This window comes from Nuphar pumila, chromosome 15 (genome assembly GCF_984573655.1).
Source record: "Nuphar pumila chromosome 15, dmNupPumi1.hap1.1, whole genome shotgun sequence".
NCBI classification, from domain to species: Eukaryota; Viridiplantae; Streptophyta; class Magnoliopsida; order Nymphaeales; family Nymphaeaceae; genus Nuphar; species Nuphar pumila.
The window spans coordinates 7,261,570-7,399,944 of NC_143263.1; the positions used below are offsets into that span (position 1 = coordinate 7,261,570).

The 138,375-nt window shown below is 38.0% G+C and overlaps 3 protein-coding genes and 1 pseudogene across 6 annotated transcripts; 1 reads left to right on the top strand and 3 right to left on the bottom strand.

Annotated features, from left to right (window-relative positions):
• The first annotated feature begins 40,688 nt into the window (after nucleotides 1-40,688).
• On the top strand, nucleotides 40,689-47,444 carry LOC149814333 (uncharacterized). The gene is made up of 2 exons (XM_089990217.1): nucleotides 40,689-40,837; nucleotides 44,863-47,444. The coding sequence occupies exon 2, from the start codon at nucleotides 45,196-45,198 to the stop codon at nucleotides 47,176-47,178; it is 1,983 nt and encodes a 660-aa protein (XP_089846343.1). The 5' UTR covers nucleotides 40,689-40,837; nucleotides 44,863-45,195; the 3' UTR covers nucleotides 47,179-47,444.
• A 4,482-nt stretch (nucleotides 47,445-51,926) lies between these two features.
• Nucleotides 51,927-66,410, bottom strand: LOC149814334 (pyruvate kinase isozyme G, chloroplastic-like). 3 transcript variants are annotated; one of them, XR_016428092.1, is made up of 13 exons: nucleotides 66,052-66,409; nucleotides 59,048-59,335; nucleotides 58,140-58,305; nucleotides 57,174-57,308; nucleotides 56,908-57,018; nucleotides 56,705-56,793; nucleotides 56,076-56,138; nucleotides 54,870-55,045; nucleotides 54,178-54,280; nucleotides 53,920-54,068; nucleotides 53,520-53,628; nucleotides 52,226-52,458; nucleotides 51,927-52,127 (listed from the first exon to the last, which is right to left on the bottom strand). XR_016428092.1 is itself a non-coding variant. In XM_089990218.1 (12 exons), exons 1-12 carry the CDS (start codon nucleotides 66,268-66,270, stop codon nucleotides 52,345-52,347), a joined length of 1,722 nt encoding a protein of 573 aa, XP_089846344.1. In that variant the 5' UTR covers nucleotides 66,271-66,410; the 3' UTR covers nucleotides 51,927-52,344. The 3 variants fall into 3 exon arrangements, 2 of the variants coding, with proteins under 2 accessions (XP_089846344.1, XP_089846345.1); XM_089990218.1 differs by having other exon boundaries at nucleotides 51,927-52,458; nucleotides 66,052-66,410; XM_089990219.1 differs by having other exon boundaries at nucleotides 51,927-52,458; nucleotides 66,055-66,409.
• A 17,253-nt stretch (nucleotides 66,411-83,663) lies between these two features.
• LOC149814335 (uncharacterized) lies at nucleotides 83,664-98,055 on the bottom strand. Its single transcript, XM_089989141.1, has 14 exons — nucleotides 97,483-98,055; nucleotides 97,298-97,384; nucleotides 92,015-92,124; nucleotides 91,720-91,770; nucleotides 91,264-91,435; nucleotides 90,806-91,126; nucleotides 90,428-90,631; nucleotides 89,842-90,327; nucleotides 89,524-89,733; nucleotides 88,635-88,823; nucleotides 86,427-86,590; nucleotides 85,470-85,622; nucleotides 85,253-85,331; nucleotides 83,664-84,394 (listed from the first exon to the last, which is right to left on the bottom strand). Exons 1-14 carry the CDS (start codon nucleotides 97,882-97,884, stop codon nucleotides 83,972-83,974), a joined length of 3,051 nt encoding a protein of 1,016 aa, XP_089845267.1. The 5' UTR covers nucleotides 97,885-98,055; the 3' UTR covers nucleotides 83,664-83,971.
• Nucleotides 98,056-117,716: 19,661 nt separating this feature from the next.
• LOC149814336 (short-chain dehydrogenase/reductase 1 pseudogene) lies at nucleotides 117,717-119,206 on the bottom strand (annotated as a pseudogene). The gene is made up of 2 exons (XR_016427863.1): nucleotides 119,034-119,206; nucleotides 117,717-118,309 (listed from the first exon to the last, which is right to left on the bottom strand). The product of XR_016427863.1 is annotated as a short-chain dehydrogenase/reductase 1 pseudogene (transcript).
• Nucleotides 119,207-138,375: the final 19,169 nt, after the last annotated feature.

Here is a 138,375-nt window from a genome sequence, read left to right on the forward strand (position 1 = left end):
CACTTAATTTGTTGTTGGTACAATTTTTTATGACATTGGTCTTGGAACATCAATATGCAGGAGTATATGTTCCCATATGCCTGGTACCAAATTTTAGTTTTGGACCATCCATCCACTATCATGACCATTAGGGGTCTAAATGGATCAGATAAGGGCCTGATCATGCTAGATCTGAATCTGAACCTGAATTGCAAACAGTAGATTTGAATCAGATTCTATGAGATGCAGATTAATCTGGATCCAAAATATATATAGTAATTCTGGATGTGGTAAAAACAAAAATTAAAACACTCTTTACATGTAAAAAGAAAAAAAGAAGCAATCAGATCATATTTTGGATCCAAATCCAAATAAGATCCATCCTAAAATCCTAATCTAAATCCGATTTTAATCCAAAAATAATCCAATTTGGCAAATCTCAATCTGATCTAAATGCACATTCCCATCTTTAAGTGCCCGAATAAAAAAATAACATGTTAGACTCGGATCAGGTGTCTGATTCTATCCGATCCATTTACACCTCTAAATTGATCATCATTATGACTTAATTTTCCCATTTACACTAGCTATGTCTGTGAATGTGAGTCTCGTTACTTCGTTCTTTTCTATTTAAAATTTGTTTTATTGGGGGGCAAGGGCAAGGGCCAGGCCTAATTAGTGGAGTCAACAGGTCGGGTTTGGTTCGGACCCATGTAGAACCAGACCTGATTTTCGGGTATAGTATTGGGTACGGACCCGAATCTAATCCGACCCACCACAAGAGAACCCATACCCAGACCCATTAAGAACTGCATGAACCAGACCCTGACCATAAAATAATGTTTTATTTATCATTTTTACATTAAAATTTGTGGGTCTTAATCGGAACTCGGGTCGGGCCTGGGGTCTGGTATAAAATTTCACAAACTATACCCGGATCCATGTATTAATTCAGACTTTCGGGTCTGGACCCGGGTCTTAATCGAGTCTTCTTATTTATCACCATGCTCGAGCCCTGTATAGTTTGGTACGGGTCGGGTCTGGATAAACCCGACCCGTTGACAACCCTAGGCCTATTGTTGCCACAGAAATCCACATGAAAACCATGAAACTTCATTGTCTTCCTCAAGAAGCAAACACGAGTGGGGCCTATTGAACTTTAGATGTGCCTGTCTAATTAAATGGATAACCATTATGTCTAAATACTTGGACGAGTGGGGTTTTAGGATCATCTCATTTCACAAAAGAAACATGATACCGACCTTGACTGCGAGCATAGGGACAAAAATTAAAAACGGCAAAAATCTTGGCAGGAAAAAACAAACTTGGGAGATTTTGATTTTTTTTATAAATCTTGTGTTTTTTCAGAAAATCTCGGAAATGGAAAATAAATTTTAAAATATAAAAAATAATTTTTATAAGAAAATATAAATAAAATTCATTTAAAATAAAAATCTCAGGGGTTTTGACAATAAATATCTTTTAAAAATATAAATATCACAATATTTGTCACGGTTTGAAAATCTTGCAAGAAATTGTTGTTTTTAAACTTTTAGGCAATTTCTATATTTTTATAAATATCATGATATTTGTCACAGAGACTGCGAGACGTGTTACTGCAAAAAAGATGAGTGGCACCTAGACTGCATCAGACACGTGTTGCGCGCTTAGTTAAGGTATCACATTTTTTTGTGAAACCTGCTCGCACCCAATATCGATGTTGTGAATGCCAACTCATCTTTCAAATTGAGACAAATGAGGCCATAGCATCCGGGGGCAGCTAAAGAGAAGTTGAGACCCTAGGTTAAGCCTTCAAGTGCGGTCCTAATTTTTTTTTCATTGTACATAAATTTTTTATTATTTATTAAAGCGGTTGTACTTTTTTTTTCTTAAATTTTTAATATCCCCCGTATTTATTAATTGGGTATATATATATATATATAACAATGGTAATTAATATACCTGACCCTGTACCCTATGGACTTTTTTTCAAAAATCCAACCTTATGGATGATCATGAATTTTGGATGAAAATTTGGTTTTTGGAGGCTCGAAAGTATCAAAAAATTATAAACCATTGATTTTGGAAACTTATAAAAACCTATCCACGCATGAGAATCAAATGATCCAAGACCCGATTCCTATGAAAACAAGGAAGTAAAACAAATCTGTAAGGTTAGAATTTCAAAAAAAAAAAATCAAATTTTTTGAAAAAACCATCTGGTATGGGCCACCCATTTTCATATATATATATATATATATATATATATATATATATATATATATATATATAAAAGCTACCTTCCTCTACCATTCACAGTAAACATTGCCTTCTGTAGATGGTTCTTTGCAAAATAATATGACAACAATTAAATGACAATAACATCATTTGCATTTGAAAAAACAAACACCTACACTAGATGCTAAAACTATCTTAGATCAACAAATAAGAGAAACTAGACATAACCAATGGAAGTAGACATCTGATGCCACATTATCATTGTCAAGCTCCAATTACTTACTGGTTTCCCTACTTTGCCAGCTGTTCATGTCTCATGATCCACGACCCTAGCTAGTGTATAATCAAGGTCCTTTCAGGTAATTAAATAGTCCTCTCCTAATGTACTCACCACTGGGGTTTGGACACTTCAGGTACCACAACATCCAGCCTATGGCCCAGTTGACAATGCTACCAAATTATTCTGCTAGCTTCAGTAGCCTCGTAGAAAGCAGTTATCAATTTTCTATCTTCCTCACTAAAGCAATCTCTATGGAAACTTAGAGGCTCAATACACTATAAAGCAATCTCTACGGAAAGGTGCGTGGGGTATTGACACAAATATCAACAATATTTTTGGTGATATCTTCAAAAGGGCAAGACATTTTTTAAAAAAAAAGTGATATTTTCAATACTAACGTTATGAAGTAGTATTTTTTTTAATTTTATATTTTTATATATTCTTTATGAGAACTAGAAATATGTGAATTATTGTATGGACTGGACATCTTCAACACTTTTTTGTAATTTCAAACATGCAAATATGTTTGGCATGGTGAATTTGCTTGGAATCGATTATTGGATTATGTATTTTTGATGGAAAAAACTATGATTTTTAGATTCTTAAATATTTGTGAAAATGCCGAGCCTTTGATTTTAAAGCACTAAAAGATCTTGCTTATGCATCATAACTGGAAGATTCAAGAGTTGGTTCCTATAAAACCATGCATGTAGAACACATCCCATATGGTGGATTTATGAAAAAATAACAAAATGGTTCACACGGTAATTCTCATATTCTAGAGACTATAACTATATTTTGTTTATATTTATATTTTTACACATTCCGATATATTTCCAAATTTCCAGAAAAAATAAAAAGAAAATTAGTCTAATGCAAGATTTTCTCGATTTTAAATGCCAATGTCTTTTTTTTTTAACATGTTCCTGATCCTGGAAAGCCTTCAAAAGCCAAATTGGAAATTACGTTCGATTTCAAGAAATACAAAAAATAGGAGGGTTGTGGTGCGTGGAGGGGAAAAGCAGAACAGATTAGTCTCATGCCTATAACACATAAATACAACCCTACCGTCTCCACTCTCACTTCACCAGATTCTAAAAAAGTAAGGGCAAAAATGAAAGAAAAAAGAGCACTCAAGACGTGGAGCTCTTTTTTTCTCTCTCCAAAAGCAGGATGTAATCTCAAGAAATTCCAAGGAGCAAGATTCCACGTCATGGATCATCAATCTTGATGGATCTCTGCTTCAGATTCTGAACGAACGAACTCAATTGAGTCATGGATTGTGGATCTTGAGGGATCTCTGCTGCAGATTTTGATTGGATGGACTGGAATGAATCTTTGCATCACTGAAGTTCCTCTTTTGGAAGATCAGATTGCAAAGGCCCGATGTCATGGTCATTGTCCCGGTTGGACTTCCCGTGTCGTGACCGTCACCCTTAAAGGCTTGTTTGATGGCTTGTCCAAGATTGAATAGAATGAAAGAACAAAACAGACATAACACATGTTTTGTCTGATCTGTAACAACCATACTCGGTCCAATGTTTGGTGCTTGTTTATGGAAGTTGTGTTCCTTATGTCCAACGTTTGTTAAATCCGTTGTGCCAACAACATGAACACACATGGATCGAACCATTAACTCATGTTTTAACAAGATTTTGGATATCTTGTATGTCAGAAATTATAAATTTTTGCTCCAAATATAGATCTCAAAATGGATCCAAATACCAAAAACAATATAAAACTTATGTAAAACAAATAGTAAACATTTTTTTTTTATATCCCAACATTATAATTGGTATCATATTGGATTCAATTATGAATGTATGTCATAAATCATGGATCTTTATCCTCAATATAGATCTCAAATTGCAAAAGTAGGGTTTAAGAAGCAAAACCCTTAATATCTAAACATATTAAAAAAAATAAACTGATTTAACATGCACTCACTTAAAAATTTGCAAAAACAATGATTCAAATACAAAACTCTTAACATCTAAGTATATCTGAAACAAAATAAACATATTTAGCATTCATTCACTAAAAAAATTACAAAAATGAGGTTTAAAAAATAAAATCCCTAATATCTAAGCATATTTGAAAAAAAAACTTATTCAACATACATTCACTAAAAAAGTTATAAAAAAATTGATTCAAATATAAAATTCCTAAAAAAAATTCAGATTGAATAAACCCTAACCATGAATAAATCAGATTTAGCATGCATTAACTAAAAAAGTTGCAAAAAAATGATTAAAGTACAAAGCCCCAAAAAAAAATTGGATTGAACAAACCTTAATATTAAATAAATCAGATTTAACATGCATTAACTCATGTCCCCCCTCCCCCAAAAAAAAAAGGTTTTAACAACAGAGAAAGATATGCCGCTCACTAGAGAAAGGGTCGATGGAGTGGAAGGCGTTGCTCGCCGAAGAGACGCAACATAAAGGGGCGGCATTGCTCTCCGGAGGGAGGGTCATTGGAGAGTGGGAGTTTCAAAGTCGGGGTGCAGAGGCGATAGAGTGGGAATGAAAGCAAGAGAGGGTTGCAGGAGTGAGGTAGAGTGTCTGGGGTAACCCCCAGATTTTAATTTTTTCATTTCACTGTCCCACCCATCCCCGTTCTCAGCATAACAAGGGGGTGAAACGACAAAATCACATTCCAGAGATGCAACAGATACGCCTTCCACACATCTGATGTTTGCTAGCAACTACGTCCTGCGAGACACATCATCAAACAACCCCTTATGGTTATCGTCAGTCTCTCCCTTCTTCACCTTCCTCTTCATTATGTTGACATTGCAACCAATCATCTTCTTCCTGATGCTACTATTATTGTCATTGTTATGGCTATCGTCGTCCTCTCCCTCATTCGTCTTCCTCTTCATTATCCCAATGCCGCACCCAGTCATCTTCTTTCCATTGCTACTGTTATCGTCACTATTATGGTTATCGTCGTCCTTTCCATCTTCAACTTCCTCTTCATCATTCCGATGTCGCACTCAGTTGTCTTATTCTTGTCATTACCGTTAATGTTACCATCACAATCAGCATCATCAGCGTTTTTCAGCCAGTTATTCCACTCCACCAAAGTGATGAAGCTCTGCTTTGCCAAACCTCCCCTGAATAGAGACTCCCCCATGATATCCTTGTACTCAAATGCCATCTCTTATCACCATGTCAAGCTACCAATTGTGTCCTTGAGGATGATCATCCCGACGTTGAGCACATCATGGAATTGGCGAGAGAGGCACCGAACTTGGAGTGTCATGAATATGAAGATCCAATGGGTTTTTGACAAAGATGTATTTTGAACTAGATCCAGTTTTGTTGAGGGAGATATGGAAACCCTGTTTTCAAGTTCAGCGTCTTTTCTCCTCAGGTGAGAAGGGATCAACCTTGCCAAGAATGTCTTTTTCCCCTGATTTGTGCTTTATTGTGCAACACCACTTACCTCATACATGAATACTATAAAACAAAATGAGCTTTATGGTGTAGGAACACCACCAAGGATCGAAAAGATCCAAAAACACAAGTATATCATCTCTTAGACCAATCCACACTTATTTGAGTAAAATAGCAAATACAATAAAAAATTCAATGAATATGAGTGCTACCTTGGGCTTAGGTAACCTTTTCTACGATGACGGTGATGAGTGTGATGATAAAGGGGCAAAGATTTATATAGGCAAAAGCTTAGGTGAGACAAGAATCTAAATCTAGGGGGTTATGGGTCCAAGCTCTAGTAAGATGTGGGTGTAGATGCACTAGGCTAAAGTGAATCTAACAAAGACTGGGTGTTGAGGGACTTAGATCACATATGTTGGACTAGGGGATGGACTATTTATTTATAGGTGTAAGAGTCAATCTTGGACCTATGTTTGACATATTATGGGCTAATATATCCAAATCCCGGTGCCATGTAAGGGCTTAAATATGATTGGGCAGGGTTTAAGGTAGCAAAATCCTATTAGACAAGTTTTTTAGTTTAAGGACTAAGGAATCATATTTGGTAGGTTGTAGAGCCTAAGTTTAGAGTTTAGGAAGGCTTTTAAGTGATTTTTTAGGTTCTTGGCAAGTTTTTGTGTCCAAAATACCTTCTAAGTGTGAGTTAGGCACAAAATAGAAAGTTCTGGCCTGGGTGTCACCCTGGCTGCTTGGGCGACAATCTAAGTTGTTGTTTGAGCTAGGTTGTCATTTGAGCCCGATTGTAGTCTAAACAAAACAGTTCTGAATCCATACTTAGGGACAACAACTCTGATTGTATTTGATCCAAATCCAAATATCATGGGAGACAATCAAGTCAGGGTGATGATTTGGCTTGGATCTTATAGAGATCCAAATATCATTGGTGCTAACTAAACCATATCTAATCCAGATCTAAATAGCAAGGTCACTAACTGAATCAGATCTAATCTCGATCCGTTCAATTCAAAGTACAACTTGGGTCCATATCCAAACTTAGGACAACAAATTGGGTCTATATCTAAACAGTTTGGGTGACAATTGGGCTTGGATGACAATGCAAGGGCAAAAATTCAGTGTGTGATAATCTAGAATATATCTAGATTCAGAACCAGTTTTAAACATGTTAAAAACCTTATCTTGGCCATAACTTTTGTTTTTGACGTCAGTTTTAGGTATTTTTTGGCGTGTTAGAAAACTTATGGCTCTCTCTCTAATTTATCTTTTGAATACAAAACTTGAAAACATAATTTTCTAGACCAAAAAGTATTTCAAGTGGATCTAGAAGTTTTGGACAAAAAACAATAGTGTTTTGAGAAAATAGGCATTTAGACAAAATCCATGAAATAATGATTGAAGAAAATTTAGGTGCCTACAACTTCGGTGGAGACACACAAACTAGTAGTGGATCGAGAAGAAAAGTGGTGTGAGTGTGGCAGGGCTTCGCCAATAGCTACTAGCTAGTCACATACAAACCAATCATGGAGAAAGCTTGAGAGCAGCACGGTGCTACATGAAAATGCCTCTCCAATGACATGGGGGCTTAAAATGTTTTTGGCAATGAAGACACCTCCATGACAGAGGACATGAATTTGGGGGGAGTCATGAGAGAACTAGAAGAAATGCCCAACGAATGAGAAAGTTCGGAGATCCAAGAAGATGGGGGATTAGAAGCTAGTGGTTGTGTAGAGGGAAAGGGCACAACCCTAGGTGGAGATGGGTGATGAGAGTTAAAGGGTGAAACAAAGGTTGTAGGTTTGGGAAGACTTTTAGTGTAGGTTGGATGTTTAACAGGGAGGATGGGTGATCAAGGGTGGTGGGTGGTTGTGGGAACTTGCAGCCTAGAATCCTTGTTGGGACCTTGCAATGGTATATTTTGAGTTTATGGGAGCTCGAACGAGAACAAAACTTGGCAGATAACTTCATTTTTTACCAACAAGGACAAAGAAAAAGTAGGCCTAGCAAAAGCAGGGAGCACCATACAGACTCATGCAAAATCAATACATGCTCTTGAGATGGTGATACCTTCCATCACTACAAACTGGCCCTTGCGACCAATAGCAATGCTGGTGAAAACACCATCCATCCAAAGCTGAATACTGAGTCCATGTAGGTGCAGCCAAATCAATGAAATCCATCATCTTTATCACAGTTGAACCCGAATTGAGGCACCAAGGAAGCTCAAAGCACCTTCAGTTAGCACCCAGAGGAGATTGTCTCGACGCTCTAATATTGTGATCATGAACTCCGTGTTCTTAAGCACGAGAAGAAATATCTGCCCAAGAGTCTCCATCTATTTGCAAGCCCTAAAAATAGAGATTTTGCATTAAAACTCTTACTCGAGACCTTTTTGATAGGTGTATATTGCATAGCGTGCACACAAGCATTTTTAAATTCCTGTGACATAAAAACCCCAGCCTGCCATCCACAAGAGGTGGATAGTTAGCTGTCAGCAATGATATGTTCTCAAGGTTTAAAGGATTCAGGAAGAGAGTAGGAGGAAAAGAGTAATGAAAAAATGGCATAAGATGAGATGTGGAATGAGAGGAAGAGGGAACTATGAGATCTTAAGTCGAAGTGGGAAGGGTTCATATTGATATAAATTCCTATTTTTCATGGATCCAACTTTGCAGTAAGTTGGCGATGGGTTTGTGTGCTCCTGCTCATAAGGTGAGGGTTCGGTGGCATTAGCCCTAAGAAATTTTTTTTGATGGTAGTTCTATAATTTTATCTTATACTCCATGTTATATTCAACAACACTAGTAGACTTTTTGTAAAACTCATATACTCCTATTTAATAGAGGCAATCTGGCTCTTGTATTGTATATCAATTAATAAATAAGAAGGCTCGGTGTGATCATGGATGTAGGCAATTCTTACCAAATCACGTAAAAAACTTTGTTTTTCATGTGTGGATGTTTTCTCCTTTTGCTTTCTCTCGTGTTTGTTTCTTCGATTCATCAGTAGTTTGAAGAGTTGTTCATTAACCAATAAAAGAAAGATGATATAATAGGGGAGAAGGGTGTGAGAGGGGACGAACACTAGGTGAAATTTGCCAAACATCTACATATTAATAGTGTGTCTAAGTAACGCATCCTCGTTCTTATAATCATTCATTCATGCTTCAGTGTTGCTCATGTGCACCCACAACTTGGCCTGGTAAATTAGCCAAACAGCCAAGCTTGGCCTATTTGAGCCCGATTCATTAAGGGTACAATCGTGGCTGGTTAGGCTTGGATCATGAGCTGTCTGAGCTCATTATGAGCCGATCACAAGTTGCTCATTTTCTTAAAAAAAAAAGAAATGTTTTTCAAGTGCTTTTTAAAGCTTAATAATATCTAATACATATATAAATCATCTACAATATGTAATATATATATAAAAAATATATAATATATAATTATATAATATGTAAAACAACCCTATACAAACCGAGTTGAGTTGAGCTGGTCATGTTCGTGCTCAACTCATTTACCTAAAAAAGCTATCTTGTAGTTCAGCTTGCAGAGCTTCTCACTAATCAAGCCGAGCGAAATAGCAAGCTGCTTAACTCGTTTCCCAGCACTACCTCAATTCTCTTTGTGCTACAACATACTTGGAAGAGAGACTTTTTTTTTCTGGTTGAGCTAATGGGAAAGCCCTTGATCACCTATCACACATTGGCAAACCTTTGATTGGTAAAACATTTGAAGCCTCCCACATGCAGAGTATACACCCAGCTTTGACCTTGCAACAAAGGATGCCTCATGGTGGCCCCTAGCCAAAAAGAGGCCAAATTGGGGGCACCTTTGTATTTACTTGCTCTGATCATGCATGTCAATTCTGTTGCTGGTAGTGTTACCTCAAATATCGGCATCAATTTGTATCACAACCATGTGTACTACTTTCATGTTGTTTCTCTATTGCACATAGTTTTATACGTCATTAAGGGTAGTTTTATACGTTATTAAGGGTGTGTTTGGATTCATGTGAATTCACTGAAAAGGGAATTCACATTTCTTAAAATTATAAATTTTGTTGGTTGAATGTTTTTTTGAGAAAAAAACTCTACAACTCTAAAATTCCTCTTTTAAAGTTCCCAACTCCTTAGGTGGCAACCCTAATCCCCCCCCCCCCCTCTCTCATCTGCTAGATTCTGACAGAGATTTAAGTGTGGAGAGTATGATTGAGGTGGGGCAGCAATGGGCAATCGGCCAAGGTCGCTTGGCCCAGACGAAAGCTTGCCACTCCAACGTTCATTGAGGAGTTGACCGACGAATGATCGAATGGAGGGCGTTCTTTAAATATAAGACTGACAATCCCTTGGCTAGAGCCCTCTTTCTCTGTTGCATTGGTTTCAGACGGAATTCGACAAAATCTCATTTTCTCCCATTGATTGACCCCTCTCTCCAAATAAGAGAATTCTTAAGATTATGAATTCTCTTTCTTCATATCTCTATGGAATGAGAATTCTTTGATAGTGTATCTAAATGTACCCTAAGGTTGTGTTTGATGGTGCATCTGCGATTGGACGGAGCAACAGAATGTAACAGCCATAATGCATTTCCTATCTGTTTTATAACAATTGCATTGTGTCTAGTGTTTGTTTTGACTAGACAAGAAGTTGTATTTATTGTGTCCAACATTTGATTTTTACGTTGTGTGAACTGAAAGCATATATATAATGGGTTGTATAACTTCTTTTTGAATCGTATGACTCTATCCGCCCAACCATATGAGTGTTTTAACATGTTTATTATGGATTTTAGTTTTATATATGAATCTCATATCGTTGAGACACTAACTACATGACAGATTTGAGTTTTAACAATACTTTAATTTTGATAAGGTAGAACCAAGCCTAAGGAGAAAAATAGCAATACTACATAATAGAGTAAAAAATAAAATTATCTTTAATTTAGAAAACTATGTAGTGATCTACATGGTGTCATATTTGACAACGAGGCATTATTAATTCTATCTACAACAAGATATGATGTTCAGTTACCTCAAATTTAGAAAACTATGTCGTTATATACATGATGTCGTGTTTGACCACAAGGCATTCATAATTCCATCAACAATAAGATAGAATATAATGGTATGAGTGATAAGATACGACTTTCAGTTACGAATAATCGTTGAAACACTAACTATATGGTGTATTTGAGTTTTGACAATACTTTAATTTTGATGAGCTAAAATCAAGCGTAAGGAGATAAATAACAAGACTACATAATGATAGGATAAAAAATGAAACTACGTCTAATTTAAAAAACTATATAGTTATGTACATAGTGTCGTATTTGATAACAAGGCATTCATAATTTCATCTACAACAAGATGAAATATAAATGTGTGAGTCACAAGATACGGCGTTCAGTTACGTATAATCATTGAGACACTAACAATATGATATATTTGAGTTTTGACAATACTTTAATTTTGATGAGCTAAAACCAAACGTAAATAGATAAATAGCAAGACAATATGATGATAGGATAAAAAATGAAACTACTTCTAATTTGAAAAACTATGTAGTGACGATGTACATGGTGCCATATTTGACAACAAGGCATTCATAATTCCATCTACAACAAGATAGAATGTAAACGTGTGAGTGACAAAATATGACGTTCGGTAACGTATAATTGTTGAGACACTAACTATATGATGCATTTGAGTTTTGACAATATTTTAATTTTGATGATCTAAAACCAAGCATAAGAAAATAAATGGCAAGACTACATAATGATAGAGTAAAAAATGAAACTACATCTAATTTAGAAAACTATGTAGCAATGTACATGGTGTCGTGTTTGACAACAAGGCATTCATAATTTCATATACAATAATATAAAATGTAAACATGAGTGACAAGCTAGGATATTCAGTTTCCTCAAATTTAGAAAACTATGTTATTATGTACATGGTGCCATGTTTGAGCACAAGGAATTTGTATTTCCATCAATAATAAGATAGAATGTAAAGGTATAAGTGACAAGATATGACTTTCAGTTAGTATAATCGTTGAGACACTAGCTATATGATGTATTTGAGTTTTGACAATACTTTAATTTTGATGAGCTAAAACCAAACGTAAAGAGATAAATAACAAGACTATATAATAGGATAAAAAATGAAACTACTTCTAATTTGAAAAACTATGTAGTGATGATGTACATGGTGCCATGTTTGACAACAAGGCATTCATAATTCCATCTACTAGAATGTAAACGTGCGAGTGACAAAATATGACGTTCGGTTACATATAATTGTTGAGACACTAACTATATGATGTATTTGAGTTTTGACAATATTTTAATTTTGATGAGCTAAAACCAATCGTAAGAAAATAAATAGCAAGACTACATAATGATAGAGTAAAAAAGGAAACTACATCTAATTTAGAAAACTATGTAGCAATGTACATGGTGTCGTGTTTGACAACAAGGCTTTCATAATTTCATATACAACAATATAAAATGTAAACGTGAGTGACAAGCTAGGACATTCAGTTACCTCAAATTTAGAAAACTATGTCTTTATATACATGGTGTCGTGTTTGACCACAAGGCATTCATAATTCCATCAGCAACATTATGTAATGTAAAGGTATGAGTGACAATATACGACTTTCAGTTACGTATAATCGTTGAGACACTAACTATATGATATATTTGAGTTTTGATAGTACTTTAATTTTGATGAGCTAAAACCAAGCGTAAGGAGATAAATAGCAAGAGTATATAATGATAGGGTAAAAATTGAAACTATCTCTAATTTAGAAAACTGTATATACATAGTGTCGGGTTTGACAATAAGGCATTTATAATTCTATTTATAACAAGATGGAATGTAAGGCATGATAGTGACAAGATACGACATTCAGTTATGTATAATCATTGGGACACTAACTACATGATGTATTTGAGTTTTAATAGTACTTAAATTTTGATCAGCCAAAACCAAGCGTAAGTAGATAAATAACAATACTAAAGAATGATACAGTAAAAAATGAAGTTATCTCTAATTTAGAAAACTATGTCGTTATTTACATGGTGTTGTGTTTGTCAACAAGACATTCATAATTCCTTTTACAACAAGATGAAATGTAAAGTGTGAGTGACAAGATACGACATTCATTTACGTACGTATAATTATTGAGACACTAACTACATGATGTATTTGAGTTTTAACAGTACTTTGATTTTGATGCGGTAAAACCAAGCCTAATGAGATAAATAGCAAAACTACATAATGATAGGGTAAAAGGTGAAACTACCTCTAATTTAAAAAACTATGTTGTGCACATGTTTCTGTGTATGACAATAAGGCATTCATAATTTCATCTACAACAAGATGGAATGTAAAAGTGTGTGTAACAAGATACAGTATTAAGTTATGTATAATCATTGAGACACTAACCATATGATGTATTTGAGTTTTGACAATACTTGAATTTTGATGAGCCATAACCAAGCGTAAAGAAATAAATAGGAATACTACATAATGATAGGGTAAAAAATGAAACTACTTATAATTTAGAAAACTATGTCGTTATGTACATGGTGCCGTGTTTGACGACCAAGCCTAAGGAAATTCACACATAGGGTTATTTTTGTCATATGAATATTTTCTAGATTTTTTGGTTAATTTTCCTTGTGAGATTAGATAATTACTACTTGAATATTTATGTTTCACTTGACATAGTAGTAACATAATGAAACAATGACCAAAATGTTGCCATATCATTATTACCAGAGCCTTCATACCATATGTAACATTTTAGTGTGATAGATAGGCCATCAACATCTAAAGGATGCCTTTTCAAAATGCATAACTTGAGGTGGACACTATTTGCTTATGTTCTATTATAGTGCAGTTTTCTTTGTATTTTATCGCATATATTTTGCATTTCAAGTTGAACATGTTCTTTGATCTTATCCGTTTTGCTGTTTTAATGATTGACTTTATCATTTCTATCACCAAACAAACAATTATCACATATCAGACATGCAAAGAAAAACTATAAATCACTGGAGGCACCCCAAATACTTGTACAGCAAGCTCGCTAACTTGAAGAGTTAACTTTTTTTCAATACCCCCAAATATTAAGATTTTAAAAAATATGCTATGGACTTCGACTGTGGTCTTTTTATTCATGTCTTTTATAACTTGGAATGTTTGATAAACAATATCTAAGGTTCTCGGTTTTTTTACATGATGCTTATTTTGATGACATCTACAGAGCAACGACAGTTATATCTGTCTTCCTTGGGCGCGCCTTCCACTGCATTGAAGGTGTCCTCCTATTTAGGTTATATCATGATACAACTCTTTGTTTTTAGTTGGTACGAGTACAACCTTGTATTCTTCGTCTTTAATATTCCTTGTATCTTCTCATATTTCTGAAGCAAGTGTAACACATGCAGATTTGGTGAAACAGATTTGCCTATTGATGATATTGCCGCAGTTGGCCGTTTGGTAAGTTTAGCCTATATTCATCTAGGAATTGAATGTGCTGTTTTTAAGCAATATGCTTCTTATCTGTCAATGTGTTCACATTATGATCTCTAACCTTGTGATTTTGTGAATTCTATTTTGTTGTCCATTGATTTAGGGGCTATATCATCTATATTTCAGGTATATTTTGGACTCTCCACTTTGCTTGAGGCTGCTTCAGATGATGGTTTGAAATCAAAAGAAGAGGAAGAGGTAAAATCCTTGCTAATTATTCATCGACACCTGTATTTCCAAATGGAGGCATGCTAGTTTGTTTTTCTTTTGCATCATATTTCCATGGATATGGCCATTGGTTACAATTTGATATCATAAACTTAATTGATAATTCGATTGATATTCAATTTTTGACATCTACAAATAGTGAAATTCTCCTTAAAAAGAATTCTGGAGTATAAAAACCAATAAAACTAAGAAAAAAGGAAAACCAGAAGAAGGATAAAAGAACCAACATGAAGATGGCCTTTTCTGTACACAAGCCCACCAAAAAGAAACATAAGAGGAACCTTGGTTGGGTGCAATTGAATGTGATTTTTTTTAGCATGGTGCATTTTTTAGTCACTACATTGGTAATATGACAACATCCATACTGCTAGCCATGTTTGTTCTTGTTCCTCCTATGACTGGTACTCAATGTGCTTATGCTAATATCCAGCTGGTTATTTGTGGAAATATTATGCTTGTCAGTTCCAAGTTATTAACATTTGATGTTAACAGCTGGTTAATCTATTAAATGTCAGTCTGTCTGATGCTAGAAATAGAATGTTCTTTTTCATTCATATCCTAAAGAAAACAGCCCCAAGAAATTATGTACGTCACATGGATACTCCATTTTGACTCCCATTCCATATTCCTTTATATACAAGTCATATTGAAAACTTCATAAAAGTGGCTGTAACTCGTATCCGCAGCCATGTCCATGTGACATAAATTATGGTTGTCCTACTTAATCCATCAAAGACTAATGGCCCTGAGCATTGGAAAGTTCTGTCCGATGCAGCAATATCATTATAATTATTAAACAAATTTATTTTGGGTTTTACATGTAAAATGAAACTTCTTACATAAAGTAGCTGCATCAGTTTTAGTCATGACCTTTTATTCAAAAAAGAAAAAGTTATGGTCATGACCTTGTAATTTTTAAGCATACATGGACGAACTAAAATTACATCTTGCTTTATAATTCTGATGACGTGGTTAATGTAAAAAAGCAATCTTTATTATGAAGAAGAAATGTGAGGGGAAGAAATACAATTAAAAGCACTAGGATTTTCTTAGAACACCGAAGCGAGACCAGTGTAAACTCAAATACCATGTTAAACTTAATTGATCGAAGACTAAAGAATTCTCCATCAGTAATATATTTATCATCATACCAACCGCCAAAAAATTCTACAATTTGACAATAGTTCGGATAATATATAGCAACATAAAAAATGGCTAAATTGCTTTGTTGCAAATTAATTTGTGCATTGTCTCTTTATTTCTAATAATGTATACAAAAGACAGTAATAGCATTACTCCTTCTTGATTGGCTGGAGAGTTTTCGGTATAGTGTGATTATGGATTTCTTGACATGTTTTGCAACATTGCGCCAGGCAAAATTAGCCATTTCTGAACTTTCAGGAAATGGTGCTGGCATCTTGGCAGCTGCAGGTACTGTTATAAGCACCTTCTTGTTGGTGTTTGTTGCTGAATGGGGTGATAAGTCCTTTTCCACAGTAGGTGTGCCTTAAGAGTCATTTTCTTACTCTAAGTTCTCCAACTCAGAATTTGTATCCTTGGATTTACATAATTTGTTTTGCAGCACTTGCCGCCGCGTCATCTCCCATTGGTGTCATTGGTGGATCACTGTCTGGTCATGCTGTTGCCACCATGGTAAATTTGCTTATCCTCTACCAAGGACATGATGTCCTTAAACCTGACCTTGCTTGGCCAATGTGGTTCCTGTGTCTCGGTCTCAGCCTTCTTTATTCTGATGAGCTCAATATGGGACATTCCAAGAGCTAAGCCATGTCCGAAATCCGAGCCAGATTCATGGCTACAAACTTCAGTCTACAAACAATATGCTATCATTCTAAAGAATTTGGTTAGTTGACTTGGGAATGTCTTAATTTTTGTTCCAAATTCCTAAACCTAGTTTGTGACTATGAACTTCAGTCTACACCATAAACAATATGCTGTCATTCTAAAGAATTTGGTTGCATTGACTCAGGAGTCTCTTAATTTTTGTTTTGTGCAGATTGCAGTCCTGGGTGGTTCTGTATTGGGGACATTCTTCTCTGAGAAGGTGAAGCTCATGCTCTTTCCTGTCTATGATGTATTTTTTCATCAGACTTAGTGGCTTTTTTGTTTTCTTTTTTGCAATTTAAGGCAATCTTTGGAACTAAGAAATTGCCATATCAAAGATGCCAAAGATCCTTTCTACAAAGAACCTTCATAGGTAAGTTTTCGAGTATGAAAATGAAATTTTTCATGCCATCTGTGAATGATTTCAGTTTCAAAAATGTGAAAATTCAGCAAAACTGGGAAATCTACCACTTCAAGAAATTTCATGTTTGGGAAGGCTATAAGAAAAAAAGAAAAGAAAAAGCGAACTTTTTTTATTCTGGTTGAGGTTTGTTGAATTTTCAAGAGTGGCTGAATCTGTATCTTTTGAAACTCTTCTGTACTTTCTGAATGGTTTACAAGCAAATTGAGGTCCTGTCAGCAGTTTAAGGAACGCTGCTCGAGTCTTGGCTACCTATTGGCCTTTGAACCAATCCTCCATAGTTGTATTCTCCATTCCCGAAATCTTATTTGTAATGCATGATTCATGGACCTTTTTTTTACCTTTTAGTTACACAGAGAAATCCAAAGATTGGTAGTAGGTAGATCATAGATCGACCCCCCAGGGGAAAAAACTCCGTGGCTAGGACCCTTGCCTCCAGGGCCTACGCTGGCCGTCGGCTTGTGCAGAGAGGTGACGCCCACAGGAATTGAACCTTAACCACCCGTACGATATCCAAGGCCCATCCCCACTATGTCAACCCCCCTTGGGGCGCATGATTCATGGACTTGTGCTGCATATCTGCCACCTTAAGTATCTCACCAGCTAATCAAAATAGCTTATTCAACATGTTGTTGTCAAGTTCGGTTCCATGCCTTCAGAGTTGGGAATCAACGTAATCAAGACCATTTGTTGACAGGACCAAGGACATCAATGGTGCTGCTACGTCATATGACGCATTGTGCCTGAAACCTGAATTCACTTGCATGTCCGGTGCATGCTTCCCTTAGTGTTGGGTGATTATTGGGAGATTAATGGTGCATAAACTAATATAAATGTTTTTTCTGAAACTCCACTTTCTCTTGGATATCTTCACAACTCTGTAACCCTCGAAGCGTCAACCCTCATCTCCAAATGCGACACTACCCTATTAGATGAAACCCTTTAAAATATGATCTGTAAATGTGACCTGGTACTTTTGGTTGGAGCTGACTAATGGATTTTCAACTGTAAGATTTCTTCACAAAGTTTAAATCTTCTCCAAGATGAAATGGTACTGAATACAAAAGGTGGTTAATTGGTAGAGGTAGGCCAACGGTCAGTAATAACAACCTGCATATCGAGTGAAATCCAGTGTTTGTGAGGAATGGCATGTTATATATACTGGTATGCTGTATGACAATTGTTATATAACAGTGTTGTATAAAGTTACAAACCATGCACACTTCACGGCAATTGAACGACACTGATAAGTAGTGGTAATGTCATTTTTCACTCAATTGTGATTTCTTTCACTGTTTTTGTTTTACTTTCTAATAGTTCTGGTTTTAGTATGTTTCATCTGTGAATTCTTTTCCAGGCCATTGCATACACAGGAGGAACTCTATTCCTTGTATTTGCTGTTGTGACATTGATAGAGTTTTCACCTAAGAAAGAAAGATCAGATGTTTTGGTTCGGAGTGTTGAAAGTGAGCCGGCAGCATTGAAGATCAACTCCGATCTCATTTTCCCACTTTCTATTTCATTTTAATCTGTCACATAGGTGCTGGTGCGTATGCGGATGCGGGTACGGGTACGGGTGTGTATGTGGCACTTCAAAAAAACTTGGGTGCCGGGAGTATATATATAATTTTTAACAGTTTTAAGTTAACACTAGGTGTATTTGTGGGATATATATCTATATATATATGGACTTGATTAGGGTTAACTGAATCTATTTTTGGATAGAAATGGACCTCAGTGTGGTTGACTTCACCAACACAAAGGAAGTTGTGTCCAAGTGTCGCACCCGCCTGGGTGCATGTGCGATGCCGGTGCAGTGCCCTATTAGAAGAGTTCGTGTGACATAGATCTTAATTGTGTTTTTTTTTACATGGGCCACTTTGCCTTGTTGGTGACTATTACACATTTTAGGTAATTGGATCAGATATCCAGCTGATGTCGACCTGTCAAGCTGGGCTTGGTAAGCCCCTGCCGTGTCCAATTAGATGATCTAGTTGAATCTGATCTGGGTTTCTCATACCCACATCTAGGTCCTAGTCCACTAAAGACCCAACCTAGTTATATGTAACATACACTGTTATAATAGTTGAGAATTTTCTCTCTTTGATCAGCCAAAAAGAAAGAAAAAGGAAAAGAAAAACCCCAAGTCAGTGATCTCTAGATCTTAAAATTGTCTTTTATATTGTAATCCTAGAAGGGAAATGAAAGCCACTACCCAGTAACCTCCCTAAGTTGCGACCTACCATCTAATATATTAAACACGACTTATAACTATAAAAATAAAGCTAAAATAAAATATATATAAATAAAATTAAATGTCCAAAGTCATACTGTGAACCCAATTAATTTATCCCTTCTAACTTTTTTTTACACTAAAGAAGCACAAATATAAAAGAATTCTGTTGGCTGCATTCTGTAGAATCCACCGTTGGTTAAAGACCCCTGCACACCTGGTGGGAGTCAAGCTGGGATGAAGGGGTCAGCACCCTCTCCAGTTCTCCTCAGGCCTGCTGTTTGATCAGATAGGATAAGGCTTTTGTCTACATCCAAATGGGGGTCAACAGTTCGGGTTTGAGTTAAAGGTATCAGACTAGGTTTGAACCCGATTAGACCAACTCAGAAAAGAAAAAGGAAAAGAAAAAGATAGATCCCTATTCGGTATGCAGGTTTTTCATCTGAATCTGATGGATGATCCAATCCAATTACCTATAAAATATATCTGATTAGCTAATTGTTTTTTCACTTCTGACTGCGAATCTAAATCCAATTAGGCTAGATCCGATTAAGTCGGATTCAGTAGTGCTTAGGTACGAACTAAAGCCCGCCTCTTTACATCCCTATATCCAAAGAAAACAGGCTCTGGGCTTGAGTTGAGTTTGCCTTGTGACTGTTATATTAAAAATGGTCTTAGATTGAATGGCATGATATGAATTTCGGATCTCGGTTCAAACCTGCTGCTCAAAAATCATCTCATTTCTAACTGATGAAGGGTTTATCAGTAGGCATGAAAATTGGTCGGGTATGGGTTGGATCAGGTTTGATCTGCATCTTTGTTTTTCGATGAGTGGATTGGGATCTCAGTCTGGGCCTTATTGCACTTCATAGTAAAGTTCTGAATTTAGTTAAAAATTTTATTTTACGTGGGACTTGATCTGCCAAAAACGGCTTCAACTTATTGAGTTTTAGGTGAAAATGTCAAATGGGTTTGTTGGATCCAATTATGACCCAATGTTTGATTGTATTTGCTTACCGAATTCTGCCCCGGATCTAATTCGTCCCAACCATATTTGTTCTAGATCTTATCCATATTTGACTGCTTGCTATCCGGATTTGACAATATGGGTTGGATCCTTGTCAATGCTTCCGACTCATTTGCATTCCTATTTATCATTCTATGAAATTTAATAAATCAGAAAAGGAGAGGGAGGATATAAGGCTGTAAGGGGCTGTGCTGTCGCAGATATTGCCAATATTGTGAAAATATTGTGATTTTATCATATGATATCTTCAAAAGCTGATGTAATACCCCAAAGACATGATATTCTCACAATATTACTTGTTCAGAAAATATTTTGTTTTATAGCTATGTTAATGTGATAAAAAAAAACTTTTTCTAATATTTTTTACATTTTCATATTTTATTATATTTTATTATATTTTAAGTTGTTATATCTCTGTATATGCCTATATTTGCTTGAAGATTTTCTTGGTTTTCAAAATATAGCAAGATTTTCTTGAGAACGAGATTTGCGACATTGAGTAGCTTTGTTATGACAGTAGCCAAGTCAGATCCAACTCTACTACGTGTCAGGGACCAAGCACATTGGATCTATTTGGATCCAGGCAGGCTCTATTAAAGGATCGTGGACCTGTTTGTGTACCCCAATTGGCTGTTGGATATCGAGCAATTTTTTTATGATGGTTTGTTTCATGTAACTTTCATGGAAAACTGTTGAGCTGGGAATTCTTTTCTTTTCCTTTCCTACTATGAATGAAACAAAAATAAAAAAAAACATCGTGGTGGGAAAATGTCATGTTGGCACAAGTGGACTCCAGTTTTTCTCACCACCTACAACTTTTCATGTGAATCCTTTGGTACCTCCTCCATTATTAAAGCATTCTCATGTAAATGGTGAGACAACAGAATTTTTTAGAAGTTCTTGCTCTTTTTCATGAAAGGCTATGTAATAGGATCCACCGTTTTGGTGGTGTGTCCCTAATGACATGAGCGGACACGCTTGGAACTATATTTAAATGTTATTTTATTATTTTTTAATATTTTAAGGATTTATTTAAATAAAAAATATTTTTATTGATACTAAAATAGCAAAAAATAGTTTTTTATTGATTAAAAAATTAACAAATTTTGTGTCCTCGTGCCCACATCTTTGCGACATAGATAAAAGGCTTTTTCTTACCATGGGAATAAAATAAATGGGGGCATTTGTTTCATGAAAGAGACTCTCTTTCATAGGAAATAAGGCCTCTTTCTTACAAAGAGTGAAACAAACATGAGAAATATATGGTGTGACCCACATGGTAAATGCAAAAAAAAAAACAGTTTTTCCATCAAAATGGGTTCAAAGCATAGTTATTGGAAGCACCTACCTAAGGGGAGAAGGGTGCTTCCGAAGTGAGAAGCAAGGAAGAAACTTGCTTCCCAAATCGCTTTCCTATTGCTTCCATTTTGTTTTTCACTTTTTTTTTTGTGTTTTTCATGTTATTATTTATTTTTTTGCTTTCCCCATGCTTTTCCTTTACATTTTCTTGCTTTTCATACGCTCTTACCATTACATCCAAAATAAATTTCTCTTTAAGATTCTTACAACTTTTTACATTCCTTCCCGCTTTCGATTCATACATCCCTTTTGGGTAACACCCTCTCCTGCAAGCACTTTTTCTCCAAAGTGACTTTTGAAAGGAAAGAGGCTTCCTTTGAGTGGGGGGCAGGGGGTGGGGGTTATAACTGAGGGTTCCTTAGGGATTTGTGTCAATTTTTAACAATAAAGCTTAGGCCCTGTTTGGGAACCCGTGTTGGAGGGAGTTGCAAGGAGTCGGGAGAAGTACAACTATTGGATTTGAAGGAAAATGAATTTAAGAGTAGTTGTAGACTCTCTCTTTTGTTTGGAAGCATGATCAACTCCTCTAAGGATTGAGGCTCGTAACTATTAATTCCTCACCATGTTTGGGAACTCGTGGCATGATATTTGAGAAAGAAAGAATGTAGAGAAAAGTTATATCATATTTAATTGCATCATTGAAGTTTTATTTTTTTTGACAAACAAGTAATATTTAAAATAAACATAAATATTAATTAGCTACCCACTACAGTCATAAGTATTTCTAAAATAAGTCCAAAAGTACGAAAATAAAAATAAAAGTCCATTACAATGAAGTGTAATCTCTTTATTCAAAATGTCTATTATTAAAAAAAATCTTATTTAGTTTTCATTTAGTTCCATCTCTTCAAGTATCCACTCGCATTTTATATTTGCGGGCAAAGTTAAGAATACATTCGCCAAGTGCTTATTCTCAGTAAGAAACTTTATAGCATCATAAAACAACGCCTTCTCAATATTTAAGACACGTCTTTTGTCACATTTTTCTGCAAAGTAAATTGAACATCATTGGCCATTGTCTCTAACAAACTCTGGATTGCTTCAGATAGTAGAGTTAATGCATCCTTTAGTTTTTCTCCTATCTTTTATTTCTTGCCGTTTTACTTTTGAGAAATTTGTTGAGAATATCTAGTTGAACGAGAGCTATTTGCAATAAGCATGGATAGTTGTGGATGCTCTTGATTCTAACTTCTAAGCTTCCATAGAGATAAAAAACAAGGAAATATGAACCCATACCTACTTGTAAAGAGTACTCTTACAAATGACTGAAATACAATGAAGCATAAATATGCAACTAACTGAAATACAAAGTATAAATATGCAATTGCTCTCCCACTTCTGACAAGACCATAGTGTAAACCTATGGTAAGATAGCATGATGTAAACCACAACCAAAAGAAGGACCATCAACACAAACTCTAGAGCAAATAGGTTGTATTGACTAAATGTGTACCAGTGTTAAGTGCCTCAGATCATGTATTGGCAGGGGGGTTGATCAATATGAATATAGTTATGTTCCGGCTTTATATTCACTAGTTGAAATTAGGATAATTCTGATGTCAACTTTATATTGGATTTAAACAAGGTTGCAACTGACAACATGCATGTATGTTGCAAGCCCAACCCACTGTCCATGAAATCAAAATTAGTGTTTCATGAATTTTGTATATTGTGGAATCCCATACTGCAGACATCAAGGATTTCATGATCAGCCCAACATTCTTGAACATGGATCCCATAACCAGTTCACTACTAAAAGATTGTTCCATGGATTTCATGATCAGCCCAACATTCTTGAACATGGATCCCATAACCAGTTCACTACTAAAAGATTGTTCCATGGATTTCATGATCAGCTCGGTTTTTAATGAGACATGAAAAATCTGTCATGGCATAACTCTGCTCAACTTTATGTTTCTGCTGAAAATTGCCTACATATGTAGGGCCCCCAGCCATTGGGGGATGGTTTTGGACCAATTTGCAGAATCCATTGCAAATATCTTGTTCATACCAAGTGGATTGACCTGTATAGGAGACCTTGTGTTAAATGGTTCTCATAGCTTGTCTTGTTTTCCATGAACTTACAGTGAGATATCAAAATTAATCAATACAAAATCTGATTAAACAAGAGTCGACATATAAACGGTTTAACACATTTAAAGATAAACAGTGAGAACCAGTGAACACCAGAAGAAAACAATAACCACACAAATAAACAAAGAATAACAACATGGAAAACTGTGAAAACTAGTGAGAATCAGAGAGCACTATCGGAAAACAATAACCACACAAATAAACAAACACTCAAAAACAAAAAAAAAAGAATAACCTATTGTTTTGAGATTGAGAACCAGGGGAAAACAATGTTGAAGCAGGAAACAGTGAGCCACATGGAAGTGTATCAACATATATAGATAAAGGGGATTTAATGAGGTCACGACAGTAAAAAACAATGTTTAAAAAGGGATTTACTGAGAAGATGGTGCAGTAAAAAACTCTTTAAAAAGAGAATTTATTGCAGTAAAACCATCACCAAATGTGAACCATCAGAATTTCAGGGAGTCATAGGACTCCCTGTAATTCCAGTAATCCTAAATACCTCCTCTCTATGCAGAGACATCAAATTTCGAAAAATCGGAGATTTAAACCTGACGGATTACCTCACGCTTCCCTCAAATCAGACTCCCAATCAGCCTCCAACTTTTTTTTTTAGAATATCACCTGTTACACCCCCATCTCCACCAACGACAGTCTCTCAAACACGGCCTTAATTCACCGTATTTTCACTCTCCCATGGACGTGGCCGTAGGGTCGGAGGGCATTTTTGTCATAAGGGTACTTTCGTCCATTATAAAGTGCCACTAAAACTGAATATTCTGCGCGCCCCTCTCTCTCATTTTCTTCTTTTCGTTTTGTTTTTTTTTTTGGCTTCCAGCTGCGGGGGCAGCAGAGTCCGCTTCAGAATCACGCGCCCCCACCGCCGCCCCCCCCCCCCCCCCCCCCAGGTGGGACCCACAGCGGCAAGTTGGGGTCTGCCTCAAAACGTGTCGCTGCCTCGCCCTCCCCTTTTAAAGCCCACTACCGTTCGCCGCGGGAAATGATTGCCCAGCCAAGCCGGAGGATCTTACTTAGACGTGTACGGTGGAGGCGTCTCCACGTTCCACTCTTTGTCGGGACGGTCTTAAAAAAATGTTCCTCCCGTCCTGACTCGGCTGATTCTTCGCTTTTTACGGTCCGGCATGCCCCCACCATATTATCCGTCTCGGTCCGACTCTTTGAACCCATATCGAACCGGTTTAAATGGTTTGAAGTATATATTGGCACGCATCATTTTGGTTAGAATTTCCTACTGTCATCTTGAATTTAAAAAAGTTTCTTGATTTTAATGTGGTTTTGGGCTGTTTGATCGACGGAATGCTCTTGTCTTCCATTTCAAAAATAAAAAAAATCTTAGAAATCTTTTATGGTGCGTTTGATACGCGAGACTCACTAGTGTGGGGACAGACTGGTCCCTTGCCCAGGCGCCGTGCCCCCCATTTGATAACTGCGGACAACACACATTCAAACAGGACGCACTGCGTGCTGTGTTTTCAGCACTGCTGCATGGGACGTGCCAATCGCACCCGTGGGGGTGGGTGAAACTGGTGAGTCCAAGACGAACACTGCACAATCTGACCGCACAAAATTTCTCCTGCGATGCAAACTTGCCCTTAGGGGGGGGCGTTTGAACAAGTGTGTTTTCTCTTTTATTAGAAAAAAGAAAACATTGGCATACAAGGCTTTGTCCTGTCTAGAGTTCCAACTAAAACTTCCTATTTGTACAATCCTAAAAGTTTAAATTATGATGTGAACGTTGCCAAAAGTTGATACGATCTCTTTTTTTTCTTTTTTTTTGCATTATTGAGTCCCTCTATTTAGGAACACAGGTCCCATCATTTGAAATATGATGGGTTCCATCGTACATTCAATCCTGACCATTCTTTATTTAGTCTCTCCATTGTTCCACTTAATTTGAAGTTTTTTTCTTTTTTTATGATCAAACTGGGGACCAAGGGCCCCCTCCTTTCTGATACAAAAGCACTATGGTGGCTATACAACCATCTGTTATACAACCACCTCTACGAGTGGGGTTCAAACTTGCAACGTCCCATCTAAGGGTGTCAAGGGGTCGGGTTTACCCAGATCCAATCCTAACCAAACCTTATAGGTAGGGATGGCAGTGGACCGGGGGAAAGCGGGCCCCGCCTCGCCCCGTTTGGACCGGGGATGAAGGGTATGAAACGGGGATGGAGGCGGGGACGAAGGTTAAAATCCATCCCCGTCCGAGGGTGGAGGCGGGGATGGACTGGCACGTTCCTCCGCCCCGCCCCGCCCCGCCCCGCCCCATCCCCGTCCCGGCCCCACCCCGCCCCATCCCCGTCCCGGCCCTGCCCCATCCCCGCCCCCAACCCTTTATATTTTTACTATTCACTAACCCTAACTCCCTTCCCTAATTTCCTAACCCTAGAGCCGCCGAGCCGGGCCGTCGCCTCTTCCCTTTCCCCTTCCCCTTCCCCATCCGCATTATCATTGTAGCCGGGTCGTCGCAGGGGGAGGCCTCCACCCTCATACTCAGCCTCCTCTGCAAGCTCGACGGGAGGGCGGAGCTCTACCGAGACATACCCCTCTCCTACCTCTTTCTTACGAACAATCTTCAGTACATCATCGTTAAGGTGCAGAGCTCCGATCTCCGACTCGTCCTCGACGACACTTGGGTGTGAATGCACACCAAGAAGCTTCGGTAGTACGTCGCTAACTACGAGCGCATGGCATGGAGCGAAGTCGTGGCGGCCATGGCGGAGATGCCGGTGGTGATCGATGCCGAAAGCGTGAGGCGAGCTTTCAGGCGGTTCAACTCCGCCTTCGAGGAGGCATATCGGGTGCAGACTGCGTCGATCGTGGTGGAGGACATGAAACGGGGATGAAGGCGGAAACGGGGACGGGGCGTGGACGGGGACGGGGACGGGGCGGGGACGGGGCGGGGGTGGAGGATAAAATCCATCCCCGCCGCGGAGGTGGGGCGGGGGTGGAAACCTTGTCCCCCGCCCCACCCCGCCCCACTGCCATCCCTACTTATAGGCTTCGGGTAGTGATAAATAATAAGACCCGATTAAGACCTGGGTCTGGACCCGAAGGTCCGATTAATACATGGACTCGGGTATAGTTGGTGAAATTTTATACCAGTCTTGGACCCGACCCAAGTTCTGATTAAGATGCTCAATGTAAAAATGATAAATAATATGGTTTTACCAGGTATGATCTGGGTCTGGTTCACGTAATTCTTATCAAGTTTGGGTCTGGCTTTTCTTATAGTAGACCCGATTATATCTGGGTCTGGGTCTGATTATTTTTATAGTGGACCCGATTAGATTTGGGTCTGAACCCGATACCATACCCAAAAATTGGGTTCAAGTCTGGTACCACCTCAGTCAGAACCAAACCCACTCGTTGACACCCCTAGTCCCATCACATGGTGACTTGAACAAACTGCTCCTACCAAAAAGTTGGAGCCCCGTTGGTACTTAATTTGAAGTTGAGTGTTTTTCAAGCAAAAAAAGTACATTAGTTTATCAAATGCAAGGTGGTTTAAACATCTAAAAATGAAAATTTGATTTTTGTTACATTTTGATTAGAAATTTGTAGGATGGTGGACGGTGAAAAAAAAACAGAAGATAAAATGCTACTTACTAAATTAAAATTAAGCTGAATTATGAACAAAAAATTATCATATTATAGGAGTTTTAAAAAATGCTCCACAATTTACCAAATCTGTCAGATGAACAATTCCACGAGTTTTTAATTTTTTTTTACTCTTTTACCTCTTGTAGCTGTGTATTTTTTATTTTTGTGGGTTACAATGCTAAAAGTGAATGGACTCAAAATACTTGTGAAACTCCTGATGAGTATTGTAAGGCACGTTGCAAAAATCCTTTAAGTATTGCAGAAATTTGTATACCTTACAAAATTTTAAAAGTGTATTGCATGACATATGGAGAAATTACGAAAAACTTGCGAAAGTTTGTACCTTGCAAAATTTTAAATGAGTATTGTAGGGGCATTGCAAAATTCTGATCTATATAAATGATGCTTTATTTCTAAGTCCCTTACTTGCATCCGGATGCCCTACATGAATATAATTTTGACAAAATGAATTTATGTGTGACTTATTTTTTATAAAATAAAATCGCTCATACATTACATTCATTTCATTCTTTCACAAAATAAAGTCGCTCATGCATTACATTCATTTCATTCTTTCATAAAATGAAGTTGCTCATACATTGTGTTTATTTAATTTTTTCACAAAATAAAGTTGTTCATACATTTTGCATTCATTCTATTCCTTGATGAAATAAAATTGTTTATATATTGTATTCATTTCATTTTTTTACAAGAATATTGCTTCTCACTACCACTTTGATGGAGAGAAAAAACAGAGTATGTACAAAAGTACATTAATCTCTTCAGCCTTAAGAATACCAAATTGCACTGCATCTTTGATAGAGAGAAAACAAAGTAAATTATCGTTGATTCTACATTATGTGTTGTTCTCTTAATTTTTTTTATCTCACTCATACCATGTGATTGAACGAACATTGACTGTAAGATACATCGACTCTACATCATTATTGTCTAACACATCTTTTTGGTTATCATAATTTGTTAGAGCGGATGTCTTTTACATCATCATCTTTCATGTTCTTTATAATGAGAATGCGACACTCACTGATAACTTACCGTCGAGGATTTTATTATAAGATTTCACCACTGATGCTTTTACTAAAAAAACTTATCATCGATGAAGTATCATCAATCTTTTCATTGTCGATGCTTTTATAAAAAAAACTCACTGTCGATGAAGTATCGCTGATCTTCTCACCGCCAATGATTTTACCAAAAAAATCACTATCGATGAAGTGCCACTCATGCTTTAATGAAAAAACTCATCGTCGATGAAGTGTTGCCAATGCTTTTACCAGAAAAAACTCACCGTCGATAAATTAGCACTCATTCTTTTACTGAAAAAACTCAACGTCGATGAAGTGTCGTCCATGCTTTTTCTGAAAAAACTCATCGTCAATGAAGTGTTGCCCATGCTTTTGGGGTTTATCACTACTGATGAATCGTTGTCGATGAGCCGCTGCCATTGAAAGATTTTCGCAAAGCCTGAATGTCGTTGGAAGATCAGTAAAAGGATTGGGAACCACCGGTTGGGGACCAAAAGAACCTTAGTGTTGCCAAAATAGGGTATCCAGATGCAAATAAGTGATTGAGAAACAAAGTACCATTTATATAGAATAAAATTTTGAATGAAAAAATAATTTTGCAATATCCCTTCGATACTTGCTTGAAATTTTGCTATGGACTTTCACAATTCTTAAAGGATTTTCGTAATGTGCCTTGCGATACTCGTAACTTTTTTTACAAGTGTTTTAGAATTTCACGAACTTTTTTGGAATATCAGAACCTCATATGTGATTTGCTGATGAGTTTTGTGCATCTATCCACTTGCATCGTCGTGACCCCAAAAATAAAAAATTCGCAGTTGCCTCTAAAAAAAAAGTGAAAACCTAAGTAATTGTCTATTTGATGAATTTGATAAATTGTGCGGCATGTTTTAAAATATGTCATTTTTGTTGTACAATAGAAGGGCAAAAAAGGCACATCTCAAATTTGCTGGCATTGTTTTGGCACTTTTGTTGATCATTAAACTAATATATAATTCTAGCTCCAAGGGCTTCACACACCTGGTTAAGTGGGTCGGAGTTGAAGGATATAAAGTGCATTTGATACCTGGGATGCGTCTTTTGCTGCAAAGCCAAAGCTGAAAGTATAGCAAAGGGACATGGTGAAACTCAAGTATTTGAGCACTAGAGGTCTGCATTAGGTCCGGCTGGGTTCACACCCATCCCATCAGATCGAGGTACAGGATCCAGATTGTGATCATAGATTCTCACAATAAGGATCCTATGGGCCACTAGGGTGGTGAGAGTAGTTTACCTGATTTTTGAATGTTATAACCCTCTTATTAATGTCATTGTTAAGGTTATTTAATGGCTGCTTGTGTAGCCTATCTACTGATGATAGAGGGGTTATTGAATTAATATTGGGGCATTATTCTTTAAGTTATAATGGAATTAGTTCAATCTTTCCATGGTTGCTTGTATATAATGCAGCCATAGCCATGGCAAGAATAGAGGTCAATGCCCACAAGGGCTCTGCTCATCTGGTAGGCTTTACTTGTGAATGTCGCAAGTTCAAAACCCGTGAGCAGCATCTTGTGTCGCAAGGTTGAAGCTGAGTGTACTCCTCAGTGATCAGGGGGCACTTTAAGAGTGTGATCTGAGAGGGGGTCCCTTGGACTATCCAAAAATAATAATGATCAATAAATGAGTTTTTTTTTAAGGATTATAAAAATCAAAATGCTTACAGATGGGTTGATATAACTTCACAAGGCCAGTGGTTGAAGCTACCGGTTCCTACATTTCGCTAGTTGCCAGTAAGAACCATGGTTTCCCTTGGCTTAGCTAGGAAAAAAGAAGAAGAATCTAATCTCAATGATGCTGATCGGGAATATTTGTTCATGTCAAAGCTAGGGATGGCAGTGGACCGGGGGACAACGGGGCTCCGCCCCGCCTCGCCCCGTTTGGACTTGAGATGAAGGGCATGAAACGGGGATGAAGGTTAAAATCTATTCCCGTGCGGGGATGGACTTATTACGCTTTTCCCCTCCCCGTCCCCCCCTAGCCTCGCCCTGTCTCCAATCCTTTAGGGGATGACTATAGACTAAGGGAAAACGGTCCCCGCCCCGCCTCACCCAGTTTGGACCAGGGATGGAAGACATGAAACAGTGATAAAGGCGGGGGTGGAGGTTAAAATTCATCCCAGTGCAGGAATGGAGGTGGGGATGAAAAAATCACCTTTTTGTGGTCATGTTTCTGCATGAAATGTGGATCCCACATTACGTATGGATTATTTGTTTTTTTCCAAGTTTGATATTTTCAGGGGCAGGAGCAGTTAGTGCATGTCACCATGTGTTGGGACGTTGCAAGTTGGCCCAATGGTAAGGTGCTATAACTATAGCAGATCAGGTGATCTGTCTAATCAATTTAAGAAAGTGATTTGACATCTTCACCGTCCACTGCTTCGTCCACAAGGACCTTGTGTACATTGTGGACGGTGAGGATGCGAAATCACCTTTCTAAAAGTGATCAGGCAGATCACTTGATCTGCTCTCTGCCTAACCCCAGCTTTCTCCGTGGAAATAAAAAAAGTTTGATATCCTAGTTAAGCACCGGGCCCACAAAAAATCTCCCGATTAGACATTACATTATTGAAAAGAGACTGATTTGAAACGCAAGCATTAGCAACAAAAAGGATGATTATGAAAATTGGCGAATTTGTTGTTGATAAAAAGCACTCTCTCTATGTCAACTTGGCTCAAACTGGGGCCCAATTCTTTTGTTGTTTGGCTTTTTTTTTTAAGAGAAACAATTCTTCTGTTGACGGTCATGCCCCCACCGGTAGGGGTGTCAACGGGTCAGGTTTGGTTCGGATTCAGGTGGAACCAAACTTGAATCAGATTTTCGGTATGGTATCGGGTCTAATCGAGTCTGCTATAAGAAAAACCATACCCGTACCCGATAAGAACTACATGAACCAGACCCGGTCCATATCCGATAAAGTAATATTTTTTATCATTTTTACATTAAAAATTTATGGGTCTTAATCGGAACTCAGGTCGGGCCTGGATCTGGTATAAAATTTCACAAACTATACCTGCATCCATGTATTAATGGGACCTTCGAGTCCGGATCCAGGTATTAATCGGGTCTTCTTATTTGTCACCATATAGGGTTTGGTTCAGGTCGAGTCCAAGTAAACCCAACCCGTTAACATCATCTATGCTACCAAGCTTGAAACAGAGCATTGCAGGCAGGGGCGTAGCTAGGATTCATGTGAGGGGGGGGGGGGGGCAAACAGGGATGTAGCAAAAAAATTTTATTTGTGTGATAGTCGGGGGTTCGGGGGCAGCGCCCCCAAATTTTTTTTTTGAGATAAAATAAAAATGGCTACAATTATTAATAAAAATCTATTTCATATGGACAAATCAAACTATTTGCTGCAGTCAGGGCTGGGCTAAAAAATGGATAAAAATCTATTTCATATGAAATCAGGGCAGGGCAGGGCTAGGACTGGGCTTTAAAAATAAATAAATAACTGTTTGGGGAGGCAGGACTGGGCCCCCCCCCCTTAGCTAAGCCCCTGATTGCAGGGGATGTCCTCCTAACTAAGGGGGGGTCGAATTCAGGGGCAGTGGGTACAGCACGTCATTTGTTTAAAACCCTGGGGAGGGGATTCCCGTGCACAAGCCTAAGCAATTATGGGCTGTGGGTGAGGGTTCTGGCCATGGAGTGTGATGCATTGTTGGGAGCGGTGATGACAATAGTGATGAAATTGATGGATTTGGGCAACAACAACAACAGCCTCATGAGGAATCTACACATTTATAACACCATCTCCCATCCAAACACCCTTTTCATCTCCATCTTCCCTCCCAAAATGGTGACTCCAATTAACGGAGGGATTTGATGAATCCCCATCAGTAGGGGTGGCAATCGGGTCTGGTTGGCGGGTCAGCATACCTCAACCCAAACCCGACCCATTTAATAAACGGGTAACCCGACACGACCGGCCAACCTGTTTAATAAACGGGTTGGGTCGGGTTGCGGTTGCCGGTTCGACCCGACGGGTTGACGGGTCAACATACCTCAACCCAAACCCGACCCATTTAATAAACGGGTAACCCGACACGACCCGCCAACCTGTTTAATAAACGGGTTGGGTCGGGTAAACAGGTTGGCGGGTTAGCGGGCGGGTTGGCCGATCAGGTTGGTGGGTTGGTGGGTCAGGTTGGAGGGTTGGCGGGTGGGTTGGCCGGTCGGTTAGCGGGTCGGGTTGAAGGGTTGGAGGGCGGGTTGGTGGGTCGAGTTTGGGTAAACGGGTTGACCCGCCCGCCTAACCCATTTATTAAACGTGTAAGCCGGGTTGGCATACCTCTAACACAAACCCGACTCGTTTAATAAACGGGTTAGGCGGGTCGACCCATTTATTAAACGGGTTAGTTTAAGCCAAACCCGAACCTGCCTAAGAGGCGGGTTGGCGGGTCGTGTCAGGTTTTGCCACCCCTACCCATCACCTCTCCCAACTACTGCTCCCAAACATAGCCCTAGTGACTTGGTGGTTCAAAAGAGTGCAAAAGGAACCTTTACTTTTTCTAGTTATCTTGAACCAGGAGTACAATAACAATAAGGTAGGTTTGATGTTCAACCATCTTGCTCATTCACTAATGCACCTGTAACCTAAATAAGCCCCACTTGTCATTCAAGTATTTTGTACCTTAACTACAAGCTTAGCCCTTAGATTCGGCAAATCCAGTGGGTCTTTAAGCATGGCCTACTTAATATAATGTAAATCAATAGTAATCTATTGGTACAACAAAAGAGTTTGTTCTTCTTGAAGGCAAATAATGTGAATGTATTTTTTTTGAAAAATAATCTTATTGTCCTTGCTAAATAGCGTGCTTTTTGAAATACCAAGCAATTTGAAAAATTTCCTTGCATATCTAAAATTTTGATTCATAACTTTTTAGGACATTTTTATCCCTCCACAAATATAGTATGACCAACACAACTCTTGCGAATGTCCCAAAATGTGCGAACCTCGATTAAAAAATGGCACATGCAGGAAGACATTTGCAAATGCAGTAAGACATTCGCAATCATGCCATTTTTTATTTTTTACGATGAATGTTCTTAAATGTGGGAGTACACATTTTGGTGACCTTCGCAACTCATAGTTGCAAATATCCCCAAAATGTGTGAAGCTCTTTTTACTAAAATCACATAAGAAGCACAAGTAAGAGGACATTCGCAAATGTGTGAGGACATTCACGTCTGAATGTTAAGACATTCACAAATGTGAGAATATTTAGTTAAAGGAGGTTCACGCATTTTGGAGACCTTCGCAACTCATGGTTGCGAATGCCCCCAAAATGTACGAGCTTTCTTATAATAAAATCACATAAGAGGCACAGACAGGACATTTTTCTATGGTACGAGCCTCCTTTTGTGTAAATCCTTCTCTACCCTCTCACCTACCATGCCCTTACTTTCTACTTCACCCTTCAACTTCTCTATTTGATGAGGTTTCTTCTCTTTCCTCTCATCAGCATCTCCATTTGTTAGATGTCGTTCTTCTATCTTTTCCACAGTCTCCTCCACCTTAGTCTTGGTGCCCTCCTCTTGCTAAGGTTCCTCCACCATTTTTTCTTCTCATCGTGTCTACATTTTTTCCTTTACCATTTTTTCTTCTCATCGTGTCTACATTTTTTCCTTTCTATCTCACCATTGTAGGTAACTATGTTTCCGGTTTCTTCTAACCAGACATGCAGTTTAGCAACTATTGAAGACTCAAATGTCAATGGCTCCTTACACTTTTTCACCACTGACTGTTATCTTTCATTAGATGCTTCTTGGATGAGAGACAAGATTGTGGACAATACATCTTCAACCTTTCATGCAACAATAGCTTTTTTGAATGCCACATAATATGATTGTTGTTTCTTATTTGAACGCAATGTTCTCAGCCTCTGTAAATTAATGTTCTATTTTTCGTAGAATATGTCAGCCACCCATACTTTTGGTCACGAAATAGATTTCCTTTTTATCTACATGTTAAGCCTCTTTCGTACTCTATCCCTTGTTGTGTTCATTCAATAGGTGTTGGTGTTGGTGTTAATGCTTTCATGACAGTCTCTTTATAATAAATAAATAAATATTTAAAAAGAAATATGTTAGAGGTAAACCGGAGAGCAAAAGAGAAACATGATAGGCTATTGAAATAGACTATTTCACATGAAATCGAATTATAATAAACCAACAACTTAAGCTATTAAAAATGTACAAATAACTTGAAAATCATGCAAATATTTTTTAATCATTTTTATTTATAATACAATATAAACAACAAATAAATAACCAAATTTGAGGATAGAGGCTTACAAAATTAAGAAAAAAAAGTAGGGAATGAAGACTCATATAAAAATGACTTAAACAAATAAACAGAATAAGCTATTGTACATGCAAAGATAACTTAAGAACCATACAATTGTTTCATAAAATAATTATTTCATGTCAATGTTTTAAAAAATAACTAATTCATGTCGATGATTCAACCATTACACGAAGTGAAACATGTGTACCAGAATATCTCGCTGCTAATGGTGTGTCTAATGCCCAAAAGTTGTTGAAGATATGCCACTATGTGACGAAAATAACACAATTACTTCAAAGATTCATAAAAAATAGTCACAAAAAAATATTACTGAGAAAAATAGGTTAGAGACCACAAAAACCTTAATTTTATGTGAAAATAACCCTCAAATGCGAAGTCACACATTTAATGAGCATATGAAGGTTCACACATTTAGGGGACATTCGTAAAAATGATTTGCAAAGGTTGTGCAATATTTATACACTTAAGTATTTAATTAAAGGAGGTTCGCATATTTTAGAGATATTCACACAAATTATTTGTGAAGGTCGTACTATATTTACAGATGTATGTTGAGAGTTTTTAATGAAATGAGGTTCACAAATTTTGGAGATATTCACAAACATGATTTGCGAATGTTGTATTATATTTGCGGACCTATGTTGCGAGTGTTTAGTTAAAGGGGGTTCATAGATTTTGAGAACTTTTACAAATATGATTTGTGAATGTCTTACTATATTTGTAGACCTATCTTGCGAGTGTTTAGTTAAAGAAGGTTCACAAATTTTGAAAACATTTGCAAACATGATTTACTAAGGTCGTAATATATTTGTGGACTTACATTGAGGGTATTTAATTAAAAGAGGTTCACACATTTTGGGTAATGTTCACAAATATGATTTATGAATGTCGTAATATATGTGCGAACTTACGTTGAAAGTACTTGGTTAAAAGCGATTCACACGTTTTAAGCAATATTCACAAAAATGATGTGCGAATATAGTATGATATTTGTTAAAAGACAAAAATATCTTAAAAATTTGAGAACCAGAGATTTTTTTTTGTTTCACCAAGAGTGTATTTGGGCAAATTGTAAGGCATTTTGGAGAACTCATATTGTTCCAACAGTGGCTGGTGAACAGGGGTACTTCGGTTGATCAACCAAATTGTATTCTTTTAAGGTTTCATGTTTATCACTATTGGTTGACTTTGATTTTTGGTTTGGAAAGGGTACACGTCAACCTTGTGATTTTACTGTCATTTTTTATAAAAGTGTGCAATTGACCATCTTAGATTTTCATAGCAGGGGATGTCTTTTTTTTTATGATTAAGAAAAACCCTAACAGAGAACAGGGTTTCTTAATGGAGTTGAGATCAAAGGAGCAGCTAAGTGTCATGGCTATGTGACACTAGCCAATCAATAATAGCATTGCATTGGGACCACAGCTACACAGTGCAGGCCCCACATGAAATGCTGTCATGTGATTGGCTCTACTTAATGGGCTTACCTCCCTGCTAAGTAAAACTCTAAGTTAGGGATGGCAGCGGGGCGGGGGATAAGGTTTCCACCCCGTCCGTTTCAAAATCCCGCCATCCATTCTTGTATGGGTTTTTTATTTTAACCTCCATCCCCGTTTCATGTCCTCCATCCCTGGTTCAAATGGGGCGAGGCAGGGCGGGGTCCCGTTTTCCTTCCAGTCCATTGCCATCCTTAAAGAAAGATTGGGGACGAAGCAGGGTATGGCAAGGCAAGAATTGGGATGGGGAAGGTGCGGGGCAGGGGAAAGCGGAAGTCCATCCCCACCTCCATCCTTGTACGGGTTTTGATTTTAACCTCCATCCCCATTTCATATCTTCCGTCCCTGGTCCAAACGGGGTGAGGTGGAGTCAGTTTCCCCGGGTCCACTGCCATCCCTACTCTAAGTTTAAGACACGTTTACCCATACTTATGTGCCCCAACCGTGATAAAACAATGGCAGGCTGCATGCACCAGCAGGATTTGATCTTGAGCTTTCAGCTTGACAGAGGACCCCGCTGACCGCATGGGCAACCACTGGGGTGCTCGTACCAAGGGAAATAATGTCTTATATATGGATTTACTAATATGATCACAATGATTGAATTCTTGCTATTAATCCTTTGTCGACTTCAAACCTTCAAATTTCATATTAGTTAATAACGTCATCAAGTTTGAAAGATGTCACAAGTTCGAAACCTGCGGCACGTGCAATTTTCCCCAAACTAGATGTACTGACAGATGTTGTGAATATGGCACAAGTCAGCCGATTGTATTTCCAGCAAACAAAAGATCAATAGAACTGAGTTGGGATGCAAACGGATTTGGATTCGGATCAGCTAAATATATAAAAAAGTCAAATCCAGATCAGCTAAATATATAAGAAAGTCGAATCTGGATCAGGTAGAAACAGTAAAAAATTATAAAAACTTCTATACTTGATCAGATCCATTTGCACCCCTAAAAGGCCCATTTATGTTCTTGCCTGAGAATAATAAATAGATTTTGCTTGATTTCAGTGGATCTAGTAATATAGATTGTACTGAAATTTTTGTAAGATATTTTGGGAAAAGTGAAAATTTTAATTTATCTCGAGATAATCTCGATATCAAGATTTGTTAATTAACTTAAACCAAAGGGTAAATCCGTAATACTCAACACAGAGAAAGAGGGAAAGAAGGGCGACAAGTAAAAACAAAAAAAAAAAAGACGCCACTCATTGGCGGGAGATAATGGCCGTGGCGGGGCCCACACGAAAGGCGCACGCACCACGAGAGGCTCTCGCCACAACCAGGATGACGTCATCTGTAGCGTCATCACGTGGGTCCTAGGTTACCTGCAGGCCCTTTCACCCCACCAATGACGAGCCACCGCCTCTATAACCGTCCCAAGTACGGAAAGGGCTCTGCCTTCTTCTAAAATGACGGCCGTCTCCCCATGCCGATTGATGAGCTCCTAGCTGTTATATTTGCCCTTTGACTTTTTTAAATGACTAAACTGTCCGACCGAGTTTTCGATATTGACAAATTCGCCCTCACACTCTGGAGTCTGGAGAGCGCCATAAATCGGATACTGTATTGAGGGCTTCGGCATAATCCAGGTGCATTTATGACAAAACCGAATCTGAGTCCGTAATTGACTACGTGTCCAAATCCGCTTGGTACGATTAGGGCTGACTAGCATTTTTATGTAGGGACGTAATTAGTCGAACTCGGATCTTGTCGAATCATATTCGGATCCTGAGTTGAATGGAAAAGGTAATCTGATTAGCTAATTGGATATGTTTTATATGTAATCGGGTCAGATAATTCTTTGAATTCAGAATTGACTTGGATTCAGATGCAAAAAATGCATACCAAACTTTACTCTGATTATCAGTGGGATAGCGCCGGGTTTACCAAATCCAACTAATCGAATTGAGATTTGGTCGAATTAACTGACCCAAATCAGATCCGTTGACATCCCATTTACGTCACTCTGTCTCAGTACCACATGACATACTTTTCATGTGTATTAATTGGTGATTTTTAATATCACCTGATCCCAACCCTATTAATTTGGTTCTTCTAGGGAACCAGGTCTCCTTGAAAACTCTGGGTTGTTTGGGTCCGTCCTACCATAGTGACAAACATTTTTATCGGCAATTTCTCGTTTTTCAAAAAACTCATGAGAAATTAAAAAAATTTCATAAATCTTGCATTTTTGGCAAAATCTCGAGAATAAAAAAATAAATTTAAATATATAAAATTTATTTTTTATAAAAAATATTAATAAAAATATTTTAAAATAAAAATACATGAATTTTTCATTATAAATAGCCATTTAAAACATAAATATCGCATTTAAATCACGATATTTATGTTTTTTCATAAATCTCATGATATTTTGAAAATCTTGCAGGAAATTGCCGTTTTTAAACTTTCAAGCAATTTCTCGCGATATTATCGCAAGATTTTCATAAATCTCGTGATATTTGTCACTATGGGTCCTACATAAGGCTGATAAATGAGCCGAATGAAAGGGTACACCCCAGATCGAGCTTGGCGAGCCGATCACGAGTCAGCTCATTTTTTTTAAAACATGATTTTTAACTGTTTTTAAGCTTAATACTATATAAAATATATATAATATGTGATAAATGTATAAAACACATATAATATATTATATATATAATTTATATAATATATGTACAAAATATATAATATGTAAAACAAGCCTATACTAGCCCAGCTTGCCATGTTCATGCTCAGCTCATTTACCTAAACAAGCTGGCTCATAACCCAGCTGGCCGGGCTGAGCTGAGCCACGAGCTGCTCCTGTCGTTTGGCAGCCCTAGTCCTACTACTACTCCTACCACGTCTTAAAACCGTGGTTCTCATCATTTATGGAATCTTAAAGGTTATAAGGAAGTCATGTTATGGGTCTATTTATGGTTGATCCGTATCTATGGATCTGGACTTATACCTTGACGGATCTACAATTAAGGAAATTAGGCTCAGATCCAGGCATGAATGAGTTATTATTACCAAAGTTGGTAAGACTGGTGCGTTTAACCCCGCTTTGAAAAAAGTCAATGTCATGACTTCGATTCATCGTTACCAGAGTAAGAAGTAAGAAGTGAGTGTCTGTATCGGCCGATACTTATCTTATCGGCAGAAAATCGGTACGCTTTACTCTTGAATTTGTTATTTTTTAATAAATATAAAAAATTAATATTATTTTAATTGCTTCTCACCCTAATACCCAAACACAATTTAGTATAATTTTGGAAGGCCCTAAGCACAAACCAATTTCACAAATCTCATTATTGAGAAAAGTTCAACAAGGGAAATCTTGCACTACTTGAAAATTTTGGTTTTTCTTGAGAAAAACTCAAATTTATAAAATATAGATAACAAATACAAATGAAAGTATAAAATAAAAATATTACACAATTTTTTATTATGTTAATACTGATATAAAAATGTAATAATTTGGAAACAAGCAATATGTTGAGAATATCACACATTTGCAGTGTTATATTAGCTTTTGAAAATATCGTTATTACAATTATGTTATTAGGGTTGGGGCAGGTAAGTCTGAGTAGGGGTGGCAATCGGGTCGGGTTGGCAGGTCAGAATACCTCCACACGAACACGGCCCGTTTATTAAACGGGTCGGATGTGGCAAACACGAACACGACCAATTTATTAAACGAGTAACCTTACACGACACGGTTAACCCGTTTAATAAACGGGTCGGGTCGACAAGACACGATTACATGACACGGCGACCCGTTTATTAAATGGGTCGACCCGATAACATAGACATTTTTGTTTACGATTTGGTTTGGTTCGGACTATTGGTCAAACAGGAGTTAGGGTTAGATAAGTTTATATATATATATATATAAACGGGTTGGGGGTTGATGAGTTCGTGTAAATGGGTTGACCCGCCCGCCTAACCCGTTTATTAAACGGGTCAAACGGGTTGGCATACCCCTAACACGACCCGTTTAATAAACAGGTTAGGCGGGTCAACCCGTTTAAGCCAAACCCTAACCCGGCTAAGAAGCGGGTTGGTGGGTCGGGTCAGATTTTGCCACCCCTAAGTCTGAGTGGTTGTATACTCAATCCGGAGTTTTACGGGAGGTGGGCCCATTAAGTGACCCGGTTCATGTTGAGAGTTTTCTTTGGTCATAAAAAAAATGATATTTTTTCAAAATATTAGCAATATCTGTGAGATAAGTCCAAACACAATAGGATCTGGTAGGTCCAAATCCACCCCGCCTTAAACAGAAACCGGTCTTTTCTAAATCGGAACTAATAAAAAGGGATCCGATCCAATTCACTTTCCCCCCAAAACAACTCCGAGGGGCATTATGGTCATCATATTCTGTGGCAACGTGGGATACGTTCGTCCTTATGAACCATCGAAAGTATAAATCGGTAATTCAACCTTCACAGAGTTTTATTTAATTTTTCCTCCTCTTTTTCTGTTTATTATTGAAAAATTTCCTCTTCCCTTCTGTTTCTGTCTGTCTCCCTCTCACGCTCTCTTCTTACTCGCTAATTTCGCTCCTCTTCCCATCCTCCCGAATTCTGACAAACCCTAGCATTCCCCTCTCTCTCGATCGTCGGATTGCGGGCTTCGTTGGAGCGATTATTGGAGCTCTGAGGTGCGTTCTTTTCTCTTTCTCTGTGTCTTTCTGGTTTTTCCTTACTCGCTTTGTAATCTGATACGTGTTTCGCCTCTTTTTGTGTATTGCAATAAACGCTCTTCCTTCGCTCTCGAAATTTCTTGATTTTTTAGGTCGTTTTGTTTTCGAGTTGGTGGAAAGACCAGAAAACATTCGTGTTTGAATTTGTTCTGTTTTCCTGCGTTGTGAGATCTTTAATTTGTTTCATCCTTTTGTGTGAAGAAATCAATGATTTTTGAGGTTGCTTTCATTTTCATCAACGCAATCTTTGCATGTCGTGATTGTATATTCATCTTACTTCAGTTTTCTTGTATTCTCTTTTGAGTCTGATCTCCTTTTGCATTTATTTAGCTTATTTTACTATAAATCTCATACTTTTCATATTTTCTCTGTCTAGTTTAGATTTGTTTTTAGTATATTCTGGTTTCAGTAAGATATCTTATTTGCGTTTCCGATATTCATTGTGTTGGTACCGATCTCTATCTCTTTTCTTTTTTTTCTATTTTTTGCTTTAAATCGGTTGGGATTAGTTTTGGTAATGTTTTGTATCATAAAGATTATTTTTCCACACAATTTTCATCTTGTATGAGTTCTCTTCCGTTCTGCTGTTTTTTGCTTTGATAAACGCAACTTTTGGCCATTCATAAATTCAAGCGCGTCAAAGTTTATACAGCTTTCCTTTTGTTCTGTTTTTCGTTGCTGAGATTCCTCTTTTGGCTCTGGAAACGATTGTTATCAACTCATATGCTTCAGATTCTCTCTCTCTCATTATCTGTTATTTTTGTTTTATAATTTCTTTATATTCTTCTATTTCTCTGGAAATATGTTTAGTCATCTTAGCTTTGATTCCTCTAACTTTTATTCGTTTCTGCTAAGTTCTTGACTAAAGATATGCCCTTATTCCATTCTGATTATTTTTTTTTTTCATTTTCGGAGGATAAAATCATAGTTTTTATTAAAAACTATGATTTTAGATCATTTTATCTTCAATTTCTTTCTTGTGAACATCTGTATTAGAAAAGCAAACAGGAATCTGGTTCAGTTTTAACCTTTTCCATTATGAAATCTGTTCCTTTTTTTCTTGCTCTTTTTCTTAATCTATCCTATTTTCTTGAGTGGTTGTTCCTATTTGATTGTTTGACTTTAAATCATTTGAATTTGATTTATTGTTCCCTTTTTCTTTAAGCCGAAGGTTCAGAAACTTGACAACGTCATCTCAGTAGCAATGGATCTGTTCTGTGTTTCAAAAAGATATCTTGAGAAGGAGTCCATGTATAACTTTTTGCTCCAATTTTTTCCTTTTCCAAAGTTATACTTTCTCAAAGTTCTTGCTTTTCTTCAGAAATTTATGTTTCTCAGGTTAGTTTAACTTTGAATCTCTTGGGATTAATCAATTGTGACGTAGGGTTGGTGTTCATACTGTTGTGAACACTGATCGAGCTTTGAACATTGAAGAACTCCAAAATTTGTTGGCTTTAAGTTTTATTGTTCCGTAGAACTTTATCAATTTTCGTCTTTCATCTTTTCTCCCAGTGGATGCAGTTCTTGAAAGAATAAATGACGTAGAAAGCATTCAGTTCTTTTCTTTTTCCTTTCTTAACAATTCTGATTTGCATTTTATCTTTTTCCTTTTTGGATTTGCCCATCTTCCCCTTTTCACCTCCTATACCAGTTCTGCTTTTTGCATGGTCTTTCTCCATAATTCCCCATTCGGATCCTTTAGTTTTCTTTCCTGCCAAGTTTTTCCCTTTTGGAAAACATTTGTCTTTTTTAGTACCAGAAATTTCATAATCGTTTGAACATCCTAGGCCATTAATGTATTCTTGTAAAGTTTCATGTTTAATGAATTACCTGCCTCACTATCTGCCCTTTTTTCTGAAACAAGCATCAACCTCACGATAAGATCTTTTTTTCTTTTACATGCCATGTAGTAGTTTCATATTTCGGTCCATTATTTATCACATTTGTATTCTTTCAGATGGTTTTAAGGTTTTATTTTTATCTGTACTTCTTTTGAAGGGATCCTGTGTTTGTGGTTGTTTTCACGATGTTTAAATATTGTTCTGAATTCTGATATGGTGGTACACTATGACTGGTTTACTTAGCTGGAGAAAAAGGAAAGCCATCATCAACTCAATATTTCATTTGTATTTGAAACTTGAAGTTTGTTAAGTGTTCATATGGATGTACGAACAGGCCTTCTTTTGTTTGCTTTGTGTGTTTTTCTTTTCCTGTGTTTTTTACCTTCTTTGTGAATGAGCCCATTATTATTCAGCTTCAGGATATAGATGTTGTGGTCTATGAGTTTCTGTTGCATCTTGTTTGGATTTATTATAAATAAATTCTGTAGAACCCATTGACTCATTTACAACTGTATCGGTAGAGAATAAGTCAGCACCCTTCTAGATGCCTATTTCTTTTTCTACTGAGACAGGGGAACCAAGTCCCACTGAGTTCCATGAACACTTTTTCAGAGGAATTGGGGATCAACTTAATCCAAACAGAGCCTTAGCTCACTTAGTTGCCAATCTAACCTGAACTTGCCATTGAATCTTCTAATGTATTATCACCACCTGTCAGTTCTTGATTTTTGACAAGAAAAGTTGTTTGCCAGTCTGTGCTTGTGAGAGAGTTATAGTGTCTGCATGTTGAGACCATCAAATTGACAATAATTCTCCTGTAATTGTCTGAATCTCTTTGAGTTTATGATAATAGACTTCTTTCTGCTGCTGAAGGGATCTGTCTTGTCTGTTTTGCTGGCATAGTTTCAAATTCGCCTCATAGCATGTCAGGTTTTTTCTTATAGGTTGGAGTTGATGTTGTTGTGCAGCACTATCTAGAATTTGCTTGTTAATGTTTGAGAGGTAATCCCCCAAAATACACTGGACAACTCTGTTGTTTCCATGTTAATCTTCCATGGAAAGATACAGTTTCCATCCGTGTGAACAACATCAAGGGAATATTCTTATAATGTAGATCCTTAAAGTGCCAGCTTGGTACTCAGCCAGCTAATCCTTGCTTATCTCATATCAGAGTTGAAAACTTGATAGAGAGACATGTTGATCTCTGATTATTCTGTACTTACTGCGCCATGACTATTAAATCGGGCTAGCTATAGATTGTGTGAACTCTCTACTAAGGACATGTCCTATGCAAGTCTCTTGCTGAATTCCCCCCTCCCTGGTTTCATATTTTGTGATTTGCTATTCTTTTCCCAAAGTCTAGAGAATAATAGATTTGCCACATGCAAATTGTGCTGTTTATGCTGTTTTCTCTCTGTCAATGAAGGCCTACTGCTCTACACTGGGAAACCTGTTTGCTACCTTGTTTATTAGTACCATTATCTCATGCAATTAATGCTAACATATTCATTTTGGTTTTTATGTTCTCCCTTTGCTGATACCTATGGTACAGTGCCTGAAATTGCCATTCTTACTCATGAATGAATATTGAGGGATGAGCAGTTAGGGGTTCCATTGGTTTGTGTAAAATTGTAACTTGCTGCTACCTTGTTGCCAATATTTAGCTATTTTACCGACTGTTCGTCAATTTGGTTTATTCGGCTGTTCTGACTGTGAGACCTTTTTTTTTCTTTTATCATCTTTAGGGCATAATTAGTTGTACATCCTGTCTTAAGCTGAAATGATTGAAGATTATAACCTGTATGTCTATAAGAGTGTTCAGTAGTCAGTAACTTTTTTTTTTAAGTTTGAAAAAAAATTAAAGCCTTCATTTGGTCGTGGCACTTTGATACTCTGCACGAGTCCTTGTCATTTAAAATCTGGCATGGTAATTGTTTTTCCTCTTCCTGTTATTTTCATTTTTCTCTTCATGAAATCTTCTTAACTTTGAGAAACATGAATCATTGAAAGTGTTTTTCAACTTGGCTTTGTCTGCCCTTGTACTTCCTTGTGCCAAATGTTCTTCAGTTTTAGTTTGCTTTCATCACTGTTTCGTATTTGTTTTCACCTGCTTGTGGCTACATGTTTCAATTTATCTTGCAGTTGGCACCTCAGAAGCGCATTTTCACAAGCATTTGTGAACTATGACTGTTTATACTCCTCAATGAAGGTCTAACTAATCCAAGGCTACCAGACAAGTAGATCACTTCAGACTTCCCGTGTTCAATTTTAAGGAGATGGATCGCAAGGACACATCTGGATTTGTTAGCGGAGGTTGTTCGCACTACTTCGAGTCGAAGATGTAACATACCCCACATTGTTTTTAGTTATATTTTTTTTATTTTCCGGAAGTCAGGCAGACTGCATCACATTTGGAGTTAATAAAGGGTTAGACTTAGATCAGAGTAGCAGCTTCATCAAGTTAAGGAGTCTTTTATGGATCCCAGGTCTAAGCACCTTGGGTTTTCCGCGCACCCCATGTCTGTAAATGCTTTTGAAAGTCTGAGCAAGGGCACCCAATTCCTATCAGAGCATTGCACAGATACTGTCTTACGGCTGGATTCTCCTGGTTCTCATGAATCTCAGTTTCCATCTGCAAAGGATATTAAGAGGAAGTGGGATGACATTACTGATGAGTCTTTACTAGCCCTTGGGTTAGGCCGATCTCCCAGTTCTTCGGATTCAAAGGAAAGTTTAGAGACTTGCACCCTCACTTCAACTAAGGAAACTACAGATGATGAGTCCTCCATGGATCTGGGCTTGAGCTTTCATCTTCACCTTGGCAACGACAAGAATGCGTGCCCAAAGGGACCTTCGCGGAAGACTCACAAAATTATGGATATGGATTCGACTTTCCACCTCCAGTTGAGTCTTTCCACTGGACCTGCTGAATCTGATATCACCAGCATCACTCCAACCTCAGGTGACAACCAGAACATCAATGAAACAGTTTTGGTTGATGACTGTTCGACTTCTTCTGGATGGAACTCAGGTAGCTGTCTGCTCCCTGCCGTGGAACGAAGCTTTGATCTTAACCAAAGTTCAGCTAATGCTGATCTTAACCAGGATGCTCCAGCATTGTCAACTGTAACTCCGGCGCGGAAAGGTTCAGCTGCCTGTACTTCCGGGCTTACTCAAGCACGTAGCAGTACCACAAAGACTTGTCAGTTTGCAGGATGTGGGAAGGGAGCAAGGGGTTCTTCCGGATTGTGCATCGCCCATGGGGGTGGCAGAAGGTGCCAGAGAGCTGGCTGCCACAAGGGCGCCGAGGGACGAACCGTCTACTGCAAAGCCCACGGCGGTGGCCGGAGATGCGAATTCCTTGGCTGCACCAAGAGTGCCGAAGGTCGCACAGACTTCTGCATTGCGCATGGAGGCGGGAGGAGATGCGGCTTCGAGGGAGGTTGCACCAGGGCAGCCAGAGGGAAGTCAGGGCTGTGCATCAGGCATGGTGGAGGTAAGAGGTGCCAGACGGAGAACTGCACCAAGAGCGCCGAAGGTCTATCCGGGCTGTGCATTTCTCACGGAGGCGGCAGGCGATGCCTGTTCCCGCAATGCACCAAGGGTGCACAAGGCAGCACCATGTTCTGCAAGGCGCACGGGGGTGGCAAAAGGTGCACCTTCGCCGGGTGCACAAAGGGTGCAGAAGGGAGCACTCCCCTGTGCAAGGGTCATGGAGGCGGCAAGCGGTGCTCATTTCAGGGCGGCGGCGTCTGCACGAAGAGCGTGCACGGCGGGACGAAATTCTGCGTCGCGCATGGTGGTGGTAAGAGGTGCGCGGCGTCCGGGTGCACCAAGAGCGCCAGGGGGAGAACTAACTTCTGCGTCAAGCATGGAGGTGGCAAGAGGTGCAAGTTTGAGGGCTGCGGAAAGAGTGCGCAGGGAAGCACGGATTTCTGCAAGGCGCACGGCGGGGGCAAGCGGTGCACGTGGGTGCAGCACCCTGGGACGGATGCTGGGCAGGGCCCCTGCTACAGGTTTGCGCGGGGGAAGACCGGTTTGTGCCAGACGCACAGTGCGATGGTCCTGGACAAGCGTGTGCACGGTGGTGGCACGCTCAGTCAAGCAACTGTGGCCCCTGCTGCTCACCCCAAAGATAAGCCAGAAGGAATGCACATCGACCTCGCAACAAGTGGCTATGGTGGGGAAGGCAACTTGGTTGGAGTCTGGTCGCACCAGGATGCTTCTGCGAAACCTGTTATGAAACCTGTTATTGGGCATGCTGCTGTGTATCCCGTGGTGTCTCTCCAATTCCCTGCGGAAGCTTGCTCAGCCAGCGTGACTGCCGTTTCGCTGCCTGAAGGAAGGGTGCACGGGGGAAGTCTGATGGCGATGCTCGCGAGCGGCAACTTGAATCAGGGAAACGACGCCTCTAACCCCGGCCCATCTTCTTCTTATGTTATGCCTCGCTGGGTGTGAAACAGAAGCCTGTACCGTCACATCACCCTCTCTCTCTCGTTCTCCATTTAGTCCTGTTGAATTTGGGGTCTGCTGTTGGTAGGAGTGGTCATGTCTACTGTTAGGGTCATGCTTTTCTCTCATTCCTAAAAAATAAAAAATGCAAATAAAAGAAAAAAAATCGGCTTTTTTATTTGAGATCTAATTAGTTCTTATTCATTGATTGATGAAACGTTCGTCTTGGAGCCCCTGTGAAGATAATAAAGGGGTTTTACTGTTTCAGGTTAGATTTATGTAAATTTGTGCATATATTATAAATATGTGCAGGACCTGCAGGTCTTTTGTTAACACATGGCTGGCTTGTGCAGTGACTGCATTGGATTTGTATATTTAGTGTCTGTGTTTTTTTTCTTTTTCACTCATTCCTAGATCCAAGTTCTGATGGGTGAGACCCGGCTGGGTCCACTGGACTCTATGCGCTTCCACTTGGTTGTGAATCATGTGGAACTGCCTGGCTCTTCTTCCTGATGCAAAACAGTGGAATCAAAGAATATTTGTCAAATTGTGCTGTCCACCACTGTTGCAGAGTCAGGAGCATATGATGGGGGTGGCAACATGGTCTGACCTGGACCACGTTGGGTGGAGTTGGATATATATATATATATATATATATATATATATATATATATATATATATATATATATATATATATATATATGAGTTGATTTGGAGGACATGCCTGTAACTTACTGAGGGAATTCCCTTTTTCCCTCGCTTTTATAGCAACCCTGGATCTAGGGCTGTTAGAATGAATCGGCATGCCATCTGAATGCCCAAACTTTGAAGGTTCAGAGATAGTTGTAAAAGAAAAAGGATACTGAGCTCATCTTTATTTTACTCTTTCTTTATCCCTTGCATGTAGGGCTGGGAAATGAGATGAGCAGCTCGTGGTTTGGCTCATGTTCGGCTTGGTTGAACTCGTGAAATAGGCTTGACAGGCTCGAGCATGGACAACCAATGTTTATCTTGGTTCGTTTATTAATAATAAATATATTTTACATATATTTTATATTATAAAATGAAAATGACTTTGGAGTTCAAGTCTTATTGCTTACAAGCTTGAAACAATTATTTATTTTGTAAAAATGAGCTAGTTTGAGCTTGGCTTGGCTTAGTAGGTTTAGGGTCCAGATTCTATTGTTTTCAACTTTTAAAAGATATATTTTTTTTGTAAATGAGACTGCTTGTATTCGGCTTGTTTAGCTTGGGCTTTTCATGAACTCGAGCTCTGCTTGGCTAGACACAAGAAACAAGCCAAGCTTGAACACCTTCTGTTTGGTTCTTTCGGCTCGTTTACCAGCCTAACTTGCATGTGAATGGTTAAAATTTCCACATTCCATGGAAATGATTTGAAACTATCGTGGAAAAATGCTGAATCTCCAGGACTTGCTTTCTCAATTATATCTGAAACAAAATAAGCCATAACGATGTTGTGAACAATAGAGCACTTGCACACATTGAAATGAGTAGTTAAACAATAAGACAGCCCTGATAAAAGCCACAATGCAAGTGTTTCAGTGGCTTCCAGTATTGAGTTTCTCACTTTTCCAAAGTGAAATGAACAGCAAAGAACACGTATTCAGCCTAGAAGCAAACGCACAAAAGTCACTTTAGAACGGAAACTTTTACATATGATTTGACTCGCATATGGAAAAGTGACTTTCGTATAAAACAACTCTCTCCTCATTTCTCCAATAAACAGCCCTAGGGGTAAAGGCAATAGTGACAAACATTTTAAACCGTAACTTTACCAAGTATAAAACTATCGTGATATTTATTTATTTTTGTTATTCTTGCATTTTTATTGGAAAAATTAAGTTAATAACATAAAGAACTTCCCAAAAAGAAAAAAAATTAAATAATATGAAAACATAAAGAGAGATGATATTCTAATGATATTAGACAAGTATAAACGTGAATATCACGTTCAAATGGTGGAATTTTTTGTCTAAACAAGAATGTCATGATATTCTGAAAAATTTGCAATGTTTTTTCATGTAAAAATGGTGACTAAAATAGTTTTTTTTGTCATATTTTCAAAATATCTTTGATATTTGTTGCACACCGTGTATAGTGCACTTGGTTTTTCTTGCCCGTTTTCTCTGTGGAACATGAGCTAACCAAGCAGTGCATATCTTGCTGTTTTATGAGCTAAGAGGAATGGATTGAGCTGGGTCCGAACTTGGGCTCATGAGCAACTCAAGTTTGATTTCTTGGCTGGATTTTGATTGCACCATTTTCACTTGCATCATACAATGTGCTGCTTTATGGCATCCCAGCCCCCTGATTTGGATCTGCCTCCCACAGAGGAACCAAATCCAGATCCACTTTGTGCAGCTGCTTTATGGGCATGTCATGCTGCAGATGCCCATCGGGGGAAGTGGATCACCTTGGACTGTGTGCCCTCCATCCTCCCCATTGGTTGACATCCTTGCGTAGTTTTTTCTGAAACTTTTCGGTCCAAATTTCAACTCTTAGTTAATCGAGATTAGCTGAATTTTTGGTGTGAGAGCCAGGCCTAGGAGTGTCAATGGGTCAGGTTTGACCCGGAACCGATCCGTATATATGGATCTGGATATGGTTTGTGAAATTTCATACCAGACTCGGGACCTACCTGAGTTTCTACTAAGAACTGTAAATTTTCAATGTAAAAAAGATAAAAAAATATTATTTTACAAGGTATGGTTCATGTAACCTTATAGGATTCTGGTATGGTTTGTCTTATGATGGGTCTGATTGAACCCAAGTCCAGACCTGGAACCATCATCTCAAATCAGGTCTGGGTTTGGTTTCACCTGGGTCCGAACCAAACCCGACCCATTGACAAGCCAGGCAGCACGTTCTTATGGTTTTTGCTTTATTTTTTCTGCAAGGATGCCAAGAACCTTCCAAGTTCCACCATTGGATGATCCTAGGGATGCAAACATATCCAGTATAGTTGGATATCCAATCCAAAGCTGATACAATATTTCTGGATTCAGATCCTTAAAATAAGATCTGAAAGTGCATTTGGGTCAGGATCAGATTTGCTTTTAAGATGAAAAAGGCATTTTCGATATCAAGAAAGGATGTCTTCATCTAAGGGTATGCTTGCAATTCCCTGTTTCTTGGATTTTCGCAGGAACCTATGATTGTAAATCACAATCGCAACACTTACTCAAAGATAAGTGAAACATGAGAAAGTAAAAAGACGTGATTGTTATTTCCAGCTGTGGTTCTTGCTTTGAATCTTGTGAAAGTTGGTCACAGGATTGACCTTGCGACCAATCAATCACAGCTTGAACTTTCTCAGTTGTGATTGTTCTTCCCACTTACGACTAAAGCAAGCACCCCCTAAGAGGAGCATGCTTTCCATTTCTTGAAAACGAGCTTCTCACGAAGCTTCGAAAGCGTGAAAGAAGAGTGTAATTTCATGCTTTTGAAACGAAGTACCAATACTTTAAGAAGCCTTCAGTAACTATATTCTATACAAAAGCAGCAATGTCAGAGTGAGCTCGCTGTTTTTAAGCGGAAGATGTGAAAAATACATTGATAAACACAGTTCATTGAAGGCAATACAACAGCAGTTCTATCTTGGGATTAAGTTTCAGTCTGAACAGCAGATAGGCATAAGAAATGGCCTCAGTTGTAAACAAAGAGCCGTACAACAAAATTCATGGAGGTTGGATGTACGCAGCCAACTCAACTGGGTAAGCTATTGCTCAGATAGGCATAAGAAATGGCCTCAGTTGTAAACAAAGAGCCGTACAACAAAATTCATGGAGGTTGGATGTATGCAGCCAACTCAACTGGGCAAGTTACAACGTTTTATTCATGAGGAGTCCCACTAAGGCATGTAGGCAGCAGACATTGGTTTTATTTGTAGCAGTTATATGGCACAAACCATAGTTACTGCAAGCACCTCCTAAGGGGGGGAAGCATGGGGAAACACACTTCGCATTCGGGGGAAGAGCGCTCTCAAATCACTTTCCTTTTGCATCCTTTTGGTTTCAAACTTGTTTCTCTTTCACTTCTCCCTCCATTTTTTTGTGTCATTATGCTTTTTTTCGCTTCTCCTTCATTTTTTTTTCACTTCTCACTCTTTTCCACAATCACTTCCAAAATCTAGCTTCACGCTTCATATATTTTTTAACACTCACTTCCCCGATTCAGCTTCACGCATCACTTCCTGTATCTATTTTGCTTCCTAGTAACTATGGTACAAACATTCTTCTTCATTATCATCTCAAGCCTATTACAATCACATAAGGTAGAATTTATGAATTTTGTTCCTTCATGTTTACAATTCCAACTTTAGTCGCTCTGAAATCTTGCATAGCCTTAAAGTTTTCAACCAACTCTCTTATTAATTGCTTGGGTCAATATTTTCTTTTGTTGCTGTAACATGTCCTCATTCAGCATATTTAAACCATCTTAAATAATACAACCTACTTATTTATCGACAATACTCCTAAATAGCTTTTAATATATTTATTATAATTTTATCTTTGTGACCACCATATATCCATCCCCTGGACATATTTGCCCTTGTTGCTTTTTAATTGCCCACAGTCTGGTCTGCACATACATCTTTCAGAAGTTGAATTGCAGTTGTGCGTGCTCACAACAGGCATACCATGTCTAATACATAAGGGCAATACATTTCTCTCTCTCTCTCTCTCTCTCTCTCTCTCTCTCTCTCTCTCTCTCTCTCCAAAAACATAAAAGAAACGTACAAAAATTTATTGTTTCCATTGAAGGAAAAAACTCCAAAGAAAAATGACCTGTTGGACAAACAAATTTCAGCTAAAATGAGAACATTCAGAATAAAAAGTCTGGAAGCAATATAGGCAAGAAAGGAGACCAATCAGACTACACAAAATTGCAGTCTGATGAAGAAAACTGTCCTGTGCTAAAGATCCACCAATAGCTGTTAAATGAAGTCCCAATAGCATCGCTATTAGTTATCCCACATGAGAAACTGAAAACACAAAGATAACACATTGATTAAGCCTAAAATGAAATCACCTAGGAACAGGCTCTTTGTTTTTGTCAGTATGCTCCTGAAGATCACCATGGATAGAACAGGTCCAATGTATCACTTGTCAGCCAATTTTGCAATGCTGCTACATCAATTGGCCCCCTGTTTATGCCTCCACTTTCCTGACCTGAATAATGTGAGTTGTATGAGACCGCCAGATTGGCTGCCGGCCACTCTGAAGTAGAGCAACCTCCTCTCCTTCCTTTACCATTCCATGGTTCTGAAATGAAAAATCAGTCGAGACAGTTACCTCTATCAGATGAACATGTCTACAAGACAGAAATACACGATTTTAGTCTATCTACCCATTTAAAGTGCTATTCGTGGACAGGAAGCACTAGTAAATTGGAGTATCCCTATGACATGCCTTCTTACAATTCAAATTTCAACATGCACCCTCTTTCACCAATACTACACTTTACGGAAATGCATGCTGAATCTTCCCATAAACAGTCACATAATCATTTTGAAGAGAAGAAAATCTAGCATTGTAGCACACAAAATTAGTGGTGCCCAAGTACAAAAACTGTGGTCCAGACAAAAGGCATTTTCATTTTTCATCAATGATTGGAAGAAATGCAGTTGTACTTTTACATTTAAAGTTGTAGAAGACCAAGGGAAAACAGCAGAGGACTTGGGTAGTATGATCATGCTCAATCAGGAAGGAGTTGAACTCATCAAAATCCTGAGCCACTAGGACAGAACCAGACAAAAGACAAGCAAGCTAAAAAATAACCCTAGATGGAATTTGAACCCAAGAACCATCAGTTAAGAGAATGTGGCCATTGATTTTAACAAAATATTCAGTTGCCAGGGAGTGACCAACTAGATCCATCAGAGATATTCTCGCATATACTTTTCCTGTCTCGCTAATTCACATGTTTGTATGGAACTTGAATAGCAATTCAACCAGGTCACCAACAAAGTCAACATGAAGGGCTTTTAGAAAAGATAAATCATTCTTTTCCCACAAGAAAAGCTGTTGATCTTTCAAAAGAGTGCCACAATGTAGCAATCCTGTCTTTTTGTGTCAAGCAATTTTATATTCACATGTGAAAGATTTAGTCACAACTGTAGAACAATTCCTTCATTTACTTCAAGACAAAATCTTAGTTGCAGACAGAACTAGAATCAATACTGGGAAACTAATTCAGGAACATTCTAGCAATTTTCGGTAGCAAACATATGATGACAGAACTAGAATCCAATGTTTACAAACCACAGCAGCTTATGTACTGGTCAGCCTTATAAAGGGAAGCCTAAAAAAAGGTGTCTTCATACCTTTAATAAAGACAAGGCAGTTTTAAAGGTCTCTTCAGCATCATCCAAGAATTTCATGTATATCGGGCATACACCTTGATACAGAGCTAATCTCTGTCTCACTCTCTCCCTGCAAGAAGAGTAAATATGATGAGCTATACAATGTGAAATAGATCAAATGTTTTAGTCCTATCACATGGAGCACAAACTAGCACCATGACAAAACCAGCCACCTCCAAAGGATCTTGGCCTAAGTTGAAAAAGCCAAGACAGGCAGCCCCAACCCTAAGAAATCAGATATATGCATGTGCTTGAAATGAATTCTTCAGCATAATCTGGAAAAAAGATATATTCCAGATATTATAGTTCACTAAAAGTACATATGTTATTTTCTTTTAAACACTGCAAATCAGGGACATACTCATCAGTGAAAGCAAAAATGGTCCCAGAAGGACGATAGTGGCTCAGTAGGATTGCCATAAATCCAGTCCTTGTGAAGACCATGATTGGTGTGCCAAGAGTATTTGACATCATAGTTGCGTGGAATGCAAACATTTCACTCAAGTGATTCTGCAAAGTACAGGAAGATCCAGGTTCAGTATAGCAGGAAAAGGATGAAAATAAGATGGGAAGCATGTGACTGCTAGAAAAGAAATTGTTATAGGGATGCAGTGCTAACCTTGAAAGCCCGACCAAGATTAGTAGGTGTTTCACCTGCCAGAATGGTTGCTTCAGTTCTCAAAGCAACTGTGTGCATTACCTTTACTACCTTCAATGGGAACCTGCAAGTAGTCCAAATCAGTCAAATGTAAGGTCTACATAAATGTCAGCATCACACAGAACAAGTATGTAAATAGCAGCCAGAGCTATCTCTGTAATTCAGAAGTTCCTCAAGTTAAGTAGCCTTTTCAAGATAACAAAGTAGCATGCTTGCCGAAGTGCAAGTTACATTAACTGACAGAATTTGGGCGACTTGCCTAGCTATTAACATTTTGTTGGACAAAGTAAAATGAGAGATTCAAAGATAAGATACTCAGCTGGAAGCTTTGAAACTAACAAAAAGTATTCAAAGATTAGATGCAAACGTCCCTTTGACAGTGATAGAATATATATATATATATATATATATATATATATATATATATATATATATATATATATATATATCACAGCAGAATATTCCTTGGACGGATTGATGTTCTCTTTTCTCCAAGCCAAAAATACATCAAAATATTGTGTCTCCGCACAAGTTTTTAAAAGAGCGCTGATTTATAGAAGGATAAAAGAAAACATAAGACCATCAAAACATAACTTAAGATTTCTAGAATTCAACAATTTTGTTCAGATTGTAACAAAAGTTATGCAACATACTTTCCATGAGCGGTTTCCCCTGACAGCATGACAGCATCAGAACCCTCACGAACTGCAATGGCAATATCAGAAACCTCTGCTCTGGTTGGAGTGGGATGAACAATCATACTTTCCAACATATTGGTTGCAACTATGACAGCTTTTCCCATGCTACGACATATCCTAATGATCTCTTCCTACAAGTCGGAAGCTTCAAACAGTCAATTTCATTGAAACATAATCCAGTGAAAGGGATAGAAGTTATGAAGACACTTTGAAAAGATAGGTATCATCATTTTTTATTCTTTCACTATACATTCTAAGAAAATACACAAATAAGTATTAATACAGTCTAAATCTTTAAATCAGACTTAGTTACTCAAACTCTGGTAAGTATACATTCTTTTACTAGATTTCAATGCAACGCTGTGTTCATTTGTTTTCTTTGATATATTTTTATTCCTGATCTGCTTCCCTGGCATGTTAATTAAATTGAAATCAGAATCCAAGAAAATATATTTGTAAAACAACAGAAAATTTGATCATAGATTGAAAATTCTTGAAATCCACTAGCATATGGACAAATTTAAGAAGCACCATTTGGACATAATTCTACAAAACCTTAACTAGATATACCAAGCAAAGGAAGAATGGAAACTTCCACAAGATGAGTGTGTGCAAAAAACTGCATCAAAAGGTCCAGTAATGGGAGCTCTTGCATGGCTTGCCTAGGATTTCCTAGGCATATGTAACAATCAGATCCTAGATAGCTGTTCATACAAATAATAGCTTTGAAACTTTTGCAATTCAGATTGAAACAACTGTCTGACAAACCAAAAGAAATCACAAAAGGAAAAAGAAAGATTCTATGTTTGAGAAAGAAACTAAGGGAAGATGCAACGTTCAAGAAAGAAACTAAGGTTTCATCTATGGTCTCTAGAGATTCTGAGCTACTGACTTCATGTCGATACTGAGTTTAAATACTGAACGAAATTATTCAATGATTACCATGGAGGTCCATCAATTTGGGTTTTCCACCTAATGAATAGATGCACTTCCTGTCATTCATCCTATATCTCGCATGGAATAAAATACATACATCAACATAGCCACAGCAAGATCTATTAATTAATCACCTGAAAGAACCAGGAATTGAAAAAGAAAAGACACAGTCTATGCTCACCTCAGATACTACAGTACAAATAGAAACCAAAAAGAAAAGCTTACTTGCAGTAGAGGAACTTCCTCAATAGGGAGCTCAGCTCCAAGGTCTCCCCTAGCAACCATTGCCTACATAGTATTCAGATAAAGAACATTAGACAATGTATTTATTCAATAAAGTTGTAATATAAGATGATAGGCTTGTAAGTCAGCCTTTTGAGTTGAATAGTCAATCACATGGAGCATTGTCAGCCAGAAACGGTAAATGTTTATACAAACAGGGAAAACATGGTAATATAATTCAAACCCTTTCTCACATGGAGCCAAATAGAAACAATATATGAAAAAAAATTCAAAGAAGCAGGGCACAGGCGCCACAGAACCATCATGAAATGATATGATAGTTGAGAAAGGAATCAACATTGATATCAGCATAAGCTTAAAAGCCTATATCAACAACAATAAGATACAATATATACAACCAAGAGATGCAATCTGAAGTTTATACTAAATAATGAAATCTCAGCAAATAAGGAGTCAAAGATATCATGATTCATGAATAGTTCATACTTTTTTATTGCTTATGAAGGTTAATGGCTGTAAATAAGCACCATTTGTGTGTGCTCCAAATGCATAATTGACTTGAAAACTAGACATAAAAATAACTCAACACAGACACGGTTCAATTATATTACTCCATCTGATGCAGAAATAATAGAATGCAGATTGGGTACAGAGTCTGCACTTTCTATCTTTACAATCACATGTATATCAGCAGAATTTCCTGAAAAGACAAAACAAAATCAGACAAACACCCAAGCAAAATAATGTACCAGATCATATGTAGCTGAGTACTTCAATGTGAAACACCAGTAAAGAGATTATTTAGAAAAATTACTTCTGAGATAATCCTTCAATTCATGGACCACCTGTGCATCTTTGACAAATGAAACAGCATAAAAGTCAACTTGATTTTCCACACCAAACTTAATATCTTCCCAATCCTTTTCTGTAGAAATCAAGGCACTGATTAGCCTATGTCAGCCAAAAATCTATGCGATGTAAGGTCTACCATTAACAAAAACAATATGAATGGAGGTGAACAAAAATGATAGAGGTACTTCTGCTACACAAATGTATGCACTATACATCCTATGGTCTCACCAGTAATGGATGGAAGTGTTGCACTCTTCCCTCGAACATTCAAGTGGCGTCTAGACTTGAGCTCTCCTCCATCAATAACTTCACACTTCACTGAATCTACTGTCTTTGCCTTCACCAATAAAGACATCATACCCCCTGGACATACAAGAGAAGTAAATCATCCCAAAATGAAAATTTGCATGTAATGGTGCATGCAGCTCTATCAAACAAGTTACCAAAACACACAATAATTGCACAAAGTAATTTCAACCTTCCAATACTAAACTACTAATAATGTTATGATTTCAAAAATAATGATAGTTTGGTAAATAATCGATTGTGTATTCCTGGAAAATTGGATGACAGGAATCCCTATTGACAAAATCAAAGTAATTGGCTCACTGTACAGTTTTAATAATTATAGAATAAATTCCGATATGAAAATGATGTTTCTGTTGGCTGGTATTTTAATATGAATTGTTCTTTAAAGAGCATGGTATGAGATCCAGAAAGCAAAATAAGAATGACAGAGCAAAATAAGATTGGCGAGCCCAAACTGGTTACCAGTGCACTTAATTATGCCAGACCAATCTACATAACTATCAGCATAATCAACCATTTCCTAGTTCAATATAACAGATTGTACTGCAACTTCACCAACAACGGCTAACGGGCTTAAATTCACTTGATGAAAGAATAGAACATTTAATGTCCTCAGAATGTGTATGTGCACATTAACTGAAAATGGCAATGGAGCAAAAATTTGGCATCCAAATATACACATTAAAAAGGTCAAAAATCCATGATAATAAAGTTTACATGCACAAGCTCAAGAAATGAGCTCAAAAAAGAGAAGTATGGTGTTCCATGTTAGAACCTATACCAAGTTTTTTGCAATAATTTACAGCTTGGCATAATTGACAAGTGGATATACTATCCATATAACACCACTGAATTGCCATTGGTCTATTGTAATAGAAAACCTACCATCGACAAGAAGCATATCTCCCACTTCCACATCATTAACAAAATCATCATAATTGACACTAACACAATGCTCTGAGCCAACCCCAGATTGGATGGTAAAAGTGAATTCCTGGCCAGCCGTTAATGTGATTGGCTGAGGCAAGTCACCGCTCCTCACCTCTGGACCCTGAGGCACAACAGAGCTACATGAATCTAACAAGACCAAAAAAGAAAGAAAGAGGAGGAGCCAAGCAGAAGTAAATTTGAACATAGATAAATAATAACTCAGCACCCAAAGATAGGCCCAGTTAATCTAAGAAAGCCATGCTAATGCCTGCGCAAATGTATGAAAATGCAGAAAAAATGATTAAGCTAAACTTTTGCCATGCTAATTGTTATGACAAATAATAAAGCAGCACCCAAAGATAGGCTCAGTTAATCTAAAAAGATATGCTAATGGCTGTGCAAGTGTATGAAAATGAAGAAAAATAATTAGGCTAAACTTCTGTCATGCTAATCATTATCCAAAAAAATATTAGAACAGATCATGTCATCCCTTGAATGAAGATCAAATGCAATCGGATAAGCAATGGATGACATGTAATCTGGCATAAGAATGCCACATGCTTGATTTTGAATCACTCGGGACAGTGAGTTATGACCATACATTGAAAAATGGCGCTCTGTTTTTCTAACATTAAAAGGGAAAAAGAGAGTAAAAAATACTATATATATATATAGACACACACAACATATACATATATTCCTAGCTCAACTCCAAAAAGATTTAGAATTACACTTACCAAGAGCCAAGGGCAATAAAGATTCCTATGCAAGCAGGAATACAGAGACAATATGGGGTTTGACAATGATCAAGAAGTCATGTTACAATGCCAGAAATGGAAAAGAATAAGAGATGAACAGCTCACCTTGGTATCAAGCATAATTGCCATCACATTGTCTTTTGATTGTGCATTGTACTCTTTAACTAAGTCAATAACCTTTTGGTGAGATGCATGATCCCCATGAGACATATTCAAACGAGCAACATTCATTCCAGCCTCAGCCAACTTCCAGATCATCTCACGTGTGTTTGTTGAGGGACCAATTGTGCAAACAATTTTTGTCTTCCGCCTAGCAGTTGCCCGGGACAACAAGCCAGTCGACATGTCCACAAGTTGCTGGGCATCTTGAAGATGGTCAAAGTTGGTGATGCCCTACTTAGGAGGATAAGCAATCAATTTGTGATGTCAATTAAAAAGGCATATTTTTTGCATCAACAAATACATTAAGAAAAATGAGAAAGTAACATAAACATTAGCATAAGCATGGCAAGGACATGACAGAAATGAAGAAACAGTGCATCTCCATGACCACATAAAATTTAAGACTGTCAGAAATTAAGAACTGCAACGCACTTGATGGCATCAACAAAGTCAAAATGAATGGCAGAACATATCTTTCCAAGTAAATGCTGCTAGAATACATTAAGACATGTTTTTGATCATGCATTCCTTTTCAAAGATCACAACCATGATAGACCCAACATTTGTATGTAAAATTGAGTGGAATAACCATTGAAGCTTTCATAGTGTCATAATCTGTAAAGTCTTCTTTATTTATTGTAATATCTCCCACAGATGGACATATTTTTGAGTTCCAGTGTCCATCAGATGCATGTGAAGATGTAGACCACTCGCTACGAAACAATTTGTGATGATGTAGATGTTTTTCATCTAACAATTTGAACACGAGAAAGCTTTTTGTTTCTTGGTTACATTTTGGTTCAATCTGGACTGTTCATTCTATTTTTTGTCTAAAATACAATTTTAAGTATTAGTTAAAAGTATGTTATAAAGTAATGAACCATGATACATCCATTTGTGTGGTCAGATTCAAGGTTGTACATATATTGTATCACTACCCATATCGGTCGGGTCCAAAGTAACACCATATCATATCGTATCGTAAATTTTTAATAAAAAAATTCCAAAATTTCCAAAAAAAAAAAGAAAAAAATTATTAAAAAATCATAACACATGAAACAATGTTGAATTGCATAAAATACAACCATAAAATCAGATATGAAGCATTTATGTCTCTATGAGCTACATAAGACTCTTGCAATTAAGAACATGCCACAAGACTCATACTTTCATATTACATAAACGAAAACAAAATATTATATAAAACTTCAATAATCATAATCAACATCTTCTTATTTTCCTCCTCCTGCCAAAATTAATAACAAACCATGCAACTGATAACTGACAATGTAAATAAAAAACAACTGCATAATTTAAATTTTAAACACAATTAAAGCCTTAGCTAACAATATTAAATTCACATCCAAGTTATACTAAAATGTCATAAGTCATAACTAAACTACTAAGTGTTCATGATAACTAAAAACATTACATTTAACCATCGTCTTACATGCCAATCTTCATCTCTAAAGTTCTTAATTATAAAGATCCTAAAGCTAAACTATCTTTTAGAGTCTATTTGCCAAACATTAGGACAATAATTTCTCAGTGTTGCATCTAACTGCCGCGCGATGATCTCTTTATCTTCAGCCATATTTTTGGCAAGTGGGTCATCATCATCATCTTCAGAATCTAGAACAATGGTTGAAAGTCCTTCTTTGTATTTTTGCAAAATTATTCTTTGAATTTCTTCTAGTTCAACAATAACATCAACACAAAAAGTGGTAGGAATAGATGGATAATCACATGGACGTAAATTTTGACAAACATGTGCAATATGTTGAATTTCGTTGGGGCGTTCCCTACTGAGCGACGCGCTGTACTCTCTAAGCCCGGAGGCAGTGATAAATGTGCAAGGGTTGCTAGGTCGTCGCCCAGAAGCGACGCGTCACACCGGCGCCCGGGTGTGGTGTCAAATAGGCAAGGGTTCCCTCACTTTGTTGGACGGGTGGGGGTAAAGAAGTTAGTCCAAGACCATAAAATTAGGTTAGCCACTTGGAACATAGGGTCTTTAACTGGTAAGTTGGTAGAGTTAGTAGATGTTATGTGTAGGAGAAAGATTGATATTTTATGTCTTCAAGAGACCAAATGGGTAGGTGAGAAAGCTAAAGTGATAGAACCTTGGGGATATAAGATTTGGTATACAGGAATAAATAGGAATAGGAATGGAGTAGGGATTGCTATGAGTCGTCAGTTTATAGATAATGTAGTTGAGGTCCGTAGGAAGGGTGATAGAATTTTAGTTATTAAATTAGTATTAGGTACGGATATTATTAATATTATTAGTGTTTATGCACCTCAAGTAGGTTTAGATGATTCCATTAAGCATCAATTTTGGGAAGATTTAGATGGAGTAGTACAAGAGACATCTTATGGAGAAAAGCTTTTCATCGGCGGTGACCTTAATGGACATGTAGGCATTAGTAGGGATGGATTTGAGAATATCCATGGAGGCTATGGTATAGGAGAAAGAAATGAAAGTAGAGAAAGGATTTTAGATTTTTGTTTGTCCTATGATATGATCTTAGCAAACACTTGGTTTAGGAAGAGGGAGTCTCACCTAGTAACATTTAAAAGTGGGGTTAATACGAGTCAGATATATTTTTTCCTACTTAGAAAGAGAGATAGGGGTTGTTGCATCGATTGTAAGGTTATACCAGGAGAAAGTGTAGCTACACAACATAGAGTCTTAATTTTAGATCTTAGAATTAGACAATGCCGCAAAAGGGATAGACATAGGATAGATCCTAGAATTAAGTGGTGGGCACTGAAAGGAGCTAAACAAGGAATGTTTGTAGAGCAGGTAGTTAAGGAAGTTGATTGGTGTCTCGAGGAGGATTCAGAATCAATGTGGAATAAGATAGCGGGTGGTATGAGAAAAGTAGCTAAGGAGGTATTGGGTGAGTCTAAAGGCGGTGCACCACTAGGTAAGGATACATCATGGTGGAACGAGGATGTCAAATTAGCTATTAAGGTTAAAAGACAGTGTTATAGAAATCTAAGTAAGAGTCGTGATAATGAGAATTTGGAGAAGTATATGATAGCAAAGAAGGAAGCTAAAAAAGTTGTTCGAAACGCGAGGGCTAAGGTATATAAGGAGGTTTATGACAAGTTGGATACCAAAGAAGGCGAGAAGGATATTTATAGGCTTGCAAAGATGAGAGATAGGAAATCGAAGGATTTGGGTATGGTTAGATGTATCAAAGATGAAACGCAAAGGGTTTTAGTCAAAGATGAGGAGATTAAGGAGAGATGGAAAGATTATTTTGATAAGCTATTTAATGATAGTCATGCTCAAGATCTTGGAGACTTCTCCATTCCTTTTCATGAGATAAATCGTGACTTCATGCGCAAGATTCAAAAGAAAGAAATTGCAGAGGCTTTGAAGAAAATGAAATCAAGAAGGGCAGTTGGCCCAGATGGTATACCTATCGAGGCTTGGAAATGCTTGGGAGAGAAAGGTTTAGAATGGTTGACAAATCTTTTTAACTTGATTTGGCGAACAAATAAGATGCCTAATAAGTGGAGGAAGAGTACTTTGGTGCCTTTATATAAGAATAAGGGTGATATACAAGATTGCACAAACTATCGTGGTATAAAACTCATGAGTCATACTATGAAACTTTGGGAGAGGGTGATTGAGTCTAGGTTGAGGAAGGTTGTCATGATATCGGAGAATCAATTTGGTTTTATGCCTGGAAGATCAACTATGGAAGCTATACATCTTCTTAGACAACTTATTGAAAGATATAGAGAGAGGAACAAAGATTTGCATATGGTTTTTATTGATTTAGAGAAGGCATACGATAGAGTACCTAGGGACGTTCTCTGGTGGACAATGATGAAGAAAGGTGTTTCTCTCAAGTACATTAGTATAATTAAAGATATGTATGAAAGAGTAGTAACCAATGTCCGCACTTGTGGAGGGGTGACAACCAATTTTCCGATAACGGTTGGGTTACATCAAGGATCTGCTTTAAGCCCTTTCCTATTTGCGATAGTGATGGATGAGCTTACGAGATCAATTCAAGAAAATGTACCGTGGTGTATGTTGTTTGCTGATGATATTGTTTTGATTGATGAGTCTAGAGCTGGGGTTAATGCTAAGTTAGAATTATGGAGACAGACATTGGAAGCTAGAGGTTTTAAGTTGAGTAAGAGTAAGACTGAATATATGGAATGTCGGTTTAGTAAGCAACGAAGTAGTGATGGGAGTGTAGTGAAGCTTGGTGAGCAAGATATACCGGTGAATGATTATTTCAAATATTTGGGATCCATCATTCAAAAGTATGGAGAAATTGATGGAGATGTAAATCATAGGATAAAGGTTGGGTGGATGAAATGGAAAAGTGCTACTGGAGTGCTGTGCGATCGTAGAATGCCATTGCGGTTGAAGGGAAAGTTTTATAGGACGACTATTAGACCCGCTTTACTATATGGTACGGAATGTTGGGCTGCCAAGAGACATCATATTCAAAAAATGAGTGTAGCTGAGATGCGGATGCTTAGATGGATGTGTGGAAATACAATAAAAGATAAGATTCGGAACGAAGAGATACGTAAGAAGGTAGGTGTTGCACCCATTGAAAATAAGATGCGAGAGAATCGTTTACGGTGGTTTGGACATATTCGGCGAAGGCCTAATGATGCTCCAGTTAGAAGGTTGGAGAAATGGGAAAATATATTAGTTAAAAGAGGTCGGGGTAGGCCTAGGAAGACTTGGATGGAGATGATAGGAAAGGATATGAATGCTTTGAACCTCACCGAGGACATGGCGTTGGATAGAAATGATTGGAGGAAAAGGATTCATGTGGAAGACCCAAAATGAATTTCTTTTTTGGTTCATATCGCTGACCCCAATTGTTTTGGGATGAAGGCGTAGTTGTTGTTGTTGTTGTTGTATGTGCAATATGTTGCTTAAATCTATGAAGTCCACCTCTAATAATATAACTACAAAACGCATATCTCAATGATGACCCAGATCGTGGTACATCATCCATTACACAAGATCATCTATATAAGATGAACATGAAGACGATATCGAAAGATCTAAAATAAAACATAACCAATTAACCACAAAATAAAAATACAGGCATACAAATATTTGACAACAAGTTTGCACACACATAGAATAGAGATTTTTTACCTTAATCCACTTCATTGAGTGAAAAAAGGGTGAAAATGCACTCTTGAAAAAATTGCAAAAGCCCAATCCCTTACGCATGGATTGACCCCCAAATCACTCTCACAGCTCCTAGGGTTTGTGGGGTCCCCTCTAATGGCCTCTACACAAATGAGGAAGATGGCCCTCAAGAGGTATTTAAAACCCAAAAAGTAAAAAAGTAACTTTCGGTTTTTTAAAGTGCGCCGAAGGTGTATCGTACAATATGCCTTGTATCATACGATACAACACGATATACAGGTGTATCGTACGATACACTCGATACACACTCGTACTGTGTATCGTATAAATTTCTCCCAAAGTTATGATACGTATCATATTGTATCATACGATAGAGACAACCTTGGTCAGATTTACTTCAAAATGAATGAGTAATAAGATATTATTCTAATACCAAATTTGCGGTGTGTACATCTACAGCGAAAACTTATCCCTCATCTATCTATCTCTCTTATTGGGGAAATATTGGTTACACTTGACCACACAGAACTCTCTAAAGAGCATGCATGTGTTTGCAATGTATGTGATCCATGGGTTTATCTAACTTTAAACTAGTTATATTAACATTAGCAACATTCAACTTATTGAAATGGCCAAAACATTCTATTTATGAAAATACATAGTTATTTTTTAGGTCAAAAAAGGTCATTTTAAATTTTCAAATTCAAATTCCTAAAGTACACCTTGTTAAGTTTTCCAAAAATTGCTTTTAAGTTTGCTTTGGTCATTTCAATCCGTTGTACACTACTAACACTAATATAACTAGTTTAAAGTTAGGTAAACCCATGTGTGTAACGCCCGCACCAATTACTAATGTTGGCGGAAGTAATTAAATTCATTGAGATGCTATGGTAAGAAACCCACTATTCTTATTGCAAAAGATATCCATCTCTTTCATAGCTGATTTTTTTAATCAAAATTTTGCTGATATTGCTCTGCAGTACTTTGGTAACTGTTTTATTACTCCAAATAAGCTGCATTTCTGCTAATACTGAGATATCAATATTAGCCGTTCACCTGTGCACACCCACACCCACATGCATGCATGAACACGAGTTTTTCATTAGGGTTTTTTCTGTCCCTAACAATGCTAACATTGTACAGGAAAGGGAAGGGGAAAAGCTTCCAAATCGTAAGAAAAAATGGGGAAATAAAACCATCCCGCTAAAGTAATTGCAGCTCCCAAACATGGGAATAATACTGGGGTTCGAACCTGGATTCCCATGGCTGCCATGTTCTTTCAATTTCGATTTTTCTTGGCCCTGTTGTTTCTCTCTTCTACTCGTTTGACATGCAAATAAGCTCATTCAGTTAGGTCACCCATCCATCTAAATCTTGACTCATTACGCATTCGTTTACTTTCAAATTACTCTTCCTCACGAGAGTGCTTGGAATCTGGAACCACCCACTTATCCATAAAATCTGGATAAGCCGGGATCTTGAATTGTGCCCCACCATGCAAAATTTTCAACTACAACCGCAATATCTTCATATGGTGCATCCATCCAAGCAACCCCCCCCCCACACACACACACACAAATCCCACATAAAACTCCAGACTTATCCCACATGTCTTCATAGAAAACTCCTTTTTCTCCTCCTCCTCTATAAGTGAAAAAGAAAAAATATGAAACAAAAGCAAGAAACCACAAGAAATGCATTTGAAAGAAAATAAAAAAATGCAAAAGATATTTAAAAAAAAAAAAGAACAAAATCTGGCATGGTTATTAAACTTTTGGCTGTAATGAGAGAGAGAGAGAGCTACCACCGTCTGAGGAACCTCCACAGGGAAGGCGGGAAGAACCTCGGGCTCCGACTGCTTCGTCCGGAGGCTCGACGCCGCAACCGCGCTCCGCCGGCGTTTTCCGGCGCTTACATTCTCCGGAAAAACCAATCTCTGGGAGAGTGAAGGTCTGAGAGAGGGAGGAGTGGTGGGGAAGAAGGAAGGCTTGTGGATTGACCCCGAGGATATGAGCTGAGCCATCGACAACAACGTACAAGCACCGAAATCTCTCGCTCTATGGTCAAGAACTCGCCGTTAAAGAGAGAGAGAGAGAGTGAAGGCCTTTGGTTATATCGAAACTGGAACGCCAGCTTTCGACGTTTCGCTGACATCGGTTGTCGGTAAAATCTCATTCTCGGGAAAATCAAAATCACGATAAAGTAGGAAAATATCGGTACGTATAAAAAATTGCAAAAAAAATATCAGCCATAAATACGGCCTAGGCTATAGCCTATAGGCAAGGTAAATTCTTACGATAATATAGGTTTAATTGATAAATCTCCAAAAATCTCAGAAAAAACTTGAAGCTTAAAAAAAAGAAGAATTAAGTATCCAAGCCTTTGGAGCCAGTGTCTCTAATCCTAAGGCGGTTTCTCCGAATTAAAATAAAAAAGTAAGAAAGTAATATGTTTATATGATAAAATATACATATAATAAAAATAAGTAAAAATTATAAAAAAAGAGAAAAAAACATATTTATGATACAGAAAAGAAGTAAAAAAAGTAATTGATAATATTGTAAATAATATTGCGATAATATTGTGATATTATCGAGATATATATAAAATTCTGATATTTTTCAAATATCATGAGATTTTGCCTTTAATATGTTTTTATAAATTTACAGTTATATTATCGCAATGTTTTCAAAATATTGCTTACGTATGTGACCATGAAATATACATAGGAACTTTATATAGAAAGTAAAATGGCAACAAATAAAGTAGCGACCATAGTGACAAATATTGCGAGATTTATGAAAAATCTCACGAGAAATTGCCTGAAAGTTTAAAACGGTAATTTCTCACGAGATTTTCAAAATATCATGAGATTTATGAAAAAACTTAAATACCATGATTTAAAAGCGATATTTACATTTTAAATAGCTATCTATCATGAAAAAATAGTCTGTTTTTATTTTAAAATATTTTTTATTAATATTTTTTATAATAAATATTTGTATATTTTTTAATTAATTTTTTATTGCCCAGATTTTGCCAAAAAAATCGAGATTTACAAAAAAAATTCAATTACTCACGAGTTTTGAAAAACAAGATTTTGCCGGAAAAAACGTTTGTCACTATGGTAGCGACGTTAATTTTTGAATAAAAAGTTGTAATTTTAAATTTTGGTTATCAACCATTGAAAAAAACTCACTCTTTGTGACAGAGGCTGTTACTTTTCAGTGTGAGCTTTTCGTCTTCAGTTTTCTTGGTTATTTTAGGGATTTGGGGCCCAATGTGGGCCCCGCGTTTTCAATTGTACCTTCCTACCTGTTGGGTGCAAACGGGTCAGAGTTCAGACCCTATCCAAATTAGATCTGACCTATATTTTTTTGGATTTGGATAGTATATATCTGAATATGCGTCGTCTTGGAAAGAAACGTAGACACCTGGTTGGATCCATCCAACGGGTCAGAACCGAATAAATTAATATAGTCTGATCAGGGTCAAAATCTGGTATAGTTCAACCATTTAATGTCTTGTTTGTTTCTTAATTAGATTGCTAATTTGGTGTTGAATATAATAATTGCCCTTGAAATTGATGAAATAGTTGGCTTATACTAATTTACAAAAGCTAAACTTGATGATGAGCTATCAATTGAGTTAACTAAAAACAACGTAAATGTTTTGGATTTGGGTCCGGATATGCTGTATAGCTGAATGAACTATGACATCATGGGATGTGGGTACCGTTAGTTTGGATTTGGTTCGGATGTAGGTATCACCAAATCCTCAATGGTCAGACTCAAGAATCTATCGAGACGTGGATCTTTCCCACTGATCCGAAACCAGTTAGCTCTTCATGCCAATCGGTTTGGAGTTTGCATGTAAATGGACCTGGATGTTAATTAGATTAGGATTCTTTTTTAACCCGATTATCTAGATGGTCCGATCTGGTTTATAGTTTTCATAATCAAGTATAAAAAAATAATCATAATCCAATTAGGATTCAGGTTCATTTACATGCAAACTCCAAACCGGTAGGCATGAACAGCTAACTGATTTTGGATGTGGGAAGGATCCACTTCAGTCAACCACGTCTCTATTATCTTGAATCTTGAGGTTTTGGTGATACCTACATCTAAACAAAATCCAAACTAGCGATACCCACATCCCATGATGTCATAGTACATTCTATATCAGCATATCCGAACCCAAATCCAAAACATTCGCATTGTTTTTAGTTAAGGTCTAGCACGACAGTGATTCAAAACCGTCCGAGTTTGCTGAATCTAGTGGTTTTGAAGATTGGACCTAGGATGGACCTGGTCGAACCTAGCGTGCTTCTGTTGGGCTCTTTGGCTTACAAGGCTAGGTACATCTGTGTATAGGTTCAGTAGGTCCAAACCGTGATCCAACTTTGAGGTGCTGGTGCCTGTTCTGGATATGGGCTTGGCTGGAGTTGGCTGAGGCTTGACCAGATCCAGGTCTGGGTTTCGACAACAACAGCCAGACTGAAATCTTTATTTTTTTATATGTTTTACACTGAAAGATTTTGGATATTAATGGAAGCTCAGGTTCGAACCTGCAGGTCTGGTATAAAATTCTATAAACTAGGCCCAGGTCCATCTGTTACTTGGATCGTATGGGTTTGAATCGCTTAACTAATTCAACCCATTGTATTGCCCCAAATCTACGGTCTGATTGGATCGAATCAAGATCGGTGTTTACTGTAAACCTCCCTTCCAAACATCAATGAGGGTAAATGGGGAATCTAGAATATAGGGGTGTCAATCGGTCGGGTTTGGTTCTGGTTCTGACCTAGATGGAACCAAACCCAGACCTGATTTGAGATGATGGTACCAGTCCAATCGGACCCACCATAAGAGAAACCAGACCCGGATCCTATAAGGATTGCACTAACCAGACCCGGACCATACCTGGTAAAATAATATATATATTTTTTATTTTTTTACATTGAAAATTTACAGGTATTAGTTGAAACTCTGGTCGGACTTGGGTCTGGTATGAAATTTCACAAACCATACTCGGCTCCATATATTAATTAGACCCTTCCAGTCACACCCGGATTCTATTTGGACCTTCTTATTTATCACCAAACCCTCACCCTATAGGGTTTGGTACTGATCGGGTCTGGGTATGGTATGAAATTTCACAAACCATACTCAGCTCCATATATTAATCAGTCCCTTCGGGTTTGACCCAGATTCTAATTGGACCTTCTTATTTATCACCAAACCCTGACCCTATAGGGTTTGGTACGGATCAGGTCCGGGTCAAACCCAACCCATTGACACCCCTACTAGCATCTATTAACTCCCCATCTCCAGCTCCCAAACAAAGCCTTGGTGGAACTTGACTTTTGGGTCCTTTTGTCTCGAACCAAAGCAACATTCTGAACAACGGCACTGTCCGATCTCCACATTGGGGCCATAAACAAACTTGACCCAAATGGATCCATCCTGGGGTCCAACTACTGGAACTTAAAGTGGGTCAATACCCAATGCACCTACGTGATCCAGCCAGATTAGGGGAACATACAAACCTGAAATCTCCATGTCCAAACCCAACAGAGACATCCTGCTTCATTTCTCTGTAAGCGTACGTAAACAGACCTCAGATACAGGCCAGATAGGAATACCTAGGGATGTCAACGGGTCAGGTTTGGTGGATGTCCAATGGGGCAGAACCAATTACCATTTAGTTGGATTTGACTCCAGATCTGATTGACGGGTCATATTGAGTATTAGTTTTAGATTCGAATCCAAATTTAAATTGCGAATGTTTAACATCCAAACTCAAATGGGTACACCAATTGGTGATATCCGGAAACTGATGAAGCGGAACGTGAGGAGTCAAGGGACCCACCCCATTGTCCATATCTGTTCGCCCTCATGGACTGTACAGTGCCTTTCTTTTCCCTCTTTTTCACATGGGAATCAATTCTGGGACCCCACGGAATGGCATCCCTTGTCGCAAGGTCGAAGCTTGGTGTACTCCCTGGTGGGTGGGCAAGGGGGACCTCATGCATTTTACCAGCCAGAGGCCAGCCAATGTATGGTCAATAATTGGCGGGGGGAGAGGGGGGTGGACTATAAAAAAAAAAAAAAACTCACCATAGCTGGACTGACATCACTCGATAAATGAAGTTGCCACTCCTGCCTGGTCGTTGGCCTTGTTAGAACACATAATATCCCGGTTTTATCGGGATATTTATGTTTTTTTTTTGTTTGACAGAGAAAGCTGAGGTTAGGCAGACCCCTATCAGTTATACAACCATATACCATTGGGATTCGAACTTGCAACGTCCCAACACAAGGTGATATTCTTTATTTTTATAACTTACATATTTTCCTAATGTCATTTATTAACTTCGACCAATGATTTGCTGATAAAAATGCAAGCAAAACAAAAACATAAATCGAATTTCCCTCGAGAGAAATCAGCTATAATTTCCTTGCCCTTTTAAGCATTTCACTGCTAACAGCAGAGCTCTCTCTCTCTCTCTCTCTCTCTCTCTCTACGATAGAATACTTTGTAAGGCAAAGGAGGCACTATTCCTAAACGCCAGGCAATGGAAACTGGCTAGTTAGGCCTTCATGTCAAAAGAACAGAATAATAACCAGAGAAAATGAAATTGGTGAAAATAATCACCATACAAAAAAGAAGGCCTGAATTAAGTATACAAATCGCACCTTACAAACAAACCTAATTAATTGAAAGGGGCCTTGGCTGCTCGAGTCTTGAGGGCATTTCCTGTCTAAAAATTTGAAATTTCAAAGTTGGTCACTGTTCAGAATTGAGTTTCTAGATTACTAAGCGCACTTATTTATTCCAGATACTTTGTAAAGATCAACATTGGAGCCCACGAGGGCCCCATACACCTGGCTAGGTGGGTCGGCTAAAGGCATTCTTGTTGAATGACATCGTGGGTTCAATACCAAGGGTGTGCATCTCTTACCCCAAGGTCAAAGCCAATGAGAAACCATCCCTGCTGGGCGAGGGGAGTACTTGTGGAGTTTTACATTGAGGACACTGAAACAGGGCAATGGTCAAGGTGCCACCTTTTGGCTCGTAATGAGACGTCCAAACCATAATGGTGGTTTCTCCCCGTTATCAAAAGAAACAAAGATCAAAATTGGTAGCATTTTCTGGTTGTCATTTTGGCAAAAGGAATCAAACTCTATTGTTTTCAGATACTCATCTTTCTTTTACCAAATACCTATAGATTCTTTCTGTTAAAGCGTTATGCATGTTCAAGTGAGAAAACACAATCAACCAACATCCATGTGGGGGTAAAAGAAAAAGGAAGTGTTGAACAATTGACTTACCATAGGCCTGAGGTCCACTAACACAAGGTGATTATCTGTTCCACCAGAGACCAGTTTTATCTGTTCCACCAGAGGCCAGTTTTTACCCCGATTCCATCAAACGGTTGGCAAGAGCTTTACAGTTGGATACAACCTGCAAAAACTTTCACACCATCATCTGATAATGTTGGAAGCACTCAGCGAATATCAGATTAATGGAGAAAATGCAAGACTGTGGTCTCACTTATAAATTCAGTTGATGTAACTCCCTCCGGCGAAGTCGCAGGAAGGGATAAGTATAAAAAAAAAAACAACGGTTTCCCCAAAAGAGAAGCTATGTTTCCAGAGGGGGTAGGGATAAACCTCACCCCCCCCCCCCAAAAAAAAAAAATCCGCAAGGGTGAGGCTTATCCTCACCCTGCGTGCCCTCACGCAGCCTCCCTCCACCGCATCCCAATGAGCGACAAAAGAAGAGACAAAGAGAGAGAGAGAGCAGAAGAGAGGGTGAGGGAAGGGAACTTATCGGCGATGGCGATGACGACGACGGCAACTAGGTGAGCACCTCCTTCTCTTCCCCTTCTTCATTTTCTTCTTCTTTGTTTCTGTTTCGGACAAAGAGGGCTGGCAGCCATGACTGCCGACGAGTTTCGGTTAATCAAAGAAAAAAAATACAGAAAGAGTGCGGGAAAGAGAGAGAGAGAGGGTCAACCGACCGACCAATGTCGGTAGTCGATGCCTTTGTCGTGGTCGACTGGCCCGTGCTTAAAAGAGAGAAGGGGAGAGGGCCGACTAAATGGCCGCCCCCTCTCTGCAACCGAAAAGGGCTTTGCCCTTTTGGTCCCCCTTTTTTTTTGTAAAGCCCAGTAGGTCTGGGCGCGACCCAGACCGAGGCCAAAAAAAAAAAAAGGTCGAATCGACCTGGGTGCGACGCAGACCGAACCGAGTCTGTCTGGGTCTCACCCAGACCGAATCAAGCAAGTGAAAAAAAAAGAAAGAAATTTTTTGGTTGAACCAGTTTGGGTTAAACCGGTTCAGACCAAACCGAGTCTAGTCAAACCGGTTTATATGGGTTAGTTCAGACCGGACCGATCTGAACTAAACCGGTTCGGATCAAACCGATTCACGAAGAACCGATTCAGACTGAATCAGGTCTCAGTCGAACCAGTTGGATAAACTTGAGTCAGGCCGAACTGGTTCGATCTAACTGGATCTGGGTTTTCAGTTTAGATCCAGTTTGATCTGGACCTGTTCTAGATCCATACTGACTGTTCTGGATCTGATTGGATCAGTCCTGGATCCTTATCAGAACTGGGTCTAGAACAGATTATTCTAGATCCAGTCAAAATGTTCTGAATCCAATCAGACTATTTTGGATCCAGTCAAACAGTTTTGGATCCAGTCAGAGTGTAAGGACCCAGTCAGACCATTCTGGATCCAGTCGGATTGTTCTGGATCCAGATAAGTAATGGATCTGAATCCAAGCAAACAGGGTTGGATCTAAGCAGATAGTCTTACGAGCGAGGAACTCACTAGAGAGCTCGGTCAGTATGTGCTCGGATGTGGGGAGATTGGATGGCGGCTCAAAGAGGAGTCGCAAGAAGAGCATCTCCTAGCGCAAACTTTGTGTTTCGAGGAGCCTCTCGTATGACCAGTGCACAGGGACGACATATGTCTCAAGCTAGTTATTCAGCTGCAATGAGTGCATCCAATTGAGGAGCTTTACATCTAGTGGGAGAGTTCCTTTTTGAAGAAACTAGGAGTGCGACGATTCAGGTCCTGTAAGCAGCATGGCAGACTGCTGAAGCAAACAGGAGCGGCCCAGGATTAGGGCACCGACAGGCAGCCTCGAGGAGTTTGGAGGAAGGAGGCGAGAATGAAAACCCCACTGATGATCATGTCTCACCTATCTACACTCCTGCCTCCCCTACCCACACTCCTTCCACACCTACTTATACTCCTACTTCGCCTCAGTATGACATGAATGTTCCTCCTGCGAGTCACCCTCATCAAGTATGAAGGAGTTCAAGGAAATGACCATGTTTCGGGTGGATTGAAGAGTGACATGACGAAACATTAGAAATAATTAGTTTATTTAGTCTAGTTCTACTTTCTTGTCTTGCATTATTTTTTTTTTGCTTGTTAGTAATGTTTCTTTCATATGTATTAGATTGATTGATGAAATAAAATAAGATATTTTTTACTAATATCGTAATCATTTGCACGTATTGAAATTTCACGAGTATAATCAAACTAAATAATAATCTCATTACGTGATAATTTCAATGCAACATATATGGCCACGCATAGGAGAACGTCCTATCTATCTAAGAACATTGTGGTCGCTAGGCGAGAGATGCGTCGGCTCGACACAACAATTGGGAATGGAGAGTGCATTGTTGAGCCTTCCCGGAGAGCGCCTTTATCACCCCTCACAATGGAGGATGCTCAAGAGCATCGAACGCCTTTGTCTGTTGGTGCCCCTGAAAATCAGGTTGCTCGTGGGGATGAGGGACATAGTATGGAGATCCCACAAGGATCGCCAGCAGAAAGCTCAATAGGGGAAAGAATGAAGATACCTCTCGAGTTCACCACGAATCAAATCTTATACAAACTCTTGCAAGCGACTCGAGCTCAGTAGAGTTAGCCTCAAACAGTTATTTCTGGTATCACCTCTTGGGCTGAGAGGTTCAAAAACATGCAACATCCATTTTTCGATGGCGCTCCTGATAGTATCGCAGTAGAAAATTGGCTAATGCAAGTGGAGAAGGCCTTGGATGTCATACAATGTCTAGAAGATTAGAGAGTGTGGATAGTCATGTCAAATTTGACCAGCGATGTAGAGCACTGGTGGAGATCCATCATGGACACCTTGGAGCAAGATATGTATCTGCCTTTATCAACCTCCGTAAGAAGATTCTACAAGCAATTCTTTTTGAAGTGTCAGAGAGTGAAAAAAGAAGAGAAATTCAGAAAGTTGTAGCAGGGCGATATGACTGTAGCCCAGTATACAACTTGTTTCAACTCTCTTTCTCTTTTTGCCAAGTCCTTGGTGGCAAATGAGAAAGAGAAGTATAGACATTTTGAGAGGGGCTTGAGACCCAAAATTCTGAGGTTGGTCGGACCACAACAGATAAAGAAATATAATCGACTCGTGGACTACGCCTCTAGATACGAGTTTTGGGAGATGAGGACGAAAGAGAAGCCCCAAGAAAAGGAAAAGTCGAAGACTAAAAATAAGACCCAACACAATGGTGGCGGTGTGACAGAGTCTTCGCAAAGAAAATTTCAGTATAGGAAAAGATTCTAGCAGAAAAATAAGAGATAGTATGGAGGTCAAACCCCTGGTCAGAACCAGGGTAAGCAAACATAAAATGTGGGAAGATCACAAGTGAAGAGGCAAAAGATCCAGAAGTTAGCCCAATCAGACAACATATGCAGGACTTGTGGTCTCTAGAGGCACGAGGGCAAGTGTGAATTAAGGAATATGAGGTGCTTCAACTGCCAATAGATGGGCCACTATGCCAATGACTGCTCCCAACTGGATCGAAGGAATGGCACACCCCTGAAGCAGAAGCCCATGGTACCAGGACGGCCTTACGCGACTGCTCTTCAAGAAGCTCTGGCTAGTCCTTAAGTGGTGGAAGGTATACTTTCTATTTCTGATATTCCTGCATATGTATTGTTTGACTTTGGAGCTACGCAAAGTTTCACAACTTTAACTTTTGGGGAACAGTTGCTTGTTGCACATTCACGATTAAGTATTTTTTACTTGATAGAAACACCTGTAGACGAGTCCACCATTATGGACACGGTATATATCAACTGTATAGTGAATATAGAAAATCGTGAGTTGCTTGTGAACTTACTGCAACTCGATTTTAAGGACATAAATGTCGTTCTTGGCATAGATTGGTTGTCGGATCATCATGCCACCATTGATTGTAGAATAAAGATTATCAATTTTCAAAACCCTTAGACTCTAACTTTCTTATATCAGAGTGTTAGAAAACTACCGAAACCAACGATCATATCTTGTCTAAAGGTCAATAAATATATTCAAAAGGGATGCATGAGATTTTTGGCCTACATGAAGACTGAAGAGATAGAAGACCTCAGCATATCTGACATGGATATAGTTCAGGAATATGATGATATTTTTCAAGAAGTGCTTTCAAGTCTTCCTCCCAATCAAGAAATTGAGTTTCAAATTGATTTAGTTTCGAGAACAACACTCATTTTGAAGGCTCCATATAGGATGGGACTTGCAAAACTTAAGGAACTTAAGGAGCAACGGTAAGAGTTACTAGAGAAATGTTTTATTTGACCGTCAGTATCTCCTTGGAGTGATCCAATTTTGTTCGTTAAGAAGAATGATGGATTACTGCGAATGTGCATAGATCATTGATAGTTGAATGCAGTGACCATCAAGAATAAATATCCATTGCTACAGATTGATAATTTGTTCGATCAACTTTAAGGAGTTGCATGTTTCTCGAAGTTAGATCTGAGATCGGGTTATCATCAGCTAAAAATTAAGAAAGAATATGTAGCTAAGACTACATTCAGATCAAGATATGGCCATTATAAATTCTTGGTCATGCCTTTTGGTCTGACTAATGCACCAACAACCTTCATGGATATGATGAATAGAGTTTTTAGATCATATTTGGATAAGTTTGTGCTGGTATTTGTTGATGGCATTCTTATCTTTTACACCACGAGAGAGCAGCACGAAGAACACTTGAGGATAGTCTTGCAGACACTTAGAGAATATCAACTCTATGTCAAATTCTTTAAGTATGTTTTTTGGTTTGAACAAGTGTCCTTCCTTGGATATATTGTTTCTAAAGATGAAATTATAGTAGACCCTACGAAAATTGAAGCAATCACCAATTGGTCTTGACCCAAGAATCCTATCGAGATTCATAGTTTATTGGGATTAGCAGGGTACTACTAGCGATTCGTGAAAGGATTTTTCGTATTAGCAGCTCCAATGACAAAGCTCACTAAGAAAGACGTAAAGTTTGAGTGGAATGTCAAGTGTGAGGAGAGTGAAATGACAAGTGTGGGCCTATAACCCAATGTTAGTGTTTCTTGCTTCAACATACATAGAAAGCGTACCTGAAGACGCCATAAAGTGTGTGTGTGGGTGCTCGGCGTTCTTCTCATCTGGTCGACCCCCACGATGAGCCCAGGCCTTAGGTCGATAGTAAGCAGGACCCTGAAACCATTGAACCGAATGTGGACTAGGCTAAGGCTATTACTGTATGGCAATGGTTTCTTATCATTCATTGCAGCCAACCACCCCTTTATATAGTGGAAGAGGGAATGGAGGTACAGTGAATGTGGACATTTCACATTCACGTAACCTCCTTCTTTATGACAATAACTGTCTTCCACTATTACGCCCACTACCCCACTAAGTTTTTAATGTCAAATCGGGTCACTTAGTGGGTTGGACCCGATCCATATGTCCAACAGTTGATCCTTGGTAACACTCAACAACCACCGCCTTCGATGAGCCAACATCGATCATCACTAAACCATTGTTGTTTACACTCATCAAAGGAGGGTTTGGGATGAGCCTGCATGCCTAATCAACCTAAGTGATTGGGTCATTGTCCTGACCCCCTCTTCTCTCAACAGTTTCAGGTAGAGGAGGATGTTTCCCTCGACCACCCACTTTTCCACTATCCAGTGTCGAGAAAGGGAGGTCAGCAGAACCCCCTCCTCCTATTAGGAACCACTGACGATGAGCCTTGGCTCACTGCCCCTCTTCGCTTTCAAACCCTACCAAGTAGAAAGAGGGTACCTCACATGGCATCAACCGCTAGACTGTGTTGACTGGGTAGATCCCTACCCACTACTGACAGACTCTCTCCTACCATCGGCAAGAGTAGCCTCACCCTCTGTCCAGACGGGTGGTGAGCTCCTCCTGTGGTCTCTCAACACGGATGGACTCTCACCTGATGGTTCTAGGGGGAGAACCGGTTCAACCCAAACTGGGTTTGAGGCCGGTTTTGAGCTCCAAAACTTGGTTTCATGTGTTCTGGACTCGAGTTCAACGCAAAACACACTGGTTTTAGGCCTTAGGGTGCAGGTTTCTAACTTAGTTGGCACTTCTCAATATCCAGGTCCACTGGGTTGGACCCCACCACCTATTTTTGGTCCAAATATGAATATTTAAACCTAATCAGACTTGGACAGAGCCCCAATTCCAATTTGGACTAAGTTAAAACCAAACCTGGCATAATCTTGGATATGGATCGAGTCTTAGTCAAGCCTTTTGCCCTCAAAGCTTGATCCAATATCGAACTTATACCAATCTGGGTCTGACGACTCAATATCCTCCTGATTTGCTCGTGATTCAATTAAATTCTTACCAAACCTGATATCTTGGCCACCCAATTTGATTCGTGAGCAAAAACTTCACCCAAACCCAAAATCAACCTGTCCAACACCACCCATGTATCCTAATTATCTCCCACCTAGGTCTACCTAATACAATCCAAACCCCATTATTAGACCTTATCAGAACTCATATCCGCTTTAGGGACCAAAACTACAAACCCGCTTCACTAGGTACTCAGTTTGGGCAACATGCGCAAGTACCATTGTCCGCCAGAGAGGGCTCTACCTAGGCACACAGTTCAAGGTGATTCAGATCGGATGACCATGATGTCAGCATGAGCAAAAATGCTCATGTTCAGCATGACCTGATCCGCTTCCCTTCTTAGCAGGTTTCGAAGCATCATCAAGTTGCACTTGTCGCAACCCACCTACAAAGATTTGCAGTGTTATGATGGACAGATTTGCACCAGATTCGTGAGGGTCAGGGGGGTAAGGCTTGTCGAGACGTGAACTGAGATGCAGTGAGTCATGAAAGCCAAGTTATCGTCAGTGCCTTTTACTCTCACAGGGTTCAAAGTCCATGGTCGAATACATCGCAAAATTCTATCACCTGAATCTTCATAGTCTACTTCAGAAGATCGCAGACCAACAAGTTACCATGTACATCACCAACCTTCATTCTTCCATTTATAATGAGATGATTTGTCTTGCGGTTTCGATTGTGGATCAAGCAACTCAATATGTGATGTCTATTAAGGCAAAGCTTAAGGCAAAAAAGCGATTTGTGTGGATCATTGTTTTCTCAGTCTAACCCAGGGAGCGAATTTGGACCAACATTATGCTAAGCCCCCCCCCCCCCCACTCAGAAGGACTCCAAGCAGACACCTTGTTGTTCTCGTACGTGGGACATTGAGAATGGGCAAAGATGCTTTCGATGTGATGGAGTTTGACACTTGGCACCCCAATGTTTGACAATTTCAAGTGTGTGCAGTTGGAGACAATCTATTTTCATGGAGATGATCTCTTATGTGGCCTCATGCTTTGTAATAATGATACTATAACCTACGATTCGCCAAAGTCGAATCTTTTTCAACTTGAGGAGGATGATGCAGTTGAGGATCCGAAGTCGGATCCAAGTCCAATAAACAAGAAGAAGAAAAAGAGCGAGTGATGGGATTAAGTTCTCGAATCTAATTAGATCCATAGTTAGTAGTTAAGATTTGAATTTATGTTTTGGGTTTGCTTTCGTATTCAGATCTTATCTAAGATCCATCGCAGAGAGGTAGAGTTTTCTTTTTCTCTTATAAATACTTGTTATATATGGGATTTTGAGGGGTGGATGATTGAGATTATAAGTATTTTATTTTATTTTATTTTATGCATTCATTATTTGCTTATTTTCATTAATCATGCTTTGGTAGGAGTAGCGTAACTTAAGCATTTCTTCGCTAATCGAGCTTTTGGTTTGCATCACCCCCAATGATAGATGCTTACCATGTTGACCTTAATTCACCCCTCATCGCGGTTCCCACGAATCAAGGCTTCTCCATTTGACTGCTGAGTTTCCTCATCACCTGTTCTCAAACTCCTCTCATCACGTCCCTCACTATCTGATGAGAATTAAGACCCTTCTCCTAAAAAAAGTTTGATCATTTTGAATCTTCCATATGACTCACAAGGCTAAACACCATGCCCTCTAGATCTTTTTCTCCTTGATTCGTCTAGAGGACTAGCTCAAGCTTCGCCAAACCCATCAATTAGGGATGAAAATGGATCACACATGAAAATGGATCGCACCTATTGGCAGTTCAGCATGAAGTGATCCAGGTTGTTGTAGGTTGAGGTGCGCAAAATGGATCTGGATATAATATACAGCTGGGTGCATGTCGTTTGGGTTGGTTCAAATAATAGAAGGTGGGCTTTAGTTCAAGTTGGTCTGTGTAGTGTATATATAAAAGAACCAATTTGGCAAGATACAAAACATGGTCAAAGTACATACTCAAGAACCGACTCATTTCTTAAATGGTTTCAAATTTTGGACTCAATTGGCCCATTATGAAGATACAAAAAACGATATGGTTCTTCATACCTGATCTGCTTGCACCCCTACCATCAATAGCATTTATGGTTTATTTCTACTCATACTTGGCTCTTATTTCTTTAGTACTTAAACTTTGAATTACTGAACTTAAAAGCCAAATTAATAGACTCTTTAAAACCTTTCAACCATAGCCTGCAATTTTCATAATTTCTTGAGTTTCTGAATACCATTTTTTCATCTAAAATGGATTCAAGTGTCTATTTAGCCTCAAGGGGGAGTGGGGCCTTGGCTGCTAGACGGGCAGTCAAGGTCAATTCTCATTGGTGTCGCCCCTCTGCGCAAGCCAATGTATAGCATAGGCCCTGGGGTAGGGTCCTAGCTTCGGAGTTTTACGCTCCCTGCACGACAACCGTACCTATGACAGGTTGAGCGTGAGCAGGTCTCCATGCCCGGTGCAGTTTCTTCGAGTTATAAATCCAAAAAAAAAAATACCACGGCCTAAACACTATGTTTTAGACACACAGATTATTTATAAGTCATACTTTATTGAAGCTTTGACATCAATATACAATTTAGGTATTAAGCTTGCTTGCTTGAATGGACGTCAAAATAAAGGTTATTACTTCATCATAATGTCATTTTGATTTTTTTGATTTTTTTTATTTTTGTAAGTGTGATTTCATTTTTCTGCAAGTTTTTGGTGCAGGGTAGCCTTGATTTTGGAGTTTTCTTATGCCTGAGGAGAGAAATTTGGACGTTGAAGTTGTTGAAGCATCCCAACGTGGTCAGATTATATAAGGTAAGATCTTCATTTTGAAGTGGGCCGTTTAGGCAACGACTTATAAGGGTGGTGTATCTCATGTTAATAAGGAGATGAAATCTCTAAGGATAGACAACAAATCAGAGAGTAAAAAACATATGAAAAAAACCTTAAGGACGACCATGTCGATTTTCAGCTGAGAAGCATATTGCTCACCAATCTCCGTGGCTTGTTGATTGATAGCTTCCGCTGTGCTCTCGATCCAACAGGATATCTGCATGTGCTTCATTTATTTTTCTTTATTCTATTACATGTATTCAGTTGATGTTACAAGTTCAATTGAATTGAGTTGGGTAGGTTTGGAAGAAATATGGTTGAGCCTATTCTGTTCCCGGTTCAATTCCTGCCTGCTAATAGTATGAATGCCAAAACACTAAAGATTAATGGTGATTTGGCATGTCACCTGATTTTAGTTTTGTAAATAATAAAAGTTACAAAAGGGCCTTGTTGCCTGATCGGCCCTCTTCAGAAGAATGGACTGGCCATACCATGTAATCTGTACCACTTCATTCCAAAAGGATTTGAACTCATGATGTCAAGGGCCCCCGAACATTATGGTGCTAAACCTAACCACCTGACCATTCCCGCATGTGCTATATCCATGTAGTTCCTTAGTGGATTCTCTATTCAAATGAATTCTCTCTAAAAAAAATTAAATGTAAAAATAAAAATATTACAAAAATGCTGTCATTCTTCACCTTTGAAATCGTTTATACTAATATTACATTCACCTAGTATACATAGATAGTGACTAGAAATATGATAACTACTGGGTATTTCAAACACATTTTTTGTAAATTTACATACCATAAATTCTGTTCTATATAAGTTCTTGTACTCATATTGTAATCATATCTCTAGCTTGATTATACTTCATTGTAATGGACTTTTATTTTTATCTTCGTACTTTTGGGCATATTTTAAAATAGTGTAATGGGTTTAATTAATACTTATGTTTAATTTAAATATTACTTGTTTGTCAAAAAAAATAAAATGTCAATGATGCAGTTAAATATGATGTAACTTTTATTTACTTTGCTACTCAAATACCACGCTACAGGTTCCAAACATGATGAGGAATCAGGAATAGTTGCAAGCCCGAATCTTCGAAGGAGTTGTTTATGCTTCCAAACAAAAGAGGGAGTCAACAACTCCTCTCAAATCCATTTCAGTTGTACTTCTCTGGACTCCTTGCAACTCCCTCCAACAGGGTTCCCAAACAGAGCCTTATTATACTTTCAAAGAAAATAAAAGTTTTCACTTAAAAAAAAAAAACTCTTTCAAACTACTACTCTTTTATTATCGTTCAGTTTGAATTCTTATTGAGTTTTGTCAGACCCGTTTTAGACAGTGTATGAAAAACATACCTGAACCTGATCAAATAAATTGGTGGCACAGGTTGGCTATAAACAGTAGTTTTGGCTTTAAATAAACCTGTTTTTTGAGGGTCTAAATCTGAGCACCAGACCCCACCAATTTGGCTCCGGTCTGGGTTCAAGTCCGCATATGCTTGAAATTGGTGGACTGATATGGGTTAACATGCTTGGGAACAAATCAGATCGGGGATGTATGGGGTCAGATTACTCGGATATAATCCGAGCTCAGGGCCAATCCCTCCCTTTGAAGTAAAATCTTATCCTGGCTCTCTCTGAATTTTTTTTTTCGTGCATTGCACGAGCACATTACTAGTCTTTAAAATTAATTTTTTTATCTTCTTCATGTAATGAAAAAACAGTTCTCTCTCTCTCTCTCTCTCTCTCTCTCTCTCTCTCTCTCTCTCTCTCTCTCTCTCTCAGATTTGAGATCCCCTATGGATGCGAGTGTGACTCTCTCTTTCTCTTCAAAAGAGTTAATATAACAGTAATTGCGTGACACAGACTCTCTCTTCAAAAGAGTTAATATAAGAGTATCTTTTGATTGTTTCTGAAAAAATACTTAGTTGTTCAGGTCAGAATGTGCTCCAACGGTAATACCACTGGATGTCATTGATCTCAAGATGAACGGCATCCAAACCTATACGAATAAGATGCCCATCACTTGGATGGGCTCTATGCGAAGCAGGTTATATGTTCCCCCCGGAACACGCAGGTGCGTGTTCTCAAGTCTGAATGAGTGTCACGTATGTAAGCACGTGGGGCTCATTTCTCCGTGTGTGTCAGCATCACTTAGCATCGGAGTCTGGTGCATTTGCAAAGACTTAAGTACCCTTTTCCACCATTAGCGCCATAAAACGATGTTTCGAGTAAAGGACAAAAATGTTCTCTCACCAGAGACTAATCTCTTGCTCACCTTCTAGCTTTTGTGTTTTTGGATTTCGCTCTGGATTCATGTCAAATACTAATTCTATGTGGCAGGTAAATCTGGGGTCCATATTCTTTGTTGTGCAGCTAAATCCTTTGTTTTTTAGTGCATCGCACTAGCACATTACTAGTATAAAGAAAAAATAATTATATATATCGGCCAGTTCAGTAAGGGGGGGGGGGGCAATAAAAAAGGGGCTGATTCGATCCAAGTTTGATAACACAGATGAACTAGCTAAGAATCTTAGCCAAGCCAAGCAAATGAGTGGTATGGATTAAACCAAGTACCAGGAGTTAACACGCATTTCGATTCAGCAGGCTAAACTTTGTCGTACATTTGGCTAAGCTTGTGCCTTCAAATTTGGTTTGATAGCTCAGTTTTATATTTACCATGGATTATGGGAGGATATCATGTGATGTAACTGATTATGGCACTGCATGAAAGATAAAGATTACAAAGATACCAATGATGATGGGACACCATGTCATGATGGCATTGTATGAAAGATACGATTATCATGATGGAAACAATGATGACGATCATGATTTAATGACATTTAAAGATGATGATACTGTGATAATGAGAGTTGGCTCACTATGGTGATTCCATCCCCAAGCTGGAGCATTTGCTAGAAACAGAGAATATGAAACAAAAGAATTACAATCTCTCTTCATTCCATGAACATCATGCGCATACAAGGATGCAGAACCAACATTACAATCTCTCTTCATTCCATGAACATCATGCGCATACAAAAAAATTGAGAAATTCAATCATAATCATCATGCACCCTTTCCAAATGACGGAGAGAGAATGAAATAATACCCGTGACTTGCCAGAATCGCCTTGGTGTCACTGAAATTTTCACAACCAGCTGCCGGAATTGCAACATTGATTACCCCACTGTGTTCGCCACCTCCTCAGGTGGCTTGATGTATTTCCCGAGCGTTTTCTGATGCTGTCTGTTTCTAATCCTTCTAATCTTATCCTTGCTTTTCTGTTTCCTTTCAGCCTTCTGTTGGTGCCGCATATTCCGTTCCCTCTCATATATGCCTTGCCAAAAGACTTCGCCGGTCAAGGGCCACAACCACCTCTGGTTCGGATTATCAGAATCAGACTCCTCTGCCAATTCTTCATCCATGGTTTTAAGTGTGGAAAAAGTGAACCATCTGATCCACATTCTGCCTCTTCTACTTCTTAATCCATGTTGCTCTTGCATGGCTCCAGTTTGTGGGTTTACATAAATCATCCGCCTTGCACTATGATACGCCCAGATATTAACACCTAGCTCAAGTAAGCGTGAATAGCAATGCCGGTCCTACAGAAAGCAATTAGAATGAGCGTGGGGGCGCGTTGAAAGACATTTGTGTGTGTGTGTGTGCGGGAGTCTTTTGCACAGCCTATGACCAGATGAGACTTGCATGTGAACAATAAAAGTGATTTTACTTAAAGCTACAAAGAGCAAGAAAGAAACAAGAGAAACTCTAAACCATTTGTCCAAGTGGCTCCATATGGTTTTATCTTCTTTTATAACAGGAGCCATCTGAGCATTATTGGTCATAGAATTTGGACATTCCTTTGGTTGGAGTCTCTCTCTCTCTCTCTCTCTCTCTCTCTCTCTCTCTCTCTCTCTCTCTCTCTCTCTCTCTCTCTCTCTCTGCTTAAGGAGTTTAAGTTGAAGGACGTTGTATGTTTGATACCCGGGGGTTGTGTACCTCGCCACAAGGTCGAAGTCAACAGGACACCATCCCCGGTCAACAAGAGGGGAATCCTCATAGAGTTTCACACCATAAATACCGAAAGAGGGCCATGGTCAACGTGGCATCCCTCGGCCTGTAATAGGTTATCCAAACCATAATGGTGGTTTCTCCTCATTACAGAGACAAAGGTTACCACATACTTCAAGTTAAATCAATGTTAGCAGATAATGAAACAGGAATCAAAAGGACATGAAGTACTGAAACAAGAGAGAGAAGGCCAGTCTGAATTATCATGTCTAAGAAGAACTATAGTAAAAAGTGACAAAACATCAACCAAAACAGCTAATTACACAACATGCACCAATAGGGGAAAAAATTATGGCTGTCAAGCATAGTTTGTAACAAGTAGATAAAGGAAATAATCACTGCAAATATCCCACATACAAGAATTCACTCAATTCAAATAAATAAAGTACCTTTTTTGTACTCAAATAGCATTGCATGGTTTTGTGGTGCTCATCATATATCTCTGCATCCAATGCATTTACAAACATCCTGTCAATGATTCACATCTTTAGCACAATGAATATGTCAACAAGAAAAACTAGACAGAGGGAATAGACAGTTAAGGCAACTGCATGCATGCAAAAATCATACTTCGTGGGGAGAAGTGCAAATGCCCATGTCTCTCACCTTGCAAACATTACCATTTCAAGAAATGACCTTGTTGGCAAAGCCCAACTATGCATCACAGACCAAGTACCACCATCACCAGGCATGGGCGGCAAAGAATCAAAATCCTTCCGCACACCATACATCCTTTTAAGTGCTTGAGAAACTGCAAACCTAAGAAATATAAGTTGTCACAGAAAGCATGGTCAGATAAACTTTCACCAATCTGAAATAAAAGCATGTATTATTTTCCTCAAGCGTGTGACTAGAGAGAAGGTGCTAACCCCTTTGTCCCAGGTTTGATTCCCACCAGATGTGTGGGACCCTTTAACTGGTGGGCTCCATAAGGGCTAGGGAGTCGGTGACCCCACCCGGGGTTTACCTCGCAGGGAGCGGCCTATTAAGTGACCCGGTTTTCAGCAAGGGTTCATCGTCATAAAAAAAGAAGCTTTCTCAAAGTAACCCTTGTAAACAAAGTGATTCTGAGTGGCACGCATGAAATGAAAGGTAAACATCCAAGCTCAATGTAACTCGGAATTTTCTTAATGAATTTCCACAGAAATGTCACAATGCCCACTTGATATCCAGTGAATTTCATTTTATAAGATGGACATGGACCAAAAAGAATAGGAGAGAGAATTCACAGTTTGTTAATAATGAAGAGATGAAATCAGAAGACATTATATTCTCTCAAAATGGAGTTCCCAGGTTTATGCAAAAGGTTTTAGTTGCAGGTAATGTTGCTTTCTCAAGTTTTCCATCTGCTCCTGCTTATCTCTCTCTCCCCCCCCCCCCCCGAAAAAAGAAAAAAAAAAGAAAAATGTTCCATTGGTTATGGATATAATACTGGCTCACATAAAGGTTGAGGATGCCCTCATCACTTTACATATAAATCTATGGCCTGCTCATTTTAAATAATACCATATATTGATCAAGAATTCCAGAACGCTGCATAAAAACTTTGCAAGTAAATGGTACCTGCAATTTCCAGCATTTACAGCATCACAGAAAGACCAGAAATCCAGTTGAGCTGGATTTCTTGAATCCTCATCCAATCTGGCCCAGAAATAGAGAGCATCCCCATGTCTATGAGTTTGAATTGCCTCTAATAGTGCACCTTCAGCGGTCTCAGATAAGGAAGCCTATTTGAGGTGATGATCGGATGTCAGCAAAAGGTTCCAAATACCATATGATAACGTTAATCAAAAGATATAATTCATCAAAATGAAAGAAAAAAAACAATTCATTCATTGTTTTTGACATCATGATCTTTCTTATTTTTTTGGCTGGTTCACAATTTGATTTTATATTTCTTACGGCAGAATTGAAGTACACAACAAAAAATTAACTTCATCAGTCATAATCAGTTCTGAACAAACACCATAAACATAAAAAGGATATAAGATATGCATCTCAAACACCTTCTACTAAGGGTAAGTGCAATAAATGGAAACAACTCACATCAACTAGTCATGGTTTAAGTCCAACAGAGCAACTGTTAAGCAATAAAAGGATTAATTACAAGCCAATTCATATGGTTGTAAATACAGTATTGGAACTACAAGAGCCTCTAATCAGCAGTGAAGGAGACTGTTGTTTGGTCTCTTACAACTACATTGATACTAAAAAAGGAGTATCGCTCAGATGGATGGTAAAAATACACGACCTCATTATCTCCATGAGAAAATATTATATGACACAACCTAGTAACTTATTGTTTGGTCTCTTACAACTACATTGATACTAAAAAAGGAGTATCGCTCAGATGGATGGTAAAAATACACGACCTCATGATCTCCATGAGAAAATATTATATGACACAACCTAGTAACTTATTGCACTCAGAGTGTCTTTTTATTATCGGCTGATCAAATACTATACGAAATATATCATCTCAAACAATATTGAGATGCCTGGTTGGAACATTTCTCCGTTATGGTAGCTCAGGAAAAATTCTTTCTTCGTAGTGTCAATCAATCTCCATTTATGTGCTCTCTTCTAGACAATCCTTGTGTGCATAGGTGATATGAATGCAAGAGCCACCTCAATGGTAGATGAGGAATCCACAAATTTTCAGCAAATGAAACTTATAATATAAGAGTTGCAAAAAGAAAGCATAACCATCTCACAAGACATCTATTGATTCATGGAAAATCAAATTCCTTGTATGTTCTGGGATGATGGTATTTTAATTCATAACCTCAAGTTTAATTTAACAAACACATTAACCTGCCAGTTGCCATGCAATTCCTCTCCCCACCCCTCACCCGCCCCTGCCAACCCACCCACACACATTCGTGCACATTATATGACAATAACAAAATTAAAACCAAATGAAATGCAAGAAATAAAATGTTAAAAATATTCTTTAGTCAAAGCATGCAATAGAAATGGAACAAAGATAGATCAAGTCAAGATTCTTGCTAGTTTATCATTCACGCCGGGATATAGAATGCATGGGAAGGGAAACCACACTTCCATTTGATCTGATATGGTGATTTTATATTGTCTGATTTTTTTGTACTCCAATGAACTGTGACTGCTATATTTAATCAACTTTAACAATTTTTTTATAGTGGTAAGCAGTCATTTTATGTGCTATCGAACTAATTATAACACGATTTATGGTAAGGCTCTGCATGAAAGTGAAATAAAAAGCTAGAAATATTCTTTAGTCAAAGCTGCAAGAGAAACAAAACAAAGGCAAAAACAACATGATTATGAAAGGCAAGATTCTTGCTTTTTCATGACAAGATAATGCCTGCAGGAGCCAATACCTATCCAAAGGCATTCCAAATTATATCATTTAAGACCACTCAGTGTTCCCTTCACATACATACCGATTATGTTCTATCTGATATGGTGTTATTCATACTGACTGTTCTCCATACCTTAATCAACTGTAATTTCTCTTCTAAAACTAAATCTTCTTGCTATGCTGTCATTTTAGGTGTTATTAGAATAGAAACCACACATTCATGGTAAGGACTCGCTGCCCGAAATTACAAGTTAAAAGGTTTCAATAGTTACTTGTTAAGTCAAAGGACTGAAATACACATGGTAAGAAAATAAAAAAGAGAGCATCCCATTCTACACAAACATCACATGGTTTGTAATAGATATTGAAAGTATCACTTATAAATAAAAACAAAAGTACCAATGCATAAAAGTTGATTCAAAACATACCCCCTTGGCTGTAGCTCTCCAAGATTGAGAGCCAATCCATGCATTCTTGTGTAAATGATCCACCCTATTAGCTATAGCAAAGAAGGCTCCATATTCACTAAGTGCATCTCTGTAGTAAGCGCTATTCAGGAGTGGAAGACGAGAAGGTCCATCTACATCGTCAGCTCCAGGCCTTCGGCCTTTGGTAGACTATCACCCATTTGAATAAACCAAAGAATTAGATGGAGCACAAACCAGTCAAGCATCCTCTACAGATAAAACCCTTATGTAAGCAAATGATAGATGACAGATTTTCCTCCTTTCATAAATGGAAAAGATGAGCATCCATCGGCATTCTAAACAATTTACAATATCAGATCCTAGTAACAAGGATATTTGTATGTGTCATAGGTCATCCAATTCAGCATTTATGGAGGAACTTCACTAGCAGTTGACAATATAAAAGACAAGGTTGCAGGCATTAGATGATATTGATGCTAATGGAAAGACTGATCCTACATTTACAGATTTTTATTGCAGCATCAAATAACATATACACAAGTCCTTGGTGCTCATGCAAGTAGAAAATTTTACATGTTTAAGTCAACTGTAAAATTGACTAGCATGGAAAGTGGAAACAAGCTTTTAGTATTCATGTAAACACTGATCCTACATGCGTGGATCAACTGGAACATCAAATAAGATAGGGAAATGTGCTGAGGCTTGTGTAAACACTGCCACTAAAAGAGATCAGTTTCCAAGAGACTAATCTGGTACTCTACATTGCAGGACTAGGTCATACATAACAAAATGTAGAAATCAGCTATCCACTTGAGATGAAGTTAAATTACGCTCTATTTGATGTCTCAAGTAGTCATAGTAACTTTAGTAAACCAAGCAAAAGACTAACCAGGCCTATCCCACGATAAAGGGATCTCTGGTGAAGAAACGGCCAGGCACCTTCCCCAAAGTAAGGCTCATATATGCACAAAGGCTGGCCTATCCTCTCAAGCTCCCTGTCATCTCTTTCATGCAATTCATTTTTGGCTCTATCTGCTCTTTTTGCATTCCGATAGACTTCCTCCCATGTTCCTCTAGGCTGATCAGTTCTGTCCTTCAACTGAAATATTTAATAGATCATAATGACAAGAGGAAAGAATGACGATTAGCTAAATGCTACATCCAGACAATGGCTCAGGAAAAGGAAAACACCAGGGCATCAATATACCTCTTCTTCTTCTCTCTTCTTTCTAGCATTAGCCATCTCCATAGAGTTTTGTTCTTCCCAATCAGTAAATGAGAATGCTTCATCTATCACACTTTTTGGGACTGCAGAACCTACCACATGACTATGATTCTGGAATTCCCCAACCAGGACCGTAAAGCTGGAACTTCTGGAGCTTCTTTTCCAATATTTGAGGTCAACTTCATTGGCAAGTTGCCAGTGCCATTCCTCTTTCACCAGCTGAGGGATCTCCTTGACGGTCTTTGGGTATGCAACTTCTGATTGCAACTGAATAATGGTTTCAAGTACTGCGGCATAGCCTTCAACAGTTTCTGCAACCATAAAATTTGTTGCATTCTTTTTGCCGTTTGATGCAACATTTTGAGCAAGAAGAGATAATTTTCCATTTGAAACTGCTTGAAACAGCACCTCTGTCAGCAAGCCAATATTTTCCTTCGGGAAAAGAAATCCATTGACCCTGTCATCAATCTGATTTCATCATAGCAGCTCCACTGTTATACATCTTTTGTGAAGCAATTTACAATGAAAAAGGAATATGAGCTTTTTAAATGGAAATTATAAAACATACATGTTTTCTGATCATTTCGAGATTGGGAGCAATAATTGGCTTTCCAAGACACATTGCTCGAATGAGAAAAGATGGGAAGGATTGTTCTTCGCGGAATGTTCCATATATTACAAGATCAGATATGCTAAGAAAACTGCTCACATCTTCATCACTGCCAACATGTCGTACATTAGCCCTCGGGTAACCTAATTTCAGAGCAATTGCCTGCAGTATCAAATACCTTCATGATTGAAATCATTTCACCATATATAAAAAATCATCGAGAATAGCAGAGTAACTTCACAACTAAAATCCAAATGGCAAAGTGAAGCTAAGTTTCAAATAAGAAAAGAAAGTTGCATATTTGTCAAAATAATGTAAACACTTTTCTAAATATACCTGCAGCGACACTTTGTAGGTGCTTGTAGAATTCCCACTCACAATAGCAATTTTCAGACGTGAACTGGAAGTGTTACCAGTGTGGAGCTCTGCAAGAAGTGGCACTAAGGCTTTCATAACAAGTGCATGTTCCAACCAAATACCATTGTACAAAAATTGACTCCCAAGAATGACAACAACAAAATCATCAGTCATGTAACCCATCTCAGCTCGTACATCATGCCCCTTGTTGAGGGCCAAAAATGCCGATGCTTCCCATGATTCACCAGATGATTCCGGGATAACAAAGTAATTTCCAGAATCGAATGCAGCATACATCATCTGCACAAATGGAAAAGTAACCAAGTTTATAATATTTTCAAAAGTATAAACAAGGATTCCTAACAAACAACAGAACTCAAAATCCTTCAGATGTTAATGAACAGAGAAAGAGATGACCTGCAATAAAACTACATTACCGGCAAAACAAAGTCAGGAAAGATTACAACTGTAGCTCGAACAAAGACTTGTTTCCACTCATTGATCAATTTAGAGTTCTCGTCTGGTGTGTTCTCTGCCAACTGAGGTGATAGTGCCCCATGATGGATTGTCCATATCACAGGTATAGATTTGAAGGGCTCCTGCATAAAACTGTTGCAGATATGAAATTCATTCCTTAAAGAGCATCAATATTTGTTCAATGACAGATCTTTGGGAGAAAGTGCATAGGAAAGTGATAATTGGGTCCAGCACAATGAATGCATATGCTAGAAATTTTTTCCTGTAACTAAGGAAAGCAAAACATCATTTACTCCTCAAGTACAATAGAACCGGTAGGAATATGACAACCATATGTATAAGAATATGACTTCTCAGCAAATATAGGCTTTCAAGTTCCCATTCTCTTAACAGCCAACAGGAAATGGCATACTCACTTTGCAAGAACGCCCCTAGCCTGAAGAGAATTGATAAGAATACCATCAAAACTGCACATGAGACATACTAATCATGCATTAGCATACATATGAAGCAACAAAATAAATTTTGTTGTGGAAGACTTTGCAGAGTATAACTTCAAGGATCAAAATCCACCTCTTTAGAAGAAAAGAAAAAGGCTTTCAAGTACAACATTTAAGGTTCATGTTTTCCTTAAACAAAGAATACCATGTATAAAGTCTAGCTTATAAAAGATCTGTAATTCTCTAATAATACCAAAGAACAATGACTTACTTGAGCCAATCTACAGCCGTTCCTGATTTGTCGGTTCCTTGCAAAATACCAACAGAAATGCCTTTGTTCCTCCATATAGCATGAACAGGACCATCCTCAACTGTAAAAACCTATGGCATATGCAAATTAGTACTTTGCATTGCTTCACAAAGCAAAGCGAGTTATCTTTTGAAGAAAAACTTTTGTTGAATCGCTTGTCATTCACCATTTTCATCAAGTAAATTCTCAAAATGCAATCAATTAGCAATGAAGAACAAATACTGAAAACTGACAATTGCCATTTCACAAATGATGACTTACTGATGAGAATCAAGTTCTTTTCTTTTTTTCATAAAAATAAAAGCCACGACACTTGAAAATCTGAGTTCTTCCCCAACAAAAAATAGCAAGAGCCTTCTAGAATGATTAGATGTTGAAAACAGTTCTTCAAGGAGATATTTTGGATGTATGCACTAGTTGATACAAACTTTTCACCAGTGTTGTTAAAAGCGCACCTCAAGGTGCAAAAAGCACGCCTCGCCACAAGGCGAGGCCCCTTTGACCTTGAGGCGCACATAAAAAGCACAAACCGTACGAGGTGCATGCCACATAGGCTATGAGGCGGACCCCTCATACGCTATGAGGTGAATGCCTTATGGTGAGGTGTGCCTCAACCTGAGGCGTGTGCCTCATTTTGTTTGGGTCAAATGGAGGCTTTGACCCAAATAAGGGGGGAGGCCTGAATGATTAGGGCCTCCCCCGTGCCTCAGCTTGAGGCTCGCCTCCTCGTTGTCTCCCTCTCTCTGTTTCTCCCTCTCTTAGTCTCCCTCTCTCTGTCTCTCCCTCTCTCTATGTTTCTCTCTCTCTCATTGTCTCCCTCTCTCTGTTTCTCCCTCTCTCGTTGTCTCCCACTCTCTTTGTCTCTCCCTCTCTCACTGCACACACACAACACATACACATGCTATGTCCTTCTTGTTAGTCGATGAACCTTATTATTGTTCATCCAATCAGCTATATCTTAGCGAGGCTATTTCTCGCAATATTATCAAATTGGCGATATTTTACCTATAATATTGTTTGATGATATATGTGACTATGTTCATCAAGTTGAAAATTAACATTGTTTTGACAGCTAACCTTTCTAAAAATTAACACTGCTCTGTCCCTCTGAACCTATGTCACATGGGTGCGGGTAAGAGTGCGGGTGCGGCGCAATTTCAAAAATATTGGACACGAGGACCCGACTATATATATGTATATATATTTTTAAATATATATATAACAATAATAAGACTCAGTCAAAGTTGTGCCCGTTAGGGGACACGACTATATTATATGATTGTGCACAGTCTGTGACTGTGCAGTTGCACAGTTTGGCTATATATATATATATATATATATATATATATATATTATATATAAATCAATTTTTTTAGTTTTTTGCCCTAAAAAATAGACTCGGTCAAAGTTGACCGAGTCTAAATTATGGACGGACTCAGCCCCAGTGCCTTGACTGAGTCTGACACTTGGTTGACCGTGTCTGCCCCGTGTCTAAAGCCGCACCAGTGTCGGGGCGTGTCGACGCGGGTGCGTCGACCCCCTAGCCGAGTCCGTGTGACATAGCTCTGAACTTTTTTTTCAACTCAAGGGATGAACCATGTAACCAACTAACCTTTCTAAAAATTATATTGAGGAGGTAATTTTGTTGTTTAAATAATTGTCATGCTATTCATATTGGTTGCATTTCAAGTTTGCTTTGTTCTGTATGTTTTTTTGTGGAAATTGCTTAAATGTTTCTATTTCACCTCTTCAAGTAACAATCTCAAATTCATTTGATATGCATCTGGATAGATATCAGATACTCTTTAATGAAATCTGACATGACCTTTTCATTTACTTTCCATTTAATGTTTTCTTGTGGCCTACTTTTTATTTCTTAGATACTTACATAGATCAATGTACACATTAATGTTATTTTTACATGTTAATCTTATATTTGTTGGTGTTTATTTGAGATTTTCTATTTCTTATTGGTTGTTTCTAAATCAATAAAGCATTTTTTTTATTTATTTGTATTTTTAGATACTTTTTAAAGGATTTTTGATGCAGAGCAGGCCCAAGCATCACAGACCCAACAACACCCAGGCATTGTTTCGGGTTCGGGTCCGGACCCGAGACCCGGATCCAAACTGAAGCCCTTTAAATAAGTTGCCTAGGGTTTCGTGAGGAGGGCAGAGAACGTTGAAACTTCCAGCAGCTTTTCCCTTCTTGCAGTTCTTTGATTCTTTATTTTGTTTGCAGTTTTTTTTTTCCTTCTGATAGTTTTTCCTTTTCAGCATATCTTTTATTCCCCTCTTTGTCTTCTTCTGTCAGTATTAAGTTTTCTCCTTTTTGAATGTTTCTCATTTCCCTTTCTTTATGGTATCCAGTTTATTATTCATCTCATTGTTCATTTGGATTCCATTGAAATAAAAAAGAAACAATACAGCACCATCATTTTTGGGGTGGTTGTTCTCTTATCACTGCACATCGTACGTTCGTGAGCAGCGTACCAACCATCTCAGCAAAGCGCATCGTACCAGTGACAGTCCCTTAACGTGGCTGTGTGGGGGATTTTCACGTGACAGCAAAGCGCAACCACCTCAGATTCAAATACCGTGAAGTCTTCATCGTGCCCTTCACTGCATCAATTTTTTAAAGTTTTTTTTAAAAAAATGAGGCTTACATTTTAAACCTCGCTTCAATTTTTGGTGGAGCGCTACACTACACCTCAACGGTTGGGTTACATTAAGGATCTGCTTTAAGCCCTTTCCTATTTGCTATAGTGATGGATGAGCTTACGAGATCAATTCAAGAAAATGTGTCGTGGTGTATGTTGTTTGCTGATGATATTGTTTTGATTGATGAGTCTAGAGTTGGGGTTAATGCTAAGTTAGAATTATGGAGATAGACATTGGAAGCAAGAGGTTTTAAGTTGAGTAAGAGTAAGACAGAATATATGGAATGTCGGTTTAGTAAGCAACGAAGTAGTGATGGGAGTGTAGTGAAGCTTAGTGAGCAAGAAATACCGGTGGATGATTGTTTCAAATATTTGGGATCTATCATTCAAAAGTATGGAGAAATTGATGGAGATGTAAATCATAGGATAAAGGTTGGGTGGATGAAATGGAAAAGTGCAACTGGAGTGTTGTGCGATCGTAGAATGCCATTGCGGTTGAAGGGAAAGTTTTATAGGACGACTATTAGGCCCGCTTTACTATATGGTAGGAATGTTGGGCTGCCAAGAGACATCATATTCAAAAAATGAGTGTAGCTGAGATGTGTATGCTTAGATGGATGTGTGAAAATACAATAAAAGATAAGATTCAGAACGAGGAGATACGTAAGAAGGTAGGCGTTGCACCCATTGAAGATAAGATGAGAGAGAATCGTTTACGGTGATTTGGACATATTCGGCGAAGGCCTAATGATGCTCCAGTTAGAAAGATGGAGAAATGAAAAAATATATTAGTTAAAAGAGGTTGGGGTAGGCCTAGGAAGACTTGGATGGAGATGATAGGAAAGGATATGAATGCTTTGAACCTCACCGAGGACATGGCATTGGATAGAAATGATTGGAGAAGGATTCATGTGGAAGACCCAGAATGATTTTCTTTGTTGGTTCATATCGCCGACCCCAATTGTTTTGGGATGAAGGCGTAGTTGTTGTTGTTGTTGTTGTTGTTGTTGTTGTTGTTGTTGTTGTTGTTGTTGTTGTTGTTGTTGTTGTTTGTTGTTGCTACACTACACCTCAACGCTTTTCACAGTTGCAAGAACCAGCAAGAGTAACATATCTATCAGATATAAGAATACAATGTTCATCAGATGTTCAGGTATGTTTCTAAATAGTCTTTAAGGTTATACAAAAGTTTTGTTCTCGTAAACCAGTGCCAATACTAGTTTGGTTCATTATCACTCAGACAATGATCTAGTATAACCATTAACAAATAACAATGAAAATTACTATAAAGAAACAAGTTAACTTTGGTCAGTTACACTCACTTGAATTGGACAAGATAATAGTCCAGTCAATAAATATCAAAGTGAAGATCTATCAATCCAATTCATATTTGATGTTTACTAATTTTTGCTTCTTTTCTGGAAGTTAGAGGCCATCCACCTTTTTGAAACCAGCAAGAGGTCCAACTTTAGCATAACTACCATTAAACAATATCAACTGAAAAGCATTTATGAATATGGAAAGAAGATTGAAACTAGCAAATGGTACATTATTCATTCTCCTGAATCATAACTCATGCTGTTAGATTTGCAAGTATAGACACTACCCTACTATTATTGGTAGAATCATAGCAAGAAGTCAAATTTAAGAGCTCGGAATTAAATTGGAGGATTCAATTTCTAATTTCCTTTTTGTGTTTGTCAATAAGGAAAATAGGGGAAAAGCAAAAGAAATCTGGTAAAAGATCCACAATTTCCACGGCTGCCTGCCCCCATGTACTAGGACCAGCATTGACACCTGGAGTTACAATCTTTTTTGCCTGTGTATACAAAAATGAAAACCATTTTCAAACCTACATCTAATTATTATACCATCAAGATCAGAGAAAATCACCCGATAAATTGTGTCAATAGGCACAATATATCCACATGTTATTGATGGGAAATTCATTGTTAAGTTCTAAGGGTATAGTAGTTCCCCTAATAGATACCATGCCACACGTATCCACATTAAACTAACATTAAGTTTCTGTAATTCAACAAATAAAAGATGATGCATAACCTATACATTCTAACCTTGCACACACTAAAGGACATCAGCTCCTAAGCCACTGGTCCAGTAAAGTTTAATAGGAAATTTCAGGATAATTGTCTAGGAAACGAGTCGATTACATCTCTCAAGACAGTGATGAGTAATCGCCTAATTCCTTTAGCTTCATGGACACTAAGCAGCATCCAGCTCCTGACAATTCAATTTTAAGTTCCAACGGGCAAATACCCTAAGGCAAAAAATATGATCTTCTAAATAAGTAGTATTTAGGGAAAATCTCAGTCAACAATTGCACTTCAAATTTCAGGGAGAATCAACTTGTACTTGACCATTACACCATCAATCAACCTTAATATGACAGAAAATCAACTTGGACTTGACCATGAAATAGTAAGACAACAACTTTGCACAATCAGAAGAAAACCAACTAAAACAAAACCCTTCCCATGTAACCTATACTCTCAGTTCACATGGATCAACCACAAGCAACTTTGGCACACACCATGAACAAGAACAGTTCTTATCCCTCTAAATACCTGAATTTCGTACCCTATTTCTTGCAGGGCAGAAGAAACGCTAAACATCAACAGCTGCACATCATCCATCAACAGATCTGCAAACACCTACACCAAAAACCTCCCCCACATGCAACACATCATTACAAACCAAAAAAAAAAAAGACAACACATACTGAAAAAAAAAACACAAAAACAAAACTCACAATTGCAATCAGGGGCTTCCTAACTGGCGTCCTGATCCTCGGCCTCGTCCCACTCACCCCCAAGCTCCCACCCCTCTTCTCTTTTTCCAACCTCCTCATCACCTTCCACGGCACAAACTTAACCCCCTCCCCAAAGTTCAAGTCCCCCAGCTGCTTCATCCCTCCGGCACTCACCTGACCACTGGATTTCTCCACCACAGATGTGGGGAGGTAAGCCTGAAACAGGATGACCACAGAGAGGAAGACCAACATGGAGCAGATCCACTGCAGGTAACCAATCTTCTCGAATCTGAGAGATCTCTCCATTTTCGACCTGGGCTTCCCAAAAGACGACCTTTTAATGGGTACCCATTTCTCAGTCCTCTCGTTTCTCCTCGATCCTGGCTCTTCAAGAAAACCCATCTTCAGATGATGGCTGTCTCAACGAGAAGAGAGCCTTCTACATCCAAACTAATGAGGAAAAAGCGGAAAGAAGACAAGGGGGAGGTGGGGGTCAGATTCTCTCCATGGCCACCTTTATAAGGATGAGAACGAGTGACGACTGCAGTAAGCGAGTCTATAGAGAGGAGAGAATTAAAGACTGGACTCTATCTATTTCCTGGGAGTTCACTTCACTGAGGGTTGAATCTGAAGACGGGCTCAAGTGTTCTGTGCTAAAATGCAGCTCAGCAATCGATATGTTAACGTACCTCTCTCTCTCTCTCTCTCTCTCTCTAGATTCTCGGAAGAAGGCAAAAAGGGGTCTGTTTTTCGAAAACAACCATAAATAAAAAACGCGTGCATGGTATAGTCCGGAATTAAGTTTTTTGGGTTTAAACAAAATATGTAGGAAATATTTGTAATTGACAAAAGACAGAGGTCTTTTGTAGCAATGACAGCAAGAACTCTGGAATGATTTTATCGTGCGAAACTTAAGTTACCCAAGTTGCCCCTACAATCATTCATAATGACCTATATACTCCTGAGCTGGTCTTGACGAATTGAGTTGGTGCATATGGTTTAGGACGTTCCATTTTAGAGGGTCCGGTCAATTACTTTGTGCCTCGCTTGCCCAATAGTTGCAGGAAAATCTTAATTTGAAAATTTTGTTTTTTAAAAGTCAGAAAATATCAATATATAAAACATGAAACATCTAAAGCATATGTGACAATGATAAAAAAATGTGAAAAATATTACAACAAAGTTATTGTGTTCAAGTTGTGATAAAACCGTGACATTTAGGTGATAATTTTTTGGCATTATATTGTTTTTTGAAAATTTGTCAATGAAAATCATGATATTTTCAAAATATCAATGGTATTTGTTCTTACCTTAATTAAGAGAATGAGGAAGAGCTTAAACGCATTCATGTAAAAGAAGCAAGCTATGAATTTTCATTTTGGCTCAACCATTAGTTTGTTGCACTCCTACTCAAGAGAAGCTACTTTCCTTGAAAGGGATGCCTAAGAGGGAAAGTGCTTTCTCACTAGGAGAGGTGTGAACCTATTTTGATAGCAAAGTTATTTTTTCTCCATTTACTATGTAGGCCTAACCACAGATTTTTCATGAGAATGCTTGTTTCAAAAATCTTAGGAAAGAGAGTCACTTTCTTATAAAAAGGGCATGTTTCATAGGAAACAACATGAAACATACACCCCCTTAGGAGCTGGTTTTGGACTAGAAAACATCTGCCAATTTTTTTAATCAATCAAGTCGCTATTACAATTCTTGATTTTTCAACAACCTGTCCAATTCTTATCTCTTATGAAACTTTGTTGTTCGAATGAAACCATTTATGCACAAAGAAGATTTATTTATTTATGTCACGCTTGTTTCATGTTTTCTTTTTTTTATAATAAAAATAGACTCTCTTTCATAAGAAACAGTGCATCAGAGAAAGAGAATAGATATTATTCTCATAGTAAAAATCAGTTACAACGTTAAAGAGGTTTCAACATATAGTGGAGGGCATACAGTTGGGAGTAAAATGGGCAGGGACGATATCCAGGCTCAAGTATGGTGCCCCCATTTCGCTTCAACAATTGCAAGTGCATAGGAGAAAATGTGCCTGGATGCGAATGCTCATTTCTGAATATGCGAGCATTCCTTTCTAATCAAACTGTCTATCATGTTTCAAGTGCTTCATCTCTATCGAGCCCAACAGCAGATCTGGGAAAAAGGATTCCACACACTCGATGAGATTCCATAAACACTAAAAAGATAGGAAAATGGTTTGAAAAAAGTGACAGAACCAAAATAGATGTGAAGATTTCTCCAAAACATTGGGTTGGTTTGCGTTTGAACTTTGTCGTGAAGGATGAGCCTAGGTATGACAGTAGACCGGGGCTGATGCGAGGGACAAGGTCTCCACCCCCGCCCCGTCTCAAAATTCTGCCCTCCATCCCCGCCTTCATCCCCACATGCGTTTTGATTTTAAACTCCATCCCCACCTCCATCACCGTTTCATGACCTCCATTCCCGGTCCAAACAGTGCAAGGTGGGGTATGGTTTCTTCCTGGTCCACTACCATCCTTAAAGGAGGTTGAATCGTTGGAGGGTCAACCATGCCGACAAGAAGAATGAGAGCTTACTGGATAAACGATGACCCAAAGAAGGAAGGGGTCGTTTTAGCTTTAGGGTTAGAAATTAAGAATATATATAAGGAAGTTATATGAAATTGTATTAAATCATTAAAAATATTTTAGTTATTTTAAGAGACGGGACGGGACGGCAGAAAGCTTATGTCCATCCCCGCATGAGTTTTGATTTTAATCTTCATCCCCGCCTCCATCCCCATTTCATATCCTCCAATCCCCTGTCCAAACGCGGCGAGGTGGGGTGGGGTCCCATTTTTTCCCGGTCCACTGTCATCCCTAGATGAGCCAAGCAAAGGCATTGGCTCTTGGAGCTGGGCCCTGCCCCACAAGCAGCGTGAAGGTAAGATCCCAATACCAAGGGATAAGAGTGCACAATAAAATGATACGACCGTGAACCTTCCATCGCAGGAAAAGGACCACTGCAATCAATGGAAGCTCCGCTTGTTTGGTAGGAGCTGTTAGTGCACTTACTCAAAGACGTTGCAAGTTCAAAACCCTATGGCACCTTTTGTAGCTGGTGGGGGTATGCTTAACTAGGGATGACAGTGGACCGGGGAAAAACGGGGCTCCGCCCTGTCTTGCCCCGTTTGGACCAGGGATGAAGAACATGAAACGGGAATGGAGTCGGGGATGGAGGTTAAAATCAAAACCCATGCGAGGATGAAGGCCGGGATGGACTTATGTTTTTCCCTGCCCCAACCTGTCTCCAATCCCCACCCCACCCCTGATCCTTCTTTAGGGATGGCAGTGGACCGAGGAAAATGGGGCCCCTCCCCGCCTCGCCCTGTTTGGACCGGGGATGGAGGACACGAAATAGGGATAGAGGCGAGGATGAAGGTTAAAATCAAAACCTGAGGCCGGAATGGAGGGCAGGATTTTAATACGGGCAGAGGTGGAAACCGTCTCCCCCGCCCCCGTCCAGTGCCATCCCTATGCCTAACCCCAGCTTGCCTATCAAAAACAAAAAAAGGAATCCTCTTCAACTACACATGGTTTGAGACACACAATCTGGCAAAGCATGGAACCAAGTTGAGCGGATTCCTCTTGTCCTAGATCCCCACTGAACCTAATCTCGCAAAAGCCTGCATGATCCTAGTTGTCTATCACTGGAGCATCTGGAGTGTTTTCCCTTGGGTGGAGGGTGTGTAACAAACGACCCCTTCTTGGATTTCAGTGGCTTTTTTTTGTGTTCTTGGCTGTTTTTAAACCTGCTTTTTTTCTTTGATTAGGATACCAAATGGATATTGAGTCTAAGTCAATGATCATTTTAAAGATGTTACAGTCTTCTAGTCAATGGTCAACTCAAAAATCATTGTCCTTTTTAAAAAGCATGTCATGTTTGCGGGATTCTTGGACACTATCTAAATGACAAATAATTTTATGGCATAGAACTATTACCTTGTACTTCCCTAATAAACATTGTGAAAAAAGCATAGACCCAAACTGCCAAAGGACATTTTAGTATGCTACACAAATAACCTACAAACACAAAACTTTGGGAGGTAGAAACACAAGTTTGGGAGCCCCTTGAATTGAGATGAAAACACTATTTTCATGTATTGCCAAAATATGGTGTTGAACATGGAGTTGTCGATCGATTTCCCCAAGGTGGTTCTCGAATTTCCTCGCAAGCACATTGTGTGGCTACACAGACTGTTGGAGGATTGTAGATCTCCTCAGCTATTGAGATCAGGGATTGCTGATGTCTTTTTCTTTCTTTTTTCCTTTTGAGCATTTTTTGTTGTTTTAATTGTGCCCAAGGAAAACAACTTTGTATCCAGTAGTCTTGCTCAGTTGAAGATAATTCAAGAGGATCTATGTCACATGGATACTTTAACAGACCCTCGTATCGTGTCACATTGTATACTATTTTCAATGGAAAATTATACAAGAATGTTGTGTTCCATGTCCTTTTTTATGTATCTATGTGACAGAGGAGTATCATATTTGGAAAGATAAACCTTCTGACCGGTAAATAAATCTATATAGCAGGTCAGATTAATTATTATTTGTGTTGCCAGGTGAAAAAAGAAGAAGAAGATGAGGTTGGCAAGAATTATCATCTTGTAAATGGTGTTGAGGCTGCCAACTCCATTTTCAATACAGTGTTTTGGCAACACTACAACTTCCAAATAGTAGAAAGCATGGGAGTGCTAAGGTCGTGTTTGCATCACAAGACAAGCACCACAAGGACATAATGTGTGGCCGTTGTCCTCGACTTATTACCAGTCCTACCCCTAGGGATGCGGTTGCCACGACTTGTGCAATGCTTTCATATAAAGCATCTACATAGACTTACATCAACCATTTTTTTTTATAAAAGAAACTTGTGCAGAATGGTTGGAAATGGACTCATGAGCACACCCTATCAAGAACTTCAATCGTCCCTTTCATCCATTATAGATATAAAACCTTTAGGCCATCAACATTTCTACTAATAATTGTCCAAAAGATTGCAAAATTTGCATGCATGCATTCATTCATGTGATGATTCGAGTTTCATCTCTCTGTGCATAGTCGCCCGGTATCATTTATACATAGTGGTTGGTTGGTCATATAGTATCATGTATCAATATTTTCAAGTAGTTTTAAACAATAGATGTTTTGCAAATCTCTCTGTGTCATCAGTCACAACCAACATGTTATGTTGGTTTGGCTGTCAAGGAAAAAAAGACCAAACTGGCACATGATATGTTATGACACTTGTTTAATATATTTATAAGCTTAAATAGTTATATATATTAAGACCATAAGTGTTAGAAGTACTTTTTAAGAACGAGAATTACACCATTAATGCAGACAACGGCATGATTAGCCAAAGAGGGAGAAGCATGGGGAAACTCGCTTCTCATTGTATGTGAAGCATGCTTCCACTTTGCTTATCAACTCGATTTTCCCTCACTTTCCAGTAGTTTCTCACTTACATCATATATATGCTTTCATATATATTAATATATACTGTTTTTTAGCATAACAAATTTACATGTTCCATTTACATTGCTTCGTATTTTTCTCATGACATTTCTTACTTGTTCGCGTATCTTTTCATATTCATTTTCTACATGTTTCTTTTATTGATTTTCATACGCTTCCACAATCTTATTCTATTTTGTGCTTCATACTATGCTTCTACGTCACACATCACTTAATATATCTATTTCGTATCTTTGTAATTATGATTAAAATAATTAAACAAATATCTTTATAAATTAAACATTTGAAAAACAGACACCTTTCTGGCTTTAATTTCACAAAAATCATGTAGTCATGTTTCACATCCTTATTTGCATTCAGATTCACGTGACACAAATGAGCTGTCTATTATAAGGGAAATCCAATCAATCATTATGCATTTTTATCCACATATTTTTTTTTTTATGAAGTCAAGCTGGAGTTAGTATGACCCACCAGTTACTATTCAACGTACCACTGGGTTTTGAACCCGCAACGTCCCACCGCAAGGAGTTGTGCACTGACAGCTCCTACCAACCACGAGGAGCCCCTTTGGTATTATCATCCACAAAAGTGTCGTTCTTTAAACTTTTAGCCTCCATAAACCAGACAACTTTGTCAACACGAAAAATATAATAAACATATTCTTTAAAATATATATATATATATATATATATATATATATATATATCAGGCCGTGTTAGTCATTCTTTAAGTAGACAGGGGTAACTTGCGAATAACCATCCAAAAAGGTTAATGGGGATTTGTTTCTTCTTTTAAGGGTAATTTGGTCATTTTCTACGTAAAAGTATAAGAATGGTAAACCATCCATTGCGTAGGGGTAATCATTAGTGACAAAATACACGAGAAATTAACTAAACGTTTTAAACAGTAATTTCTCACGATATATTCAAAATATCGCAATTTTTCGCAGCAGACATAAATATCGTGATTTAAACACGATATTTACATTTTTAATGACTATTTATCATGAAAACATTGTGTATTTTTTTATTTTTAATAAATTTTATTTTTATTTCTTTATAAATTTTTGGTTTTTTAATACTTTTTAATTTTTTATTATTGCCAATATTTTTCCAAAAAACATGAGTTTTACAAAAAAAAATTCTGTTTCTCGCGAGTTTTATTATTGGCTGCCGATATTTTGCAGTTTTAAACTTTTGTCACTGTGGAGGTAACTATTTCATTTTTCAATTAAACAGAGAAAACATGATTACCCTAAGTTTCTTTAACTGGAAAAGAAGCCAATAAACAAATACAGACAACAGAAAATTTTGCCAGCCTGCTCAGTGGGGTTCATCGCCACGTGTATGCACAGCGGCTGCAGGTCCCTTCTTTCTCCCCGATCCTTTTCCACATTTTCATGATCGAGGAATTATCCGAAATTTTTCAAGAATCGGAAATAAACGATACGAGTCTCCAGCAATTAAGACGATTCCATTAAAAAACTGCATCTTTTTTTTTTAATGATGATGAAAAACCCTTCCCGAAAAAACAGGTCACTTAATGGGTGAAATAAACCCCGAGTGGGATCCACGATCACCCTATCTTCCATGCCCCCAATCCAATCATGTACGTTCTTCATAAATCTATTTTATTATTATTATTATTGTTGTGGTTGCTGTTGTTATTAGATTTATTGGTTTCTCTTACCGTCCATATATAGTGTGGACAGTGCTGATTTTCAATGTTCTAAGCATAGTGACAAATATCGTGAGATTTATGAAAATCTTCTGATAATATCGTGAGAAATTGCCTGAAAGTTTAAAACCGCAATTTCTTGCGAGATTTTTAAAATATCATGAGTTTTATGAAAAAACATAAATACTGTGATTTAAATGCGATAATTATGTTTTAAACAGCTATTTATCATGAAAAAACTATGTTTTTTTTTTATTTTTAAATATTTTTTATTAATGTTTTATTATAAAATTTATTTTTTTATATTTTTAAATTTTTTTTTTTTATTTCCAAGATCTCGCCAAATTTTTTTGAGATTTATGAATTTTTTTCAATTTCTCACGAGTTTTTGAAAAACAAGATTTTGCCAAAAAAATAGTTTGTCACTATATGGTTCTAAGTAATATTTTGCAAATCAAGACTCATAGTGTGTTCAACAAGTTTTATTTGCTTGGAATTGACTATTGGATCATGTTTTTTTGATAAAAAAAATATGATTTTATGAGTTTGAAATTTGTAAAAATTTTGACTCGTTTTTTTAGAACCTTATAAAAACTTGCCCCAATGTCATCTTTAGATTATCCAAAAGTCAATTCCTAATAAATAAATCATATAAATCACATCCATATGGTCACAGTAGAAAAAAAGAACCAAAAAGATTTTGAGAAATCAGAATTGTCCATTTTCTCCTACCCGAGTAAGAGGAACAATCACTCATTATTTCAACAATTTACAAAAAGTTGTCAAACTTTTGAGTTAGTACATTCTGCAGCCTGTTTTTTCATTAGGTTCCAAAGATATGCTTGCTCCTACATTCACTGTTAGATATTTGTTTAATCAAAGAAAATAACCAAAATGACCTCATTATGATTATTTTTAGTATATCATAAGTTGAATTATTTCATAAAAATTAAAAGCCCTTTTACGCCTTAGACAGGTATGATTAGATTTATATTTAATCAAAGAAAATAACTAAAATGTCCTCATGATTTTTTTAGTAGATTATAAATTAAATTATTTCATAAAAAATAAAAAAGCCATTTTATGCCTTAGATGGGTATGAGTTAGATATTTATTTAATCCAAGAAAATAACTAAAATGCCCTCATTATGATTTTTTTAGTAGATTATAAATTGAATTATTCCTAAAAACTAAAAAAGCCTTTTATGCCTTAGATGGTTAATGAGTTAGATCATTTTTTAATAAAAGAAAATAACTAAAATGCCCTGATTATGATTTTTTTAGTGGATTATAAGTTGATATTATTTCATAAAAAATAAAAAACCATTTTACGCCTTTATTTGAAATGCATTTATTTAAAGTAGGTAGTTAAACATGATAACGGAAAGGCTAAGTATCTTCTTAAATATCATATAAGCTACACGGTTTTTTGTAAATTGATTTGTTTTTTATATATTCTTTGTACAATAATAGGTATAAATCTCATGTTGTGACTCTAAAATAACAAATTTTTTTATTTAATGCATAAACTTGTAAAAATGATAAAATATTCAAAACTTACAAAAATATTGACAATTCCTCATGAATTTCGTGGGATTTTAATTTCATTATCCATTATATTCTTCTTTATTTGGTTTACTTTTCTTCTTTACAATATACCAAGATCTTTCTGATATTTTTTCTAAAGATTTTTCTATTTATAGCAAAATTTTCCCTTGCGAAGAATTCAAACTCAAACCCGAATCTGACTAAAAACCTGGACCGGTTAAATGTAAATACAAGGTTTTAAGTTAGTTGGATCTGGGTTTGATTTTATCTTTTTCATCCGATTAGGCCAAACATGATTAATCTGATTCGGTAATGTCTAGATCCGACCATCAGAGCAACTGTCCCATCAATGGGCCGAGTTTGTGTCAAATATCCAATCCAATCTAAACCCGAATACTTGGTTGTGGGCATAAAAACGTTCAAGCTGAATATTATTTGGGTCGACTTGAACCTGATCTGAGCAACATGCAAATCGGGTATGGCATACAACTTTGATTAGATATTTGACCCAATCATAAGTATTTTATATTTATCTTTTAGTGTAAATATACAATTTAAACACCCTTTAAATTATACGAATTTCATTTTTTTTTTTCGACTCGCCATAATCCGAGTCAAGTACCCGAACCCGATTGTTATTTGAGCGGTTTAGGTAAACCCTAATCCATCAGAGTCCAGATCGGGTGCAATCACATAGTACGAAATTTGTGCATTAAGCACCTGATCGAGGGAGATCAGGCCTTGGGCCCCATAACTGACAGCCCCGTCGCAAAGATGGCCGGTAGTTAGGTGCTTAACGCACAAATATTTGTGCAATCATATTGCACCTGATCTTTTCACAATCCAACACCCATTTTCATGCACAAATTCAACAGATCTACCTTTAAGCAGGCCTGGTATCCATTTCCACATTTGAGAACAATGATCTGTTGGTTACTTTGTGACTCTGTGTATGACTATCTAGATTTTGCAACTTTGCCTCCTCTCCCCTAAGTTTATGTAATAATAATAATTATTATTATTATTATTATTGTTATTTTCATTTAGGGGCAACTATCTGCTGTTAATTTTAAAATGTTTGTGGATTTTCTAATATGTGCCCCAGGTTTTATAGAAAAACCTCTACCCTAGCCATTATCCAGTAATTAAAGGTTAGATCACAATTAGATTAAATCAAATAATAATAAAAATCATGAAATGGCCAAAATATTTATCTAGTAATTTTCAATTCCAAAAAGCTGTACCAAAAACTTCAAAAAAAAACACGCCTCCCAAGATGACAGAGGATAACGATTAACCTGAAGTCTCTGGCAGTTTCCACAGAACCTGTTATCCATAACAGGAAATTCAGAAAAGCGAGGCCAATTTTTAAATTAGGAGCAAAAGTTTGCCCTAAACGAAAATTTCCCAATAATAATAGTAATAATATTTGTTTGGGACTCCTTGAACGAGTGATGAGTGACGCCATTCGCAAATCACAATGAACAGGATTTAAAAATGATTTAATAAAGATTATGCATGGTTAAACTTATTCTCAAAGCATTATTATTATTATGAAAAATGAAAACCTATCCGCTATAAAACCTATCCAATAGAAAATTTTTGGTATTTTTTTTCAATATTCTGACTGTACAGATGTGTTCAGCATGATTGATTTACTAGAAATAAACACTTGGATCATAAATTTTGGATAGAACAAATAGTATTTAGAGCTTCAAAATTTTATAAAAATGATACGCTGATGATTTTTCAAACTTATAAAAACGTATCAATGCATTGGAATCAAATGTTCTAAGAACTAATTCCTATAAAAACAAACATGGTCAGAATTTTAAAAAAATACCAAAATTCCAATAAAACGTGTGGTGGGTAAGTTTGACATGTTTTTTAGTGAGTATGTTTTGGTTTTTTTTCCTTTTCTTCTTCTTCTTCTTCTTCTTATTATTATTATTATTATTATTATTATTACTATTACTATTATTATTATTATTATTATTATTATTATTATTATTATTATTATTATTATTATATAGAAAGTTGGTGGTTGAAACCACGTGTAGCAATTGTCGCGTGATGACCTACCTATCCGGTCCACTTGGGATTATTTATACGGTTGCTAAATTTTACTGCTGGCCACTGATGGCCTGGTGGCTGCCCCGTCATAATTTTTTGCAGTTGAAACTTGAACATAGAATAACTGCTTCAAATAACAAGCTATCATCTTCAAATTTTGTTTAGCAACTTCAGCAACCATCAATTTTTTGTGAAATCGATTTCTCATGCCTGCCAAATCTCTCTCTCTCTCTCTCTCTCTCTCTCTCTCTACATATATATATATATATATATATATATATATATATATATATATATATATATATAAACTAGAATAGGTTTACCAGCAAAACATGATTTCTGGTTTGAATCCTTGCCGTCCGATCTCCCTTCTTTCTCCTTTCTGCCCAATGCAAACCCCTCTCCCTTCTGCCACAGCCCAACTCCTTATGGTTTCCTCTTCCCTCTCTCTCTTTCACTCCCCTTTCTCTGTGGAGCACAATCACAGCTGAACATTGCCAACAGTTGATCAATCCACCATCACCCGAGTGGTTCCTCCTCCCTTTTTTGTGAGGACCACCACCACCAACTTCTTCACCTGATCTCCCTTCTCTGCTCTCCTTTCTTCCTCCCTTCTCTGCATCACCCTATCTCAAGAAAATACATCTTTACTATCCATCAAAATGGAGACAATAAATTATCATCGTTAATATTAAATTAATTCCGACGATAAAAATGTCATTAAAAATAGCTATAACCGACGATATGATATTGTCGTTCTTATCTCATCAGTTATATGAATAGGAACATACAAAAGATGGTCGAGACTAAATATTGCCGACGATATTATTGTCGCCAATTATGCTTTATATTTTTTGGAGTATAGATGACGATAAGTAATCGTTGTCAATTCTGCTGGTGGTGCTTGGCCATGGTGGTTCTTAGAGGTGGTGGTCTTCGAAAATACAACACAGAAAAGCGGAGTTTTAGCAGTAGTTAAAACTGCTGCTAAAAGGCTTTATTTGTGCAATATTTAAACAGGGGCACAAAATGGATATAAATATATATATAGTCACTAGAATATTAGAACTCAAAATATGAAATATGAGAACTAATTGCACCATAATTTTTATGAATTTTTTATTCATTTTTCTTGAATATAACCGTGCAGATCATGTGACCTAATGCTTGGTTTCATAAGAACACACTCTGGAATCATCCAATTTTGATGCATAAATGAGATTTTTTTAAGGCTTTAAAATCAATGGCTCATATTCTTTATAAATATTCAAGCATTCAAAAATTACATTTTATCATTGAAAACACACGATCCAATGGTTGATTCCTAGCAAATTCATCATGCCAAGCACATCCATATGGTTGGATTTTGCAAAAAAAAAGTGTTGCAAAAAGTGATTATATATATATATATATATATATATATATATATATATATATATATATATATATATATATATATATATATATATATATATATATATATATATATATATATATATATATAAAATCACTAGAATATGAAAGTTGAAATATGAGAACTAATGTGCGAACCGCGATTTTTATAGATTTTTTGTTCTTTTCCCTTGAATCTAACTGTGCATATGTGATCTGCATGTTTGGTTTTATAAGCGCCCATTTCTAAATAGTTTGATTTTGATGCATAAATGAGATTTTTTAAGGCTTTAAAATCAATGGCTCATAATCTTCATAAATATTCAAGCATTCAAAAATCACATTTTTTCATCGAAAATACACAATCCAATAGTTGATTCCTAGCAAATTCACCATGCCAAGCATATCCACATGTTTGGATTTGCAAAAAAAGTGTTGAAAATGCCCATATTTCTAGTTCTCATATTCTAGTGACTATATATATATGGGGTAGCCACTTTCTAGCTAACTGGGCTTTTAAAGGGGTTTTCTATGTTTTTCTTAAATCTGATCACATAAATGCATTATGCATGCTTGATTTTAAAGGAATCAACTCTTGGATCATCCAATTTTGATACACAGGTAGGATTTTATAAGGTTTAAAAAATAGATGGTAAGGCTAACAAAAATCATGTTTTTCATCGAAAAAACATGATTCACATATATATATATATATATATCAGGTACCCTCTGGTTCAAATATAGTTCAACTCAAGATTTGGAATTGGATGTAAAACTTTCTACTAACCCCAAATCCAACTTTAATCAAATGTTGTTTACTCTATCAAATCCAAGTAATTTAAGAGATTTGGATTTGGGCAGATATTTGACCCAAACCTCACCCGTTGACAGCCCTACTTTTGACCTTACGTGAGTTGCCGAGTATCCTTATCAGCCTCGTATGCATTTATAAAAATGAAAATGACCATTATATCCTTTTGACACTTGTTTTGATATTTATTGAGGGATAACCTTGGTTTAAGTTGTAATACCCGTGCTTTAAAAAAAAATTGTTTTGGATCCAAATTGGTTTCAAGCGAATCCAACCCTGATCTGGGTTGCCCCCCCCCCCCCCCCCACCCACCCACCCCCCCTTCCCCCCATGTTCTATTTAAACCCTCCACAGGGGGGGGATTCTTTTTTAAAACGCCCAAAGCCCTCGACTCTCGCCTGAGTTGGGTTGGCAACCCGAACCCCCTTCTGACTCCTCCCTCGCCTGATTTACGTCGGTGCACGAACCCGACACCCCTCCTTGCACCTCGTTGGAACCCTCACGTTCTCTATCTCACATAGGCACACTTGACGTCGGTTTCTTCCTCGCCTCCCTGTACCTCGCCGATAAGTTCACTCTCTCATAGACCTCTCTTTCTCTCTCTCTCTCTCTGTTTTCGGCAGAGAGGAGGCTGCCACTGTCGATCCATCACTGGATGTCAACAAACAGGAGGTGAGCGACAGCCCCACCTTTCTTCTCTGCACACTGCTAGACAGAGAGAGAGGGCAGCTCCACCCCTCTCTGCTCTTCCCGCTTCTTCTTTGCTTACTCTCTGATTGGACGGGAGAGGCATGCCAACATGTCGCCTTCCCACTGATCTTCTTTTCTGCTCTCTGTCGGATGGGAGAGGTGGTCCAGCAGACCACCTCCCTTCTGCTCCTCTTCCTCGTCGGTGTTTCCTGCCAAACGAGAGAGTCGGGTGAGCCACCTTACTGCCCCCGGCTTTCTTCTCTGGTGTTTCTTTCGCTAGACGAAGAGCAGACCACTGTCATACCTCGCTCAGCTCGGTCCATTCTTTTAGACTGAGCCAACTTAGTTGGTAAAAACTGAGGCCTAGCTCAATTGTGCATTTTCTCGCTCTTGGCAGTGGAAGGATGATAGATAGTTGCTTTCCTTCCCCAATTACCAAGCCTACCCTCCCTCCTCTTTTGCGTGGGAACCGAGGCTGGCTCTGTCTAGTCGACCCAGACTGGGTTCGGGTTTGACCCCTGCAACACAAACGTCACTTATTCTATTAAAATTAAGTTTGTTGCATCATTCTTTCAACAGCATGATAAAATATCTTTTAGCGCATCACATTAGCACAACCGACGATACACGTTTACCAAGACACGAGCCTTTAAAAACCTATGCTCAAAATTGTCAGCGAGTTAGACCATCTTCGATGGTAGGAAAAAGTTATATACGATAATAAATGATGGACTACTTCTAATATATATATATATATATATATATATATATATATATATATATTTAACACAAAGACATAGTTTTACATATTCTTGTCTATTTAAATGATGTCATTTACTTTATTGTTACTCTATAATGTGCAGAGGCTACTGCTTACACAATTTATTTAGCCGATATACGATTTTGTATATCGTGCATCACTTATGCAATTTATTTAGCCAATGTGTGGTTTCGTACATTGCGCATCTCTTACAGAGTTTATTTAGCCAATGTATGGTTTCGTACATTATGCATTGCTTACACAATTTATTTAGTCAATGTACAATTTCGTACATCGCTTACGCAATTTGTTTAGATCGATATGTGGTTTCGCACATCGAGCCTTGATTTAAGTCATTTACTTTGCCGCCACGTTGTAATGTGCATAAGCTTATGCTTTAATATATATGTATCATATATGCATATATATAACTTTACAAAGTATGCAATTTTGCGTACTTCTACCTACTTTATATTATGCCTGTATGTTTTTAAAGACACAGATGTATGCATCCTCTCCAAGTCTTTATTTTTAAAGAGATTTTAAATGCGAGATTTCAAGCTCGTATTACTCACCTATCCCAAAAAGAAAAATAAGCATTTGGCGTTTGCGTATTCACAACCGAGTTTTTCTCCTCAAACCAGCATAACGAAAAGGCATCGACTACGTAGCCTTAGGTGGTACATATGTCTGGTCCTTTTATTTGGTATCCGAATTGACTCGGATACTCTTCGGACTAAAATACAAAACTTTAAAATTTTTAAATAAATATTAGAGTTTTTTTCTAAGAAACCAATATCCCTCTCATCGTAGGGGTACTATTAGACGTGTATGGTATGTTAGTACTATGATGATTGGATGGGAGGTTTATGGTAACCTCGTAGCGTGAAAATGCATGATGATTAAAAGAAAATAACATAAATAGTGATGACCGCTTTCACAGGCAAGATGTTTAATTTGATTTAAAAGACAAGAGAATGGAGAATGGGTCATCAGTTAAAATAGAATCTATTATAGGCATTCATCTTTTTTGTTCCGTCATAAGAGAGGATGAGATGGTACTAAAACTCTGATGGACAAGTTGTTAAAAACTATGTTCCTCGAGTAGCAATGACTTAGTGTCCCTGGTCATTGTAGTTAGGAGACTGGGCAACCAAAAGTTATTATAGGGTGTAGATTCCAATTATTTCTGTAGAAGTTCGGATGCATCCCCTTGAACAAGTGGCCTCTGGAGAATTCTCTCTCAGTCATTGGTCGTCTCCTTAGTTGGGAACTCAGATAGTTGTCTGGGGTATCAAAATACATAAAATAATAAACCCCCAGACAGTTTTGGTTGTTTCGATATTTTTCTGTACGTACCCTCAGGACAAGTAATTATCGAAACATGATTATCATGCTCACTTTACTTATTCTAAATTGCACATCATGAAAGGAACAACACATATGTTAGTCTTGTTTTGAATTTTGATATATATGCACCAACCAAATTTTTATAAGTCTAACCTGTTTTATGGGGTACAAGTGATGATTAGGTAAGTACGGTAAGTGATGGCACGATGACGTGATGATATCAAGATCTCATTCTTTCTCTAATGTTCCGCTCCTGAGGATGTTTTGTAATTTGGCATAAGGGTTTCTTTGAAATCCCACTTTTCGTGTAAACTTTAATTATTAAGTGAGGTCAAGTCTAATAGGGTTTCATTCAAGCCATAATCAATATTCTTCACCTTGGCTAATGCTCTCCAACCAACTCTCTTGAAATACCTCTCCTTGGGCCCAAACAATTTAGCTTATAATGGGGACAAGGTTCAATCCAACCCTGAACTTTGCAATTGTCACTACTTTACTTTTTTCACTTGCAGAAGCTATATTTTTCATGCACGAACCTACGTATTCAACTGACAAAGTGTATGCTATCACATCATCATCCAGTGCACATTGCTCAGGAGCCTCAATAATCTTTCTCTAAAATTGAATCACTTTTTGCAGTATGCTATCCCGTGATTGAACCTGAGAAGATCTTGATGAAGAATCATCAACTGCTTCTCTCTTCTAAACTTTCTGCTTCATCTGCAATAAAGTTTCATTTGTTTCTCTTACCTTGTAATCACCCTTTTGAATTAATGGATCTTTACCCCTTCTTAGCCATAAATCAAAGTGTTTTTTGCTTTCAAATTTCTCCACTTTAAATTTAATATTCATCACACTTTAGGCCATATATGATCTTTCCTACAGCCAATAACTTTGATACCACATTTGATTTTGGGACCTGTGCTCAATATCACACTAGGTCGGGTCTAATATTGATGTAATTAAAGAACACAAACAATCATAATAAATAAAAAAGCAAATAACTACAAGATATAAAAATTTTACGTGGTTCAGTAAAACTGCGGATATCCACGAGGAGAGTACCAAGAGCCTTTATTAATTTAATTAATCGCTAATACAAGAGAGAATAAATAAACCCACAAACTAGAACAACCACACCTATCGTTTGACCCACTAAGAGGATCGATGCATGCAACAAAAAACTTTCCCTCACTCATCTAGAAAAAAACATTACACTCTCTAATTTCTCTCAAAATTTGAGTGAAACTTCAAATATCGAAGAACCACCCAAGAGAAAAAACCAACATTTTCCTCTCTTACAACTCCTGGTGAAAACACCATATGAGAGATATCCTCACTTTTCTCTGTCCTTCAAGCCAAAAAATACATCTTCATCTTTCCAAAAAAGAGCACACCATTTATTTATAATTCTTAAAAGTAGAGCCATTATCTATTAAGAAATCTCATATGGTTCATATCTCCCATCTCATATGAAATTTCAAATAAGAGTTTAAAAGGTACTTCTTTATTTGGCAAGGTAAGTGCTAGTTCAATAAGAATTCATTGAAGCCATAATCAACATGATATTGTTTCTAGCTATGATGATGCTATCGACGTAAATAAGGACATAGTTTTACCATTGTTCAGTGATCTTGGAAAAAATAAATAATCAGCCTTAGATTGACTATGCCCAATGTCTTTGAGAGCATTAGAAAATTTTGAGAACCAATTATAAGATGATTGCTTCATATAGATTGACTTGTTTAAGCGACAAACCTTATTCTCCCCCCTTTGAAGAAAACCCTGATAGAAGTTGTATATAGACATCCTCACTCAAATCGGCGTACAAGAAGGCATTGTTGACATCGAGTTGAAAACCATGCCAATTATAAATGGCAGCCAGAGTCAACAAACAATGACCCGTAACAAAGCTTGGCAACAGGGATGTACATCTCGTTATAATAAACAATGGAGGAGAAAATGCATGTTCTTCATTCACTTGGAAAGATATATACAATACAACTTGATACAAACTCAGGCAAATCCTAACTAATCCCACACCCATGATATCACAATTGGATACAAATTCTACCCATTTACGGTTACACTTACCCGTTTTACAACATAATTTTACTATTTTAAACAAAGAACAAAACTCGAAAGACAAGAAAGAAAAAGCAGAAGCTTATGGCCTTACTTTCGGCAGCATTAGGAGAGCGTAGTAGAAGAAAGCAACACTGCCAACGCTATCGACGTAAGCTTCCTTCTCCATGTCCAAATCTCCTCCATTAATTAGAGCATCAAACGGTGCCATGGATTTCGTTCTTCCTCCAAACGAAAAGCAATAGCAGCAACAAAGATTTTTTAGATTAGAACCACTCCTGTTTGGCTGGCTGACTATTTCGGATTTTGTCATCGGTATATCTCATACTTATACCCTCGATTGTTATTATTTTTTTTTGACAGAGAAATTTGGGGTTAGGCAGACCTCTACCGGTTATATATACAACCGTACCATTTGGGGTTCGAACTTACAACGTCTCAACACAAGGTGACATGCACTAACTGGTCCTGCCAGACAAGAGGAGGCCCCGTTGGTACTATACCCATGACTATTCCTGGGTTGTGGATAAAGTGTGAAAGAAGAAGGAGCTTGATACTGTGCAACAATGATGGATGAATTTAACTGTTAACGGACCAAAACAGAGACGAGGTTGTATCGCATGTACAAAATCATGCTCAAAGATGCCCTCGAGAATGATGCCAAAATGGTGGCTTTTGAAATCTTGAGTAAGGGTACTGTAGTCATTTTCTTTCCTCTGAAAAAAGTTTGAGGAGACCACCACTGTCCTTGACCACGGACAGGGAGTACTTTAACGTGGAAGTATTTTCTGGTAACGAGTGTTCGCGGGAGGGAAGGTTGGACTTTGGAGACTCGTGTGTGGCCGAGCAAACAAAGACTTGAGTGAGCAAGCAGGGCCGAACGGGCCGTCTGAGGCGGGAGCATCGTCATTAGTCTGTTCGCGTTTGTGTTGCCCCGATCATCATGCCAAGGGCCCCACACTCGGTGCCCCCCCCTCTCTCTGCTCCCCAACTGCCTCATGTCTTTCCCTGCAAATGGGGTTGGGTTGGGCCGGGCCGTTGGGCCTAGTTTAAAGAAAAATAATAATTTTTTAATTTTTTATTGGGTAATTGGAAGACATACATCTTCATATGGCTTGTGTAATCATGGATTCTTTTCTGTTTCTAAGTGCATTGGACTTCGTTAGGATCTGGATCCAATCAGATATAGACTAACGGCGAATGGGACCTATTCTGGAGCAGGTCTTGTTCTATTCGGGTCAAAGTCAGGTAGACATTTGGCGGTCTCACATATATGTCGGTTGTCATTTTTTTTTTTTAGGTATGTAAAATTCTTAAAAATACACCCATGTTTTTATCAAAAGTTGTCAAATAAAGATCGCCAGTGTAGGAAAACACTGAGGCTGAAAAAATGGATGAGTTGCTCATGGCTCAGCTCACATAGAGTCAATGTTGTGAAAATCGGTTGATTCAAAAGGAGCCTATTCAAGATCTATTCATTTCTTTTTTATATTTTAAGAGGGTTAGTCTTTTAACATTTTTTATTTTTAATTAACATGATAAAAAGCACTAATTTGAGATCTATTTGATTGTTTTTCTAAGAAACCTATTCACCTGCCACGAAGGGGTTTGGTGTTGTGGGATGGGACCTAGGCCGCGAGGCAGATGGCCTAGGGTCAAATCCCATGAGTGTCACCCTTTCGCAAGCCAATGCATGGAGATTCCATAGAGACAAGGGTATGCCCATGAAATTTTACGCTGCCAGGACAACAATCAGAAGTACGACAGGCAAGGCCAACACATCTGGGTCTCTGATCCTGAGGGTGGTTTCTTAGTGTAAATATAAAAAAAAAATCTATTCTGAACCGATTTTAACATTGTAAAGCACTTGTTCAAACTCAAGAAATGAACTTATAAAGCAAAACACAAACTAGTATTTAGCTAGCTTGGCTAATAAATGGTTATGTATGTTATATCACAAAGTGTAGTGCAGGTAAATGGTTGAATTTGGCTTACAAGCAATAAATTTCAAGTTCAACCTTACAAACTTGAAACAATGTATTTATCTTGTAAATGAGCCAGCTGCTTTAAGGTCCAAATTCTATTATGTTTCAGTTTTAGAAAAAAATGCACCCCTTTTTAAAAATGAGTTAGCTCAAACTTGCCATGAGCATGAGCTAGCTTGCCATAATCAAAAGCCAAACTTTAACACCCTTTGTTTGAAGCCTATAATAAGGTCTCATTTAACTCATGTTGATTAACAGACAGTGGCTTTTCAGATGGGCATCGTTTGGCTCTGTGGGTCTGTCTACTTTCTATGGAGGAGACAAAATACTAAACAGAAAAGATAAAAGTATGAGAAGAACTCAGAAGCACCCATCTTTATTTGTTATTACATATCTTATTGCAGAAAGAAAACCACTAGTCTGGTGTACTTAGGAGCAATATGTTCCACCACGGTTTACATAACAGTCTGTTGAGATCAGATGAGAGAAAAGCATATTGTTTTGCATTCATTACTAACATAGGGATTCAAGCGGATAGAAATTTGGTGATCGTCACTTGCTGGCCATCAAATGGATAGTCCTCACCTTCGAGGAAGTTGTGTCCCGAAGGACCACCGGCAGGGAAGAGAGCAACACGCACCACATTCTCAGCTCCTTGAGTGGCAGATATATCACCAGAGCCAAACACCATGTCAGTCTTCACATACCCAGGATGCACACTGTTCACGCATGCTTTACCCTCCAATTCACTCGCCAACAACCTCGTGTACGCGTTCAAGGCAGCCTTGGAAATGCAGTAAGAAGGAAACTTGAGGGGCCACTTCTTTAGGTCCTTCCTAGACTTCAGATCCTCCAGGAACAGGTCTAACACCCCTTCGATCTTTTGCTCTGTCAAGCTCGACATCTCTGACAATTGCTTCCTTAAATCTTCATCTCTTACAAACTGAAAACAAGCATATTAGTGTTGGGACCCTTCATGCATCAAGTGGGCTTATTTGTTTAGCATGTCATTAATGAAAAGAATTAAGATCATAAAGGTTAATTGGTCATTGATGGTGTGCCTTGCCGATCTTAGATAGCATGGAATGGATTATATGAGCATAATTGTACTCTGATGGAGCAATCTAAACTCTTAAAGTTGAAAACTAGATGTGTAGATGTTGCGAGCCACAAATAAGAATATGTCAACTGCATAAAATCTCTCACAGATGACAAGTTGTGAATCCCATATATAGTCATAAATGTTGGTATCGGCTATATCTTGGTGAGGAAAACTCTAGGGATATTATTGTTTTCTTGATAAAAATTTTAAAAAAGATGAAAAATATAAAAAAATATACGTTAAGCAAATAAGCAATAAAACATGAATATAAATATAAATAAGGAAAAAAGCATGTTAAGCAATAAAGATAAAAACATATATAAATATAAATTCCCAAGATTTTTTTTTATATTATCTCGATACTAGACCAAGGACGTAACATGGTCAAGTTGTCATGTTTTTTATTTGTTTCAAAAACATGTCTATAATAGGACTTCCAGGATTCCAACCATATGTGATACATGAACCAAATGTCAATTGGACATACCAACTAGGGCCAACGTGATCCGGTTTCATACTTCGAACATCTAGAAGAAATACTAGAGTATGGGTTGTAGAGACTTACACTTAGCAGTCCAAAGATAGAAGAGACGTTGACTATTCTGGGCTTGTGAGGAGAAGGTCGAAGGAGAGGGAGTAAGGCCTTGGTCAGCCATTTGGTTCCGTAGTAGTTGGTGCCAATGCACTCCCTTGCTAATTCATATTTCTCTGAGATCCCATCTGTCCAGGTAAAGTCCACCTGCACCAACCAAGTTTTAACACTCTTTGTCACCAGCAAGAGTTTTTTCTTAATTTCTTTCCTTGAGAATGAGTTATTTCCTAATAAACATATATAAACTAGAGGAAGAAAATTAGTGTAGCAAGAATGGTACACACATTTTGATGCCGTGAATAAACAAAAATTACATGGAGCTAACGAGAGTGTCACACAGGTGAAAGAGGGCACTCGGTGTTTGGGACCAATGTGTATGCATAGTTTGGGTGCAGACATATGTTGTGTGCTGGGTGTTGTGAGGCAGCATCATTGGTAGAACCAGTCATGAGTGTGATAACAGGTACTCGACATTTAGGCAGACAATGGGCATATTTGGTAGAAGATGTGTATGCAGTGTCCAGTGTTGAGAGGGTTGGAATGTGACAAGGGTAGTGTGAAACACCATTAAGTGAAAAATAAATCGGGCGTAGTAGTAGCAGGTGGTATGTGTTGCCATCGGTGACATGCAGTGGTAGCATGACATGCTATGGGCAACGATATCGACATTGATGCGACATTGTTTTGCATTGTATTGCATCTATTGACTAGATGATGCCTTTGAAGATGTGGATAAGTACTTCTCAACTTGGGATAAGAGTATCCCACGCATAGTGTTTGATACACACAGGAGTGCATGCAAGCTAGAGCTAATTCTCTCAGGGATTGCATTACACGGTCCCAATCGTGCATGGTGGCATAGACCAGATAAGTGAGTGCCTAGGTGTCGATGAGTAATCTGGGTAGCGTTGCTCATTATGACATATAGTTATCAACTAACCACAAGGCTGCTGGTCATTAACAACCTTTCCAAGTCGTGACATGTCCTAGGTGACACTTTCAGGAGATTGCATTGCTGCTTTGGTGGTGTGACATTGCAATTTCATTGGTTGTTGGTTTGGAGGGGTGCGAGTGTCGCCCCCTTTTCAAAACTTGAACGATAACTGTTGTCGCACATTTATGAAGAATACTGTGGCACGATGCATAGGGTGGTGAGTGAAGTTGTGGCTTGGGCTAGGTCCTTGCACATGAGGTGGTGTGTAGGGATAAACATTCATCTAGGCAGCTACGTATGGGATCATGTGCAATGTTAATGATCATTTTGGCAGTCACACATGGGGTTAATGTACAGGGCCTAGGGCTGTTATGTTGGTCAGGTTGGGTATGCCTGGCATAGCACATGCTCACGAAGAATTAATCTGTGACAACTGGTAGCAGACCAGAATGATTCATGGTGACGTTGCTAATGATTCAGTAGTATGTTGTGCACTCTCATGTGGTGAGGCACATTAAGTCAAGTGGTGAAATAAAGATTGTTTTTGGTTTAGATTTGGTTTCAAAATTGTTAGCTTAATGAGTTGTTGCCGATGGAAAAACACACTAGATGCCTGTGTGGTGTGCGTGAAGGGGTGCTTGTGAAGTTTGCAACATGAGAATTTTATGATTGGTATCAGACTAGAAGTAAAAAGACCTATATCTTTGATCATGCTTGCAGAGGAGCATGATATCAACACTTTGCTTGGGAGACTTGACATCACATGTTAGGCCATGGGCATGTCGTTGTGGTGCAGATATTGTGGCGCCAATATAAGGAGTTGTAGACCAGTCAACTCTTGTGTTTGGGATTTGCACTTGCTGAGATGTGTTTGAGCGTCTAGGGCTGAGAGGAACCTTTGTTTGTTGGTTGTGACAGCAACAAGGTTAAGCCAAAAGAATGCACCACAGGCTAGAAGTTCATGTGCCTAGGAGCGACACTTGTTGATATTTGCGTGGGCACAAGATTATGCACAAGGCTTCAGAGTGCCTGATTTGAGGATGGTCGTATGTTTCAGTAAGAAAATTATTTTTTGTTGAGAAGTAACTTTGAAAGAATGGCAACTTGACAAAAAAGTGCACAAGAAGATGCCGTGTGCTAACAAATCTTCGATAAGGGGCTCGTGCTAGTGAATCTTGGCAAAGTACCCAAAGGCAAGGATGGTCGTGGTATTGAAGACAATGTGAGATGAATGCACTTCTATCACTCATGGTGTTGAGGGAAATACAAAGCAAATTATTTGGTTGTCGTTCAATTGATGGCTCTTAGGGCAAACCAGAGACACTCCAAGGAGTGTCGTGTAGGCATATCCCGCATTGGAGATCCTTGCCGGGTGGAATTCATAGAACTTGAAGTGACAAAGACAAGTGCAAGGTTGATGAGGGCTTGCAGGGGAAGTTGATGGGAAAAACCCTCAAAATTGACTTTATTTTGCAATGATCAGTGTGTGGGTCACCCGCGTTGAGTGTTAGTAGAGATAGGGTGAAGGAGGCACACAAAGTTGGAAAGATGTTAGCCGTGTGCAAGGGGAGAGTATGTTCAAGAAGGGCTTCATTGTTAAAGTTGGATATTTTGGAGTGGGGGCTTCGAGTTGGAGAGTACTGTTAGCAAAAATTTTGTGGGCAAAAGAAATAGGACTCAGTTGGATTTGCAAAACCCTTTTCCAAATACATTTAAAAGATATGGGACGTCCGTCCATTTCAAGACTCGGTCATTTTTTTCCCACGAGAAGCTAAAGAAGGGGCAGGTTTTTTATCTTTGAAGCATGAAACTCATTGTAAAAAAGATCTAGATTCAAGATTTTGACCCCTCACGAAGCGAGATATGCAAAACAATATCCTTGTGTATAAGTACTTATATAGGAAATAAAAAGAAAACAAAAGCAAATTAATAAACAAGCAAATTGATCAAAAAATCACCTTTTACAGACTTTGGGGTTTGTTTGTCCTTTATGCTATGGCTGGCTTTTCTCTGTCAGTATCACCTCTACGTAGGGCACGAGATTTTATGAGAGAGGGGCCGAGTGAGGGCAAGGCTAGGGTTCGTTCTCTCTAAGGCCATCACTCAGTTACGGGATTTTCATATGATTAAGGTTATGGGGGCCAACTCCTATTTTTAAGAATCATGAATAGAATATGGACACAGAATTTTTTGAGTCTAAATCCAACTCAAATGAATATGTTCTTATTCCAATGAGAATAAGGCTTATCCACGAAGAGTCTTATACAAAACACATAAGAAGAGTTTGAGTTTGAGTTTGAGTTTGACTGAGATAGGCCCCTTTTTTAAGATTATTTGTGCGACACAGGGGATTGTCGTCCCATAGTAGCACACGATACTTGTGTGCTATACCACAGGAGGACATCATTTAAGAGTGTTGATGTAGACCCAATTGTGTAAGACCCAAATCCAGTTATTGAGAACCCATATCCAAATCCATTGCTCCAAGTGTTGAAACTTGTAGGGCCACCCATGGGGCGCCACCTCCTAAATGTGGCATTGAAGACCAAGTGAGGTCCACCCATGGGATGCCTCTCCTAAAATAGAGCTTAAAGACTCAGTGGGCCCAACTCAAGTGGTGCCCCACCTTAAAGTAGAGTTCCAAGAAAGTCGTGCAAGGGGCTTTGAATGCCTTTCTAAGAAAGGAAAATAGATGTCAAGGGAGTGGACCAATTTTAGAGATGAAGATCCCTATTTTTGGTTTGCTCCAAGTAGGGCTTATCTAAGAATAACCCAAGCCATTTGGGTTTAACTAGATTTAGTTTTTGCCTCTTTTATCAAAATTTAGGTTTAGATTTAATATTTACTTATGAAATTATGTTAGGCATTATATGACCCTCATTGGCCTATATATAGAGGCCATGTCTTAGCTTGAATTATCAATTAAGAAATCAGATTGAAACTTGAATCCATGTCTCAAATTTGTTCCCCCTCTCTCTAAGGATGATTGTCTCTTCTAACGAGTCTCTACTCCCTGACTCGTCAATCTCTCTAAGGGTAGTGCCTTCCCTCATTCAATGTGTAGATCTCTAGTGGGTCTGCTTATTTAAGTGGACCAAGGTTGCAGCCAAGTTCCACCTCAAATTGACGTGCTCAACTCCTTGTCTTCGGCGTTCCCAGCCCCCCAAACCAAGTCGTAGTGTCTTTGACCTCTCCCAGCTGGACCAACCTCTATAATAGACCCCAACCCAGTCAGCATAAGTCTAGTAAGTCATCCCAACCCATTCCCTTAATGCAAACCTAGTTTAAAACCCTTAAACCCACCTAGCCCAACATTCTGACGTACCCTGAAAAGTTGTCAGACTTCATAAAATTGCCCAACCCAAACCGTGAAATATCTGAGTCTGAAAATTAGACTTAGTATACTTTAGGATGTCTAGTGTCTACCTGTCGAATCTCTTGATTTATTGATCTCTCTATAAAGAGAACTCAATTTTACAAGTTGGTTTGTCTGACCTCAAAACCTAGTATGTCCTGTCCAATTTGTTCTACCACTTCTAAAAATTGTATCTCCATGTCCCTTGTCTCCTGCCCCTGAAGTTTTGACCATAATTAGTCCAAGGTATCCAAAATCAATCTTCTAAATTTATAATTTTTTGTGGTGATGTTTGAGAGTTTTGAATTTTCTCTTGAACCCTATCAGCAAACCTGCACCTTGTTTACCCGAGTTTGACCATTGACCTTGTTCTTGACCTAACTGAGCCTACCCCTACCTAAAAAATTTGAACCTAGGCCCAAACATGCATCAAGTGGTTTGAGAACAAACAATCACTTGTTCTTCTAATTTTTAAAATGAAATCCTCAATTGTCAACAAAGTTGTCAAGAAGAGGAGCAACAACAAGCTTGTTCGCATGAAAACCGCATGTCCGATCTCGCGACTAGCTTTCAACAAATATCAGACTTGCTACAGAAAATCCAATTGAATGTCCAAGATGTGCTGTAGCAGCTCTGACCCATTGCCTATAGTAGAAATGTTCTCAAGAAGCATATCAAATTTTTGACATGAATCAAACCAGTTGCCGCAACATATTGACAAAACCGGTGAAAGTGATCTTGTTATTGTCCCCAAGGTTGACAAAGCTCCCGAAGATCCAATTCTTCCTCCTCTCTCTCTTGAAGAACCCTGATCGACATTCTTGGATTCTGAAGTGAGATAAAGTGATGAGCTTCATAGTCAAACAAATAGACTACATAGCTCCTCGTGAAAAGATGCAAATCGTGATATAGAACCTTCGAGACAAGTTCCTCCAAGTTTCGAACGATTTCTTGAACCTCCCGTACTATGTGATAGATCATCGAGCTCATATGACCAACTGATTTTAGGTGGTCCGTGGTCCTTTAACGAGCCTATGCATTGTGAGGAGAAGGCAACAAACAAGCTTTTCCTTACTCGTTATGTGTTGGACCCGAAGCTCAATCCTTGCGATGAGCAAAATGAGGGATGTAGGTGCACCAACTCTCTCGTGTGCAAGCATGAGATCTTTCTACAAAACACTAGGAGGAAGGAGCTTCACATGCAGGTCGGTCTATTGAGGCTACCAAGGGCGGCCACCCCATTCTCTAGCAACCTCGAGCTGGACATGATCCAGGTGGCGTTATGGTTCTTTCCTGACATAACCAACTGTTGCTCGTCCAAGGTTATTGATTTGCACTTCACAGCAAAATCAAGTTATGCAAAGGACCCAAGAAATGTTTTGGTTAAAGGTGGTGATCTTCTAGATTCATTTGATGCTATTAATGATAGTGTGCATTGCATTGAGTTTCAGGCACAGTGTAACAGAACTTGTTGTGCTCCAGGGACTGGTTGCACCTTGACATCGTGTACATTTGCTGAGCTGACAAAAGGTTCTATGATGTTGTCGGCTGCCAAGGCAGCAAAACAAATTTTTGAGCAAACATTTTGTTGGGTTTTGAATACCCTAATTGATGCAACGGAATATGGCTATGGCCACAAAAAATAAGGTTGAGAAGAAGAGGAACTTAAAAGTTTTTTCCATATTTACGCATAAATGCACTAAAAAAGAAATATTTTATTAAGCAAATGAGATGAGATTGCATGTCCAACACAAGAAGGATGAGGGCTTTATATAGAGCCCAAAAACAAATGCACCATGTCCCTTCAAAAGGTTTCACCTTTTCAAAAGAAACCTAATATCTTTTGGTAAATTTCAAAGAGACATAAAGTTACATCCATTCATCAAGCAAGGTGTCTCTTTAGAAATCTAAGACACTTCTTTCCTTCATTTTTGGATTTGGATATTACAAATTACTAATTTTGACATCCCCCTTTAATTTGTAATTCATAAAGAGGATTTGAAATTTTTGAACTTATCTATGAACAATGGCTTGGTGAACATATTTGTAGCTTACTTATTGCTTGGCACGAATTCCAACGTGATTTCTTATTTTTCAACTAATTTTTTGATGAAATGATGATGAATCTCAATGTGCTTTGAGCGGCTATGGAAGGCTGAATTTTTTGTCATCGCAATAGCAGACTTGTTGTCACAATTGATGATGATTGGTCCTTCAAGCTTTTTTTGTGAATCTAAAAGAATTCTTATAAGCTAAACTGCTTCACTTGTTGTTGTGGTAGCTACAATATATTCTATCTCTGCAGTCGACAATGCAATTGTATTTTGCTTCTTTGATGACCAAGATATGATTTTGGATCTCAGGCAAAAGACATGTCCTGAAGTACTTTTTCGATCATCAACTGACCCTGCCCAATCACTATCTGTATAGCCCAGAAGTTGAATGATGTTTTTAGCAACATATTTGATTCCAAAAAATTTTGTACCTTGGAAATATTTCAAAATTCTTTTGGCAGTTTGCTTGGTTCACTCATAAACCTGGATACAAGACTAACGACATATATAATGTCGGGTCTTGTGTTAGTAAGATAAATCAATGATCTGACCAAGCTTCTATACATAGAAGCATCCACCTTTTTTGCACCATCATTTTTTGTCAGCTTCTCATTGACACTCATTAGAGAGCTCATCGGCTTACAATTCAACATGTTAAAAATTTTCAGCAACTCTTTAAGATATTTTTCTTGAGAAATAAAAATTTTCCCTTTCTTTTGCTTGACCTGTATTCCAAAGAAATATTTCATAATTTCTAAATTTGTCATCTCATACTCTTACATCATGTCCTCTTTAAACTTGATGATCATTTTTGTATTTGATCCAACATAGATCAAATCATCCACATATAAGCAAAACAACTAGAAAATCTTCTTCGTCTCTCTTTACATATAGAGATGGTTCACTTGGTCTTCTTTGAAATTTTTTCTTTTGAAAATATTGGTCTATTTTTATATTCCAAGTTTGCGATGCTTGCTTTAATCCATATAAAGCTTTCTTTAACCTATAACTGTTTTCTTCATGTCCTTCCTTCTTAAAGCCAAAAGGTTGCTCAACATAGACCTCTTCTTTGAGTTATCCATTAAAAAAGGCAGAATTTACATCTAACTGATATACCGAAACTTTCAACTCAGCAGAGATAGCTAGCACAACTCGAATTGTCTCCATTCTCACAACTGGAGCAAAAGTTTCATTAAAGTCTACTCCAAATTTTTCGGAATAGCTTTTTGCTACAAGTCGAGCTTTGTGCTTTTGAATTGAGCCATCTTCATTGAATTTGGTTTTAAAAATCCATTTTAGACCAACTATATCTTTTCTTTTTGGCATATCTATCAATTTCCATGTATGATTTTTCTCAATTGCAAAAATCTCTTCATTCATGGTAGTTTTCCAAATATCATCTTCATAATTTTGAGGCTCAAATGAAAACAATGCTATGTGACAAGCATATATATTTGCAAGAGATCTCACCTTACTATAAGGAGTATCTGATTATGAATCACTTGAGTCCATTGAGTCCATATGTTCTTTGCCTGTAGAAGTGTTTGATATAGTTACATTTGTTTTTCTTTAAAGTGCTTCTATTGGGTGTGTTCTCCAGTCCCATTCACTTTTTTCATAAAAAAATACATCTCTTGAGATAACCAACTCCTTTGTATTTGGGTTAACAAGGCGATAGGCTTTTGAAGTATCACTATAACCAACAAATATGAACTTTTCTCCCATCTCATCAATTTTTTCTCTAGTTTGAGAAAGAATTTTGCTATAAGAAACATAACAAAAAACTTTAAAATGAGTTACTTTTGGTTTATGCTTGTACCATGACTCATACAGAGTTTTGTTATTAATAGACTTAGTGGGAGCTCTATTCAAAATATACACTGATGTGTTCACGGCTTCGGCCCAAAAACTATTTGGAAGATTCTTTTCTTTTAACATGCTCCTTGCCATTTCAACAATAGTGTGGTTTCGTCGCTCTACGACACCATTTTGTTGTAGTGTTTTTGTTGCACTTAATTTCCTTTTGATGCCTTGGATTTTGCAATAGCTCCAAAACTCATTGGATGTAAATTCTCCTTCGCGGTAAGTCCTTAATCTTTTCAATTTGAACCCGCTCTCCTTTTCTACATAGGCTTTAAATTCTTTGAAAATGGATAATGCTTATGACTTTTGTTGGAGAAATTGTATCCACATCAATCTACTGAAATCGTCAACGAAGAGTAAAAAATACTTTCTTCCATTGTGAGATTATATCTGCATCGGTCCACAAATGTCTGCAAAAACCAATTCAAGAGGATGCTTCGCCTTCCAAGATGAATTTGAGAAAGAAAGTCTATGGAATTTGTCATATATACAACCTTCGCATATTTTATTTTCTCCCTCGAAATAAGAAAGCCCAATCACTATATTTTTTTGCTTCAACAATTTCAAACTTTGATAATTTAAATGTCCAAATCTTAAATGCCAAAGATTTGATACATCTAAACTTTCAACCTTTAATACTTGTCCTTCACATGAACTCATAGTCAAAGGAAAGACCTTATTTATAGCCATCTTCACTTTGGCTATTGTTTGCTGACTATTTTTGTCAATAATAGTATATTGGTTATTATTGAAGTTTACTAAGTACCCCTTTTTCATCAATTGACCAACACTTAACAAGTTATTTGCTAAACCAGGTACATAAAAAATATCATGAATGAGTTTGATCTGACCTGATTTAGTTTTGAATGCTATAACTCCTTTGCTTTCAACATTTTGAGATTTTTCATCTTTCATTCTTACTTTGGAGGTGATAGTTTCATCATGTTTGATGAAACACTTTTTATTTCCAGTCATGTGGTTGCTACAACCACTATCTATATACCATATATCACATGGTTCTTGCTCAACATCCATGCAAGAGAATACAATTTGAGCATTCTCATCTTTATTTTTTAAGAAATTGGCTTCATGCTTTTCTTGAAACCAACAGTCCTTTTGAGAGTGATTTGGTATTCAACATCTTATACATTTGAATCAACATTCTCTAAACTCAAGCCCAGATTTTTTTCAGACATGACAGTATTTTTTTGATTGCTTAAACTACCTTGGTTGACTAGAATAATTTTTTCTTTTGCTGCAACCTTTGAAGAACTTTTGATTTCTTCATTTTGAAAATTAAGGTCTTCTTTTGAAGCCCTCTTTTTCTTCATATATATTGAGCTTTGTTTGGAGTGCATGCTCAATCACTTGAGATTCAGTCCTTGCAATCCGCTTCTCATGTGCCTCGAGGGATCCCATCAAATCTTGCAATGATAGAGTTGATAGATCTTTTGACTCTTTTATGGTTGTTACGACATAATCGTACTTCGGCAGCAAACTTCTTAAAAAAAAATCAACTATTTTTTTCTCCTTAATTTTATCACCATAGCTCCTTATTTGATTGATAATCCCAATAACTCTGGTAAAAAACTTTTTAATGGATTCATTGTCTTTCATAGACAATGTATCAAAATCTCTCCACAATGCTAGAAGCTTGATGAAAATAATCTTCTCCTAGCCTTGGAATTCATTTTTTAAAATATCCCAGGCTTTTTTGGACGAAGTTGTATTCTTGATTCGAGGAAAGATAGCATTGCTTACCCCAAGTTTGATATATAGAAATGTTTTTGCATTCTTCTTCTTGTTATCCTTAAATTCATTTTTTTGGAGCAATCTATGATGCAAGAATTGCATCATCAGTTGGTTCTTCGTAACCGCCATGGACAATCTCTTAAAGCTCTTGTGAGGCGAATAGCGGCTTCATTTTAAGACTCCAAAAATCATAACCTTCACCATCAAACACGAGTACTTGGAGTTGAGAGAGATTGGCGATAGAGATGTTCAAATTTCTTGCCATGATTTTGATGTAAGTGTGGTCTCCTTCAATCTGGCTCTAATACCACTTATTGGGTTTTGAATACCCTAATTGATGCAACGAAATATAGCTATGGCCACAAAAAATAAAGTTGAGAAGAAAAGAAACTTAAAAGTTTTTTTCACACTTACACACAAATGCACTAAAAAAAATAATATTTTATTGAGCAAATGAGATGAGATTGCATGTCCAACACAAGAAGGATGAGGGCTTTATATAGAGCCCAAAAAGAAATGTACCATGTCCCTTCAAAAGGTTGCACCTTTTCAAAAGAAACCTAATACCTTTTAGTAAATTTCAAAGAGACATAAAGTTGCATCCTTTCATCAAGCAAGGTGTCTCTTTGGAAATCTAAGACACCTCTTCCCTTCACTTTTGGATTTGGATATTATAAATTACTAAGTTTGACACATTTGAGCACAACAAGGGGTTTCTGATAAGAAATGGGCCTCAATGTCCATCCAATCACTTGTTCATGTTTCAAAACAATGATGTCTATGATATCAAAAATTCTAAAATGAACAAAAGGTGGGATCATGACAATAGTGACAACGACATTATGATAGATGCCTTTCATGTTTCTGGGTGTGATATCTCAGGAGGTGTTGTCGACCCTACTGCTGCTAATGTTGTTGCAGTAGCTGCAACTTGGGTCCAACCAGAGCATATGTATCACCAAGACATTGATATTGCTGGCATGGTACCTCCAGATGCTTCTCCATCTATTCATGAAAAAAATGAATATATGTTTGATATAATTATATACTTGGAGAGGACTAACATGTTGCCTTTTGCCAGAAACTTGGGTGATGATTTCTTGTCAGTGGAGTACCTAATGTTTGCATTTCTCTCAGATTAAAATTCTGAATGAAATTATGAAGCAATAGAAAAGTATGGGAATGACTTAACAGAGTTGGCAAAGCATGGAAGACTTGATCCTGTCATAGGTCATGATCATATCTTGTCAAGTATAACAAGGAAAAACCATGTTATTATCAGTGAGCTTGATGTTGGGAAGATTGCACTTGCTGCAGAAGTAACACAAAGGATTGTGTGTAGGAATGTGTCTGAGCCTCTCATAAATAAGAAGTTGATCACATTAGATATGGGTAGGGGTGTAAATTGGTCGAGTTTGGTTCAGACCCAGCAATAACCAAACCTGGTCCCAATTTTTGGGTATGGTATCAGGTCTGAACCCATGTTTAATCAGACCACCATAAGTGAAACCATGCTCGGACCCAATAAGAACTACATGAACTAGATCCGGGCCATAGCCGATAAAACAATATTTTTTATCATTTTTACATTGACAAATTATGGGTCTTAATTGAAACTCGGGTCGGACCTGGGTCTGGTATAAAATTTCAAATACTATACCCAGGTCCATGTATTAATCGGACCATCGGGTCTGAACCCAGGTCTTAATCTGGTCTTCTTATTTATCACCATACCGGGGTCCCTATAGGGTTTTGTACGGGTCAGGTCCAGGTAAACCCAACCCGTTGACACCCTTAGATACAGGCTCAACTCTTTCTAGTAGTAAATTGTGTGGGCCATTTTTTGTAACTTACACAACGGATGGCTTGAGTTCAAATCTCAATGAAATCCCCAACATAGAGAAGCATGCCAATATGGGGCAAGCTGTAATACCCATAAATTTTAATATGAATATTTGAGATTAATTACGTAAGATTTGCATAAGTTTGGAAATGGGAGTGATCTAGATTAGAGAAATCTGGTATAAACATGAAGGTGAAGCAGTGCATGCTCCGAAGTATCGCTCCAAACTGGTTTTGGATCGCCAGAGACTTCAAAAAAGTTGTTTAACGAGATGCGGGATAGATGTGTAGTGGGTTTGGATAGAACCCAGAGCCCAAAGGGGCAACTACGAGAAAAATTTAGAAAATGATGTCAAAGCAAGCTTTTTGTCCATGGAGAAACTTGAGATTAGAAAAGGGGAGGGGCAAGGTGGTATTTTCTTAAGGAGGGGACCCCAGCCTCATGGAGAGCTAACATGTGGTAGCCCCCCTCTCTCTCTTTCTCTCTCCTCTCTCTCCTCACTTTCTACTAACCCCAAATCCAACTTTAATCAAATGTTGTTTACTCTATCAAATCCAAGTAATTTAAGAGATTTGGATTTGGTCATATATTTGACCCAAACCTCACCCGTCGACAGCCCTACTTTTGACCTTACGTGAGTTGCCGAGTATCCTTATCAGCCTCGTATGCATTTATAAAAATAAAAATGAGCATTATATCCTTTTGACACTTGTTTTGATATTTATTGAGGGAAAACCTTGGTTTAAGTTGTAATACCCGTGCTTTAAAAAAAATGTTTTGGATCCAAGTTGGTTTCGAGCAAATCCAACCCTAATCCTGGTCCCCCCCCCCCCCCCCCCCCCGCATGTTCTATTTAAGTGGGGGGAGGGGGGGTCTTTTTTAAAACACCCAAAGCCCTCGACTCTCGCCTGAGTTGCGTTGGCAACCCGAACCCCCTTCTGACTCCTCCCTCGCCTGATTTATGTCGGTGCATGAACCTGACACCCCTCCTTGCACCTCGTTGGAGCCCTCACGTTCTCTCTCTCACATAGGCACACTTGACGCTGGTTTCTTCCTTGTCTCCCTGTACCTCACCAATAAGTTCACTCTCTCATAGACCTCTCTTTCTCTCCCTCTCTCTCTGTTTTCGGCAGAGAGGAGGCTGATGTCGATCCATCGCCGGATGTCGACAAACAGGAGGTGAGCGGCAGCCCCACCTTTCTTCTCTGCACTCTGCTAGACAGAGAGAGAGGACAGCTCCATCCCTCTCTGCTCTTCCCGCTTCTTCTTCGCATACTCTCTGATCGGACGGGAGAGGCAGGTCAGCAGGCTGCCTTCCCACCAATCTTCTTTTTTGCTCTCTGTTAGATGGGAGAGGTGATCCAGCAGGCCACCTCCCTTCTGTTTCTCTTCCTCGACGATGTTTCTTACCAAACGAGAGAGTCAGGCGAGCCACCTTACTACCCCGACTTCCTTCTCCTCCGGCGTTTCCTTCGCTAGACGAAGAGCGGACCACTGTCATACCTCGCTCAACTTGGTCCATGCTTTCAGACCGAGACAGCTTAGTTGGTAAAAACTGAGCCCCGGCTCAATTGTGCATTTTCTCGCTCCTGGCAGTGGAAAGATGATAGATTGTTGCTTCCCTTCCCCTATTACCAAGCCTACTCTTCCTCCTCTTTTTCCCAGGAACCGAGGTCAGCTCAGTCCGGTCGACCCTAGGTCCGGGTTTGACCCCTGCAACACAAATGTCACTTATTCTGTTAAAATTAAGTTTGTTGCATTGTTCTTTCAACAGCATGACAAAATATCTTTTAGCACAACACATTGGCACAATAGATGATACACATTTACCAAGGCACAAGCCTTTATGAACCTATGCTCGAAATCGTCAGTGAGTCAGACCATCTCCGAGGTAAGAAAAAGTTATATATGATTATAAATGATGGAATACTTCTAATATATATATATGTATATATATATATATATTTAACTCAAGGACATAGTTTTACATATTCTTGTCTATTTAAATGATGTCATTTACTTTGTTGTTACTCTATAATGTGCAGAGGCTACTGCTTACGCAATTTATTTAGCCGATATACGATTTTGTATATCGTGCATCGCTTATGCAATTTATTTAGCCAATGTGCAGTTTCGTACATTGCGCATATCTTACACAGTTTATTTAGCCAAGGTATGGTTTCGTATATTATGCATTGCTTACATAATTTATTTAGTCGATATACGGTTTCGTACATCGCTTACGCAATTTGTTTAGCTCGATATGTGTTTTGAGTCTTGATTTAAGTCATTTACTTTGCCGCCGCGTTGAAATGTGCATAAGCTTATGCTTTAATATATATGTATCATATATGCATATATATAACTTTACAAAGTATGCAATTTTGCATACTTCTACCTACTTTATATTATGCCTTTATGTTTTTAAAGACACATATTTATGCATCCTCTCCAAGTCTTTATTTTTAAAGAGATTTCAAATGCGAGATTTCAAGCTCGTATTATTCACTATCCCAAAAAGAAAAACAAGCATTTGGAGTTTGCGTATTCGCAATCGAGTTTTTCTCCTCAAATCAGCATAACAAAAAGGCATCGACTACGTAGCCTTAGGTGGTACATATGTCTGGTCCTTTTTTTTGGTATCTGAATTGACTCGGATACTCTTCGGTCTAAAATATAAAACTTTAAAATTTTTAAATAAATATTAATAAGAAACCAATATCCCCCTCATCGTAGGGGTACTATTAGACGTGTATGGTTTGTTAGTACTACGATGATTGGATGGGAGGTTTAGGGTAACCTCGTAGCGTGAAAATGCATGATGATTAAAAGAAAATAACATAAATAGTGATGACCGCCTTCACATGCAAGATGTTTAATTTGATTTAAAAGACTAGAGAATGGAGAATGGGTCATCAGTTAAAATAGAACCTAATATACACATTCATCTTTTTTGTTCGGTCATAAGAGAGGATGAGATGGTACTAAAACTCTAATAGACAAGTTGTTAACAACTATGTTCCTCGAGTAGCAATGACTTAGTGTCCCTGGTCATTGTAGTTAGGGGACTGAGCAACCAAAAGTTATTCTAGGGTGTAGATCCCAATTATTTCTGTAGAAGTTCGGATGCATCCCCTTGAACAAGTGGCTTCTGGAGAATTCTCTCTCAGTCATTGGTCGTCATGTTAGTTAGGAACTTAGATAGTTGTCTGGGGTATCAAAATACATAAAATAATAAACCTCCAGACAGTTTTTGTTGTTTCGATATTTTTCTATACGTACCCTCAGGACAAGTAATTATCGAAACATGATTATCATGCTCACTTATTCTAAATTGCACATCATGAAAGGAACAATGCATATGTTAGTCTTGTTTTGAATTTTGATATCTATGCACCAACCAAATTTTTATAAGTCTGACCTGTTTTATGGGGTACAAGTGATGATTAGGTCGGTACGGTAAGCGATGGCACGATGACGTGATGATATCAAGATCTCATTCTTTTTCTAATGTTCCGCTCCTAAGGACCTTTTGTAATTTGGCATAAGGGTTTCTTTGAAATCCCACTTTTCGTGTAAACTTTAATTATTAAGTGAGTCCAAGTCTAATAGGGTTTCATTCAAGCCATAATCAATATTATTCACCTTGGCTAATGCTCTCCAACCAACTCTCTTGAAATACCTCTCCTTGGGCCCAAACAATTTAGCTTATAATGGGGACTAGGTTCAATCCAACCCTGAACTTTGCAATTGTCACTACTTTACTTTTTTCACTTGCAGAAGCTATATTTTTCATGCACAAGCCTACGTATTTAACTGACAAAGTGTATGCTATCACATCATCATCTCGTGCACATTGTTTAGGAGCCTCAATAATCTTTCTCTAAAATTGAACCACTTTTTGCAGTGTACTATCCCGTGATTGAACCTGAGAAGATCTTGATGAAGAATCATCAATTTTTTCTCTCTTCTAAACTTTCTGCTTCACCTACAATAAAGTTTCATTTGTTTCTCTTACCTTGTAATCACCCTTTTGAATTAATGGGTCTTCAACCCTTCTTAGCCATAAATCAAAGTATTTTTTGCTTTCAAATTTCTCCACTTTAAATTTAATATTCATCACTCTTTAGGCCATATATGATCTTTTCTGCAACCAATAACTTTGATACCACATGTGATTTTGGGACTTGTGCCCAAGATCGCACTAGGTCGGGTCTAATATTGATGTAACTAAAGAACACAAACAATCGTAATAAATAAAAAAAGCAAATAACTAGAAGATAAAAAAAAATTACGTGGTTTGGTAAAACTGTGTATATCCACGGGGAGAGTACCAAGAGCCTTTATTAATATAATTAATCGCTAATACAAGAGAGAATAAATAAACCCACAAACTAGAACAACTACACCAATCGTTTGACCCACTAAGAGGATTGATGCATGCAACCCAAAACTTTCCCTCACTCATCAAGAAAAAAACATTACACTTTTTAATTTCTCTCAAAATTTGAGTGAAACTTCAAATATCGAAGAACCACCCAAGAGAAAAAACCAACATTTTCCTCTCTTACAACTCCTGGTGAAAACACCATATGAGAGATATCCTCACTTTTCTCTGTCCTTCAAGCCAAGAAGTACATCTTCATCTTTTCAAAAAAGAGCACACCATTTATATATAATTCTTAAAGTAGAGTCATTATCTATTAAGAAATCTCATGGTTCATATCTCCCATCTCATATGAAATTTTAAATAAGAGTTTAAAAGGTACTTCTTTATTTGGCAAGGTAAGTGCTAGTTCAATAAGAATTCATTCAGGCCATAATCAACATGATATTGTTTCTTGCTATGATGATGTTATCGGCGTAAATAAGGACATAGGTGTACCATTGATCTTGGAAAAAATAAATAATCAGCCTTAGATTGACTATGCCCAATGTCTTTGATAGCATTAGAAAATTTTGAGAACCAATTATGAGACGGTTGCTTCATATAGATTGACTTGTTTAAGCGACAAACCGTATTCTCCCCCCTTTGAAGAAAACCCTGATAGAAGTTGCATATAGACATCCTCACTCAAATCGGTGTACAAGAAGGCATTGTTGACATCGAGTTGAAAACCATGCCAATTATAAATGGCAGCCAGAGTCAACAAACAATGACCCGTAACAAAGCTTGGCAACAGGGATGTACATCTCGTTATAATAAACAATGGAGGAGAAAATGCATGTTCTTCATTCACTTGGAAAGATATATACAATACAACTTGATGCAAACTCAGGCAAATCCTAACTAATCCCACACCCATGATATCACAATTAGATACAAATCCTACCCATTTGCGGTTACACTTACCCGTTTTACAACATAATTTTACTATTTTAAACAAAGAACAAAACTCGAAAGACAAGAAAGAAAAAGCAGAAGCTTATGGCCTTACTTTCAGCAGGGAGAGCGTAGTAGAAGAAAGCAATACTGCCAACACTATCAACGTAAGCTTCCTTCTCCATGTCCAAATCTCCTCCATTAGAGCATCAAACAGTGCCATGGATTTCGTTCTTCCTCGAAACGAAAAGCAATAGCAGCAACAGAGATTTTTTAGATTAGAACCACTCCTGTTTGGCTGACTATTTCGGATTTTGTCATCGGTATATCTCATACTTATACCCTCGATTATTATTATTTTTTTTTTTCACAGAGAAAGTTGGGGTTACGCAGACCTCTACCGGTTATACAACCATACCATTTGAGGTTCGAACTTACAACGTCTCAATACAAGGTGACATGCACTAACTGGTCCTGCCAGACAAGAGGAGGCCCCGTTGGCACTATACCCATGACTATTCCTGGGTTGTGGATAAAGTGTGAAAGAAGAAGGAGCTTGATACTGTGCAACAAAGATGGATGAGTTTAACTGTTAACGGACCAAAACAGAGACGAGGTTGTCCCACATGCACAAAATCATGCCCGAAGATTGACAAAGATGCCCTTGAGAATGATGCCACAATGGTGGCTTTTGAAATCTCGAGGAGACCACCACCGTCCTTGACCACGGACAGGTAGTACTTTGAAGCGGAAGTATTTTCCGGTAATGAGTGTTCACGGGAGGGAAGGTTGGACTTTGGAGACTCGCGTGTGGCCGAGCAAACAAAGACTTGAGTGAGCAAGCAGGGCTGAACGGGCCGTCTGAGTCGGGGGCATCATAGTTAGTCTGCTCGCGTTTGTGTTGCCCCGGTCATCGTGCCAAGGGCCCCACACTCGGTGCCCCCCTCTCTCTGCTCCCCAACTGCCTCATGTCTTTCCCTGCAAATGGGGTTGGGTTGGGCCGGGCCGTTGGGCCTAGTTTAAAGAAAAATAATAATTTTTTAATTTTTTATTTGGTAATTGGAAGACATACATCTTCAGATGGCTTGTGTAATCATGGATTCTTTTCTGTTTCTAAGTGCATTGGACTTCGTTAGGATCTGGATCCAATCAGATATATAGACTAACGGCGAATGGGACCTGTTCTGGAGTAGGTCTTGTTCTATTCGGGTCAAAGTCAGGTAGACATTTGACGGTCTCACATATCTGTCGGTTGTCATTTTTTTAAAAATTTTAGGTATGTAGAATTCTTAAAAATACACCCATGTTTTTTATCAAAAGTTGTCAAATAAAGATCGCCAGTGTAGGAAAACACTGAGGCTGAAAAAATGGATGAGTAGCTCATGGCTCAGCTCACATAGAGTCAATGTTGTGAAAATCGGTTGATTCAAAAGGAGCCTATTCAAGATCCATTCATTTCTTTTTTATATTTTAAGAGGGTTAGTCTTTTAACATTTTTTATTTTTAATTAACATGATAAAAAGCACTAATTTGAGATCTATTTGATTGTTTTTCTAAGAAACCTATTCACCTGCCACGAAGGGGTTTGGTGTTGTGGGATGGGACCTAGGCCGCGAGGCAGATGGCCTAGGGTCAAATCCCATGAGTGTCACCCTTTCGCAAGCCAATGCATGGAGATTCCATAGAGACAAGGGTATGCCCATGAAATTTTACGCTGCCAGGACAACAATCAGAAGTACGACAGGCAAGGCCAACACATCTGGGTCTCTGATCCTGAGGGTGGTTTCTTAGAGTAAATATAAAAAAAAAATCTATTCTGAACCGATTTTAACATTGTAAAGCACTTGTTCAAACTCAAGAAATGAACTTATAAACCAAAACACAAACTAGTATTTAGCTAGCTTGGCTAATAAATGGTTATGTATGTTATATCACAAAGTGTAGTGCAGGTAAATGGTTGAATTTGGCTTACAAGCAATAAATTTCAAGTTCAACCTTACAAACTTGAAACAATGTATTTATCTTGTAAATGAGCCAGCTGCTTTAAGGTCCAAATTCTATTATGTTTCAGTTTTAGAAAAAAATGCACCCCTTTTTAAAAATGAGTTAGCTCAAACTTGCCATGAGCATGAGCTAGCTTGCCATAATCAAAAGCCAAACTTTAACACCCTTTGTTTGAAGCCTATAATAA

What these genes read in the sequence shown, in the direction of transcription:
- LOC149814333 (XM_089990217.1), top strand. Translation starts at nt 45,196, where the DNA reads ATGGATCCCAGGTCTAAGCACCTTGGGTTTTCCGCGCACCCCATGTCT.
- LOC149814334 (XM_089990218.1), bottom strand. Translation starts at nt 66,270, where the DNA reads ATGGCTCAGCTCATATCCTCGGGGTCAATCCACAAGCCTTCCTTCTTC. An exon ending in AACACTTCCATCCATTACTG is followed by an intron (nt 57,019 to 57,173) that starts GTGAGACCATAG and finishes TGATTTCTACAG; the next exon opens with AAAAGGATTGGGAAGATATT. An exon ending in ATTTTTGCTTTCACTGATGA is followed by an intron (nt 53,629 to 53,919) that starts GTATGTCCCTGA and finishes CTCTTCTTGCAG; the next exon opens with GGAGAGAGTGAGACAGAGAT.
- LOC149814335 (XM_089989141.1), bottom strand. Translation starts at nt 97,884, where the DNA reads ATGGGTTTTCTTGAAGAGCCAGGATCGAGGAGAAACGAGAGGACTGAG. An exon ending in TCGAAATGATCAGAAAACAT is followed by an intron (nt 90,328 to 90,427) that starts GTATGTTTTATA and finishes TGATGAAATCAG; the next exon opens with ATTGATGACAGGGTCAATGG. An exon ending in GCTATTTGAGTACAAAAAAG is followed by an intron (nt 84,395 to 85,252) that starts GTACTTTATTTA and finishes TGCTTTCTGTAG; the next exon opens with GACCGGCATTGCTATTCACG.